The following is a 144,179-nucleotide window of genomic DNA, read 5'->3' on the forward strand; positions in this document are numbered from 1 at the left end:
ACAAATAAATAAATAAAAAGATCTAACGCCAGCTCAGTATACACCCTGGTACAATATATAACAACACAGAGTATAAAGAGGGTGAGACAGAGCTGTTCTGTGCAGATGCCAATCACCAGACATGGCGACCAAAAGAAATGCCAAACCAATCAGACCCACACAATCGACAGCTCTGGAGAACTATCTGATCCCAGTGGAGCCAAATATGTCCACAGCAGACATTGAACGCACTGCACCTACCCAGACAACATCAGCACAGGTTCATGACCATAGCCCACATAACAAGATGCAAAGCTACCTAACTAGAGAAGATATAAAGCACCTAGCTTCAAAAGAAGACATCAGAGAGGCGATGCAAGACTTCAAGTCTATGTTTGGGGAGCTGAAAAGAGACTTCATGGCAGTAGACCGCCATGTCACGCAGGTAGAGGAAAGACAAGAAACCCTCAGCTCAGACTTGCAACATCAAACCAGTCAAATGCAGGCCCAGGAGGGCACAGTGCAAACACTTATGGACCGTATAGAGGACTTGGAGAACAGGAGCAGGAGGAACAATCTTAGGCTGCGAGGAATAACTGAAGCAGTAGACCCTCCTGCCCTACAAAATTACATCCAAGACTTCATCAAATACCTTAAAAACAATGATGCAGCACCAGAAACACCGATAGAAAGAGCGCATCGAGCTTTACGCCCCAAACCACCAAACAGAGCACCACCAAGAGATGTCATAATGAAGCTGTTGTCCTTTAAAGACAAGGAGGAAATCCTTCGGCTCGCCAGAGCACAGCATCCTCTGGAATTTAGAGGCTCAGAAATACAAGTGTACTCTGACTTATGTCCCACAACACTACAAAAACGATGAGACTTAAGATACGTCACTGCGGCCTTAAAAGAAAAGAGACTGCCATACAGGTGGGGATTCCCCACTTGCCTGATCATCACAAAAAACACTTCGCACATTCTAAAGTCAACTGAAGATCTAAACTTCAATCAAGCTCTGGGACTAAATATACGTCCGCCTCCAGAGGCGGCCGAGGGTCAGCGGGACCCCCCTGGACCCAACCCAAGAAATAACCAACAGCCCTTAGCCTGATGGGACAACGCCAAGACAGGTTTACGCAATTTTAATTATTATATTGATGTGAGGTACTTTGAACATTTTTCATGGACACCTGTGGAGGGGTTGAATAGACTTACAGGTTATATACTAACAAGAACTCAAATGTTTAAGTCTAGTATGATTACTATGGTTAAGGTAATAACTGGTTTAGAGATGTGATTACTTAGTATAGTAGATATCGTAGATATTAAATTTATATACCCAGGTAGAGCACTGTCAGCATTGAAATAACAATTGAGGATTAGAATGTCTAGTTGTGTAAAAGTTATCACAAGGGACAAGACCACGACTGAAACGAATAACAAGTAGACGATATGTAAGCTTAGGCATCACTCAACACTTATACCACCCCTGACAGGGCCTACTGGAGTCCTTAAGACTGACAGATACATTAGCAGACACTTCTACGAACAGATACATAAATTTCTCTATAAAACCAGATAAGAGTAACAAAGTAACGCAACATAGCCACGCATAACACGAAAACATGGTAAAAATCCAAGTTGAATTAGATGTTGCTACCACTGATACAGATCAGCACCATGATCTTCACGCACTGACAAACACTAGATGCAGAAAAACACCCTAACAATCACACAACTGGGACAACGACCGAGACCAACAACCACACGTCCAACAAAAGATGAAGTTAAGTTTATAACCTTTTATCTGGAAAATGTTAACTTAATATGTATATGTTAAAAGTTTATATAAAATTTGAAGACAAGGGGACAACTACCCCCATATTAAAGTAGTTTTTACATTTTTACTGTAATTTGCTGTATTAGAGCAGGGAGCACTGTTCTAAGCATTTTGCATTGAATTATAATATTGTTTAGCCGCACAGCAGGGCGACTAAATCTCTGCTGTACTCTTTTTCCACTTCCCCTCTCACTTCATTCGGGGCATCTGTCCCCACCCTTCACGGACTAACACCCTCCTTAACAACCTTGCCACCACCCCTCCTCCCCCTACCCACCTCCTCTTCTTAACCCCTCACCTGGGTATTATCTGCTTCCTAGGGGAAGGGGAAACATCATTTTTTTTTTTTTTTTTTTTTTCCTTCTCTCTCTCCTTTCCCTCTCTATCTAATCCCCCCCCTCCCTCCACCCACAGAACCCCAACACCTCACAGAGGAACACACAAAACATGGCACCTAGGCAGGGACATACCAGAACACACCCAATAGAGCTGATATCAATAAATGTCAAAGGTTTGAACAGCCCCAACAAGCGATCCATAGTGCAAAGAGACTTACAGAGAATGGACGGGGACATTATATACCTCCAAGAGACGCATTTTGCGGCAACACACGAACCTAAATGGTATAGCCGTCACTACACAACTGCATTTTTTGCATCAGGGCCAAAAAAGAGAAACGGGGTAGAAATCATCCTCCACGCAAAACTACCTTTCCAACCAACACAAATATATAAAGACCCAGAAGGCAGATATCTAATTATAACTGGCTCCCTGTATGGTAGACCCATTACGATGGCCAATATATACTGTCCAAATCACTCACAACACCTTTTTCTCTCGAAGGTCATCCGATAAAGGTAATCGATAAGGAGGGGGTGGCGAGACCAGACGCCGACTCGATCGCAGAAACCTTCAGAGTATTTTATGAGACTCTGTATAACATTGCCCATAATGAGCAAGGGGGAGGGACCCAATCACAACCGTCGCAAGACGACAAGGCTATTCTAGACTACCTTGAGGGTACTGATCTCCCTAAACTGACAGAACAGGAAAGAGATTCGCTAGACACCCCAATCTCCATAGGGGAAATTAAAAAGGCGATTAAAGACCTCCCCGCGGGGAAAAGCCCGGGGCCTGGCGGTTTCGGCCCCTATTCTGGCAAATATGCCTTGCCCCAGGTGCCCAAACTTCCAAGCTCCATGTTGGAAGCCTACATTACCGTGATCCCCAAGCCAGGGAAGCAGCAGGATAAGCCCCAAAACTTCAGACCCATATCCCTCCTAAATTCCGATGTTAAGATTCTGGCAAAGGTCTTGGCTATCAGAGTAAACAGATTGCTGCCGGGCCTGGTATCATCTGACCAGGTGGGGTTTGTCCCTGCCCGCGAGGCAAGGGACAACACTTTGAAAGTGCTGCAAATGATCACGCATGCCCAAATACATGGAACACCTCTCTCCCTGGTCACCACAGATGCAGAAAAGGCATTTGACCGGGTGAGATGTCCATTCATGAAACTCACACTTCAAAAATTTGGATTTGGAGCCAAAATCATAAATATGATCATGTCCCTATACTCTTCCCCTAACGCAAGGGTTAGGGTGAATGGAACACTCTCTGACTCATTTAACATTAACAACGGCACCAGGCAGGGCTGTCCCCACTCACTGCTCCTGTTCGCTCTCACAATTGAGGTCTTGGCGAGTAAAATTAGAAACAACCCACTTATCAGAGGGTTCGTGATGGGTGGGAAAGAGCAGAAACTTTCCATGTATGCCGATGACGTACTACTATCTATCTCGGACGCCCCGGACTCATTAAGGGAAGTTATGTCAGAATTCTCGGCGTTCGGAAGAGTATCAAACTTCCTACTTAACCCGCAAAAATCTGAAATCCTGATCATCAAAGAAAGACCTTACCTAGTAGACACACTCCGAGCCTACTGCCCGATTAAACTGGCACACCACTCCATAAAATACCTAGGGATAAACCTCACCTCCAATGTTTCAGAAACAATAGAAATAAATTACAAAAATATTAGGGATAAGATTGTAAAAGACCTAACCAACTGGAAAAATAAGACTATCTCATGGATGGGAGGAATTGGGGTGTTTAAGATGAACATCTTACCGAGGGTGTTGTATGTGATGCAGACAATACCTATCTCCCCATACGTTCAACAAATACAGAAAGCAATAGAAGTCTATATATGGAACAGCATCAAGCCACGAATCAGAAAGCATACCACATACTTACCCAGAGATGGGGGAGGCCTGGGGGTACCTTTGCTGAAAGAGTACCAGAGAGCAATCTCTTTGCAGAGGCTGGTGGAATGGAGTCAAAATATGCGTAACAAAGCCTGGGTCCAAATTGATAATGACACTCTGGGACGGGGGAATGTCGGTGCACTGGCCTGGATCTCTGCCAGGAACAGACTGCCTGACATTGCACTATACCCTCTGATAGCACAGGTGTTTGAGGTATGGGACAAGATGCTTCTTAAAGAGCAACACATATCCACGCTTCACTCACCAAATACCCCAATTAGAGAAAATCCAGACTTGGGTATGGAGTTTAGACCACACGTAGCAGGCGAATTCTATACACTTGCAGAATCCTCCATAGCCAATATCATGCATCAAGGAAAATTAAAAACACAAACTGAACTATCGGAGTGGGCACCCGAGATTTTTGCATCCTGGTTCAGGGTTGCTCAGATGCAACACTATATAACAACACACCAAAACAAAACAGCACTGACCAGACAAAAAACATTCTTTGAGACACTATGCACAATGACACAGACCCCCACACACCTAATCTCACAACTATATAAAAACCTGCTGACAAAGGGAGGGACCACCCTACTGACCTATACCACCACATGGCAAAATGACCTCGCCCAAGACATAGAGACAAAAGATTGGATTAAAAATTTCGCCAAAGCGAAAAAGGTCTCGGTCTCGATGAAAATCCAAGAAACTCATTATAAGCTGATGAGCAGATGGTACATGACACCCCACAGACTGCATAAACTTTACCCACATGTGGACGGGGTTGCTGGAGGGGATGCGGGGAAGAGGGAACACTACTACATATTTGGTGGACATGCCCTCACATACGCCCATACTGGGAGGAATGAGAAATGAGCAGGAAGCTAAAGACTATAATACCACCAAAACCCGCATACCTAATAAATCATGAACTACCCAAAGTAGTAGGGGAGGACAAATACCTGCTCCTCTTACTGATGCTGAACGGCGCAAAAGGCCTGATACCTGCGCATTGGAAAAAAGCACAGGGCCCGACTCTGCAGGAGTGGAGACACAGAGTAGGCGAACTACTTAAGCTTGAACGGTACCATTACCTCAAATTAGGGAAACTAGCTACCCATGAAATGATGACACTGACCTGGGAGGGCAGGGGGCTATAACATAATAAATAATAAATAATAAGTGACAATACTACAGACCTACAAGGCATGAGAGACGTAACAGATGCCACCTTGCCACTCCTGAACATCCACCTCACCTCCCCCTCCTCCCCCTTTCCACTCCCCACTCCTCCCCCCCCCCCCTTTTTTTTTTTCGCCACCTCCTCCCCTCTTCTTTCTTTTTTTTTTTTTTTTTTATAATTGTTTATTAGCCATTTCAACATGCCATTCCATTGACAAAAAGAAAGGAAAAAAAAACCTCAGGTATCCCTGAAGATGTAATACAAACGAGACACTTAATCATAGTGTCATGTCATTACATTATTATACATAGATTTAAATAAAACACATTGCTCCGAACATTTGAAAGTATGTATCTAAATATATTAACAAAAGAAAAAAAAAAAAAAAGAAAAGTATTTCTATAGGGTCAATAATTGTTACTAAAACCTCATTTGCATGATGAAATTGGAATTTTCTTATATTATAAAAGAGAAAGGAAAAGAAAAAGAACAGCGGGGCAGAAAAAAAAAAAAAAAAAAAAAAAAAAAAAGAGAGATTTACCCTCCCGGCCCCCTCGTCCCCCGTCCCCATACCAACCCCCAATGGTTAACTACACAGGGTATTCATTATTCGCTATAGCTTGTTCCATATATATTGTACCCCTGAAAGGTGCAATTATCTGTCTCTGCATGTTTACTGGTAAGCTAGTAATTACATTTTTCCATTTGCAAAAAAAATTCTTAACTTGAGCTTCTGAGTTTACAGATGTGTCAATTTGTTCTAAGATAATTTGGTTTTGAAGCTTTTGCTTGAATTCTTTCAAACTTGGGGCCTTTTTAGATTTCCAGTATTTTAAAATTAAAAGCCTTCCCGTGATAATTATATTATTCAGTTGTCGAATGTTTTTAAGTACTGTCTCTTCTTGATTAATGAAGAAAAAGACATTATTATCTGTTATTTGAAAATTACTTTGATTAATTTTACTAACCCAGTTACCTATCTTGTACCAAAATCTTTTAATTTTATAACAGTACCAGAAACAATGCTGCAGATCTGCGCTATTACTCTTACACTTCTGGCAAGATGTCATAGCTTTATCCCATTTAGCCTTTACTTGTGGGGTAATATAGGCTCTATTTATAAATTTGGTGTGTGTCTCCCTCCATGAGGTGGAGACTGTCGCTCTATCTATAAGGCTAAAACTTTCTTGGATTCTTTCTGGCGGGATCAACCAGATTTCTGCTAGTTTTTGTAGATTACTAAAACCGTTATTAGAAATTATCAGTCTATATATTGTTGAAATACTATACCTACCTGCCTTGAAGAGCTTTAAAATGGGTTCTATAGGGTCCCAGGCATCTATCGCCAAATTATTTTGTAATATTTCTTGTAGATAGTGCCTAATTTGTAGAAAGGCATAGAATTCTTTGTTTTTTATCTCATAATCTTGCTTTATTTTAGCAAAGGTCTTACAAGTCCATGTTTCTCTATCTATAAATTGAAATACATTGGTAATCCCTTTTTGGGCCCAAGTCTTAAATACACTTGAATCCAATGCTGGTACAAAGTTAGGGTTTCCCACTATAGGTAGATAGGTAGAAAAAGAGCTGTCGATGTCTAGGATGTGTAGTATTCTTTGCCATGCAGTAATTACCATCTGTATAACGGGTAGGTCTTTGATTTTATAAGGCCTTTTATCTCTAGGTATATGGAGAAGAGCATTAAGCGAGAATGGGTATACTAGGACTCTTTCTAATGGGAGGGCTGCGTAGTAATCGGTTTCTGTCAGCCAATCTAAGGCAATCTTACCAATGCAAACTAAATTATACATTTCTATATCAGGTAACCCTAGCCCTCCTTCAGTTCTAAACAACATAAGTTTTTTATATGAGATTGCCTTCCTTTTTTCCCCCCAGAGAAATTGTATACACTCTTGTTTGAACCTATTAAGGTCCTTTTTTTTAATTATTATTGGTAAATTTTGCATTAGGTACAACAATTTGGGGAATAGGAGCATTTTAATTAAATTAACTTTGCCTGTTAACGTAAGCTTAAATTTTGCCCACTTTTCCATATAATATTTTATTTTAAGAAAGATTGGTGGGTAGTTAAGGTTGTACCAGTCTTCGAAATTAATTGACAGTTTGATACCCAGATACGTGAAATGATCTTTTGTTTCTCTAAAGGGGGAAATTTGTAACGAGTCATTTTTTTTAAGCCAATAAATTTCTGTTTTTGTGAGGTTTACTTTATAGCCCGAAAAAACCCCGAAATCACGTAGTATTTGATTTAAAGTAGGAATGTTTTTTTTTTGTATTGGATAATAACACTAATAGATCATCCGCGTATAGCAGTGTTGTGATCTTCCTTTTACCTATTTTAATCCCCTCCAGTTCTTTCCTAAGCTGGATAGCCAAGGGCTCAAGCGCTAGATTAAATAAATAAGGAGACAATGGGCAACCCTGTCTTGAGCCCTTGTGTAAAGGAAAATAATCTGTAATGGTGTCATTAATAATAACTGCGGCAGACGATAACTGGTATATTGCTTGTATAAATTGAAAGAAAGGGCCCTCGACTCCATATTTTTTCAATGCTGTAAATAGATGATCCCATGTTATGGAGTCGAAGGCCTTCTCTGCATCAATTGATACTATTGCTGCGTCTAAATCTGTGGTATATAATTCCGTTTCTACTTGTTTGTGGTATATATTAAGTGCTAGCTGGAGTTTGCGTAAATTGCGTGATGAGTTTCTGCCTGGCATGAAACCCACCTGGTCTTTATGAATAAGGGATCCAATAACATGTTTAAATCTTTGTGCAATTATAGACATTAAAAGTTTATAATCACTATTTAGTAGTGAGATCGGCCTATATGAGCCTATTTCCTCTGGGTTTTTGTTTTTTTTAAGGATCAAAGTTATAAGTGATGCCGCAAAATATTTTGAACGTAAATTATTTTTAATAAAAAATTGGTTGAATAGGGAGACTAGTAATGGTGCAATGTCCTCCGCTAGTAATTTGTAAAGTTCTGCAGGGAGTTGGTCTGGGCCACCAGCTTTATTAGATGCCAGTTTTTTAATTGCATTAGTTACTTCAAGTAAAGTAATAGGAAGATTTAGTTCGTCCAGACTTGATTTATCTAGTTTTGGGACCCCAATTTTATCCCAGAACTCATGTTTAGCTTGTGTATCGATTACTGTCTCTGAGTAGACTTCCTTAAAATATTTACATATATAACTTTGAATTGCTGAGTTATTTATAATGCGTCCTTCTGTAGTCTTAATAGCTGTAACTGGCTCTTTTTTCTTTTTGGCTCTAGTTAAATTAGCTAATGCTTTGCCTGCTTTACCCCCATGTCTATAGAAAAAAAACCTCTTCCTAAGATCGTCTTGTGCCACCTTTTGTGTCAGAAATAATTCCCTTTCTTTTTTAACTTTTTTATATGATAGCCAAAGTACCTCAGATGGGTCACTAGTGTAAGAATTAAACGCATTGTGTAACTGTGAGGCAAGTTCTAGATCCCTAGCCATTTGCTTTCTTTTATGTACTACCAAATATGCTTTTATTTCACCCCTTATCATTGCCTTAAAGGTCTCCCAAAGTATTTCTGTTTTAATTTCACTTGTTTCATTAGTCTGTTTGAATTCTATCCATTTTAATCTTAGCCATGCCTTGAATTGTGCATTTGACACGAGATGTCTAGGAAAGAACAACCTGCCCAAGTTAATTTCTTGTGGGTTGCGTATTTTAATATGTAAGGTGATGATGGCATGATCTGAAATAAGTATTTCTTATATTTCGGGTTTCAATTCTAAACGCAACATTTTGTCACTTACTAAGAAATAATCTAGCCTAGACAATGTACGATGTGCGTATGACTCGCATGAGAATTTTTTCAGGTCTGGATTTTGAATCCGCCAGATATCATTAAGGTGTAGTAAATTAGAGAAGTTCTTAAATATTTTAGCTTCTTGTTTACTATTTTTGTTTAATGATGGCTTTAGTCTGTCTAGCGTGGGGTATTTAACTATATTTAAATCGCCTGCCACAATTAGATTCTCTGAAAAGTAGGGTAGTAATTTTCTTTGTAACTTTACCCAGAAGGCATTATCTGTTTTATTAGGGCCATAAATATTGCAAAATGTAAATTTCGTCCCAGCTATTTCAAGTTGCATGATGAGATATCTCTCATCTTGGTCTATCTCCGTATTGAATATTTTAAATTGAATTTTTTTATGAAACAAAAAAGCAACCCCTTTTTTTCTATTCAAACATGGTGTACCCACTACTTTGCCTACCCAGTCAGTTTTGAGTTTGCCTAGCTCAATTTCATTCAAATGCGTTTCTTGAAGAAAAGCGATGTCTACTTTATATCTTTTTAACTGTTTTAATATTTTTTTACGTTTCTGTGGCGAAGTTATCCCCCCAACATTCCAGGAGGCGAGATTAAGTTTATTGTTCATTTTTACAAAAATATATTATCTAGCAGTATAGCCTTTCCGCAAGAGAAGGGGCGGGTAGTGGGGGGGGGGGGGGGAGGGTCGGGGAGAGAAGAAAAAAAAAAAACCCTGCAACCAAACACAACACAATTAAAAAAACAATAATACTGAACCATATCGGTCTCCATAGCCGAATTCAATGCAAGAAACATTGTAATTAGGCATTCCATATTAACATATTCATAAGTGATTAGATATCAGTCTATTTATTCCTAGTTATTTTAAAGTGTAATATTTTTCAGTTTTGCAAATTCCTTAGCTTCCTCTGGAGTATTGAATATCTTATTTTCTCCCTCTGTTAAAATCTTAATCTTTGCTGGGTAGATGACCGTGGCTTTAATCCCTGCCTGAATTAATTTCGTACATATTGGGGTTACTTCTTTCCGTTTTTGTGATGTCTCAGATGAGTAATCCTGAAACATTAAGATAGATTTACCTTCAAAGATTAATGGCGCTTTTTGTCTATAGCATTGCATAAATTTTACCTTATCCTGAAAGTTTAAGAATCTAGCTATAATCGGTCTTGCTTTAACTGTTCCATCTGGTAAGGTCCTAATTGGCCCTAGGCGGTGAGCTCTTTCAACTATTAATGGTAATAAATTAGGTGTTATTCCAAGTCTCTGTGGTATTAACAGTGAGACCAGGTGTATTAAGTCTTGAGGCTCGCTCGCTTCGGGTATACCCAAAATTCTAACATTATTGCGACACGAGCGGTCTTCTAAATCAGTTAGTTTATATTGTAGACTTGCTATCTGTGTGTTCTGCTCCTTCATTATGTGCTCTTGTATTATCTTAGCGTCCTCCAAATCAGATATACGTTGTTCCGCTTCATTAAGTCTTAATGTAAATTGTTTAATTTCTGTTGTCAGACTATTTATATCTGCTTTGATTTGCTCAAATTGTGGTAGCATAAGCTCCGCAATCTGTTTGACTATGTCCTGTGTCTCTGTGCTCGCAGTATCTACTGTAGGGGATGTTAGAGGCAGATTCCCTACGTTATCAATGCTAGTTCTGTTTTTCTTATCTCTAGCTTTGACTGGCATATTGGGTGATTGTGTCTTGTAATTAGTTATAAATCTCTCCATATGCTGAAAGTTTAATGCAGTATGATATTACTTAAAAAAAGAGAGGTGGAGGGAAGAAGGCGAAAAACAGTACAAATAAGTGCTTAGATGACAAAATTACACACTAAGAGATTGTGAGTACGTGTGTTGGACTATATCTTAGATATATATTTGTAATTATCTGTACATGCACGTATGTTCCCTTTTACACATGCAGATCAGTTGTCTTTATATATATTTTCAGAGCAATTTATCTCAATTCTATAAATATTTCCAGCCCTATTAAGCCTAGATTTCACTCTTCTCAGGCCTTCTTATTCTGTGCCAAAAATATTGATAACTTATAGAAAACCTTTAAAGAGATATATGCAAGAAAGAGAGTTTATATGTATATCATGAGATTAAAAAAATAAATAAAAAAAAAATAGGCCCATACAGATGTTAACCTGGCAAAACCTGCTACAAATACTCTCTAGGTAATATATCTTAATTCTATGAGTAGTTTCACTCCTAGTAAACCTAGGTTTCAATCTCTCAGGCCTTCTCTTTTGGAGCAGTGAATAAATATAAATATCCTATGGGAGACCTTAGGCAAGTTATATACAGTAAACAAATTTAGGCTAGCAAATCAAATTGCAATAAGGTAAACCCAAAAAAAGAAAAAAGAGATTTTTCCCCCCTTTTTTTCTTTTTTCCTTTTAGAATTGCTACCTCTGGTTAAAAGTGCAGGATATGTACAGCATGTAACTAAATTTTAGCAGTTCCCTTTGCATTTAACCATTCAAAAAAAAAACATTCAAAAAAAGAAAAAGCATTGAAAATTTTTAGATTAAACTCTTTGGTAACAATAAACAAATAATTATTCAGCTTATGAAGTAGCCTTATTGGGTAAGGCTGCCAGGGTTAGGGTTTAACATGCACTCATGAGATCTTTTTGAGGCATATTTGCCCCTCTCTGTGTATACGGCTGTCAGATCAAGGCAGTGGGGCTCTCTATTGTTTCCCTTAATTATTGCAACAGATTGTTCCTGTGGGGAAAAACCCTTTATATTTTTAGCCAGAATTTTGACAGTTAAGCAGTTCCTGGGTCTGGGATTAATATTGCTGGGGAGAAACCCTTTTTATTTTTAGCCAGAATTTTAACAGTTAAGCAGTTCCTGAGTCTAGGATTAATATTGCTGCAAGTTCCCCAATATGACAAAACTCTGTTCCACCAGATATTCCATTTTGAAACACAACCAAGGCTGCTTTATTGCTTTTGAGCCTCTCTCTATAGACGTTTTGTGAATGTCTCACTTCTCTGCAGTTTTTCGCCCCTCACCAGCTCTCTTGCTAGTGTCCAACAATTGCGGATGGGCTACTTAGTTCTGTGGTATCTTTGGAAAGTTGCAGCTTTCTTATCTTATAACGTACCCCCCTCCGGTTACCTTACCAGAGTCCACCAAGTCGCAGTTGGGATACCTCTTTATCACAGCAAAATTCCAATCTTGTCATGCTGTTGGCGTGGCCATTCATGCAGTTTTCACCACTCACGTGCCTGTTGTTTCCAAGCTTTTGGCCTCACTGTTGTTTGCCCTGTAGCGCTGTGTCACCTTATGACCTCCTCAATGGTGCTTTAATATCGGTCCCGATATCGGTCAGCATAGGCCTGGGGAAGAGGCCTCATTCCCCTGCAATTGATCCGGGCTGCAAGCTGCTCTCTGTCAGAGCTTCGGTATCCGCCGGCCGTCTAGAGAAAAACACGGCCCCAAGGATGGCTTGCCGGTGTGTTGGGGAGCGGTTGTACTCCTTCCCGCTCAGAGTACCTCCACGCTAGCACCGTACGTGGCTCCACCCCTTCCGCTCCTTCCGGATCTCACCAAAAAAAAAAAAGCTCCCCTCTTCTTTCTGAACTTTACTAATTCTCCCTTTTTAATTATCTCAGCCTTACGAAACAGCGAGTAAGGCCATAATGTTAGGAACAAAATGAGACTCGGCGGAATGTAACAAAATGCCGAGTACCTACTGTCGATATGCAAGTAAAGATCCTGATGTTAAGTTCCAAAGATAGAGTTAAACAGTTAATAGGAATTTTATCACGCTGCGAGCTGATCAGCTGGCAGAAACAAGCTCAAAACCACGGAATCACCTAACTATAACACAAACAATAAAGAGAAACAGACCACATGATCTCAGGACATGAACTTTGAACAACCTCAAAGACTTTAACAGCCCTGTACTGTATATTGCACCATGTATGTAATGAATGCTGTAACTATGTTCCAAAGATTGTGTTCAGCGACTTTGTTGTTCTCATCTTCTCTTTAATAAAGCTTGTTTTGAAAATTAAAAAAAAAAAAAGAAGCGACGGAGAGTAGGGAGGGAGGGAAGGGAAAGAAGGGAAGGAAAATAAAGAGGGTTTGAGGTAAAGAGTGCATGATATCTTTATATGTAATTTACAAAGTCAACATACCACTAGTTCAAACCACCAGTATGGCTCAATAATGTGCAGCATTATAAACGGAACTTATTAAACTTTAAAAATGCCAGTATTAGATGTTTGTGGGATGTTGCTGCTAGCATATATGTGGGTTCTGGCAAGGTACATGTGGCAATTTATTATTAATCATATCCTACATTTTACCCAATTATTTGCATAGCTAAAATAAATGCCATATACAAGGAGTGCAGAATTATTAGGCAAATGAGTATTTTGACCACATCATCCTCTTTATGCATGTTGTCTTACTCCAAGCTGTATAGGCTCGAAAGCCTACTACCAATTAAGCATATTAGGTGATGTGCATCTCTGTAATGAGAAGGGGTGTGGTCTAATGACATCAACACCCTATATCAGGTGTGCATAATTATTAGGCAACTTCCTTTCCTTTGGCAAAATGGGTCAAAAGAAGGACTTGACAGGCTCAGAAAAGTCAAAAATAGTGAGATATCTTGCAGAGGGATGCAGCACTCTTAAAATTGCGAAGCTTCTGAAGCGTGATCATCGAACAATCAAGCGTTTCATTCAAAATAGTCAACAGGGTCGCAAGAAGCGTGTGGAAAAACCAAGGCGCAAAATAACTGCCCATGAACTGAGAAAAGTCAAGCGTGCAGCTGCCAAGATGCCACTTGCCACCAGTTTGGCCATATTTCAGAGCTGCAACATCACTGGAGTGCCCAAAAGCACAAGGTGTGCAATACTCAGAGACATGGCCAAGGTAAGAAAGGCTGAAAGACGACCACCACTGAACAAGACACACAAGCTGAAACGTCAAGACTGGGCCAAGAAATATCTCAAGACTGATTTTTCTAAGGTTTTATGGACTGATGAAATGAGAGTGAGTCTTGATGGGCCAGATGGATGGGCCCGTGGCTGGATTGGTAAAGGGCAGAGAGCTCCAGTCCGACTCAGACGCCAGCAAGGTGGAGGTGGAGTACTGGTTTGGGCTGGTATCATCAAAGATGAGCTTGTGGGGCCTTTTCGGGTTGAGGATGGAGTCAAGCTCAACTCCCAGTCCTACTGCCAGTTTCTGGAAGACACCTTCTTCAAGCAGTGGTACAGGAAGAAGTCTGCATCCTTCAAGAAAAACATGATTTTCATGCAGGACAATGCTCCATCACACGCGTCCAAGTACTCCACAGCATGGCTGGCAAGAAAGGGTATAAAAGAAGAAAATCTAATGACATGGCCTCCTTGTTCACCTGATCTGAACCCCATTGAGAACCTGTGGTCCATCATCAAATGTGAGATTTACAAGGAGGGAAAACAGTACACCTCTCTGAACATTGTCTGGGAGGCTGTGGTTGCTGCTGCACGCAATGTTGATGGTGAACAGATCAAAACACTGACAGAATCCATGGATGGCAGGCTTTTGAGTGTCCTTGCAAAGAAAGGTGGCTATATTGGTCACTGATTTGTTTTTGTTTTGTTTTTGAATGTCAGAAATGTATATTTGTGAATGTTGAGATGTTATATTGGTTTCACTGGTAAAAATAAATAATTGAAATGGGTATATATTTGTTTTTTGTTAAGTTGCCTAATAATTATGCACAGTAATAGTCACCTGCACACACAGATATCCCCCTAAAATAGCTATAACTAAAAACAAACTAAAAACTACTTCCAAAACTGGCATTGTTCTCTGACCACTTGCATGTTCTCTGACCACTTGCTGGAATGATACACATTGTGTCATTTCCAAATAATCTGGTTCCCAGGGAGAAAATCCAAAATGTGCTCTACCCCAATTCTAAAGTATAGCACACAGCTATGTATATATATATATATAGCAGGGGAGGCATACCATTTGTTTACTTGTGTACAGCCACTAAACAGCTATGGCCACAACACTCTCAGTCCTGAGGATGAAACTGAACCTACTGTTGTTGTTTTCTGCCACCCCCTGCTTGCGCCTGGTGTCTTCAGCTCTATGGTATTTATTTGCAGGGAAACAGCAGGTGAACTGAAGATGTTATTGTCATAGCTGTAACTATACCAGTGACAGGCTGTGTGTCCTGAGGCCCCTGCTGTCATCTAAGGCTGGGGAAGCTTTAGTTAAAAGGAAGTGGTGCATATTCCTAAGGCTGCAGCACTTTCGGTCCTGAGGCTGAAGCTGCACCCAATGTTAGTATTTTAAAAGTGCCTCCCTTTCTAGGATACTAACACCAGGTTCCAGAGCTGCTCAAGCTGAAATGCTGCAAAAAGTGTTGCTCCTCCCCCCATCTTCCCCAAATCTGCCCCCTTAGGCATGGGCTTTGTTGGCCTAAGCCATAATATGCCTGTAGTTAAATGAGAAGGCTTTTTAAAAGTGTTATTCTCAATTATTTTGTCAGGTTTATTTATTATAAAAACACAAAACTATGATAGATGAAATGCATGGACTTCTTGCCTTCTTGTATTCTATTTTTAATCAATGTTTTTTTATGTCTGAAACAGTAATGTCTTCTTCAAGCACAGTGACAAATAATAAAAAAAAATCTATAGATTGTGGATATTTATATGATGTTATGCAGTGATGTCATCAATCAGATCATGGATAGGGGCAAAGTAGCTGTATCTGATTACCCAGGTTTTCAAGAAGTGATTATTGTTACAACAACAATAATGTTATATAAATGTCAACCCCTTTTTAATTAAAAAAGCTTAAATCTCAACCATGTGTCATTTTTATGTTCTTGCAATAAGTGCAAACACCCAAATTGTTTGGAAAATATTATTTAATATAAAATGTACAGTACAATGATCGTCATAATATAAAACACAGTTTGCAGCAAAAGTCTTTTAAAGACCAATAATTTATGAAAATGAGACAGATCTAGTATTTTTTGTCTCATGGTAAGATTAGTAATATATAAAAATGTACAGGAAGCACTGACATTCTTTATCTGTTTGCAGAGTAACAACTTTTTCCTTAGTTAAATCCCGGTTGAAATGAGATGGCTTGACTAAAACACACTGAAAAATCACTATGTATAATTTTGCGAACAACAGAATAGCTCGAGACAGATATTCAAGAATAGAATGCGTTAACAATGATGATAACTGCATTTTAAAACACATAGGGCTAGATTACAATAGGAGAGCTATTTTAACGTGCGCCCATAAAGGGGGAAATTTGCCCATTTTCAGGCACATGTTAAATAGCCAGCCATTACAACTGGCTGGTTAATGATACAGCGAGCTCGCGGTAACACTTTTCACTAAATGTAATTAAGCTCTGACCTCTGGTTAATTAAATATATGAGCATCTTTTTTAAAAAAAAATAAAAGAATAATTGCACGAAGCAGTTATATGGAGTGAAAGTGAGGTGATGTGGGGCACTGAAAAGTGTCTTTACATTGTTGTCTATGGGGACTATGTTTTTACTTGAAATATATATGTAAATGCTTACAGTATAAACATATATTTGTATGTGTTAATATGTGTGTATACTTAACTTGTAATACCAGCGCACATTTGCATGCGCTGGTATTACTGAGTGGAGTGCAAATATCTTGCTTGTGAAAGCACAATTTTGCACTCCACTCGTAATCTAGCCCATAATATTGCAGCCATATTTGTATAATTAATACTTTTTTGGTAGTAAGGTGCATTTAAAGCCAATGTCATACTGTGGGGCCAATTTATCAAGTGTCTGTCTGACATTATCTGCTCAGCGGATCATGTCCGACAGACATTGCTGAATGCCGACAGGTGAACTGCTTATGCAATGCTGCCCCCTGCAGATTGGCCACTAGCAGGGGGTGTCAATCAACCTGATCATATACGATTTGGCGGATTGATGTCCGTAGCCTCAGAGAAGGTGTACGAGTTAAGGAGCAGCGGTCTAAAAACCGCTGCTTCTTAACTGCTGTTTCCGGCAAGCCTGAAGGCTTACGCGGAAACAGCTGCATTAGGGCCGATTGACAGCTTGTTAAATCGGCCCCTGTATTGCAGATCACTTAAAGTTTCACAATCTCCTCCATTAGACCCATCAAATTAAGCAGAATTTGATTATATTGATGTAAAATCTTTAAACTAAGGAAAAGAAGTTCAATAATTATATAAATTATTTTCTATCATTTACAAAATCCAGTCACATCATGTCAGACTTGTTGCAATTAAAGAATGCTTTACATGACATTAAAATTATATAAATGTGTATAAATAGATAACTTATTTTAAAAATGAATCTTTTTCACTCTGCAGGGGTTAAACACATAGTTTAAGTTTTGTGCTTAGGTGCACCTCACTGCTGCTCTTGAGAAGAACACAGTCAGTCAGCCAATCAGTTGTATATATATATTTATATATATGTATATTCACCAATCACAATCCATGTCCTGCCCAGGGATACCCAGGAGTTCATTGGGTGAGTAACTTTGATTATGTAGCTAACTAATTTGAAAAGGTTATGCACACACTGAAAAAACTATTTTAATGATGAAAACTATTAGAATGATGTAACAAAGCAGATCATTTTATTTTTTTACACTTATAGCTCTCTCTAAATAATTATTATAGTACTAGAGGACTCTTCAATGAAAGTAATCTCAGCTAAAGTTTTATACAAGATCAAACTCTTGTACATTAATCCCTATAACAATACATTTTATTTTTAATTACTTCAATCTTCCCTTTGCCTTCAGGTAATTGCCAGTGAGTGTTTTTCATTTTAGGTATCAAGCACAATCAAGATTGTTCTTGTATATAGGATGGTCATTAAACAAAATGCAATTTGCACCATTGATTGACAGAGATGGGTCCATCTTAAAGGAGGGAAAAATATGATTAGAAAAAATAAATTTATAATGCTAGCTCTTAACGTTTCATCTAATAAATAGCCCTTTATTACTGAAGACTCCAAGATTATCTTCAGACCTGGCTAGTTCTATCAGTCGCAATCTTCACTAACAAATTTTAAAACCCTAACCCCCTGTGAGATGTGAGTGTCTGAAAAAAAGTCAGCTATTTTTTAAATAAATGTTAAGGTTCCAGGTACATGAGGTGTCCCACAAGAAGAATGTATTGCTTTTATTACTTTATATTAGGGATTATGATTCATAAGATTATTGTTTTGATAGTATGATAGACTTAAAAAGAGAGTCATTTTTAATACATATAAACAAATTAGGTTGAGAGAAATAATAGAGAATGATAAAATGAATTGGGTTCTCCTCAGTATACAAATTAATACAGCTGCCTCTGGTTGTTCTTAATGAATGTATACATATTTAAAAGCTCCAATAAAATGAATTATAGGGATTTAAAAGCTCCAATAAAATGAATTATAGGGATTTGATGTGTCCCTTTGTGATTTAGTTATTATTAAATCTAACAGATAATGCAAATAATTATTTCACACAATTATTACTTATATTTTGGGTTTTCTTGTGGTATAAAGATAAATATGTTTTTTTAGGTAATTCTTGGAGATATACCTCGTTATTGGAGTTGATGGTTTTGAGCAACAGAATTATTTAAATAAAAGTTAATTTACAAATAAGGACACAGTATACTTTGCACTCCTGTAGCAGTCTTGGGCATTTTACCTGCATTAAAGCATTTAATATATATGTAAATATGTAGTTTTTGTGTCACTCCCAAGAATGTTTTTAGCTGTGCATTTGTAGTATCCTACATCCCGTTGTGATGGCTGCTGAATGACCAATGTCCCCTGAGGATGTAGAAATTTGTTTCCATATAAGCGAGATTGAGCTCCAGCGGTTAAATGGGATTTATCTGGTAGTTCCCATGTTATTTCAGCTTTAGGTATTCCAATTGACATGCAGTTTAACTGAATGGAACTTCCAAGTCTTGCATAAATAACAGGTGCTGGACTAGTGGTTATACGTGGGGGGTATGCTATAATGATTACAGGAACGTTCATTGTTGAAGAACCATATTGAGTTGTTGCTTTGCATACATATGATCCCCTGTCATAAACAGATGTCTCCCGGACTACAAGTGTCCCATTTTGCAAGAGAGAAAAACGTCCCTTAGATTGGGGACCATCAAGAACAACACCACTAGGTAAGGTCCAAGTGATATGTGGATGTGTAGTTCCATGTGTAGTGCAGTGAAGCTGTAAAGTCTCACCATTAATTATGCTCACCAAGTTATTGTAACGATTATTCATTTGTGGTTTATGACCAATCTGCAAATTGACCAGCTTGTCAGCAAATCCAGCTATATTTGTAGCTCTGCAACGATATGTTCCAGCATCTGCTATACTTGCAGTACCAATATACAAAATGCCATCCTGTTTATGGTAAAATCTATGAAGATGATTGCCACTTTGAAGTTCTGTTCCATTTGGAAGAATCCATATTTTCATAGGTTCAGGTATTCCCTCAGGAGAACAATTAAGATTTACCACTTGGCCCTCAGCCACAACAATATTTTCATTTTCTGTATGAAATACAGGCTTCACTGCTGGTTCAGAAACTGTCAGCTGTACAATTAACCTAGCTTCTCCACCTTCATTACGTCCAATGCACACCAACTGTACTGAATCGGATTTTCTTAAAACTTTTATCTCAAGGGTACCATTGCGATGTACAGTAATCCTGTTACCATAGTAAGGTGCAGGAAGAATGACTCCTTCTGGAAATACCCACATAACACGTGGTGAAGGTATACCTTCAGCTTTACAGTCAATCTGTATGTGTGAATCTTTCATTGCATTCTCTTTAATAGTGACTATTTTATTAGAATATCCATTGATTTTAGGTGGTAGGATATTTACTTGTATATGGACAATCTTTTTGTCTTCACCAGCATTATTTTGTGCTAAGCATGTGTAGTTTCCACTATCAGATCGCTGTGCCTTTTGTATAAGAAGAGTCCCATCTTTGTAAACTTGATACTTGTCTGATAATGCAGGTATAGGCCTATTTGCAGGAGAGAGCCAGGTGATTTTGGGAACAGGCTCTCCTTTGGCTTCACATGGGACTGTGACAACATCTCCATATGGTACATTAACAGTAGAATATGTCTTATTTTTAATTATTGCCTTTTCTGCTACCACTTTCACGCTGACTCGCATTTCATCTTGTCCAATTTGATTTATTGCATAACATGTGTAGTCACCTTCTTCTTTCATTCCTACTTCATTGAAGTACAAAGTTCCATTATTGAAAACAAGATATCTTCTTGTCCGTGTGCCACTATCATCTGACTGCATAACATTATTGACCATACTTCCATCAGGAAGACTCCATGATATTTCTGGGTTTGGAACTCCAGTAGCTATACAATCTACTTTTAGATCTCCACCATATATAACCTTGTGGTCAACTTCATTTTTGTACTGTATTTTTGCTGGTTTCATCATTACATTCACTTTAAGCACCACATAATCATCTCCAATTTTATTCCGTGCCATACATAAATAGTCTCCTGCATCTTTTTCGGTAACAGAATAGATAATCAATGTGCCATTTGCAAAGGTCTTGATTCTGGCATCAAAACTATTAAAGAGAAAATAAACAAGTGTTAGATACCCTATGTTAACAAAGCATTTTTCTATTGAAAAAAAAATGTACAAAAAAGTCAGTGGATACTGATAATATTCATCCAAGGGTTTTAAAGGAATTTTGATCTTTGCTAGCTGTCCCATTAACTGATCTGTTTGTTCAGTCACTATTGACAGGTGTGTGAATGTAGTACCTCTTCATAAAAAGGGCAGTAGGGTAGAAATAATTTCGACTTAAAGACATAAAGACAAACAAATTAGAGGACCAAAATCAGCATGGTTTTATTTCAGGGAGATCATGTCAGACTAATCTAATTAACTTCTTTAAATATGTAACACAAGTATTAGACCAGGGTGGAGAAGTTGATGTATTACATAAAAATTTCAGCAAAGCATTTGACACCGTCCCACCCAACATGCAGCAGAGGGGGCTAGTGGTGTTCCTCAGGGGTCGGTTCAGCTGCATGATTTGTTTAATATATTTATCAATGGTATCAGAAAGGGCTACAGTGGAAAGTATGACTGTTTGCAGATGATACAAAAATTTGTAATAGAGTACATATTCCGGGGGGGAGGGGGAGTGATATACTTAAATTGGAGGATTGGACAAAAGACTGGGATCTAAAAATGAACACTGCAAAGTAAATAAGTATGCATCTAGGAAAGAAAGATCCAAATGTAATTTTGGACTCAATGACACTTTACTAATTGTTATAAATGAGGAATGGGACATGGGAAATATTATTTATAATGAATTAAGGCCAGTAGAATGTTTGGTTATAGAATGCTTGGTTATATTGGTAGAGGTATTTGCAGAAGAAATTGTAAAGTTAGGCTTCATCTTGAGTATTGTATTTAGTTCTGGAGGCCATCTCTCCAGAAGAATAATAAAAAAAATGGAATCTGTGCAAAGAAGGGCTACTAAAATGGTACTTGGTCTCAAAAATAAAACTTACCAGGAGAGGCTCAATAACCTAAACATGTGTAGCTTAGAGGAGAGAAGGGAAAGAGGTGATATAATAGTTACTTTCAAGTATATTAAGGGCTTAGTAAAGCAGAGGCTGTTAGTATTTTTCACAAAAAGAAAAATTCAAGAACAAAGGGTCATGATCTTAAAGGGTCATAATACCCAAATGTTTAAACACTTGAAAGTGATGCAGCATAGCTGTAAAAAGCTGATTAGAAAATATCTCCTGAATATCTCTATGTAAAAAAGAAAGATATTTTACCTCAAAAGTTCCTCAGTAGCCACCTCCCATTGTAAAGGATTTCTAAGCAGCATTTTAGTGTGTTTGTCCTGGGACATCTGAAGGGACTAGCATCGTGCACTCTCATATTATTTCACCAATCAGGTAAAAGAAGCTTACTATGAAATCTCATGAGAGTTAAGTCAAATCTCATGAGATCACAGTAAGAGTTCATGACCTCAGCACTGCTGATGCTGATTGGCTGCTGTTCATTTCTTCATTTTTTTAAAATTTGTTTACCTGCAGCTGGGAGCAGCTGAGTATAACTTTTTACACAGAACTTACTCTGCTGAGCTGAGGAAATTGTGAGGTGAAATATCTTCCTTTTTTACATAGAGATGCTCAGGTGATATTTTCCTGTCAGCTTTTTACAGTTATACTGCATCATTTTCAAGTGATTTAGCATATGAGTATTATGTCCCTTTAAGTTGAAGGGTAGTAGATTCAGGAGCAATTTGAGGAAGAACTTCTTTACAGAAAGGGTGATTAATTCATGGAATAAACTTCCACAAGAGGTGGTAATGACAAGCACTGTGAGGGACTTTAAGAATGCCAGAGATAAGCATAAGGCTATACTACTAGGAAACATTTTAGGAAATGTTGGGCAGACTTGCTGGGCTTATGCCATCAATATTTATGTTTCTATTTATCCAACTATTTCTATTTGGACAACCAAGAAGTACTAGTGGGAAAATGATCAGACCTTTAAACATATAGAATAGGAAAACTGAAATTGTTGGCATGATAGGGATAGAAAATGGTGGACATATATTACTATAATTTATAATGGTAATTATAAAAAAGACAACCATGTATTAACATAAGCGCATAACAAATAAAGAAAGATCTAATGAGATAAGAATAATTCCATTCCCACCTAGATGATAGACTCTGTTTACAAATTAGCCTTGATTAAATTTATGCTTTACAGATATAATTGTGTACCTCTTCAATCGGTTTATTTTCTAGCAGTTAAAAAGTTTCATTACCTACTTCAGATAATATATGACAATATTTAAAAGAGAGAATAGAGATGTTTGATGTCATCAGGTGTTATTACAGAAACATTTTTTAGATTTATTTTCATTTTCTAAAGCTGCTTCTGTGTTACACTAATGAGAAATACTTAAAGGGACATGGAAGTTAAACATAAAAATAAATTATTCAAAATATAACATTCAAAAAATAAAACCTTCCATATTACTTCCTAATATCAAATTTACCTTTTTCTCTTTGTAACTATTTTTTAATCTTAGCTTTTTGCCATGACAGCATACTGGGGTAGGCACAGGACAGTGTGGCAATAGTACTCAAAACATGTGCTCTTTCTTGAACTTATCTCAGCATACTGTCGTGCAAAGAAGCTACAATTCAACAAAAGATACCAAAAGAAAGAGGTAAGCTTCATAAAAGAAGTATGCTACCTAGTGTTTCTTTTACTTGCACACTCTAAAAGAATCATAAAAGTCTAAAGTTTGCATTCCACGACCCTTTAGATTACATTTGAATTGTCTCTGTAAAACATCTTATTCACATTCACCTAGATTACGAGTTTTGCATTGTGGCTTTTAACGCTGAAAAAATGGCAATTTCAGCATAAAAGCAGTAACGTCGCTACTGGGAGTCATGTCGGTATAGCTATACCGCAGGCATTTAAACCTGTAACGCAACGTCAATCCCCCACTCAAAAAAATTACGGTTTTTGGTGGGCTATACATGAAATTTTAAGCAACTTTCTAATTTACTCGAATTATAATTTTTTTTTTTCATTCTCTAAGGGGCCCATTTATCAAAGGGCTTGCGGACCTGATCCGACACTGCGGATCAGGTCCGCAAGACCTCGCTAAATGCGGAGAGCAATACGCTCTCCACATTTAACATTGCACCAGCAGCTCACAAGAGCTGCTGGTGCAACGCCGCCCCCTGCTGACTCGCGGCCAGCAGGGAGCTGTCAATCAACCCGATCGTATTCGATCGGGTTGATTTCCGGCGGTTCCTGTCCGCCTGCTCAGAGCAGGCGGACAGGGTTATGAAGCAGCGGTCTTTAGACCGCTGCTTCATAACTTGTGTTTCTGGCGAGTCTGAAGACTCGCCAGAAACACGGCCCTTCAAGCTCCATACGGAGCTTGATAAATGGGCCTGTTAGTATCTTTATTTGAAATGCAAGAATGTAAGTTTAGATGCCGGCCCATTTTTGGTGAACAATCTGGGTTGTCCTTGCTGATTCATCCACCAATAAAAAAGTGCTGTCCAGAGTCCTGAACCCAAAATAAAAGCTTAGATGCCTTCTTTTCAAATAAAGATAGCAAGAGAACGAAGAAAAATTGATAATAGGAGTAAATTAGAAAGTTGCTTAAAATTGCATGCTCTATCTGAATCACGAAAGAAAAAAATTTGGATTCAGTGTCCCTTTAAGTAAAAGGGACATGATAACCAAATGTTGAAGCATTTGCAAGTGATGCAGTATAGCTGTAAAAAGCTGACTAGAACATATTACCTGAACATCTCTATGTAAAAAAGGAAGATATTTACCTCACATTTTCTTAAGTATTCTCACCCCATTGTAAAGAAACTTTAAGCAGCTAATTAGAATGCTAGTCTCAGGACTTGAAAGGGAGTGTGCATCTGGCATGTACAGGCATAGTCATCTTATTTTCCTATTCAGTTAAAGGAAGTTTACCATGAAATCTCACAAAATTTCAGTGAAATCTCATGAGAACACAGCAAAGCACTTATGATGCTGATTGGCTATTGTTTTTTAATTTGTTTTTGTTGTTATTTTTTTCCACTATCAACTGGACAGCAGTGTTTAACTGTTCACAGAGCACTTACCCTGGTGAGCTGAACAAAATTGTGTTGTTAAAATATCTTCCCTTTTTACATAGAGATGTTCAGGTATTATTTTCATGTCAGCTTTTTACAGATATGAGTAATAAAGGCAGACAGTATCTATCTTTTTAAACAATAACAATTTCCAGGTAGACTATCCGTTTAAACACTTCTTGCTTTATTTTTAAAAAAAAAATGAAAAAAAAGATTTTATATAAATTTATATAAACAGGGTACTGGCAGACAGCTGGCAGTACTTAAGATGGCGGACACTAGTTAGAGGGGAGAGGGATAGAGAGCTGTTTGGGAGGGATCAGGGAGGTGGGTGGGTAATCCTTCACTGCAGAAAAAAAGATACACTAAAACTTTACTTTGGCAGACGGTCTGCCAGTACCTAAAATGGTGGTGACAAGTGGGGGGTGAGGGAGGGACGAGAGCTGTTTAAGAGAGATCAGGTAGGGATCAGGGTGTGGGAGGTATCAGGTGGGAGGGTAATCTCTACACTACAGTAAACTTAACCTTACAAGCTACCTGATTAACCTTTTTACTGTCAGGAATTTCAGAAGCTGCAATTAGCAGCCTTCTAAATCCCAGAAACCAATGACAAAGCCCAGCATGACTTCTATTTTTGAATAAAGGAGATCCCAAAGAAACTTTTACAATCATTTATTTTTTGACTGCATACGCAGTATGTAAATAATTTCAGTGAAAACCCCAAAGTTTGTGAAAAAGTTAAAAAACAATTTAATATTTTGCATTTGGCAGTGAAAGGGCATAACATATACCAAAATGGGCCTATATCAATACATTGGGTTGTCTACTAAAAAAAATATATTGTTTTGAAATAAAAACAAAACAAGGCTCTGTTTCTGTTTAAATGGAGTGATGGAAAAAATGCAAGTATTTTTATGAAATGTCTTTAATGGGTTGAAGTAACACATGTATTTAATTCTGGTGATGTGAATCTTTCTTTTTAATTTTAAAATATGTGCAACAATACATTGCTTATGATTATAATTAATATGATTAACAGTAATAATAATAAGCAAACAATTAGCCAGTATATTAATAAAAAGACATACAAATACTCTACTACTAAAAATGGCACTTTGTTTGCTTGAGATAAATAATATAGATATTCATTTTCTACTGTACAGTGTATATATATATATATATATATATATATATATATATATATATATATATATAGGGACAGTCTAGTCAAAAATAAACTTTCATGATTCAGATAGGGCATGTCATTTTAAAAAAACTTTTTGATTTACTTTTATCATCAATTTTGCTTTGTTCTCTCGGTACTCTTAGTTAAAAGCTAAACCAAGGTAGGCTCATATGCTAAAATGTTTGTGCTCTAAAAGGAAAACAGTCCAGCAGCAGCTAATCAATTTCAACTAGTTTCAGCCTTGTGCAGGCCTTTCTCAAGACTACCTTGCTTACATTTGCTCAAATTCTGAAAGAATGCCAGGAATAATTATGAGTGGAACACCATGAAATATAGGTTTTCCAAACCTGATGATACATTTTTCTTGAAACAGACTTGCGAGCCTGTATCATAGTGCTAATTACTGAGTCAGAGAAACCTCTATGACTAAGTACTAAGCGTTAAATTTCCATGCCTTCAAATTTAGAGATTTGAGATCCTGATGGAAAAACGGCCATTAAGACTGAAGGTCTGCCCTTAAAGGAAGTGGCCAAGGCTGGCAACTGGACATCCGGACAAGATCCGCATATCAAAACCTGTGAGGCCATGCTGGTGCTATCAGAAACACATGAGATTGTTCCATTATGATCTTGGAGATCCCCCTTGGAAGAAGAACCAGAGGTGGAAAAATATAAGCAGGTCAGTAAAACTAAGGAACTGCTAAGGCATCCACCATCTCTGCCTGAGGATCCCTGGACCTGGAAAGGTATCTGGGAAGCTTCTTGTTTAGATGAGAGGCCATCAAATCTATTTTTGGAAGACCCCACATCTGTACAAGATGAAAAAAAACACATCTGGATTGAGAGACCACTCCCCCGGATGTAACGTCTGACGGCTGAGATAATCCGCTTCCCAATTGTCTACACATGGAATATGAATCACAGATGTTTGTCAAAAGTTGGATTCCACCCAAGAAAGTATCTGAGATACTTCTTTCATTGCTGATGATGATTGACATATCCCACTGTTGTGATATTGTCTGTTTGAAAACAAATGTAAAGCTCTCTCTTCAATAGAGGCCATGCCTGAAGAGCTCTGAAAATAGCACGGAGTTCTAAAATATTGATTGGTAACCTCGCCTCTTAAGGTTTCCAAACCCCTTGTGCTGTCAGAGACCCCAGACAGCTCCCTAACCTGTAAGACTTGCATCTGTTGTGATCATAGTCCAGGTAGGATGAAAAAAATGAGGCCCCTTGAATAACAAGGTGATGGTCCAACCACCAAGTCAGAGATAGTTGAGTGCTGGGATTTAAGTATATCAGTTGTGATATCTGAGTATAATCCCTGCACCATTGGTGCAACATGCAAAGCTGTAGAGGCCTCATATGAAAACGACCAAAGGGGATTGCGTCAGATGCTGCAGTCATGAGACCTAAAACTTCCATGCACATAACCACTGAAGGGAATGGTAGAGACTGAAGGTTTAGACAAGCTAAAACTAACTTCATTTGTCTCTTGTCTGTCAGAGAAAGAGTCATGGACACTGAATCTATCTGGAAACCTAAAAAGGTGACCCTTGTCTGAGGAATCAAGGAACTCTTTTGTAAATTGATCCTCCAACCATGTCTTTGAAGAAACCACACTAGTTGTTTCATGTGAGATTCTGCTAAATTAAAAGATTGAGCTAGTACCAAGATATCGTCCAAATAAAGAAATAAAGAAAACACCGCAATACCCTGCTCTCTGATTACAGATAGAAGGGCACCGAGAACTTTTGAAAAGATTCTCGGAGCTGTCGCTAGGCCAAACAGAAGAGCGACAAATTGGTAATGCTTGTCTAGAAAAGAGAATCTCAGAAAATGCTAGTGGTCTGGATGAATCGGAATATGAAGATAAGCGTCCTGTAAGTCTATTATGGACCTGAAATGAACTTGCTGAACAAAAGGAAGAATAGTCTTTATAGTCACCATCTTAAAAGTTGGAACTCTTACAAAACGATTTAGAAATTTCAGATCCAGAATTGGTCTGAAAGAACCTTCTTTCTTTGGGGCAATGAATAAATATGAATAAAAACCCAAACTCCGTTCCTGCAGAGGAACTGGAACAATCACCCTTGAAAGCTCCAGGTCTGAAATGCATTTGCAAAAAGCCTGAGCCTTCACAGGGTTTGTTGGAACATGAGAAAGAAAGAATCTTCCCATGGGAGGTCTTATTCTGAAGCCTATTCAATACCCCTAAGAAACAATATTCTGAATCCACTGGTTCTGAACAGAGACTGTCCAAATGTGTTGAAATAATTTCAATCTGCACCCCACCAGTTGAACTGGATTGAGGGCCATACTTTCATTTAGTCTTAGGGGCTGGATTAGGTTTTTTGAAAGGCTTGGATTTATTCCAATTCGGAGATGGTCTCCAATTAGAGCCAGAGGCCTTAGGGGAAGGAGAGATTTTTTGTTCTCTATTCTGACGAAAGGAACGAAAACAATTAGGAGCTTTAAATTTACCCTTAGATTTCTTATCTTGGGGCAGAAAAACTCCCTTTCCCCCGGTGATAGTGGAAATAATAGAATCCAATTGAGAACCAAATAAATGATTACCCTGAAATTATAAAGATAGTATTCTAGATTTAGACACCATATCATCATTCCAAGATTTAAGCCATAAAGCTCTTCTAGTAAGAATAGCTAAAGATATAGATTTAATATCAATCTTAATGACAACAAATATTGCATCACAAATAAAATGATTAGCATGTTGAAGTAAAAGAACAAAGCTAGACAATTCAGGATCAATTAACTGTTAAGCTAAACTGTCCAACCAAAAACATTTTAAACCTAGAAGAAGGGTTAAAAGAAGCACCAAGTTTAGACCATTCCTTAGTTATCATATGAGAGATAGCATCTGGAATAGGAAAAACTTCAGGGACAACCTCAGACGTTTTAAAAACAGAATTCAAACGTTTGCTATTCTTGTTATCAAGAGGACTAGATTCCTCAATACCCAAAGTAAACAATACTTCCTTTAATAAAGAACAAATATATTCAATCTTAAAAAGAAAGGTTGATTTATCAATTTCAGACTCTGAAGTAGGATCCTCTGAGTCAGAAAAATCCTCATCAGCAGAAGATACTTCAGTATGCTGACGATCAATACAGGCTTCATCAGATTTATGAGAAGTAAGGAGAGACCTTTTACATTTAGTTGAAGGTGGAATAGCAGTCATAGCCTTCTTTATGGCTGCAGCAATATAATCTGTAATATTTACAGGAATATCATGTACATTTGACTGTGAAGGTTTAACAGTAGATGTATTTGTACTTATAGAAACATTATCAGCATGTAATAGTTTTTATAACAAGTGCTACATATTTGAGCTGAAGAAGTAAGATCAGCTAATTTACAACATACACACTTAGCTTTGGTAGAATTGTGTTCAAGCAGCTTAGTTTCTACAGAAACATCAGAGGCAGGATCAGTCTGAGACATCTTGCAAAATGTAACAAAAAAGAAAAAATGACATTTAAACAAAATATCCAATTTCCTCAAATAGCAGTACAGGAATGGGAAAAAATGCTTATGATAAATTTTTTATACAAAAGTAAAATCAAAAGCAAGCAACCTAGCCCTCTAAGATCAAATAAGAGCAGAGAGCAAAAAGAGGGAGAGACTTATATAACAAATTTAAGGCGCCAAAAACTACGCAAATGCAGAGCAAAAAACTTTTGACACCAAAGATAACTTTGCGCCAAAAAACCTCGCAACAAGAAAGTTGCAAGAAATAACAGGACTTGTATAATGGCAGACAGAACTTTGCACCAAAAATCTACGCACCAAAAATGTTGCAATAAAAAGTAACATTCTGCGTCATCGCGAGCCTAAGCCCGCAAAATTTTTGAAAAAATAGACTTCAAGTTATAATTAACTGGAACCCCAGGAAAGCCAAAAACTCCCATAAAACATAATTCCCAAGCTGAAAATGTCTAGACTGCAAAGGAAAATACACAGACCTGACTCATGGCAAATATATACAACATACATTTAAAACTATATAAGATAAAGTGCCAAACATAGCTGACAGTTTGATATATAGAGCAGAGGTAATGGTAGAGGAGTATAATGTTGATCTGCAAAGGGAGGCAGAGATGAATCTCTGCGACCAATTACAGAGAGCCTTAGAATAGATTTCCCATAGGTGAAAACATGACATCGTTAGGCAATACTCCCTTCACAAACACTGTACTTTGAGAGGAACTGGGCTTCAATATGCTTAGAAGTGCCTATCACAGAAGAAAATCAAGCACAACTTGCTTTACCACCTCCACAAGAAGGCAAAGTTTGTAAAACTAAGGTATGAGTGAGGTGGGAGGTGTATTTATAGGCATTTTGAGGTTTGAGAAACTTTGCCCTCTCCTGGTAGAAATGTATATCCCATACGTCGCTAGCTCATAGACTCTTGCCACTTACATGAAAGAAATTATAATTTTAGTGGCTAACATGAAAGAAATGATCATTTTAGTGGCTAATAAATTAATCTAGATACGCAAAATAAATATTTATACATGACAATAGACATGATATAGAATTGAAAGTTAGACATCTCTTGAATTTGTGAAAAAATTGTACCTTGTCCCAAGCTTCCCAGAGAGGCCAGAAGGCAAAAGCTGGAAATTAGGTTTTCAAAATGTTGTAAATTGCCTAGACCAACTACTTGATTTACAGCATTTGCAGGTTACATCATTTGCATTGGATTCCTATGGAGCAGTAGACAAGCACACTTTTACCCCATGCAAGGGTTGTTTAAAATCTTGTTATTGGCTTATAAAGTGTGAAACAATTTGCTCAAATTTTAACTCATTAAAAACTCAAAAATCCATATTTCCTTTGTTTGTGCTAAAAATAAAATGTTCCATCTAAAAGAGAATGTTTCAAATATATTGCAGTGCTTCACTTTTTTGTGTTACTCTTTTCTTAAATAAATAATAAATAAATAAAAAATTATATATATATTTATTAAAAAAAATTGGTGTGTGTGTTTCTTTGCTGAATAAACCAGTCAGCCGCACATCGATAAATGCCAACAGAATACGCTGTCTGCATTTATCATTGCACAAGCATTTCTAGTGAAATGCTTGTGCAATGTCGCCCCCTTCAAATTTGTGGCCAATTGGGCTGATTGCTGTCTGTCGCCTCAGAGGTGGCGGACGAGTTAAGGAGCAGCAGTCTTCTCAAGGCTCGTGTGGAAATAGATGCATAAGGATGTATTCGAGCCTTGATAAATCTGCTCCTGGGAGTTAACCCAGGACTCAACTGTACACAATCATGAAATACCTGTTATTTTATTAATCACTTTTTTTAATGAAAAAATGTAATTGCTGCTCTCATATAAATGAGAGGGGGAAGAGAGTACTATGTTCCTTTAAATCAGGAAATCTATTCATATAAAGTTACTGCAAAATATATTTTATGTAACTGACAAAAACACAACAAAAATTACCTGAAGAATGAATCCACCAAGCGTTTAGAAGGAAGTCTCCACAGTATTCTTGGCCATGGATCACCAGCTGCAGAGCAGTCTAAGCGCAGGGTACTGCCATAACTTACATCTGTTTTCTGAGGCGAGCTTGCAGTAATTTTGGCATTAGATGAATACTTTTTGACATCAAGTATGACTGTTCTCCTAGCAGTGCCCACAATATTAACTGTGATGCACTCATATTTTCCATTATCTTTTGGTGAAATATTACGAATATAAAGTGTTCCATTTGGAAAAACAAATACATTCCCATTTGCAAGTTGTGATGGGCGGACTTGTGTGCCATCATGTAGTACCCAGCGTATACTGGGCAATGGAGCTCCTTTGGCAGAACAATGTATATATATGCTATGGCTCTGAGGAATGGAGATGTTTTCCATTTTGTCCTGTTGAATAATAGGAGGTAATGCAGCTATGTGAACTCTCACAGTCAAACTATCAGCTCCTGCTACATTGCTGGCAACACACTTAAATATTCCTCTGTCAGTAAAGGTTGTATCCTTGATGGACAAAGTTCCATTATTGAAGAGCATAACTCGTCCCTCTGTAGCAGAAACAGTCCGTATTATTTTTCTGTCTGGAAGAATCCAGGAAATGTGAGCAGATGGAACCCCACTAGCATTGCAATCCATTGTAACTATGTCCCCGAGATATACTGTAACATCTTTATAACGGGAGCCTAATATTTTAGGTTGCTGGGCAACAACTGTAAGTGTTATAAGCATCTTATCAGTACCAAGTTGGTTTTCTGCTGCGCACAGATATTGTCCACGATCCTGTAGCTGGAGATTCTGGATGTGCAACGTGCCATTCTCCAAGACTTCAAAGCGTTGCATTCTTGTATTTTTTGAAATGACTGCACCTATTATAAAGCATACAAACTTATTATATCATTTTATTATTGCATGACTCAGAGGTACTGATCATTTTATATATTTAGTGTAGACAGAATAACCAATCAAACAAAACATGAGATTAAGCTAAGCTTTCTATTATATACAATGATCTAACTAGTTATATTACTATGGAACAATGATGGTATTTTTGTAATTTAAAGGGACATAACCAAGCAATAATTTAATAAAATGTTTGAGTATTTTATAATTGTACTATAGCTTTTATATAACTATATGTTTAACCCATGCTAATGTCACCTTCAGAAAGAACTACCAGTCTGAACATGACCAATCAGCCAATCAGAGGCTGTACTTGTGACTTTATTATTTGATCAACCACTCTATAGGGATTAAACACCAAGCGCTCTACATATAGTGCAATAATAAAATGCTGTAGTACATCAAAACATTTTATCATGTCTCTTTAATTTAAAAAAATAAAAGTGAAACAGAATATTGTAAAGATAAAACAGATTTACTTTAAAAAAAAATTAAATGTACAGTAATCTGAAAAGTATACATGAAATTATTATTATTTAACACATTAAATTTGAGTTTTAAAAGGTTAATTGAAAGCTGTTAAATGATATAAACTAGAATATTTGTGCATAATTATTCCCAAGGGATCAGTTGGTCACAGCTCTGTTGGTGTAATGTAATTTGCCACAACAAGGGAGATATGATATATAATATTCAAGGTAATTCAAGGGGTGTATCTGGTCTTAAAACCAACACAAATGTTGGTAACAAATTGACATTTGTAAATGTTCTTACATAATTTATTTAATATACAAATCTTTTGCAATGCAGTGATTAATTGCTGATCTATCTAAATATTTTTTTTTCATTGTGTATTTAGAGTGAAACATCATTAATATACCGTATTTGTTGTGTCCTAAATATATGAAAAATGTATAGGGGTTTAAACTGAATTTTAAAAACACATCAATGATGTCCAAGAAAAAAAAAGGATTTAATTGACATTCTAGACCCAATGCTTCTTTATTACTTATTACATAACAGTCAAGCATCTTGCAATAGGTTCCACATCTATAAGTGTGTAAAGAAGTACATGAAACATTTAAATAACGATTGTTTGTTAGCAGCTGAAAATGGTGCCAAGCTCAGATAGCTGTTTTCTTGTATGAGAGTTTAGCAGTGCATGTTTGATATTTTTCAAATAGCTATAACAATAAATAATCAAAATTATGTATTGGGTCTAGACTGTCCCTTGAAAGGAAGACATATGTTTTTAAACATGCATAAATGTAACAGAATTAATTACCTGTGGAAATTTTTGTCCAAGTAATGACTGGCTTTGGTTCACCAACAGCTTCACATGGAAAAACAGCATCCATTTCAAATGGGACAGATAATGATTGAAAATCAGTGGTTGTTATCTTTGGCTTACTGCTCTGAGGTCTAATATTTTCGGGAGGTTGAAGAACATTAGAATTTCTCACTTTGGAATATTGTGTATTTGTTCCAGTTTGTGGTGTGCGATTATGGTGATAAGTATTCCAGTTTTGAATGGAAGTGCTTGGAGGAGGGATAAGGGCTTGCATGGTATAAGAAGGAGTTGTAATATTAGGTTGTTTTGTAAAGGAATTTTTTGTAGTTGTCCCTAGAGTTGTTGTTGATAGATGGACAAGAGGGTCTGTAGCTCTTATAATAGCACTTGATGTTGTTGTCTTTGAAAAGGAATCTCTTGCACTGTCTTTATTACCAGATGGAGCAAAAAGAGTTGGAATAAATGGCTTATATGTAAATGTAAAATAGTTTTTAGTTCTATTAAACCGGTATTGAATTCTTGGATTCATGTAGTATGGATTTCCTTGATAAGGAATTCTTGCCGGAATATGTTTACCTTCGGTAATCAAATTGTTTCCAAATGATCTAGTTGGGATTCTTTGTCCCTGTTGATTAAATCTGCTTGGAGTAATTGGTTTTGGTCTAAATAATGGTATTACTGTAGTGGTGGTGGTTGTTGTAGGAGTAGTTGTGGATATCTGAGGTGTGTTTGTTTTTCTCTCTTGAAAACTCTGTGCTGTATATGCTGTAATTTCTGGTTTATTTGTCATTGAAATTGGTGGATTTGTAATAAAATAGCGCAAGGGCCCATGTGATCCAAAATAAGGTGTTCTCATGGTACCTCTAAATGGATTGTAATGACGTTGAATAGCTGAATGGTGTTGATTGTTCTGTGTTAATCGAGGCTGATGGCGAAATCTTGTATTGTAATAGAGACTATTGTTTGATTTTGCAGAAAATGTGTCCTTCAAATTATCTTGTTTTTGCTTTATAAACATTCCGTTTTGATTTAAAGAAATATGCTCCAGGTCATTTTGTTTTGGAGAGGGAATACTTGTTTGCATGAATCTTGAAGCTTTTGTTGGTTCCACTTGATTTATTAATTCAACTTGTTCTTTTAGCCCTTTAGTAGTGTGGAATAAGAAACTCTGTGTGCCTGTAGTGGTTGAATAAAAAGGTGTTGTTAGCGGCATAGCTTTAGCAGGTAATTGCTTTATTGTGTATTCATTTGTAGAACTTTCCTTTACTACAGGAGCTACTGGTATAGGTTTAGCAGGTTCTGGCCTTATTGTATACTCAGCGAAATTTGTAATACTTTTCTTTGTCACTAAAGTTTCTGGTTTTGGTTTAGCGGTTTGAGGACTTATTGTATAATCAACTAAATGTGTTGTACTTTTCTTTGTCACTGGAATTACTAGAATTGGTTTATTTGTTTGAGGCCTTATTGTATACTCAACTAGATTTGTAGTACTTTTCTTTGTTACAGGTGCAACTGGAATAGGTTTAACAGGCTTAGGCCTAACTGTATATTCTACTGGTGTTGTTATACTTTTCTTTGTGACTGTAGTTTCTGGCATAATTCTTACAGGGTCATTTCTTTTCATATATTCAATCAGCCTTGTTGTGCCTTCTTTCTTTCCTTCATAAACAAACAATGTATTTTTATTTTCTAAAGAGGTAGTCTCCATATCATCAATTTCTGTTGCTTCATAAAGCATATTTCTTTTACTGTTAGCTATGGTAGTGGTTTCTCTTGTGTGGTGCCACGGAACAGTAGTTATGGCTGGTTGTTTTGTTGTAGTTATTGCTGGTAAAATATTCTGTGTGTAGCTGACATCTTTAAGAATGCTATTGGTTGTGCTCATAGGATCAGTTAGAGATACTATTTTCTCAGTTACAGCTGCTTGTTCTGTATTGTCTGTTTGTTCTGTTTCTGAATGTAATCTATCTGTACTCTCTTGCTGATGCCTGGTACCATATTCTGTATATATGTCCCAAGAGGGAAGTGTAATTTTCTTTCCAGGAGTCAACTTATTTTCATCAATAGTGGTACTTGCAGCAGGTTCTCCCTTCTCAAAAAATGTTTTATCCTGAGGTTCAGTTGTTTGTACATTATATATTGTTATGTCATTATTCTTCATGGCAGTCTTTAATGTATAGAGTTGTGTTGTGTGCCCAGTGCTATATTTATTTGTAGTTTCTGTTGTTGATATTGTAGGTGGCAATGCCAACATTCTAGCAGGGTTAGTAGTTAATTTGGTTACAGGGGATAAAGTAGTTGTTGAAAAAATAGCATTATTTGTAGTGGGATAAAATATTCTATCACTGAATTGGGTTTGTGAAAAATGTGTCTTAATGGGTGTCTTTCCTTCTGAGACTGATTCTTTAGGTTTCTGAATAACAGTTTCAATATTTGCTTGTATTGTACCAGGAAGAGTAGGGACAACTTGATTTTGGCGATGTCTAAAACGATTTGGTCTAATTCTTCTTCTTCCATTTGGTCTTCGTCTTGGATACTGATTGTTGTTTTTTGCTGGATATAAGGGAGTGGTAAACTTTCTATGGGTATTTATAAAAGTTGATATTTCCTGTTTAGGACTAAGACTGGTCAGTTTATGAGGATCAGTTGTAGGTACCATTGCATTTTCTGCTGATGTAAAAAAACCATAAGGTTTTGTTGTAACGCCTTTAAAAGTGATTGCACTGACTTTGTTAATTCTATATCCCTTATTAGTATTTATATTATTAAATGAAACAATGCTCTTTTCATTAATATCACTGTTAAAAGATTCTGTTTTTTCAGCATACTCCTCTTTGTACTTTGTTGTACCTAAACCATTAATAGAAGGATTCATGTCATCTGTAATAGGTACATTTGTAGTAGGGACTGATGGATCAATAACAGGTGGAGTGTCAATTGGTGTGGGAATAACATTTGCTTTGGGTATCATACTTTCCATTCTGTTATGCATGTTTTGTTCATAGTTTTTTATAGTAGTGGTAGTTCCATACTCTCTGGTTGTTGTAGAAGGCATAAATGCATGATCTGCCCATGTAAAGAAGGCATTACTTTGTAAAGTGGTTTTGTAGTTTGTGCCTGTTGAGTGTTGCATGAATTGATTCTCAATATTTTCTGCAATACTTGACTGTATAAAATCATATGGTGATGGAGATTTTGTAACAGTTTTTACTGCAGAATATTGGGTTGTTTCATCAATGTGAACTGTAGCCATTTCAGTTGAATAACTTTCCACTTCATTTAAATCAACCATATCCATTGTATTGACTGCAGGAATGATTTTGTTCACTTTAATTGTAGAATAATCCACAAAGTACTGACCTTTTGTGATAGGCACTGAAGTTTGATATGCTCTATCTGTGTTAACAGTGTTGATTATAGATTCCATCATACCTTTATCTTCCAACTCAGTTGATGAGCTTTCAATTTCCTCTTCTTTGGCTGAATAAACAGAAACATCTTCGTCAAGAGTAGAAATTTTAGGATTTGATGTACCTAATGATAACAATGGTCCAGGCGATTGTATAGTGAATGATTCTTCATTGTTTTTTTCAAGTGCATCATCACTTATTTTCTCTTCAGTTTTAGGTAATGATGGTACATCCTGGGAATTATGTGTTACAGTTATTTGTGGCGAATAGGTAACAATTAATAATTCATCTTCATTAATGTGAGACCCATCTGCTGATGCTTCTTCCTCAATAATTTCTGATTCTTTTGATGGGTCAAGTGGTGGTCTAGCAATAGAAGGCGGGGTTTTCTTTTTTAATGTGGGTTTAGTGGTTGCTTTTGTTGTCATCAATGGAGAAGAATCAGTAGTTTTTTGAATATTTTTCCCTCTGACCTTTGCTAAAATGTTAGCCCATTGTTTTGGATCAATTTTATTGTTGCCCATATTAATTCTCCTTCTAGATTCAAATTTCCTTCGACCTTCTGCAATATTGCTTCCTTTAATAATTTCAACATTTTTCTGTGTTTTCATTTTCCTTCTCTCTTTTCTGGCTTGTTTGCCATTATTTCTATAAATATGAGAACTTTTATTTTTGCTAAGTCTTGCTTTTTCCTTAGTACTATATATATCTGCTTCTTCTTGTGTATTTTTTTCACCAGATCCACCATCATCATCTATCACATTGTGCTTTGGTCTTGCTGATAACACTATAACTGGTCGCTTTTTAATTTTTGATGGTTGTGACACCTGATCTGAACCTTTTCTGTGTATAGCCACTTGCAAACTATAAAGGTCTGTACCGTATTGGTTGATAGCTATGCATCTGTAGATACCACCATCAGTAAGTTTACTGTCCAAAACCTTTAACGAACCATTATTTAAAAAATAAGCACTCGTTTTATTTGCATATGAGTCAATAACATTGTTGTTAGGTAAAATCCAGTGTACATCTGCATCAGGATTTGCAAATACATTACAATCCAAAGTTATGGGTTCGCCAACACTTTTAGAAATAACCTTCATATTTGTTTGAGATACTTCACTTACAGGTGGTTGTACTTCAACTCTAAACACCAGTATATCAGTTTCATGTTTTACTTGAGCTATGCAGTGATACTCTCCAGAATCAGTGATGTCTACCATTTTAATAACTAAATGACCATTTGTTGATATTGAAAACCTGCCATCCAGGCTACTATATGGTGCTTTTAACTTTGTTCCATCTGGTAGACTCCACTCTATAGAAGGAGTTTCAGAAGACTTTACATTGCATATCAATTGACAAACTTCCCCTTTAACAACACTAATTGATGTCTTTGTTTTTTCATTTTTGTCTATCATTACCCAATTATTTCTTGGATACCGAATTTCTTTGGTATGAACAGACTGTGAATATTGTGTGCTGAAAGATAGAGTTACTTTCCTAGCCGTGCTCTTCTTTCTGTTCAGCTGGAGGCTGATAAATGACTGCATTACCCATGATGGGTCAGCAATTATCAGCGCTTTAACACCAGTATAATAATATGAATCATGATCCATGTTCTGTCTATACCTGTAAGTCACTTTTGGATCTGTGCTGAAAATAAGTTCTTTTTCCAATTTAGCTGGCACTTCACTATAATATGCTATAAGCTTCCATAATTTTTCATAGTTCTCTCTATTCATTGGACATTCTAAATCAAGAGCAAATGTGGCATTAATATCAATTTCTTCTGGATGAGGTTGACTCCAATGGATTTTGCTAAAGTCATTTGTTTTTTTCATTTCACAATCCAAATTCACTTTGTTCCCATGCTCATCAGTCATATTTAGTATGATTTTTCCCACAACAGATTCATATGACTGAGCAAGCTCTTTGTCTTTCTCTTCAGTGTTGACATCACTGCTGTTTGCTTTCAGAGATGAATAAATAATAGGACTAGAGCAGGTAAAATCCTTTATACTCTGAATTTCCTGATTTTGTAATTGTTTTGGAAAAACGCACAATGCACAAAGTTGTCCGTTTTCATATGCCCGGTCTTTCTTACATTTTAATACACCTATAAACAGATAAATAGATGTTTAATTTCATATAAATCTAGTGGACCATACAGTAATTGTGTTTAAGAAGATTATCAAATATAATAATAAAAAATAATGCTATATATCAAAACAATATAAGCTCATTAGGAACATTTATAAGCATACTATGCTATTAGAATTTTAAATAATCTGTGCAGTGTATAACCTCTGATTAACTATTTTTTGCAACAAATTTACTATTTAACAGGCATATGCAAAATTTCAGAATTTGGCATTTGTTTGCTAAATGAAGGACAAATATAACTGCAGGAATCGGCACTCTGCTCTTTACAGCACCGGATTTATCAGTGTGAAAAATCAACACACAAAGATCTGTGCAAATTTGGCATTACTTAACGAATGCCAGATTCTGAAATTTGACCTATGCCTTCCATTTGATCAAAATTTATATTTGGTTCATATTCTATTAAAATGTTACTTTCTTCTGCACTGTTTTTCTTGCATTTTAAGACACCTATAAACACAAAAAGAAGTTTAATGTCAAATAAACATAGTAAACCATCCAGTAATTGTGTTTGAAGATTATTCAATTTAATTAAAAAATAATGCTATATATTCGCATTAGGAAAAATTATAAGCATAGTATGTTCTTTGAATTTAAATAACCAGCGCTGCCTAAAACCTCTTGTTAATTCATTTGGAATATACAATTTGATTACATTTACATTTGGTTAGATCTTATATTGGTATTAAAAATGTTGTTATGTAACATAATATCATAAATTGATCATCTTAAAATGTTTGCCAACATTTTTAATGTGTGCCTGCTCAGAGAGCTAACAGTCACTTGCATCATGGACACTGAGCCATTGGCATCATAATACAAGGTGCAGCCAGATCTCTGAGCAGACAAACTGTTCAAATTTCTGGTGCATGACACATATTTAGGCTTTATGTGCACATGCAGAGTCAAAGCTCTGCTCCCACTAAAAATTGTGATAGATGCCCCTTTAATCTCTAAACAATTGCTAAAAAGGAAATATGGACTAAAATATGCTTTGATTTCTTAGTTTTACCAACTAATGTCTTTTAATTTTATATATATATATATATATAAATATATATATATATATATACTGTATATATATATATATATATATATATATATATATATATATATATATATATTTATATATATATATATATATATATACACAGTATCCCACAAAAGTGAGTACACCCCTCACATTTTTGTAAATATTTTATTATATCTTTTCATGTATCAACAATGAAGAAATGACACTTTGCTACAATGTAAAGTTGTGAGTGTACAGCCTGTATAACAGTATAAATGTACTCAAAATAACTCAACACACAGCTATTAATGTCTAAACCGTTGGCAACAAAAGTGAGTACACCCCTAAGTGGAAATGTCCAAATTGGGCCCAAAGTGTCAATATTTTGTGTGGCCACTATTATTTTCCAGCAATACCTTAACCCTCTTGGGCATGGAGTTCACCAGAGCTTCACAGGTTGCCACTGGAGTCCTCTTCCACTCCTCCATGATGACATCACAGAGCTGGTGGATGTTAGAGACCTTGCGCTCCCCACCTTCTATTTGAGGATGCCCCACAGATGCTCAATAGGGTTTAGGTCTGGGGACATGATTGGCCAGTCCATCACCTTTACCCTCAGCTTCTTTAGCAAGGCAGTGGTCATCTTGGAGGTGTGTTTGGGGTTGTTATCATGTTGGAATACTGCCCTGAGGCCCAGTCTCCGAAGGGGGGGACTCATGCTCTGCTTCAGTATGTCACAGTACATGTTGGCATTCATGGTTCCCTCAATGAACTGTAGCTCCCCAGTGCCGGCAGCACTCATGCAGGCCCAGACCATGACACTCCCACCACCATGCTTGACTGTAGGCAAAACACACTTGTCTTTGTACTCCTCACCGGTTGCCGCCACACACGTTTGACACCATCTGAACCAAATAAGTTTATCTTGGTCTCATTGGACAACAGGACATGGTTCCAGTAATCCATGTCCTTAGTCTGCTTGTCTTCGGCAAAACACACTTGTCTTTGTACTCCTCACCAGTTGCCGCCACACACACTTGACACCATCTGAACCAAATAAGTTTATCTTGGTCTCATTGGACAACAGGACATGGTTCCAGTAATCCATGTCCTTAGTCTGCTTGTCTTCAGCAAACTGTTTGCAGGCTTTCTTGTGCATCATTTTTAGAAGAGGCTTCCTTCTGGGATGACAGCCATGCAGACCAATTTGATGCAGTGTGGGGTGCATGGTCTGAGCACTGACAGGCTGACCCCCCACCTCTTCAACCTCTGCAGCAGTGCTGGCAGCACTCATACATCTATTTCCCGAAGACAACCTCTGGATATCACGCTGAGCATGTGCACTAAACTTCTTTGGTCAACCATAGCGAGGCCTGTTCTGAGTGGAACCTGTCCTGTGAAACTGCTGTATGGTCTTGCCCACTGTGCTGCAGCTCAGTTTCAGGGTCTTGGCAATCTTCTTATAGCCTAGGCCATCTTTATGTAGAGCAACAATTCTTTTTTCAGATCCTCAGAGAGTTTTTTGCCATGAGGTGCCATGTTGAACTTACAGTGACCAGTATGAGAGAGTGTGAGAGCGATAACACCAAATTTAACTCACCTGCTCCCCATTCACACCTGATACTTTGTAACACTAATGAATCACATGACACCGGGGAGGGAAAATGGCTAATTGGGCCCAATTTGGACATTTCCACTTAGGGGTGTACTCGCTTTTGTTGCCAATGGTTTACACATTAATGGTTGTGTTTTGAGTTATTTTGAGGGGACAGCAAATGTACACTGTTTTACAGGCTGTACACTCACTACTTTACATTGTAGCAAAGTGTAATTTCTTCAGTGTTGTCACATGAAAACATATAATAAAAAATGTACAAAAATGTGAGGGGTGTACTTAGTTTTGTGGGATACTGTGTGTGTATATATATATATATATATATATATATATATATATATATATATATATATATATAAACATGTCATGTATGTTGCATTTTTGTTAAGTTGGGATCAGTTGGGAATCATGGTTGTTGAGATAGATTGTAGGTAACTGGTAAAATTAAAAAAAAATAAAAATACTTATTTAACATGAATCAAAATAGCAGTAATGGTAACAATAATCATATCTAAATTGTAAGTTCCCACAGGAATAGGGCCCTCAATTCCCCCTGTATTTGTCTGAAAATGTTTCTCTTATATTGTATTGTTTTACCGTTGTACTTAAATCTTTGTACCCATGGACAGCGCTGCGGAATCTGTTGGCGTTTTATAAATAAAGAATAATAATATCTGCAAAACACTAGCAGATTTAGGGCTAGATTACAAGTGGAGCGCTAATTTATCGCATACCCGCAAACAGGCAATTATGAGCACTAACCCGCGTGGGCAAAAACTTTACTTCTGGTGGTGTTAGCGCTCAAGCGAAAGCCCTAAATAGTGATCCACTTGTAATCTAGTCCAGTATGTGGAGTACACAGAACTTTCTTGAACTTTCCTCTCCTAATGTTTGTGCTCACGAACACACAATTTTATAATATTATTTCAAAAATCCAGCCCTAAAACATAACAAAAAAAGTAGGATAACGTCTTACACAAATGGTCAGTGGTTTTTTCCTTACTTATTTACCATGAAGAGGGGTAAACTTAAATATTGGAAAGAGAATGCGGAATAAAGGGAAGGGTACAGCTACATTAAAGAAAAGAAAAAAAGGAAAGAAAGGTATAGAACTATTACCTGCAAATAATATAGAGATTAATTTTAAAGAACATGTTAAAAGGGATCATGTTGCAAAAACCGAAATGCATATCGGTTTTGAACTGAAGCATTTTTGTAATACACTGTGCACGGGCACATGAAATACCAATAGTTTAAACATAGTGTCCAGGTCACAGAGTCAAAACTGACCTATATCATGAGCAGGCACAGTTTAAATTGCTGTAGCACAAAGCATTTCTAGAGATGCTTCACATGCTTGTGCACTGTAAACACTCTCTGAAGCACTTTTGAAAACACAAGCGTATTTCAGTTTTAACTGGAATGTAAGATTATGAAAAAACTACTAAGAAAATTACTTAATGACTCTCAAATATCATATACTCATCTTACATACATACAAAAACAATTTTGAGATTATTCAACAAACATTTCCTACCATTAAATTTCTCGTTCCATTCAGGAAACCAATTTAAGCGACAATCACATTCCCAAGGGTTCCCATGGAGATAAAGACTTTCCAACAATGGCATTGTTTTCATCATGGCAGCGGGAAGAGTTTTAATGTTATTCTCTGATAAATAAAGGTGTTTTAATGTTGACTGTCTGAAAAGATCTAAAAAATTGAAAGTACAAAATGTATTGGCATGGAGCTGTTGAATTAAGTTTCCTTCCAAATGAAGAAGTCGTAAAGAAGCTAGACCATTAAAGGCATTAGGGTGAATAAATTCAATTTTATTGTGGTCAACATGTAACCTTGTTAGACTAGAAAGGCCGTGAAAAGTATGGCTGCTGACCACGTTCAGTTTGTTGTAGCTCATTTTGAAGACCTAAAATGAATAAAGAAAATTAAATTAGAGAAGACAAACGCTACTACAGATACATTATCATTAGCATTTTTAAAGGGATATAAAACACAAAATGTTTGTTTTGTGCTTCAGATAGAGCATAAGGTTTTAAAAAAAACTTTCCAATTTACTTCTATTATCAAATTTGCTTTGTTCCCATGAAATTCTGTGGCGAAGAGATACCTAGGTAGGCATCTGGAGCAATACATGGCAGGAAATAGTGCTGCCATCTAGTGCTCTTGCAAATGGAAAACATTCTTACAAAACTGATAATAGAAATACATTAGAAAGTTGTTTATAATTGCATGCTTTGTTGGAATCATGAAAGAAAAATGTTGAGGGGTTTCATGTCCCTTTAATGTTAGGCATTAGGAAAATGTGCTGCAAAATACTTATTTTTTTCAGGTACAAAAACTGTACAATTTAAGCATGTGAAGCCATATAAAAAGCACTGTAATACTATATTGTGCTTGTAGAATATAGGTGAGACATCCCTTTTATTGGGCCATACCAAGTATCTTTGTAAATGGTGCGCCATATACACAAAATAACATAATGGCTTGTATTTTACTGGTGTGGTTTTTATTTTTAAAGTATAAATCAATGGAGATTATAAAGAAAAAAATATAGAAACAAAAGGCCTTACTAAGGCAAATAATATTATATATATACAGTATATACAGTTGTATGCAAAAGTTTAGGCACCCCTGACAATTTCCATGATTTTCATTTATGAATAATTGGGTGTTTGGATCAGCAATTCAATTTTGATCTATCAAATAACTGAAGGACACAGTAATATTACAGTAGTGAAATGAGGTGTATTGGATTAACAGAAAATGTGCAATATGCATCAAAACAAAATTAGACAGGTGCATAAATTTGGGCACCCTTGTCATTTTGTTGATTTGAATACCTGTTACTACCTAGCACTGATTAATTGAAACACGCAATTGGTTTGGTGAGCCCATTAAGCCTTGAACTGCATAGACAGGTGAATCCAATCATAAGAAACGGTATTTAAGGTGGCCAATTGCAAGTTGTTGATCTCTTTGACTCTCCTCTGAAGATTGGCAACATGGGGGGCCTCAAAACAACTCTCAAATGACCTGAAAGCAAAGATTGTTCAACATTATGGTTTAGAGGAAGGCTACAAAAAGCTATCGCAGAGATTTAAGCTGTCAGTGTCCACTGTGAGGAACATAGTGAGAAAAGGGAAGACCACAAGCACAGTTCTTGTTAAGGCCAGAAGTAAAATATCGGAGAGGCAAAGGACCACAGACCACCTCCAAAGACCTACAACATCATCTTGCTGCAGATGGTGTCACTGTGCATCATTCAACAATTCAGCATATGGGAGAGTGATGCGGAAGAAGCCTTTTCTGCACACACATCACAAACAGAGTTGCTTGAGGCATGGAAACGCACATTTGGACAAGCCAGCTTCATTTTGGAAGAAGGTGCTGTGGACTGATGAAACAAAGATTGAGTTATTTGGTCATAACAAAGGACGTTATGCATTGCAGCAAAAGAACACAGCGTTCCAAGACATTTGCTAGCAACAGTAAAATTTGGTGGATGTTTCATCATGCTGTGGGGCTGTGTGGCCAGTGCCGGTACTGGGAATCTTGTTAAAGTTGAGGGTCGCAGGGATTCCACTCAATATCAGCAGATACTTGAGAATAATGTTGAGGAATCAGTCACAAAGTTGAAGTTACGCCGAAGCTGGATATTTCAACAAGACAATGACCCAAAACACTGCTCAAAATCTACTCTGGCATTTATACAGAGGAACAAGTACAATGTTCTGGAATAGCCATCCCAGTCCCCAGACCTGAATATCATTGAAAATCTGTGGGGTGATTTGAAGCGGGCTGTCCATGCTCGGCAACCATCAAACCTAACTGAACTGGAGATGTTTTGCAAGGAGGAATGATCCAAAATACCTTCATCCAGAATCTAGACACTCATTACAGGCTATAGGAAGCATCTAGAGGCTGTTATTTCTGCTAAAGGAGGCTCTACTAAATATTGATGTGATATTTCAGTTGAGGTGCCAAAATTTATGCACCTGTCTAATTTCGTTTTGATGCATATTGCACATTTTCTGTTAATCCAATAAACCTAATTTCACTACTGAAATATTACTGTGTCCTTCAGTTATTTGATAGATCAAAATGAAATTGCTGATCCAAACACCCTATTATTTATAAATGAAAATCATGGAAATTGTCAGCGGTGCCTAAACTTTTGCATACGACTGATATATATATATATATATATATATATGTACACACTAGTACTAAAGCCTGTGTAGATGGGCCATTTTTTGCAGTACAGCGGTCCCACCCCTTGCTCTCTCCCCCCTCTCTTTTGCTTTCTCTCCCCCCTCTCTTTTGCTCTCTCTCCCCCCTCTCTTTTGCTCTCTCTCCCCCCTCTCTTTTGCTCTCTCTCCCCCCTCTCTTTTGCTTTCTCTCCCCCCTCTCATTTGTGCTCTCTCCCCCTCTCCTTTGCGCTCTCTCTCCCCTCTTTTGCTCTCTCTCTCTCCCCTCTTTGGCTCTCTCCCCCCTTTCTTTTGCTCTCTCTGCCCCCTCTTTTGTTCTCTCCCCCCCCTCTTTGGCTCTCTCCCCTCTTTTGCTCTCTCTCCTCTTTGGTTCTCTTTCCTCTTTTGCTCTCTCCTCTTTGGCTCTCTTTTCTCTTTTGCTCTCCCCACTCTTTGGCTCTCCCCCCCCCCCTCTATTTGGCTCTCTCCCCCCCTCTATTTGACTCTCTCCTTCCCACTTTGGCCCTTCTCCACCCCTCTCTTGCTCCCTCTCTGGCTCTGTCTTTCAAACCCTTTGCCTCTCTGGCCACACCCCCATCGTGGCACCCTGCCCAACCATGCAACTCGTTGCACCCGACCATGCCCCTCGTCACGCCCCCATCACGAGGCTCCCAACGGTCATGCCCCCTGACACTCCGCTTCAGCCTTGCTCTGTGCTGAGTGTTGAGTGTCAGGATCCAAATGGCCAGGTATGTTTGTCACGTGCAGTCTCTACTGCGCATGACTGCATCTGACAAACATACTTGGCCATTTATTATATAGGATATATATATATAGTGTGCAAATATAATTTGCATTAACTAATAAATTAATCAGCTTGAACATAAAAGTGGCAGCCCTGTAAGAAACCAATGTATGGCAGAATTATATGAGTTCCAAATGTTTTATCCTTGCGTTTTTTGGGGGGGTTGTATGGTTTGAACTTCAGTTAGTATTTATTTTATGGAAACATTTACAAATTTAAAGTGAAAATATTAACCTGTTTAATTTCTGTTTTAATATTTCTGATTAATTTATGTGGGTGTAAAAAGTTCAGTACTAACAATGTGTTGTTCTCCCATAGCAGTGTTGTACAACAAACACACTTTACCAACCAAATGGGACACTAGCAGGATAGTATATTGCACATATGGTTTGTACTGTATCCTTTTAAACCCAGCATTCTAAGAAGTTTGGAGAATATTTATAAATTGACCTCCAGGAAAAGATGGATACACATGGATACAATTCTAGCTGCAATAAAAGAAACGACATTCATAGGAAACTTGAGAACCTCCTTTAGGGCAATAGTTAAGGTTTATCACACACTAAAACGTTATGTTTTGATCAATAAGGAGTCATTAAGCTTTTACAAACCATGATTACTATTATTATTCTGGTTTATAGAGCAAAAATGCATCCCTCAATGGAAATATTTTAATTTACTTCCATCCTTTATAAAACTGGAATGCAAATATGGTCAAATAAAGTTAGATACATTACCTGCAATGAAACAAGATCTTTAAAAGCGCCATTAGGAACATTGTGGACATCATTGCTATGAATCAGTAGCATTTCAAGTTTTGAGAGTCCTACAAATGAGTTTTCAGCTATGGACTGAATACTGTTGAACCTGTGATAAAAATCAAATCCAAATGTTACACAACTAATTTTGAATATGGAAACCATGCAGGGGAATATTTTGAGTGAAAATTCTATTGAACAATAGAAAACAATGTTTGTCTATTTCTTCCTTCCCCCGAACCACAAAAGCTCTGTCAACAACTGCTGCTAGTCTTTCTTCACCTTTGTCTCAGTGGACCATCTTGTCATTGGCAGCACTTGGCTCCACTTTTACATTATTTATACAATACAACTGCATTTCAATGCAATAAAAAGATCATTTTTATTACATAAACTTTGTTTTTAAATGTGGAATATTATTTTGTAGTTGTAATACTTAACATAGACATAATATTAGATAATAAATGATCTTCTCATAAAAAAAATCATATGTAAGATTAAATTAGTTTTAATAAATATGTGAAAACCAAAGTCCTTTTGTTTTAATCAAAGAATATATATTACCATACAGAAATTCATATGGCTAATATCATATGATATAACTTTATTAATGCAACACCAAAGAAAGTAGAATTCCAGTCTTCTCTATTTGTTTAGAAAGGGGCATGTGCCCACATATAAGGAAGAGGCCAGCAAGGAGGAGACAGGCTGCAGATGAGGGCAAGATTTGGCAAGATTAGAGGGCAAGGTTCATTAGAAGAGTTTCCTTTGTGGCTTCCTTGTGGGTTTCTTACATAAGAGAATTAAGTGAATCAGGGTTCTGGAAAGTTGAGGGTTTATTCCAGTGGGCCTTCTGGTGGCGAGAGATTCAATTATTGTGGCTAATGGATTAATTAACAAGGAAGGTCTGACAGATAGGTATCTGCATGGGGGTTAATCAAGGTTGTATCTAGCAGGTAGGGTTAATTCAGATAGGGGCTCTGGTAATTAGTTGGTTAATTGTGGTTGGTGGCCCAAAGATTAGGGGTATATTTGCAGTGCGGGTGGAGTCTGGCAGTTACTGTGGTTAATTGTGGTATGAGTCCAGAAGTTGGGTAGAGTTAGGACCTTAATACCAGGATTATTACCACTTGAACATCAAATGAACTAATCTATACATGATTAGGTACATTGTGTACAGTATTACTCACATTGTGCATCACTTTATAAATATGGCACATACAAAGTACATTGAGGTATTGCTTCTGGTAAATATATTTTGGTTTCTTCTTTTTAATTAATTTATTAGTGATTTATTATTGATATGAAGTGATGCGCGATTAATACTGCATAGCCTTGCCCTAATAAGCGTACCATTTCTAATCAATAAGGCATCTAATATTACGTTGCCCTAAATGCAGAACCCTTGCAAAGGTGATCGCCACATAACTAGATTCCCACTTAGAAGCGAACACACAGTGAAACTCCTGAACAGGACAAGGCCAGTTAGATAAATAGGAGCAGTCGTCAGTCAATAGCCATGTCCTGCTCAAGAGTTTCAATGTGTGGCAGCATTTCCAAGTGGTGTTGAACTCCTTAACGAATCAGAATTAGAGCAACATTTTTGTTAGTCAAATTAAAGGGACATGAAACAAAAAATGTCTTTCATGGTTCAAAAAGAGCATAAACTTGTAAACGGCTTTCCAATTTACTTCTATTATCTATTTTGCTTAATTTTCTAGGTACCCTGTGTGGAATGAGCAGTCACTCACTACTGAAAGCTAGCTGAACACATTGGTAAGCCAATGACAAAAGGTGTATATGAACAGCCACCAATCAGCAGCTAGCTCCCAGCCCCTGAGCCTACTTATGTATGCTTTTCAACAAAGGATACTAAGAAACTAAGCAAATTAGATAATGAAAAAAATTGGGAAGTTTTTCAAAATTGTACGCTCTATTTAAATCATGAAAGAAATATTTTGGGCTTCTGCCCCTTTAAGTAAAATCCTATATGTCCAGTGCCAATTTTTATTTAATAAACAGTTTGGCACTATTATCAGTGGACTGGAGTGATTGATTAAACTTTATGCATAATTTCCATATTGTTTTAATGCAACTATCAGAAGGAAAAAGATGCAATTGGATGAGGTTATCGCCACAAGTTAATTAAAATCTGTATGAAATTATGAATGTAATTCTTCAGACCTAAATAAGAAGCTTGACTTGCATTGTTAACCCAATAAAAGGAATAACCGCTTACTACAATTCTTGTTTTTTTTTTGCATATGAAAGTATAAGATTTTTTTATATCATTGGATAATTACTCCTGGATAAAATATAGTTGGATACAACTCAGAGGAGATAAATATACTCTGAGAAATACATTTCATTTTCTTACAAAAGTAAACAGTCACACGTGCAAGATAAGTATAGCCAATTTAACATCTGTTCAATATGGAAGTCTGAAATCTAATGAAAAACAGTAAGAAAAAAGATACAAACCCCAAATTGATTCTTTCCACATGTTTAGGTATTCTTCCTGGTACTGTCGCTAGCGATCGGAAGGTGCAATGGACTTCCGTTTTCACATAACAAGCACATGGGTGAGGACATGACAGAACATTTTGAGTAAGCCCCAGGCAAATTAGAATTAAAGGAAACAGCCAAAAATGTATATAGTTATACATTCTGATTAATTTCTTCATTTCTGTATCTGTTCAGAAAAAAAAGGAAAATATTATTAAAATAATCATTTGACACTACAAAATAATTATTAAATTAAATTAAAATAAAACCTAAATGTATTAAAGGACCATGAAACCCAAAATCGTTATTGAATTGGAAAGCAAACAATTTAATGGAAAGATGTTTTAAAATGTATAAAAAAAATAGCCGTGCGGTTAATCCGGATTGGCGCCCATGGGAGCCGGATTTACCGCACAGCTATTGGCTAAGAGGTGAAAACGTCACCTCTTAGCAAAACATTTTTTTAGCTGCGGGCTTTGTTAGTAGCTTAAATCGCTGATCAGTTGAGACAAATAAAGGAGCTTTCTATGAATTAAAGTCCCCTATTTGTTTCAATAGTCAATCCTAGCGTTTGTAGAAAAAAAAAATGCAATTGGATGAGGTTTGTAAAACGCTAGGATTTACATTCACTTTAAGTAAGGAAGAATATTAAAGGGACATTAAACACTTTGAGATGGTAATATAAAATGATAAATCATATACTTAAAAAAAACTCTACAATATACTTTCATTATTGATTTTGTCCCCTTTTCTATTTTGAAACTGTGAGCTTTTCAGTTCCTATTAGAAATGGAAGTGCAGAACACTGTTATATTCCACACAGTCATTGGCTGCACACTCTAGTGACCTTTTTATAACTGCCCCTAATTGGCCACAGTAGCCTAAGTTGCAACATGGCAGCTCCCATTGTTTTACAGACACAAAGGAGGCGATTTATCAAATGCCGGGCGGACATGACTAGCAGCAGCGAATCATGTCCGCCCGGCATTGCTAAATGCCGACAGCATACACTGTTGGCATTTAACATTGCACAAGCATTTCTTGTGAAATGATTGTTCAATGCCGCCCCCTGCACATTCGCGCCAATCGGGGTGTCAATCATCCAGATCGAATCGGTGGCGGACGAGTTAAGGCGAGCCAAAATCTTTGGGGGTAGATGGCAGCATCCACTATATGCCAGTTATATACTAAAACCATTATCTTTATTGTGTAAGAAAACATTAGAAGCATATAAAATAAAAACATACTTTATAATGACCTTTAGGCAAGGAAAAATAAAATTTGCCATGACAAATCTAATTTTCATGCTTGTCATCTGCTATATTAATAGTTTACAATAAAGACATTAGTTACTCAAGATTATCTTGATCATTAATGTTCACCTACTACTCTTTGCAGAATTTCTAAATCAACAGTTGACAAGGAATTTTTAAAAGCTGAAGAAAAAGTGTCAGTAGAAATAATAAGAATAAATATAATCATCATATCTACAGATCATCAATATATTCCAAAGCACTCTACATGGATTTAATAAATACAAAACAAAAGATAATTAATGTACTGATACAGAAGAACGTGCAGGTCCTATTGGATCTTGCAATTTAGTCATCATAGAAAACGCACTATAGAAATGAATACTCATTGAATAGCAAGTGACATTTGTGAATAGATACCCTCACTCTCCTTTGTTGAGAGCTTCAAATAACCATGGTAGCTTGCAGATCTGAACTTTTAAAGAGGAAAGCCTCTTTCAAAGGAACATATTTATATTGGCCCAGATTGTTGCTCTAATGCTAGCTTGGACTCGATAGTAGTAAAGCTAGACCATGCTAAAATTCACAACAAGTCCATGGTAAAACAGATTTACCAGAGAAGGTTTAGTGCAGCCAAAATCACTCTAGTACACCCATAACTTTCAATGGATATCCCGACCAAACTAAATAGCGCTGTTATTACAAGTTGAAAGTTATGGGTGACGCTCAAACGAAAGCCCAAATAATGCTAGAAGAATTAGCGCAACCTGGAACCTGAAGTAAAGTGTAAGGGTAAAAAAAAAGTTTCACAAAATACCATATTAGACATGTGCACAGCGGAAAAAAATTGTTTCAGTTAGTTTCGGACTAATTCAGATTTTTCCGAATTTCATTTTAAATACATTTGCATGTATTTGTTTCGGATTCATCGGATTCAAATAAATTTGGTTGTATTTGGATGTATTCGTTTCAGATTCGATTCGTAAATTCGGAAGTTCGGTATGTGTTATGTTGATTCAGATGGTTCCAAGTTACACAAACGGAATTATTTTACTGTTCTATCTCAATAAATTAAATTTTTACACTGAATTGTGATTAGTCCATGGCCATTTTAATGTAACGAATAAATCCAAACTAATTCAGATTTATTTGTTACAAATGCATTCAGATTAGTTTGGTTTCATTGCTAGGGTAATTCGGAAATTCGAATCGATTTGAATTTCCGAATTTGGCAAATTCGTCCGAATTTCGATTTGGAACGAAACAAAACGCACATGTCTAATATATATGCAGAAATGTTAGGAACTGCACTCTCACTAACCAAAAATGACAACAACCAGGGTGCCGGCCGGGGTAATAAATAGAAAATATACAGACCACACTTGCTGGGTTTCAGACAAACTTAAGGATTTCTTTATTCTGGTGATGTTTCGAGGATAATAGTCTGAGGAAGGAGAGATTATCCTTGAAACGTCACCAGAATAAATAAATCCTGAAGTTTGTCTGAAACCCAGAAAAGAAAAAATAAGAAGACCACTATTGTCCAGCACCAGGTTATTTACTAATAATTAAATCACTAGACAAGTATATTGAGTAGAAAATGACAAAATCAAAATCAATATATACATAATGTTATAGATACATACACATATATATATATCTACATTTTTAATTAAAAAAATTAACATTTATATATAAAAGGGTAAAAATGTATATGAACAAGAATAGATAAATTAATCAGGAGCGCTAAAAAGCTAAAAGCGATTATCTGATGGTATTCATAAAGTGCCAAGTGTATGTGCAAAAAATGGTGAAAATATTAATAAAGTGCAGAAAATTTTCTGCACTTTATTAATATTTTCACAATTTTTTGCACATACACTTGGCACTTTATGAATACCATCAGATAATCGCTTTTAGCTTTTTAGCGCTCCTGATTAATTTATCTATTCTTGTTGATTCTCCAAACCTTTGAAAGGGACCCTAAGGTAACTCAGGAGTTTAGTGATTACACTCTGCGCTTATTAGTTCTTATTATATTTAAAAATGTATATGGTATGTTGTATTTGACTGGGAAGAGCTCAGTTTCTAAATATATATGTGCATGTATACATATAATATGAAAGTAGTGGTGAAAGACAGCACCTTTTTCTGTCTGGGGCACAGGAAAGGGTTAGCCAGACCCCAATGTGAATTTCAAAGAAGTAATTTTCCAGCCTCCAGTAAGATTTAAAAGACCTTTATTAATCTCTTGCAGGGTCCATCATATAAACAACGTTTCAAACCTATACCAGGTTCTTAATCATGACATGATTAAGAACCTGGTATAGGTTTGAAACGTTGTTTATATGATGGACCCTGCAAGAGATTAATAAAGGTCTTTTAAATCTTACTGGAGGCTGGAAAATTACTTCTATGTATACATATACACATTTTGAGCCCTTCCCAGTCAAACACCTTTAAATATGCAATATCATTTGCAATTTTAATGATTTGTTTTATTTTTAATAGAAATGCTTGCATTTCCTATGCTTTTTACTTTTAAAAAATGTTAATTTTTTAAAAACATATTTCTTTATACAGTAGATAGATAGACACATTGTTTTATTGATATATATATATATATATATATATATATATATATATATATATATATATATATATATATAGTATACAGTATACAACAGAAGTGAGTACACCCCTGTGCAATATCACTAAAATGTCAAATGATTAAAAAACTGTTTCCGCTCTCAATAATTGCATTATTTCTGTATATATATTTAAAAATGAAAAGAATCACTTCCTGTGCAGCTCCCGCGGTAAAAAGAATCACATAGCAGAAGCAGATTACATTGCAGAAGTATATTATACCTGAAGTGTTTGCAGACACCTGGAAGACCAGTAAAAGTACAACCACAGCAAACTGCTACAGCAGGAGGTTCACAAATCCGCAGACTGTTGGTAGAGGTGTGTCTCTCAGTTCCAGTAGCGCATCCAGGACCACAGTGCTGCCTGGATGGAAACAACTGTCGGGAGGAGACGAGCACACTGCCGATAACAAGAAATTGCAGCAGGAAGGTGTCTGCTGAAAGCGCAAGTATTTCATGCTTTACAATATAAACAGTGCTATAAGCGATTTGACTGTTCCTTCCCTCTGCCCTTTTCAATAGCAGCTCTACGTCGGCTCTTACGATTTACGTTTATTTTATATGATTGAAGTTTATGATAAGAGCCTCCTGTGCTGTAAAAGGAAAATTGGACTTAAGGCGGTTACTCGATTGTCGCAATTATTACAGATGACATATGGACACATGATAAAATAATTTTATGGTTTCTGGCATTTCATACAGATTCTATAGTGGATAGTTAACATGTTTTTCTGAGTTTAAAGGATTTGATCTCTAATATGTATCCCTATATAGATTTGTGGTATTAAAATATTTATAGGTATAAAGGAATAGAGGTTACTAAGTATGGTACAGAAACTCTGTGGAAAAATATCACTCTAACATGTTGCATAATATATGTTATAAGGTACCAGAGGTATTGAAATTATAGTAAATCAAACAAATGTATATAGATTATATGGATAGTCAGAGAGTATCAAGTTGTGTCCTTTAATTATAGGCCTATTGGTACTGTATTTCTCTCAAACTTGAGTCACAGCAATATCTATACTCTATAATAATCTCTTAGAAATCTAGAGAGTATTAAATTGTTTTCCTTAGTAATAGTATAATTTGTTGGTACATTATCTTATTCAGAGGTGAGCCACAATAATATGTTTACTGTATATAATAATCTTTTAGAGGCAATGTCTGTTTTTGTACTTAGATAACAAAATCTCTGACATATACTAACAAGAGGCGTGGTCGGTTAATACGTTTTCATGAATTTGGATTTGGGTGTTCACATTAAATAAAGACGGAATCAGTTTTGCAGGATTGCAATAGACTCACAAATTTCAGATAGAATAGGAGCTTAGGGGTCACCCCCGCCCCCCTATAGACAGCTATCCATTCATTCTTTTTTATTTTTTTTTATTTTTAGGGCACATTACTAACACAAAAAAAAAAGTCACTGACAGAAACACATGGATAAATACATCACAAACACTAAAGTTAACTCCCCGGCCATGCCTGCAAAACAAAAGGATAAAAAAGTACGGACATCTGAAACACATTTAGATAATTCTAATGAGTCAGTACTGCACAAAATTGACATACAACCACTAGTAACTCAGATGCCTGACATTTTTCTACCACAATTCGAGTTGTTAAAAACTCAAATGACAAGTATAATGGTGGAGTTAAGACAATTTTCTAATCAACTCACAGAAGTCGAAAACAGAGTATCAGGTAACGAAGATTTATTATATAAACAAGAACAAAATCTAGAGGATAACAGCAAAGCATTGAGAAAATTGCAGGATAAAGTACATGAGCTAGAAGATCATTCACAACAAAATAATCTTAAAATTATAGGTCTCCCAGATAATGGAGATTACTTAGATCTAATGGCCTTCGCTAGCTCAACATTACCCCTGGCGGTGGGCATGGCACAAAATAATTCTCCAATATTAGTTGAAAGGGCCCACAGGTTAGGGAAAATCGGAGACAATCAAAGAGATAAAAATTACAATAGGCCAGTGATGGTTAAATACTTAAACTATCAAGACAAAATTAATATATTAAAACTTTATAGAAAGATGGGAAGTTTATTTATAGGCCAATCTAAGGTATTCATTTTCCAAGACTACTCTAGTGAAACCTCACTTAAAAGGAAAGAGCTAGCCCCTTATTGTACTAAATGAATAAATGCAGGCTTTAAGGCTAGACTTATATATCCTGCTAAGATAATAGTCGAGGAACAAGGTGGCAATGTCACTATAATCAATGAGACAGATGCCAGAGAATTCTGTAAAAATAAGAAAGTACTTTGATAGGAAATTAGGAAAGTATAAATTGGATTTCAAGCATAAATGTGTCATGGGTCTGAACGTTTTTAATTTATGTGTTCTTTACTCCCTTTGTTGTTTTGTTCAGGTAAATGTTAAAATGATAACTATACTTACTTCCCGTCTCCACCTTGCCTCCTGTTATCTCTAAAAGTTGTCACCATCTATAAGGTTCATTAAATCTAAGAAATTTAGATGAGGAAAGAAAAGATTAAGTGTCTCTTGTGGAATATAGGTGGGATAACGTCACCAAAAAAAAAGGAAATTAATAATCAAACATCTTGCTAAATTTAAACCCGATGTTGTATTATTACAGGAGACTCATCTAAAAAAATGGAGGCAGAAAAACTTAAATGTAAATGGGTTAGTCAAGTAATAGCATCAGATTGTTCCAGGAGGAAGAAGGGTGTCGCTTTTTTATTTAATAAAGATCTGGAGTATAATATTCAGAAGATAGAAATAGATCCTAATGATAGATGGATAATTCTCTCAATTTAGATTCTAAAGGTTAAGTATATATTTTGCAACATATATGGCCCCAATAATCCAGATCAATCTTTTTGGGATATTATCACGGCTAGACTTTGTTTAAAATCAGAAAAAAATATTGTTTTCGCCAGTGATTTTAATCTAACACCAATATCTTCATTGGATAGATATCCGCCTAGACAGAGCTGTACGGTCTCGCAAAAATCTAAGACATTCTCTCAAATATGTAAAAGTTTAAAGCTACATGATATATGGCATATACAGCACCCTGATAGTAAAGGATATACTTGCGAGTCTCGTGCGTATAGATCTTTTTCAAGGATTGATTTTTTTCTAGTTTCTGATCTTTTCCTTAGAGATGGTACTAAGGCAGAGATAAATGATATTGTATTATCGGACCATGCTATAATATTATTGGAGATTGGAGCCCAACCGGTTCTGATGGGTACAGTAAATTACTTCTAATTTCCAAAACATTTACTAAATAATATATCATTCCAAAACTGGCTACAAAATAAGTGGCGAGAATATAGCGTAAATAACCATAGTTACGCAAATAAACCAGAGGTGTTCTGGGAAGCCGCAAAGGCGTATTTTAGGGGTGAGATAAAAGTTTATATGATTGCAGCTAAAAAGAAATTTAAAGCACACGAATTACAACTGGCAAATACCATTACTAAGGCCTATAGAAAATATATAAATACTCCACTTAGAAAATATTGGGATAAATACAAAATAGTCAGACTAGATAGAGATCATTTTCTTAGTTCAAAAATGACAAATGAGGAGGTCAGAATGAATGTATTATATGCTGGTCGATTTGGTAAGTCTGCTAAATATTTAGCAAGAGTGGATAGGAGTAGGAAAAATAATAATACAATTGAGAATATTGTTATGGGAGGTCAGAATTATACAGAATTTACTGATATTAAAAATGTCTTCTTTAATTACTACCAAAAGATATATGCTGCCAAACCGAAAGATGCACAAAGTAATCTGATTTTTTGGAATAAGATTGTTTGTCCCATAGTCACGTTAGAGCAGGTTGAATCAATCAATGCGCCTATATCGCCGGATGAAGTTTTGAAGGTTATCGAGGAAACTAAACTTGGTAAAGCTCCTGGTCTGGACCAATTACCGGCCGAGTTTTATAGATTACTTAAACCAGAGATTGTTCTTATACTTACTTGTTTATTTAATGATTATTTTATTAAAACAAAAAACAATGTTGCAATTCTTCTCAGCATCAATCATCACTCTTATTCTTAAAAAAGATAAAAACCCATCAGATCCTGGGTCATATAGACCTATTTCTCTGCTAAATACAGATGATAAATTACTTACTTCTATAATAGCTAATAGATTAAAAAAAAAAACGTTGCAAGAAGTTATACATCCAGATCAATCCAGGTTTATGACTAGTAGATCTTCCACAAAGAATATTCGTAAGACATATATGATACTGGAATATTTTTTAAATAAGTTACATCGAGACAAAGTAGCATTTAAACAAGATTTTGCTGTGGTTATGATTGATGCCAAGGCTTTTGATTCTATAAGTTGGGAACATTTATATAATGCCCTGGCAAATTTTGGTTTCTTTGGGAATCTGATAAATTTTAGCAAAACTATATACAATTATCCGATCTCGGCTATTTAGGTTAACAGTAGCCAAACAACTTTTTTTAAATTAGAAAAAGGGACACGTCAGGGATGCCCTCTTTCTCCTCTTCTTTTTATTGTGGCCATAGAGCCCTTAGCAATTTATCTAAGACAATAATTAGAGGGAATAAATCTTGGGGCCCAAAAATGTGTTCTCTCACTTTATGCCGATGACCTGCTATTATATTTTAAAAATACTAGAAAAAATATACCAAAAGCTCTGAGGGTGCTGGACTTATTTAGTGAAATCTCTGCATATAAAGTTAACACTGCAAAGTCAGAAATTCTTTGGATATATAGAAATAAAGATAGTCTGAAACAGCATAGTTTTAAAGAGGTAGAGAGCTTTAGATATCTTGGAATTAAAATACTTAAGGATGCAATGTTATTGTTTGTCCAATTGTTTGCTTTATTTGCTCCACTTGTTAAAAGAGTGTTGAAATAGAAAAAATCTGAGGTTCATTATGTGAGTGGACTCCCTTCGAGGAGCCATGGAGAAACTAGTAGTAAGATATTAGTTAACTTGGTCTCTGCATACTTTATTACGTGAAAAGAAATACCTAAATATGTCTTACTTATGTATTATGATTTATGTTTATGACCTCAATAAAAACATTATTTAATAACTAAAAAAAATACATAAGGATCCGAATATTTGGTATAAACTTAACTATACACCCTTTTTTTCACATACAACATTGAAATTACAGCACTGGAGTTTCTTCCTGATTCCACTATCAGCTAAAGTGATGTTGATTAAAACTATAATTTTTCCCCAAATATTATATATTATGAACAATTTTCCATTATTTATTCAGGATAAGGACATTAGGATCAGGCATGTGCAGATTTTTTTTGGAAAAAAGAATAGACATATGCTTTCTATAGTAAAACTCTCACAGCTTAAGGAATTTGGAGGTTTGGCATTTCCCAATATTCGGACATATAATATTGCCATATTGGCACGTTATGAAGTCGATTGGCTCCTATCTTCTAACTATTTGACTAATACAATAATTGAAGAGAATCTACAGTCTACAACTGATATCCCTTAAAGCAATTTTGCATTGTCCACATGTACAACTCCCGGGCAATATTAAAACAATAATTAGTATCTATAATGTGGTGAAAGCATGGCAGCAAGTATGCTCCCGTCTGAAGATTAATTTTCATATCTCAGCTTTTCTACCAGTTAGAGGACACCCCGAATTCCAACCAGGATGCCAGTATGAGATATTTAAAAGGTGGGCTGATAATGGCTTAACAAGGATAGTACAATTTCTTGATGAGGGGGCTAATATGAGAACATTTGAGAATATTGTTTCTGAATATAATTTGTCCAATAAGAGTTTGTATGCATATCTTCAACTTTGACATTTCATAAATAAAAAATTACAGAAAGGAACTTGGTCAGAAAATGTTTAAATAATTGGGGATTATATCAATTTATACAGACAAGGGAACCAATCAATATCATTATTATACAAGATCTTATTGGCAAAACAAGGAAAGTTAAATTTGGATCAGATTCTATCACATTGGTCTAAATATTTTTAAGAGATCAACCATGATAACATTAAGAAGGGTATCAAGTAGTTAAATTATGCGCCTCTTCGCTCCTCCTGGAAGGAATCTCATTTAAAACTCCTTAATAATGCCTATATTTCTCCAAAAAGATTAGCTTCCTGGACATCAGGACAACAAGGTTTCTGCTATAAATGTCATGTACCTGCAGCGGATTTGCTGCACTGTTTTTGGTATTGTCCAAAAATAAGACAATTATGGCAGAAAGTAAATTTCTGGCTAAATAAAAATATAACAGAGCATTTTTTTTTTGAGCCAAGAGCTATTTTTTTTTAAACACAGAAGATCAGAGCCAGGATTTGATTAACACTATTATCTTAGTGGTTTGTAATTTGATTTTGAGAAATTGGAAAAATAATAAACCTCCCTATAGAGTATTTACTGGAACAATTAAACTACATATTATCTTCGAGCAATATAATATAAATTGTTTTTTTAACAAATGGATGAAAATTATTCAGTCCTACCCTATATCTACACAATATATACTTACTAAAGCATTCCATAAATCTGAATATTTTGAAGGTTTAATATTAAGAGAGTTTAATATTAAGATATTTCCAGTAGCCTGGTATTAAACCACCAAATATTCGGATCGAGAGACGGAGGTAAGGGTGTTGGCGGGAAGGATATGGTATTTTCTTTTTATCTGGAGGGCATAATTTTTTTTTTCCTCTCCTCGCTCTTTTCCCTCGTCTTGCTCTTGAAATATATATAAATTTAGTATACTCTTTCAACAAGATGGATGTTCTTGTTTTCTTTCTTTATATATAAACTAAAATGTCAGGATATTGATATCATCTTTTTATGTACTCAACCAAATGTGTTTTTGAAGTAAATATTTTGGATTATATTTTTTCGTTTATGTACAAACTATACTCAGCTATTCATGGTTGAGAGTATGTTGTCTTATCTATCCTGATAATGATAAATAAAGATTTATTTTTAAAAAAATGAAAAGAATAATTTCTAGGCATATGAGACCGATTTCTATTGAAAGTGCAAAACACATATGGCTAGATCATGAGTTTTTGTCGGTGCGGGGCTAACGCTCCATTTTTTCTTACCGCTCCCTTAAGCCAACGCTGGTATTATGAGTTTTCTGAATGGCTGCGTTAGCCACAGAAAAGTGAGCATTGAGCAAAATTTAGCTCCACATCTCACCTCGATACCAGCGTTGCTTACGGTAGTGGTAAGCTGGCAAAACGTGCTTGTGCACGATTTCCCCATAGGAAACAATGGGGCTGAGCTGGGTGAAAAAAACCTAACACCTGCAAAAAAGCAGCGTTCAGCTCCTAACGCAGCCCCATTGTTTCCTATGGGGAAATAAAAGTTATGTCTGCACCTAACACCCTTACATGAACCCCGAGTCTAAACACCCCTAATCTTACACTTATTAACCCCTAATCTGCCACCCCCGACATCGCCACCTGCATTATACTATTAACCCCTAATCTGCCGCTCCAGACTCCGCTGTCACCCACATTATACTAATGAACCCTTAATCTGCTGCCCCTAACATCGCCGAACCCTACATTATATTTATTAACCCCTAATCTGCCCCCCCCAACATCGCTGCAACTATATTAAATTTATTAACCCCTAATCTGCCACCACCAACGTCGCCACCACTATAATAAATGTATTAACCCCTAAACCTAAGTCTAACCCTAACCCTAACACCCTCCTAACTTAAATATAATTTAAATTAAACTAAATTAATTTAACATAATTAAATAAATTAATCCTATTTAAAACTAAATACTTACCAATAAAATAAACCCTAAGCTACCTACAACTTAACTAATAGTTACATTGTAGCTAGCTTAGGATTTATATTTATTTTACAGGCAACTTTGTATTTATTTTATCTAGGTAGAATAGTTATTAAATAGTTATTAACTATTTAATAACTACCTAGCTAAAATAAGTACAAAATTACCTGTAAAATAAAACCTAACCTAAGTTACAATTACACCTAACACTACACTATCATTAAACTAGTTACCTAAACTACCTACAATTAATTACAATTAAATTAAATAAACTAAATTATGGAAAAAAAAAACCCCACTAAATTACAGAAAATAAAAAAAGAATTACAAGAATTTTAAACTAATTACACCTAATCTAATCCCCCTAATAAAATAAAAAAGCTCCCCAAAATAATAAAATTTCCCTACCCTATACTAAATTACAAATAGCCCTTAAAAGGGCCTTTTGTGGGGCATTGCCCCAAAGTAATCAGCTCTTTTACCTGTAAAATAAAAATAAAATACCCCCCCCCAACATTACAACCCACCACCCACACACCCCTACTCTAAAACCCACCCAACTCCCCCTTAAAAAAACCTAGCACTAACCCCCTGAAGATCACCCTACCTTGAGCCATCTTCACCCAGCCGGGCACAAGTGGTCCTCCAGAGGATCTGAAGTCTTCATCCGATCGGGGCAGAAGAGGTCCTCCAGACAGCAGAAGGCTTCATTCAGGCTGCATCTTCTATCTTCATCCTTCCGGAGCGGAGCGGGTCCATCTTCAATCCAGCCGACGCTGAGCATCCTCTTCAAACGAAGTCCTTATGAAGAATGAAGGTTCCTTTAAATGACGTCATCCAAGATGGCGTCCCTTGAATTCCGATTGGCTGATAGGATTCTATCAGCCAATCGGAATTAAGGTAGGAAAAATCCTATTGGCTGATGCTATCAGCCAAGAGGATTGACCTCGCATTCTATTGGCTGATTGGAACAGTCAATAGAATGCGAGGTCAATCCTATTGGCTGATTAGATCAGCCAATCAGATTGAACTTCAATCCAATTGGCTGATTACATCAGCCAATAAGATTTTTCCTACCTTAATTCTGATTGGCTGATTCTATCAGCCAATCAGAATTCAAGGGACACCATCTTGGATGACGTCATTTAAAGGAACCTTCATTCTTCGTTAGGACTTCGTTTGAAGAGGATGCTCCGCGTCTACTGGATTGAAGATGGACCCGCTTCGCTCCGGAAGGATGAAGATAGAAGATGCAGCCTGGATGAAGCCTTCTGCCGTCTGGAGGACCTCTTCTGCCCCGATCGGATGAAGACTTCGGACCCTCTGGAGGACCACTTGTGCCCGGCTGGGTGAAGACGGCTCAAGGTAGGGTGATCTTCAGGGGGTTAGTGTTAGTTTTTTTAAGGGGGGGTTGGGTGGGTTTAGAGTAGGGGTGTGTGGGTGGTGGGTTGTAATGTTGGGGGGTATTTTATTTTTATTTTACAGGTAAAAGAGCTGATTACTTTGGGGCAATGCCCAGCAAAAGGCCCTTTTAAGGGCTATTTGTAATTTAGTATAGGGTAGGGAATTTTTTTTATTTTTTTTTTATTTTTTTTTATTAGGGGGATTAGATTAGGTGTAATAAATTTAAAATTCTTGTAATTCTTTTTTATTTTCTGTAATTTAGTGGTTTTTTTTTTTGTAATTTAGTTTATTTAATTTAATTGTAATTAATTAGTTTAATGATAGTGTAGTGTTAGGTGTAATTGTAACTTAGGTTAGGTTTTATTTTACAGGTAATTTTTTTACTTATTTTAGCTATGTAGTTATTAAATAGTTAATAACTATTCTACCTAGTTAAAATAAATGCAAAGTTGCCTCTAAAATAAATATAAATCCTAAGCTAGCTACAATGTAACTATTAGTTATATTGTAAGTAGCGTAGGGTTTATTTTATCGGTAAGTATTTCGTTTTAAATAGGATTAATTTATTTAATTATGTTAAATTAATTTCGTATAATTTAGGTTTAGGGGTTAATAAATTTATTATAGTAGCGGTGACATTGGTGTCGGAAGATTAGGGGTTAATTAATGTAGGTAGATGTCGGCGACGTTGGGGGAGGTAGATTAGGGGTTAATAAATATAATGTAGGTGCCGGCGATGTTAGGGGCAGCAGATTAGGGGTTCATAGGTATAATGTAGGTGGCGGCGATGTCCGGTTGGCAGATTAGGGGTTAAAAATTTTTATTTTAGTGTTTGCGATGGGGGGGGGGCTCGGTTTAGGGGTTAATAGGTAGTTTATGGGTGTTAGTTTACTTTTTAGCACTTTAGATAAGAGCTTTATATTTTCCGGCGTTAGCCCATAAAACTCTTAACTACTGACTTTTAAATGCGGTAGGAGTCTGGACAGGAGAGGGTCTACCGCTCACTTCTTCCAAGACTCATAATACCGGCGTTAGGCAAATCCCATTAAAAAGATAGGATACGTAATTGACGTAAGGGGATTTGCGGTAGCCTCGAGTCGCGGAAGAAAAGTGAGCGGTACACCTGTACCTGCCAGACTCGTAATACCAGCGGGCGTTAAAAAGCAGCGTTGGAACCTCTCAATGCTGCTTTTTAAGGCTAACGCCAAACTCGTGATCTAGGCGTAAGATTTGGATTTGCACAGTTCTTAGTGTGTTGCACATTCACAAGAAGGAATCTGGTTTAGAAAAGAGCCAAATGCTGCAAGTATTTTTTTAACTTGTAAATTTACAGGTTTTAAACAAATTCATCACAAATGCAAGGGGAGATGTTTGGGTAATAGATTATATAGACTAAACATATAGTTAAACTGCAAGGAATGTATATTACAAAAATCTGTCAATCTGAAGTCATGATTATAGCTAAAAATATCTTGAAAAATAAACACAAACTGTTGTGATTTGCTGCGATCCTTTCATCAAGTTATGTTCATATAAATAATTGGTCAACATGAAATAGGGAAATCATTTCCCTTTGGGTAGAGCTGGATTGTTTTTAGTTAGATTGATATTACAGATAATCAGCTTCAGAATACTATCACCTAGGGCAAAAAAAATGGTTAAAGTGAACAAATGTGAAGCTACTTAGTATAATGTGCAAACTGAAGTTTACTAAATAGCAGTTTTTACAAAAAGTAAATTAAAAAAACGCCTTACAAAATATTGATTACAATTAATAGTTTAGTATGTGGCTCTATTTAGACTGATGCCAGGGAAATCAGGTGTGTAATACAAATATTATATTTTATATTGAAAGATGTATTCATAATTTGATCACTACTGTCATTTATTTTTTAAATAAAAGAACATTCTTGTATACATAGTTCAGCTTAGCGTTTAAAAAAACAACTTGTTATTTCTTTATAATATGAGACAATTGAAACTTCAAAGTTTCAATCAATCCAGACTCTAGAGGGATATGGAGCCATGTAAAATGAGTAGAAATTAGATTTGTCAAACTGTGGAATCAGCCAATCAGAATCAAGTTCAATCCGATTGGCTGATCCGATCGGCCAATCAGATTGAGCTTGCATTCTATTGGCTGATCGGAACAGCCAATAGAATGCAAGCTCAATCTGATTGGCCGATCGGATCAGCCAATCGGATTGAACTTGATTCTGATTGGCTGATTCCATTAGCCAATCAGAATTTTCCTACCTTAATTCCGATTGGCTGATAGAATCCTATCAGCCAATCGGAATTCGAGGGACGCCATCTTGGATGACGTCCCTTAAAGGAACCGTCATTCGTCGGGAAGTCGTCGGTGAAGATGGATGTTCCGCGTCGGCGGGATGAACATGGATCCGGAAGAAAGAAGATTGAAGATGCCGCTTGATAGAAGACTTCAGATGGATCATGGACCTCTTCAGCTCCCACTTGGATGAAGACTTCAGCCGGATCATGGACATCTTCAGCCCCCCGCTTGGGCTTGGATCAAGACATCGGAGCCAGGACGGATCGGTGTGATACCCGGCGAGGTGAAGATAAGGTAGGAAGATCTTCAGGGGCTTAGTGTTAGGTTTATTTAAGGGGGGTTTGGGTTAGATTAGGGGTATGTGGGTGGTGGGTTGTAATGTTGGGGGGGTATTGCATGTGTTTTTTTTTACAGGCAAAAGAGCTGAATTCTTTGGGGCATGCCCCGCAAAGGGCCCTTTTCAGGGCTGGTAAGGTAAAAGAGCTTTGAACTTTTTTAATTTAGAATAGGGTAGGGCATTTTTTTATTTTGGGGGTCTTTGTTATTTTATTAGGGGGCTTAGAGTAGGTGTAATTAGTTTAAAATTGTTGTAATATTTTTCTAATGTTTGTAAATATTTTTTTATTTTTTGTAACTTAGTTCTTTTTTATTTTTTGTACTTTAGTTAGTTTATTTCATTGTATTTATTTGTAGGTATTGTATTTAATTAATGTATTGATAGTGTAGTGTTAGGTTTAATTGTAACTTAGGTTAGGATTTATTTTACAGGTAATTTTGTAATTTTGTAATTATTTTAACTAGGAAACTATTAAATAGTTATTAGTTTTTTATTTTTTGTACTTTAGTTAGTTTATTTCATTGTATTTATTTGTAGGTATTGTATTTAATTAATGTATTGATAGTGTAGTGTTAGGTTTAATTGTAACTTAGGTTAGGATTTATTTTACAGGTAATTTTGTAATTATTTTAACTAGGAAACTATTAAATAGTTATTAACTATTTAATAGCTATTGTACCTGGTTAAAATAATTACAAAGTTGCCTGTAAAATAAATATTAATCCTAAAATAGCTACAATATAATTATAATTTATATTGTAGCTATATTAGGGTTTATTTTACAGGTAAGTATTTAGCTTTAAATAGGAATAAGTTATTTAATAAGAGTTAATTTATTTCGTTAGATTTAAATTATATTTAATTTAGGGGGTGTTAGGGTTAGACTTAGCTTTAGGGGTTAATACATTTATTATAGTAGCGGTGAGATCCGGTCGGCAGATTAAGGGTTAATAATTGTAGGTAGGTGGAGGCGATGTTGGGGGCGGCAGATTAGGGGTTAATAAATATAATATAGGGGTCGGCGGTGTTAGGGGCAGCAGATTAGGGGTACATAGGGATAATGTAGGTTGCGGCGGTGTACGGAGCTGCAGATTAGGGGTTAATAGTATAATGCAGGGGTCAGCGATAGCGGGGGCGGCAGATTAGGGGTTAATAAGTGTAAGATTAGGGGTGTTTAGACTCGGGGTACATGTTAGGGTGTTAGGTTAGACTTAGGAAGTGTTTCCCCATAGGAAACAATGTAGCTGCGTTAGGAGCTGAACGCTGCTTTTTTGCAGGTGTTAGGTTTTTTTTCAGCTCAAACAGCCCCATTGTTTCCTATGGGGGAATCATGCACGAGCACGTTTTTTAAGCTGGCCGCATCCGTAAGCAACGCTGGTATTGAGAGTTGCAGTGGCGGTAAATATGCTCTGCGCTCCCTTTTTGGAGCCTAACGCAGCCCTTCTGTGAACTCTAAATACCAGCGGTATTTAAAAGGTGCGGGAGAAAAAAAGCCAGCATAGCTAACGCACCCCTTTGGCCGCAGAACTCTAAATCTAGCCGATAGTTTGCAACTTGATACAATTTGCACCGCATACTACATACCGCTCACACTACACCCCAGCTGAACATAGAACCCCTGCAAATGCATGGGCCATATCTGGGCAGGTGTTAAATAGGGAGCTAAGTGTGGCTAAATAGTATCAGGTGTTTGCACCAACTCTTGGTTATCAGGTAGATAAAATCATAAGGAAAACATAACATGTATGTCACAATATACAAATATATCGATTCACAGTAGCCCAGTCCCAGAGTTGCAAACGAGTTCCGTTTCTGGCAAACAGGTCTGACACAACTGACCTTCCACTATGCGGTATTGCCAGTCAGATACGATAATTCAGTGTAATAAATAACTTATCTGTAAATAGTCATAGGCACTGTGCTCCCACTACGTAATCCTGATGCAAATGATCCTGGTGCAAGTAATCCATATGTTGAAAAGAAAGCTGCAACTGTTAGAACAGCAGGCAAACGCCAACTCGTATGGCGTAGAACCAAACAGACTTCCACATGCAGGTGTGTCATTTGATCCTCCAATCCACTGCCGTCGATTGTTCCACCCGGGGCTTCCTCAGGAAGCCCCGTCTTGCACATGACGTAAGTTCAATTTTTTGTGCTTCAGATAGAGAATACAATTTTAAAGAATGTATTTCTTTAAGCAAACATGCGTTGTTCTCTTGGGATCCTTTCTTGAAAAGCATACCTAGGTAGCATGTCTGGACTGAGCATAGGGCATACAAGGCATTTGCCCTGTGGGCTGGGGCCAGTTGTGGGCTGAGGCCTGTTGCCTTAGTCCCACTCAGTCATCAGAATTGCCTTGCTGTGTCTGTAAACCAGGTCAGAGCTGTCCTGACCCACTCAAGTGCCTGTTATTTCAACTAACTTTGACTACGCAGGCTAATAAGCAATAAGCAGTTGTTCTTTATTTAAATGTGAACGTTAATAGCTTCTGTTTTTTTATTACATTTCACTTTTTTTTACAAGATACAGTGACAGAAGGGTGTTATACAAACTTGAAATGTTTTTATAATTCAGCTAAAATATTTTACTTGTCGGTTTTAGGATATGGTTAAATAACAAAAGATGGGGGTGGAGGAAGTGGCCTACTCATCCTTAAAATACCTGGGCCTATTTTTAGTCCCAGTCCAGCAGAAATGCACTACTGGAAGCTATCTGCTGATTGGTGACTGCACATATATGCCTCTTCTCATTGGCTCACCCAATGTATTCAGCTAGCTCCCAATAGTGCATAGCTGCTCCTTCAAAAAAGGATACTAAGAGAATAAAGCAATTTTGATAAAAAAAAAAAAAAGTAATTTGGAAAGTTGTTTAAAACTGCATGTTTTAGCTGGCCCATGAAGAAGAAAAAAATGGGTTTAATATCTTTTGAAGATAATATATAAAGGATTAATATCTACACATATTAATTTGGTGTGCATTGTATTGACTAAGTTTAGTATGTGAATAAATAAGTAGCTCAGCAACTTGTTGTGCAGTTACAAAGTATAGTTTTACAAAGTATAGTTTTACAAATTATTTCTGTTACATCAGTATCCTCAATATATTTCTTACATTTCTTTACCATAGTTTTAATAGCATAAACAACTACTTATAATAATAGATATCAATATTATATAACTAGAGTATTATCTATAGTTTAATTCATGTTATAGAACTAATTGAGCCGATCCATGCACAAGAGATAAAATAGAGAATACAAATGGAAAACCACTTTGATCTTTTACAGTTTAAATGCATCCATGGCTGTTAAATCATAAAAATACCTCAGACGACTACATGTGTATTATACATACATAAGCGCACCAAAATGAATACATTGTTTCAGCTTGTCAAGTTTGAATTTTAACTATCCAAACAGTGACAAGAATTGGCTTTATACCAAAGAAGATTGTTTTGGATCAACATCTTTGAAAAGTAGACGTGTTGGACTGGATCAATGTATGCTAACTTCACGGGAGGGGTGGGCTGTGTAGAGAGACTTTGGGGTCAATTTATCAAAGGTTCTCACAAGAGACCGTATTTAAAGGGACAGTTCACCCAAAAAAATTCTCCCCTTTAAATTATTCCCAATGATCCTTTTAACCTGCTAGGCAGCTAGAGTGTATTAAATTGGTTACAAGTAGCTCCTGTACTCCTATTTCAGCATTTGAAATAGCTGATTTAGCCTGTGGTATCGCCAGCTACACTGAACAAATTAATACTGGAGTATAGGCTATTGAATAGCCTAAGTATACACAGCCAGCAGAAGAGATTACACTCTCAGTGGGATGCAGGATAGTTAAGTAATAAAATGATCATTTTACATTGTTCTCTCTATGTATTGAGCTTTAGTGTTCCAGCCAAATAAAAGATAAGGAAGCAAGTCTGTTTACACAAACTTAGAACATAATGAGATCTGATATCACCTTTAAGTTCAACCCATTGTAATAGGCTGTGGTTTCAAAGCACAAAATCAGCTACTTCATATACACAAATAAGCATGAAAATGGAATTTCTCAAATATTTTATATCTCTGCAGTTGGTATCACAAGTCATTTAAAATACATTAAAGGGACACTGTACCCAAAAAAAATATTTTGTAATTCAGAAAGAGCATGCAATTTTAAGCAACTTTCTAATTTACTCCTATTATAATTTTTTCTTTGTTCTCTTACTATCTTTATTTGAAAAAGAAGGCATCTAAGCTTGTTTTGGGTTCAGCACTCTGGACAGCACTTTTTTTTATTGGTGAATGAATTTATCCACCAATCAGCAAGGACAACCCAGGTTGTTCACCAAAAATGGGCCGGCATCTAAACTTACATTCTTGCATTTCAAATAAAGATACAAAGAGAATGAAGAAAATTTGATAAAAAGAGTAAATTAGAAAGTTGCTTAAAATGTCATGCTCAATCTGAATCACAAAAGAAAAAAATTGGATACAGTGTCCCTTTAATGGAAAAACTATTTTACAGTGTACTGTCCCTTTAACAAGCAGTGGTCTTCATACTGCTGCTTCCTTAACCTTTCTTCACCTCTTAGATGGTGAATTCCGACCGGGGAGATTGACAGCTTCTACCTGCGCGTGATTGGCTGTTCACGAGGAGGGGCGGGATTGCACGTGAGCGCAAAATAGCGCTTGTGTACAATGCTGAATTTTGGTAGCGGAATTCAGCTCGCCAGATGCAAGCTGCGGCGGACAGGGATGATCATAGGCAGCTTCATAAATCGACCCCTAAACATTACTAGCTATTCTGTGGAGAGCACTTTTAATTATTCGGTGTTCTGAGTTAGTATGAGTGAAACATTCTAATTCACAAAAAGTCCTTAATGAGGCCAAATTATCAAAGCTCTTGCGGACCTGATCCGCACTGACCTTGCTGAATGCAGAGAGCAATACGCTCTCCGTATTCAGCATTGCACCAGCAGCTCACAAGAGCTGCTGGTGCAACGCCGCCCCCCTGCAATTATATCCTTTTTTGGATATTGAATAGTACATGAATCCTAGTGAAGAAAAACCCAGAACAGAAACATCTTACTATGATGTAATGCATATAATCACATGTATTGTATTTTCCTATAAATGTATAATTTTATATATACAGGTGACCCTCGTTTTACAACGGTTCAGTTTACACCGTTTCAGAATAACAACCTTTTTTTTCCAGTCATGTGACTGCTATTGAAAAGCATTGAGAAGCAGTGCATTTATTAAAATAGCCAGTTGGTGGAGCTGTCCGCTTGTGTTGCAGCAAAGCCAAGCAAGCTGAAATTAATCAGTTTAACCAGACCTGAGCTATTGAGCAGATTTCAAAGGAACAAGATCTTCCTGTCTATAAATCAGTCCAGATTGGAATGCATAGAAAGAAATGTTTGCAGAAAAATGCAAGTGAAGTCTGTGTTGTGTGATTATTTTATTTGGTTTATAATGCTGTTTAGCAAATGTTTTTGTTCATTTAACTTAGTTTAATTATATATTCTGTGTTGTGTGATTATTTTATTAGGTTTATAATGCTGTTTAGCATTTAAAGTCTTCATTTCAAAGCTTTAAAAATAATGTATTAGGTGTTACTTATGACAATTTTGAGAGGGGCCTGGAACCTATCTCCCTCACTTCCCATTGACTTACATTATAAACTGGGTTTCAATTTACGACGGTTTCGATTTACAACCATTCCTTCTGGAACCTAACCCCGGCGTAAACTGAGGGCTACCTGTACTCATGTATCCTTATTCATTTTTATTTGTTTATTTAGCATCAGCAGTTAAATGTATCCATGCATTTTCTACTTTTATTAGAAAGAAACACATCATCAAACAAGAATCTGAAAATTTAGACCAGTTGTTTTTCTCAAGGGATAATGACATACAGTTGTTGGTTGGTTGTGGGTTTAAGGTTATAATATTGTTTTTCAGTCCAAATATACTTGATTAAAACACAGACGTAGGATGGACTCATGCAAGGACAGCTATTAGAACAAAAGTGAATTCATACAAATCTTGGTATACATTTTGTAATGAATCATACATAATATAATGTTTATTAGTTATAAAAAAAAAGTATTTGTTTTCTTATTATTATAAATAATATGATAATAATGTCTAGAAGAAACCAATCACAGATACACATGCAAAAGGTGGTACTAACATTTACATACATAGTTCTCCATAAAAAGTTTAGACACATTACCAAGAAAAACAGACATCTTGAGAAGACCAGTGGAAGACAATTTCAGAAAAACACAAATTACACCCAGCCCAGATGAAGTAAACATAAGCAAACTTCAGATCCTGCAGAATTTTATAGACTTATTATAGATCTGCCTATCAATGAAATATTACTTGACACGACAACCCCTCACATAGCTTCCTCGCATGGGGCTATTACTATAATATAATATAACTTCATTTGCCTACTATATTTATTACCCATTATTTGGGAAATGTGCATTAGTAAGAAATTATTATAAATCAGATTTCTTTCTACATACCCTAGAAACTCAGGTGATATAATTATTTTCTTAGCCGAAAAAAACAAATTTTACTTGGTATAGCTAAATTTTATAAAAATATCCAAATTTTGTACTAAAACTATTTTTCATACTGCAGTAATTGTCTCTAACATATTTGTAAATGCCTCACACATAGTGTAAAATAAATGTTTACACTAAACCAAACCCTTGTGCATTTAGGGCCAGATTACAAGTGGAGCGTTAATTTATGATACGCCCGCAAACTGGCAAATTTGCCCATTTGCGGGAGCACAATAAATAACCCACTATTAAAAGTGGCTGGTTATTGCTACCGCAAGTTCGCGGTTGCAATTATCACTTATGAAATTAAAAGTGTTATGAGATTTATAGTTTTATACTTTTTTTATATTTACTATCACTCCTGGTTTCTTATTCTGACGTAGCATAAGTTTGCTAATCACTTATTTGTCATCATAATTGTATTTTTTTCAGTTTTAATGATCCTATAATTTTCATTATTTGTTAACTATTGTTAATAGGGATTGTAAAGACCAAAAATGTTATTGTTTAAAAAGATAGATAATCCCTTTTTACCATTCCCTAGTTTTGCATAACCAACACTGCTATAGAAATATACTTTTTACCTCTGTGATTACCTTGTATCTAAGCTTCTGCTAACTGCCTCCTTATCTCAGATCTTTGACAGACTTGCATTTCAGGCAATTAGTGTTGACTCCTAAATAACTTCATGTGTGTGAGCACAGATTATCTATATGAAACACATGCACTAAAAACCCTCTAGCTGTGAAAAACTGTCAAATGCATTCACATAAGAGGCGGCCTTCAAGGGCTTAGAAATAAGCATATGAGCCTACCTATGTTTAGCTTTCACTTAAGAATAACAAGAGAACAAAGCAAAATTAATGATAAAAGTAAATTGGAAAGTTGTTTAAAATTAAATGCCCTATCTGAATCATGAAAGTTTACAGGGACATGAAACCCAAAAATTTTCGTTCATAATTCAGATAGAGAATACAATTTTAAACAACCTATTCTTTGCAGAAAGGTTTATCTAGGCACGCTCAGGAGCAGCAGAGAACCTAGGTTTTAGCTGTTGATTGGTGGCTGAATATATATATATCGATTGTGATTGGCTCACCCATGAGTTTAGTTAGAAACCATTAGTACATTGCTGCTTCTTCAACAAATGATACCAAGAAAATGAAACAAATTAGAAAATAGAAGTAAATTAGAAAGTTGTTTAAAATTGTATTTTCTATCTGAATCATGAGAGAAAAAATGTGGGTTCAATGTCCCTTTAATTTGGACTTTACTATCCCTTTAACATTTATGACTGGCATTTTTCGTACACCAAATGTACATGGGGGCACATGAATATTAGTTCAGGAACTTTTTGTTCTGAGTGCTGTTTCTTCTATAGTGTTGGTAATGCAGGTACCATTACAGATTATTCTTATTTCGTAGGGACTGTCATAAATAATTTAGAGCTATTGTAGCTCTATAAACTGTGAGTAATCTTTGTACCATTGCCCACATTTATTAAAATATTGTTATTATTTTTCCTTCTTTGCACTAAAAAAATGTTCTCTTTTAAATCATCAGTATTTTTTTAAAGATAATATATATTTACACTTTTAAAGGAAACATTAGATTTTGTGACTTTTTTGTCACTTTTAGATTTTTTGTGGTTATAACATTGATTTTTTTTCACTTGTATCTGTGAACTAATAAATGTAATAAATAAAGTTATAGTTTTCTAATTGCTTAAATGCTGATAAGACGCAATTTTTTAACCATGTATAATGTAGCACAACCATACTAAATAATGTACAAGATGTCAAACAATAAGATAGGAATGACAAGCATTTAAAATTTGGGAGCTACGTAACAAGGAAAAAGTATTTTTTTAGCATAAGAAACAAGACTTGTCAAGTCTTGTAAAAGTTTCCCAGATAAGCATATATATTTCCCCCTAGTTATACACACTGTCAGACAAGCAATGAGAAAGTAATAGGCTAATTAGGGAAGGTTTATTTACACAGATGCACTGAATTAACAGTGAAAACAATTGTCAATGTTTACAGTTGTAAACATTACAAACAGTAGACTTGTAATAAGAGAAAGAGGTGAGAATCACCTAATCACTTTATTGCTTTTACAAGTCAATATCCATCTCTCTCACTCTTCCCTATGTGACCCAAGTGCACATGAGGTTAGTACGCTACTATTTGAGGGGTAATTATGTAATTGAATAATTTAAGCATATATGTCAAAATCTTGATGTTGTTGAGGTTTATTGTGGTTCATTGGGGGATTTTAAAAATTATTTTATGTAACTTGACAACTTATGCGCACACACACACAGGTACCACCATTCAATTTTGTTATATTTTATAGTGTCATTTAATTAAATATATATGTATATATATATATATATATATATATATATATATATATATATATATAGCAAGTCCCAAGGAACCCCACGCATGGCTACTGCGTGTTGAGATTCCCGAAGCAGGCAAAACCAAATGGAATTGTATCCAAATAAGCCTTTAATGAACAAGCAAAAAGCCTTATCCAAACGTTTCGGCTCTCACCGGAGTCTTTCTCAATGGAGGCCGTGCAGACTTAATATATATATTAGGTCGTAAATGCAAAAAGCTTACACTCTAGACTTTTAAATTACAAGTGTATTTTATTAAGTCCTTTACTACAGTATGCTTTTATTTCAGCATGTTTTATAATTTTTTAACAAAATATATAGTAAAAAATGTTATTACAAAACCTAAAAGTTCTCAATATGTACGCCGACCATTTACCTTACTGACTGCTTTACCTCAGTCTGGCACTAAATCTATACATTTGTGGAGAATTTTACAATCTACATTAATTTATAACTCCTTTAAGGCATCCCAAAGATGTAGAATGGGGTTGGTTGAGGTCCACTGATTGAGGAGGGAAAGCCATGCTAATCAGCCCTCTTTGCTCTTCCATGGACATCTGACAAAACTGGCACAGCTTTAATGTGTGTTTACGATTGATCACCTGTTGGTAAATTAATCTTATTACACATAATTTAAAGTCAGACTGGATGGCATGCCTCTGCAGAATAAAGTGATACTTATCTTATTTCTGGTCAAAATGTAGTTGATCTTGAGCAAATCAACAACTCTGCAATTGACAAAGTCTCACATGAATATTTACTGCACCATATTTCATTGTAGGACTTACACACTGTAATGTTAGTATCTCATGACTCTGTGAATGCGACAAAACATGTCAACTGTTGATTTCTTTTTGATTTAGAGTTTTAGAGATTTTTTTAATGAAGGTGTGGTTTGCTAACCACTACACTCTCATCAAGGCTGCACTTGGACAATTGTTGTTTTGTTTTACTGGTGTAGGATGTCCCAGTTGCTGTTCTGTTCCATAATGATGTTAGCTTGATATACAGGTCTCTGATTGCGTGATCACAATTTGGTTTCCAAAAATCTCTTTAGTATATGTTGTACTGCCCCTTTAGATATATTTAATGTTTTAGTGCTGGGTAAGTTTTTCAACTTGTCCTCAAATTGCTTCACAAAGCTAGTTTGACATGATTACACAAGGTATTTCAACTAAATCCTTCTTCAAAGACATTACAAAGGGCACTAGCAGAATCACTAGTGAGACCATACTAATAGAATTAATATCACATGTTAATCATTAAAAGAAAAATATAACTCACGTGTGTTAGGATGTTACCCTTCTATTGAAATACAGAACGTCACCAGAGTTTAGAAATTGTACAAGCCAAACAGTTGGTAATGGTGAACTCAGACTTCAGCATCTCATTGTGTACATACACACACAATAGCAAATACAGAGAACTGAGAAACTTCCAGACTGTCCCTTTTTTGGAGATAAAGGCCAAGTGCTAAGGAATTATTCTCAAAGTCTTTCCACCACAAGTATGTCTTATCAGTAGTCAAAATGTATTGGTTAAAACTCGCACACACAAAAAATAATCTAATTTATAGGTTATTAAGTTATGTTTCCATGATAGTGAGATGAACCATTAAAGGTTCTCTGCTGTAAACATGATTATGACAAACTGAGCACATGTTAAGAGCACATCAATGACTAAAAATCTGAAAACATGCTGTGTGAATACCATTTTTGTAGACTAAGAACAGCAGCAAATATTGCAACAGATTGCATTAGTATAAGAATTCTGCATTGTCTTCTGGAGATATTGTGATTTGTGAACTATAGATCTGTGTTACAGTATAGTCAAAATAGTGGAAGCATAAAAATAGGACAGCTGAATAATAAACAGATTGGGAAGATAAAGAAAAAAAAATATGAACCAGCAAACACAATATAAATCGTAAAAAATGCAAGGTAGTAACATATGGAGATAGATCAATATATATATATTCATAGTGCATTGCATTATAAATGTATTAAAATCTGGCATGTGTTTTATGCATTTTTTTACTACTTTTTATGATTTTCAGAATCTGTTTTACCATTTATACTGTTTTGATTTCATCCCAGCTGCACATCCTTTTAAAATCTATTTTGGCTTACAGTTATACCTTGCTTCACTCAGTTCCATTTTATAGTATCTACCTGTAGTTCATATTAAAATAAAATAATGGTTTCAGAACCAGAGAATATTTGTTTTGTTTTTCTACATTTTCCAAAGTCTGCGTATTTCTTGGATGTCATTTATTGGACAAGATTTCCTAGTAGCTTTTGCCCATTTCAACATCTCTGGAAATTTTAATGTGTTACTTGGCTAGATTTATTAATCATTACAAAAAGAGTCTCCAGAGTAAATTTAGACTACTGAATATTAAAACACTGTTTTACAAGTTTTTTTTTCTTACAGTATAAACAGATTTAAATAGGCTAAATGCATCTAACTTGTTGGAAGATCCAGCAATCTAAAAAAAAGCATTTATTATAACAATTAACTATCAACAAAAATTGAATAAAAGGTAATTCCAGATAGTATTTTAGTGTTTACTATAAATAGGATTGCCAGGAGCCCAGTATTCAACTGAACAGTCCAGTATTTTAGCAAGCTGTTCAGTAAAATCTTCACAATCATACTGGACACTTAGGGCCAGATAACGAGTGGAGCATAAACATTTACGCGCAAGCTATATTGGGTTTTCATGTTCGTCTGAGCGCAGGTTAAATTGCACTGGTATTACATGCTGAAAGTAAACGAGATGGCTTGATTGCACATATTAACAAATAAATATATATGTATATAAGCATATACATACTGTATATATTTATATTTGCTGCCCATCCCTGCGCGACTTACCCCCTTCGCTGCGCTATTACTCATACAGTGTCTCACGCCATGAGAACGAGGCTCCCATTGAAACCTATGGAAGCGAGCTCTTGTGAGTGCAAAGCTTCCGTGCAATGTGAACGCAAGGTCACGTTCACATTGCACCTCACTTGTAATACCAGTGCACATTTGCGTGCACTGGTATTACCCAGTTGAGCGCAAATATTGCTTTCTTGGAAGCAATATTTTGCACTCAACTTGTAATCTGGTCCTTAGTTGGTTTAAAACAATTTGTTAAAATTACCTTTAATAAACAAGGCCCACATTGGTCTTTTTCATTCCAAACACCAAAATGATCACAGACCTGTAGACTGAAAACACATGTAGAGATAAATAAATGTAACAGCTCCCTGTGACGATGACTCACTCTGAGTTCCGCCCATAGTGGCTATCACTGGGCTAGCTGTAAAGTACTGTCCCACAATATGGAAAAGAATAATTGCAAGGCTTACCCCTCTTCTGTAAGGACTTTCTTTATGTATCCAGCGATAACTCTCAGGGGTTTAGAAGGTTCCGTGAACACCCACTGTACGGTAGCAGTAGTCAGTCCTTGTTAGCATCTAAATCTTGACTGAAGACGTGCAGCCTCGCTATGGTGCTGACACTGTGTCAGTAATACAGGCTGAGATACTGAAAGCGCTGGGGCTCTCAACTCCGCCCTGTGATTAAGGATATCCAAAATAGAAGCAACAAAGTAGCACTTCAAATATCATTATAAGCCAGGAGAGAATCATACGATAAAGAGCTCTGATGAAGTGCCCTTGAGGCAGGAATCGTGTCAGCTGCAGATTTTGGTTGCTGTGTCCTTTATGTTCTTTTAAAGATGTATCCAAATAAAATTAACGTTTTTATCGTATGATTCTCTCCTGGCTTATTTTGATACTGGAAGTGCTACTTTGTTGCTTCTTTTTTTATTCCATATCAGTTATCATGAGATGCAAGACACAGCATAGAAGGTACAATGCTATTTTATTGCAGAGCATAGAAGTATACAGCTTGCACAACACATCTAACTTGGTAACTGCAACATAGACAATAACGACAATAACGGCCCATCTGGTGACGTCACCTCTCAATCTCATCACATCTTCTCCTTTTTCAAAGGACTTTTTTTTAGAGTACATCAAATAACAAGGTATACAAGAAGCATACAAAAATAGTTTTGTTTAGTGTATAACAAATAGCAAATTAAAGAGAATATATATGAACAACAATAAATACAATCCTGACTTGAACATCAGGGTAGACTACCCTAGTCCACAGTGCCCATGGGATTATTCTGCCCATTCTTCTGGTCACTACTCTAACTAGTGCTAATCCCGATATCGGGCTGGAAGTTTCACCACTCTACCACTTGACGTCATTTTACATGAGCTGTCCTCTGATACAGAAGAAGGTGATTGAGAGTCTGCTGGAAGCAAAGAAGTATACCCGCTGTGATCTTGCTGAGGGGAAGGCACCCCTCTTAAAACAGGGGATCCCACCGGCGGTGGCTCCGAGGCATCCAGTTCCAAAATCTCAGGTACTGGCTGAAGATGATGAAATCATTTTCACTGCTGAAAGAACTGAACTCCATGCAAGCAAGCTGCATTCCATTATCACTCAATAACTCCATTGGTATGCCCCACCGGGTAAACAAGATCTTGAGACGAGTGATAACGGCTTGACTGGTGATCTCATTCAAGGGTGCAATCTCCAAATACCTGGAATAGTAGTCAATCACGACTAGGTACTTTTTCCCATGCAGTTCACACAAATCAGCAGCTATTTTCTGCCATGGGCCTGCAGGAAGTGGAGTAGAAATCAGGGGCTCCCTTCTCTGAGTAGGCCGGCGTTCCTTGCAAAAGGCACATTTTAACACATGGCTTGCAATGTTAGAACTGAACCCAGGCCACCATACTGCTGTAACTGCCCTTTCTCTGCACTTTGTAATGCCCAAGTGGCCATAATGAATCCTGCTTAACATCTCCTGCCACATGCTAACAGGAATAACAATACGGTCCCGGAACAGCACCAACCCATTCAGCCCTGTGACCTGCGACCTCTTTGACTGGTAAGAACTTAAAGATATCCAGGCTGGCCGGCTCTCGGCCAACCTTCTTTTATGTACTTAATAACTTCTTGAAGGTCTGTATCTAAATGTGTCTTCTTTCTTATTTGCTCTTGCTTCCCTGACAAAATGGATTTGGATGCCAGAACTGAATCCACATATACTTTCACATCTGATTTCATTGAAGATTCTTTAGCAGCAGCCAGCAGAAGCCTGGAAAGTGTATCTGCCACTACCAGTTGTTTCCCCAGCACATGCACTGCCTGAACGTTGAACCTGAGCAGCCTCAGAGGGACCAGCGGTTTATGGTCAGTCTCCAGACTAAATTTCTCTAAACCTACTAAGTAACGCTGGAAGCGCTCACAGGCCCAAACTGCAGCCAGGCATTTCTTTTCAATTTGGGCGTATTTCGACTTAGCAGCCGTCAGTGTACGGAAACAGTAGGCAATGAGCTGTTGTTTTTTCTTATTCAGCTGCAGGAGGGTGTCCCCTAGCCCATAACTGTTCACATCAGCACCAACCACAGTCTTTTTAGAAGGGTCATAGAACCCTAACACTGGGGCAGACCCCAGCAAGGACTTGACCTTTACAAAAGCTTCCTCCTGTGAAGGGCCCCAGATCCAGGCAGCATCTTTCTTCAACAACTCTGTGATAGGGTATAGTACTGTGGATAAATCTGGAAGGAACCTGCCAACATAATTCACAAGACCCAATATTTGTCTCAGCTCGTGTACATCAGAAGGACTTTTCATCTGTTCAATAGCAAGTATTTTATCAGGGTCCGGCTTGATGCCATCTCCATTGATGATATGCCAAAAGTAACATAATTTAGATTTTCTAAAATTGCATTTCTCTTTATTTAATTTTAGCCCTGACTCTCTAATGTTCTGCAGCACACAGCTCAATCGTTGGTCATGTTCTTCCAATGTAGATCCATACACTAAAATGTTGTCCATTATGACTGCTGTGCCCTCGTGGTCCCTTAGGAGGGAACTCTTCTCTCTTTGAAAGATTTCAGGAGCAAAGGATATCCCGAAGGGGAGTCTGCAGAAGCAAAACTGACCTACCGGTGTAATGAAGGTAGTCAGTTTGCGGCACTGTGGATCTAGAGGTATCTGCCAGAAGCCACTGGAAGCATCCAGTGTAGAGAAGAATTCTACGAGGAGTGGTAATGCTGTATGGGACTGCATCACTTTTAAGTGATATACGGACTGGGTTGCAATTCAGTAGGCTCAATTCATCAAACATGTCTTCCGAAATCTCATTCACTCTGGTGACAAGGCCCAAACCACAGGCTGCTTTCCTGCTCAATAGGTTGTTAATAAACTGACCTCTAATTACATGTACCCACAAGGGGAATTTCCTCTGCTTGTACTCACAGCTGGCAAGAAATTTCCCCTCACAATCGATGCCGCCACCAGGACTATAAACCTTCATTGTAACTTCCGCCAGCTGAGGCTGTCGAGGCAGTTTTATGAATGCTGCAAGGGACATAACAGTGATGTCTGCTCCCGTGTCAATGTTGAAGGCAACCTTGGCTCCCATTACAGTAAGGGTAACCTGCCTCTCCTGAACTGCTGCACTTCATTCACAATACTCTCAGACCTCAGATCAGCACTTTGCTTTTTCACCAGTTTATAGCCCCATCTATATGTTAAAGGGACACTGTACCCAAAAATTTTCTTTTGTGATTCAGATAGAGCATGCAATTTTAAGCAACTTTCTAATTTACTCCTATTATCAAATGTTCTTTGTTCTCTTGCTATCTTTATATGAAAAAGAAGGCATCTAAGCTTTTTTTCTTGGTTCAGCACTCTGGACAGCAGTTTTTGATTGATTGGTGGATGAATTTATCCACCAATCAGCAAGGACAACCTAGGTTGTTCACCAAAAATGGGCCGGCATCTAAACTTACATTCTTGCAATTCAAATGGAGATACCAAGAGAATAAAGAACATTTGATAATAGGAGTAAATTAGAAAGTTGCTTAAAATTGCATGCTCTATCTGAATCACGAAAGAAAATTTTTGGGTACAGTGTCCCTTTAATTCAGCCTCCAAATGTAGCTTCAGTGAGACCTTAGCATCTGCAATTCCTATGACTATTCTGTCTCTGATTTGCTCTTCTTTAACAACACCAAACTCACAAAATTCAGCTAGTTCATACAGGCTGTGTACAAATGACTCCATAGATTCTCCCACATGCTGAGCACGTTTGTAAAAACAAGCCCTCTCATGAATCACATTTCTTTTGGGCTCAAAGTAAGCACTGAGTTTGTTCATAACTATTTCAAATCCTTCCCCTTCTTGGAAAGTAAAGACATTGAACACTGGCTCCACATCTTTCCCCATAGAGTATTAAAGAGAATTAACTTGTACTTCACCACTCTCCTTGTCCAGCTTGGAAGCAATCCTGTAGCATTGAAACCGCTGAAGCCATGTGGGCCAAGCTGCAGGCTGAGAGAAATCAAAAGGCTCTGGTGGGGTACACTTCGACATCGTCATTACTCAGAAAACAGAAGCGCAGGCAAGTACTTCTGACACCATGTCATGAGATGCAGGACACATCATAGAAGTTACAATGCTATTTTATTGCAGAGCATAGAAGTATACAGCTTGTACAACACATCTGACTTAGTAACTGCAACATAGACCATATTGGCTATATGCAACCCCCGCATCCGATGATGTCACCTCCCACTCTCATCACATCAGTGTTTGTGTTTTATTTGTTCAAAGAGTATTGGGGGTAATAAAGATTTGGTTGGTTGAATGTCAATCCCAGACTAAGCATTTAATCCCTTATATGATTCAATTAGACAAATGGTGCTCTATAATTAAAGTGAATGTCAAGTTTGATGAGTTTTTAAAAACCCTATTAAAAACAGGGGTACTTTCATTCATTAAACTTTATATTTCACTCGTTTTGTTAAAATACTTACCTTTTAATCTTACAATCTGCTCAAGCGTTTCCCCCGCTCGTCGCAACCCTCTTCATATGTCAAAAATGACGAATCCGGCTTCCTCCAATCATGACATTGCCTCAGGCAATGATTCCCCTGGGGGGAAGCCGTGATTGCAGGATGCCGTATTCGTCATTGCTGACATATGAAGTGACGAGCGGCACAAGGGGGAAAGATCCTGCTAATTATACATTTTAAACCATAGGTGCCCTCTAGTGGTATTTATATTTTTATTACATTTATTGTCTGCTTTTCCTACTGTTACCTAATACCAAATGAGATTTATATTAACCAAAGCAATCAATACTATCAGGTTTCCTTTAAGTTTCTCAGGTATAAAGGCAAATCATAGTTAACTTGAGAAAATACGACTATATATTACATAGACATAAAAATTGACCATTTTTTTAAAGCAACTGTCATAGTGATATATTCTGCCTCCTCTAGCTGTTGGACAGGTGTCCTATTATTCTTTTTTTAATATATTTTTTTATTGTTTTGAAACAAACAAACTCAAAGGAGCAAATCATGTATAAAGTCAGTATATAATATACTAATCACTTCCCCTATAAGAAAAAACAAAAAGAAGTGAGTATCTCTATTAAATAAGGCTTGTCAAAATATATGTGTTGTCTCATCTGGAATCATTTAGTAAAGGTGCTAGTGTATCAATCCTTTGACACAACAGTACAAACAACTAAGGAAAGGGAAAAAAAAAAGACTTTTAAAAATGTTTATAGGAAAATAGGTAAATCACCACCTGTCCCCATACTCCCCCAGTCTCCTATCCACCCCCCCCCCCCGTAACCTCCTTCTAGTGCTTCTATAGTATTGCCAAGTATCCACTATTTTAATCAGGATAAATATTCCTAGCAATGTCCAGTTCGATAAATGTAGTCCCCTTGAAAGGGGAGATTATTTGGATCTGAATCTATTTTGTATATGACACAATTACTTTATTCCATTTATTAAAGAAACTTTGACTTACATTTCTGAATTCACTGAATTATCCAGTTGTTCCATTATTAATAGATTCTTCCATTTCTGTAGAAATGCTATTATTTAAGGGGTTTCTTGGATTTCCAGTATTTCAGAATTAGCATTCTTCCTACCAGTATAATGGAATTAAGTAGCCGTGTATTAATTGTAGGTTTTTCTTTTTGACAATCTATAAGAAAGAAAACAAATCTATCCAGTAATTTTAAAGAGTTTTGGAGGTTTTTGTTCAACCAATAGTTAATCTTATGCCAGAATTTTTGTATTTTAGGGCAACTCCAAAAACAGTGATACAAGTTCGCCTTTGGCTCATTACATTTAAAGCATCGGCCATCTGATTTATCCCATCTAGCTTAAATATTAGGAGATATATAAATCCTATTTATGAGTTTGCTATGTGATTCTCTCCATGAGGAGGATAGTGTTGTATTATGTGTAATTTTGAAGCCTTTTTGAATAGTTTCCGTGTTAACTTGCCATAGAGAATCTTTTGAACATTGTCCTGTCCAAAATATGCTATGATAACTTTATACCAGAATGAAATGGAGTATCTACCTGCGTTGAACAAATTGAGCACAGGATCTAAACTTAACCATGCTTTCTCATCAGTGCTTTCTTTTGCCAATTCATCTACATAGTGGCGAGTCTGTAGGTAGGCAAAGAATTCTTTGTCTGCTAGATCAAATTCCTGTTTAAGGTCGGAGAATGCCTTGCACCTATTTGCATTTTTTTCTTTAAATTGGTGAACAAAGACCAGTCCATTTAACATCCATCCTTTATAGATTTTAATATTGGAGTAAAACAAGGGTTACCAGAAATTGTTAGGAATTGGGAGTCATGGGGGTTAATGTGTAATATTTTTGCTAATTTTTGCCAAGCCATAGTAACATTTTTTATAACCGGTAACAGTTTGACCTTAAGAGGCCATTTATCTGGCCTAATTGATTGTGCAAAAATGCTTAAGGTGGGGAAAAAGATGTATTTTAGGGTAATTGGTTAAGTATAATACCCTTAAATTGAATAATAATAAACCCTTATATAGCAAAGTAGTTTTAATTATTTAAAATGTAATGGACACATCAAATAATGATTTGAATAATAAGTGAATATGTCTTCCTATATAAGTAAAAAGGAATACAATTTAATTACAATTTATTCACATATGCAGCTGCTAAAAATCAAATACAATTAAAACCATAGAAGAACACTACACAATCAATTGTTTCAATATTAACAACAATATTGCACACGCATAACACAATATATAAAATCACTCAGTGATACTCTGAACTTATTCATACGAAAAAATGTTCATATGCTAGAAGGCGTTCTGCCAAGTCAAATATTCCAATCCAGAGTCTCTTTAGTGAGCTACGATCCCTCAGAAACCACAACCCGGTTCTGTTAATGGGAAAGAGGACCTTCTGAGTGTATTATCAGCAGCAGTACAACATAAGAGTATATCCGTACTCACATATAGGATAGTGATATCCGGCACGATAACCGTCCTGTGGTTCTATACGGACATATACCTGCTGTCATCAGCTCATTTGTTTGGCGTGGTAGCGGCTGAAATAAGCCTCAATCTTAGGTCTGTTTTTGTATACAACGATAGGACCTTAAGAATTACCCACCGCTGACAAGACTGTAAAATTGGCAGAGTTACTCCTAAGACCAACTACCAGATTTGAAGCAGTTATATGCCTTGGTTAACCACTTCAACCACAGGACGGTTACCGTTCCGGATATCACTATCCTATTGTATATGTGAGTACGGATATCCTCTTATGTTGTACTGCTCCTGATAATACACTAAGAAGGTCCTCTTTCCCATTAACAGAACTGGGTCATGGTTTCTGAGGGATCATAGCTCACTAAAGAGACTATGGATTTGAATATTTGACTGGGCATATGAACATTTTTTGGTATGAATATGTTCAGAGTATCACTGAGCGATTTTATATAATGTGTTATGTGTGTGCAGTATTGTTGTTAATATTGAAACGATTGAGTTTGTAGTGTTCTTCTATGGTTAACAAAGGCCTCGTAGCAGGCTGAAACGCGTAGACTGATTTTGATAACGACATACCAGCCCGAGATTATATTTGGTTAGCAAATTACCTTTCTTCTGCTGTATATATTTTTTAGTGTATGCAGTCCTTATTCTTTTTTTCCCTTCACAGGTATTCTCTATGTACCTTTGGATCGCCTTCAATCTACTCAGACGTCTTGGACTCGTTTCCTCTTTTAACATCACAAATGAATATTTGGATTAACCGTTTTGGAACTTTGAACTAGTCACTAGCGTCTTTTCTCGTATTGTGCACTTTCTCTCCCGGGACACACATTGTACTCATTGTACATTGGTTCCTTCAGATATTTACACGCAATGGTTACACATTAGCACTTCTGTTTATACATTCACATCTTTACATTCATCTGTAACATCACAATTTGAGTACTACACATTGTCACTCCACACATATTTGTACACTATCACTTAAATTTGTTGTATTATTCTCACACACATTTTCACACTTTTTATAATTATTATTATTTCTTCACTACTGGCTAGGTTTTGTTCAGTCTCCTCGAGTACACTTTAGCCTTATTTTAGGCGCTCCTTCCAAACCCCCTTTTTGTATATTCCTTCTTGGTATTACCTGCATACTGTGTACTTCTGGGTATTACCTGCATACTGTGTACTTCTGGGTATTACCTGCATACTGTGTACTTCTGGGTATTACCTACATACTGTGTACTTCTGGGTATTACCTGCATACTGTGTACTTCTGGGTATTACCTGCATACTGTGTACTTCTAGGTATTACCTGCATACTGTGTACTTCTGGGTATTACCTGCATACTGTGTACTTCTGGGTATTACCTGCATACTGTGTACTTCTGGGTATTACCTGCATACTGTGTACTTCTGGGTATTACCTGCATACTGTGTACTTCTGGGTATTACCTGCATACTGTGTCCTGCTGGCTATAAAATTAATTATGTACATTTTGCCTAAACCATCCCTGAAGTATTTAACTCATTCAACACTTGATCTCAGATCTGTCATGTCTGCACTGTTGCTCCTTGTTTACCAGACATGACATGTTATATATAAATATATATTATTTAGCTTATTAATGATTTATTTACAATAATAAATAATATAAAGCTACTTATGACCTGTCAGCTCATTCCTACTACTTGCAAATTGCTTCTAAGTATTATTGCACTGATATTGTAATCTGACACACTAAATATAGATAATGTATTAACCCACAACCACAGGTACTTTTATATGTTAATACCACCATATCAGTTTTAATGTTTTATTTTCATATTCTCTTATTATTTCTGTTTGCATTGGAAATGTTCCATTAAAAAAACAAGATGTTTAAAATAGAACTATAGAGCTTTGTTTGGGTTTTCTTTATATGAAACTGACAGCTGATCAAAGTTTCCCCTTTATTTCCAAGATAAACAGAAATGAATGGGAATTGGTGTCAAAATGTCTGTGCCACCTGACATTCAGACACTAAAAAAAGTGAACGTGTAAGTGCTGGTAAAATGCAGGGGGAGAATGTGGAAATGCCCATCCTATGTCAGTATTTTAGTAGACACATGCTAGATTAAACTAGTAAAGTAAACTATGGGCTAGATTTATTAACGCCCTATGGCTGCAAGTTCTCACAAGAACTTGCTTGCCGTCATTTATCAAGCAGCGGTCACCAGACCGCTGCTTCCCTAGCCTCTTCGCCACCTCTAATGTGGCAAAATTCAATCTCCTCGGTCTAGTCAGACCGAGGAGATTGACAGCTCCTGCCCGCGCGTGATTGGTTGTACGCAGGCAGGGGGCGGGATTGCACGCGAGCGCAAAATTGCGCTCGTGTGCAATGCCTAATACCTGCGGGTATTTTCGCCCCGCCACAGGCGAGCTGAGGCGTACAGGGGCACGTATACGCGCCCCTGTACGCCTCAGCTTTAATAAATCTAGCCCTATAATTGCCTTGTAAAAATCTTAGCTCATTTTGAAAATCAAGATACCACAAGATACTAACAATGTTCAACTAACGCAAAATATATAAAACTTGAAAAAAGGAACTCAGTCATTTTTTTCTTATATGATTCACACAGGTCATACAATTTAAAACAACTTTCCAATTTAATTCCATTATGAATTTTTTTTCTCTTGGTATCCTTTGTTTAAAAGCATACCTAGGTAGGCTCAGGGGCAGCAATGCATTAATGCAAGCTAGCTGCACATTTATGCCTCTTATCATTGGTTCACCAGATGTGTTCAGCTACTTCCCAGTAGTGTACTGTTGCTCTTTCAACAAATAATACCAAGAGAATGAAGCAAATATGATATGATAATAGAAGTCAAATGTATGATCTAATTGAATCACAAAAGAAAAATGTTGGTTTCATGTCCCTTTAATTATGCATAAAAAAAACCTGTAGCTATTGACACTTATTGTTTATTGTGGCTACTTTTCTTCTTAAAGGGACGCTGAACCCAATTTTTTTCTTTCATGATTCAGATAGAACATGCAATTTTAAGCAACTTTCTAATTTACTCCTATTATCAATTTTTCTTTGTTCTTTTGCTATCTTTATTTGAAGAATAAGGCATCTAAGCTAGTTTTTGGTTTAGAACCATGGACAGCACTTGTTTATTGGTGGATGAATTTATCCACCAATCAGCAAGAACAATCCAGGTTGTTCACCAAAAATGGGCCTGCATCTAAACTTACATTCTTGCATTTCAAATAAAGATACCAAGAGAATTTAAAAAATTGATAATAGGAGTAAATTAGAAAGTTGCTTAAAATTGCATGCTCTATCTGAATCACAAAAGAAAAAATTTGGGTTCAGTGTCCCTTTAACCTGAAAATTGTGTTTTTTCCACTTTCCCAAAGTCTATATAATTAAAAAATTTGAACCAAAAACATTCAATAAAATTATTGCTTGACCAGTGCAGGAACTCATCTATATATGTCTCTAACTGGCCAGAGCAGAAGAGATAAGGCAAATAATACTGTATGCAAGACAGATTTTAAAGGGTATGTCCCTGAACTCCAAAACAATCATGCAAAGAAAATGACACATGTAAATGTTTTTTTAAAACATTTTGTATGACGATATTTGCTATATTGATCACAATCCTTTAGAAAAATTTATCTAATATTTTTCAACAGAAAAAAAACCCAATTAAAGTTTAATAAGATATTTTTTATAGCATTGTGATCGACCCAATAGTGGTAAGTAGACATGTGCACCGGCAAAAAAATGGTTTTGTCCAAAATATTAATTTCAGATTTTTTTAAACATTCGGTTTGGCCAAATTTTGCCCATTCAGACATTCGGTTTGGACGGATATTGGATTATTTGCAATGGGAACAGCTAAAATTGATAATTAATATTAACAAAAATATTACAGTATGGGATTCAAACAGTTAAAAAATAATATTTCAATGTTAAGAGAACATACAACTCCGGTATGACTACAATCCAGCATTTAGTGTCCCTAACATCAGCTATTAGCAATAAATACTATGTCAGGATTGGACAGGGGGGCAGTAGACTGGCAAGACTCACTGTACATTATTAATGGAAACAACATAACTCCTTCCCCCCATTCCTGCACCTATTAGCACCAAACAGCATGAACCAATGAACAAATCGATTTTGTAAAGCAATCCTTTTTCATTTGTTTCGTCCATTAATGTATTCGACTGTTCTTATATCAAATGACTCAAACAAAATTCAGACTAATTTGCATTTGTACAAAACCTGAATGCAAATCTCTAGTGTTTAACTGCCAATATTTACCAAGCACATATTAATAACGTGTTTTAATGTCCCTTTAATTATCTCAAAGATTCTTCCACCTAACACCCAGATCTATTTTGTCTTTTGCAATGCCAAACAGCTGTCTCAACACACTAGTCTGTCTAGACACCACATTATAATGACATTTTACTTACTAATTACAGCAAAAGATTTAAAGATTCACATTATACCTAAATAGCTCTATCAGTAAAAAACAATGAAAAGAAATACAGGGACATGAAACATGAAAAAAATATATATATATATTTTCAAATTTGATTCATTTTCTTGGTATCCTTTGTTGAAGGAGCAGCACTCTCCTACCGGGAGCTAGCCGAACACATTGGTAAGCCAATGACAAGAAGCATAAATATGCACAGCCACCAATAAGCAGCTAGGACCCCCCCTTCTGAGCCTACCTAGGTATGCTATTTAATAATGGATACCAAGAGAACTAGACAAATTAGATAACAGAAGTAAAGTGGAAAGTTGTTTAAAATTGTGGTCTGAATCAGAAGGGAAACATTTTGGGTTTCATGTCACTTTAAATATATCACAAATGTGGACAATTTTTAATGTCTTGTAGTATGTATTATTCACTCAGCCATGGAAGAAATGGAGTTACTTTAGCTAATAGTTATAGGGATATGAAACCCAATAATTTTCTTTTATGATTCAGACAGAGCATACAATTTATTAAAAATGTTTCAATTTTATTCTGTTATTAAATGTACTTAGTTCCCATTGTATTCTTTGTTAAAGAGATACCTAGGTACACATCTGGAGCCCTATATGGCAGGAAATAGTGCTGCTATCTAGTACTCTTGCAAATGGATAACATTCTTGTAAAACTGTTGCCATATAGTGCTCCAGAATGGGTCGACTACTAAGCATACGTCCCTGCTTGTCAACAAAAGATAGCAAAGAACAAAGAAAAAAATTTGAAGTAAATTAGAAAGCTGTTTAAAATCACATGCTCTATCCGACTCATGAAAGAAATATTTTGGGTTTTATGTCCCTTTAAAATCATTTGAACATAGTGAAAACAGCAATATCCTGTCACTGTGACAGGGAAACAAGAGATTTGTGCACCTATTCTACAGAACCGGAGCTGACTATTCTCTAACATATAGGACACACTAGGAATAAACTCTTCTTATGTACTGTAGCATCAGTTTAAAATGGTTGATACAAGATACTGTGGCATGCACACTTAAGTATGATAATAAAATCCTATACATAGCCTTCACTATTTTCATCCTAAAGTGGTTAGAACAAGTTCAAGCACAATCTGTAAATAGCTATGGCATGCATCATACAGCATCATACGGCATCATACGGCATCATACGGCATCATACGGCATCATACAGCATCATACAGCATCATACAGCATCATACAGCATCATACGGCATCATACGGCATAATATGGCATCATACAGCATCATACGGCATCATACGGCATCATACAGCATCATGGCCTAAGATTGTATCTAATATAAATGTTTCCACCAAAATGGTTAGAGTCAATGGCCTAGATTACAAGTTGTGCGTTAGCCTTAAAAAGCAGCTTTAAGAAATCCTAATGCTGCTTTTTAACTCCCGCTGGTATTGCAGGTACAGGTGTACTGCTCACTTTTTTGGCCAGACTCTGAAATACCGCAAATACAAGATGGCGTCCCTTCAATTCCGATTGGCTGATATAATTCTATCAGTCAATTGGAATTAAGGTAGAAAAAATCCTATTGGCTGATGCAATCAGCCAATAGGATTGAACTTCAAACCTATTGGCTGATCCAATAAGCCAATAGGATTGAACTGTCATTTTACTGGCTGTTCCAATCAGCCAATAGAATGCCAGTTCAATCCTATTGGCTGATTGCATCAGCCAATAGGATTTTTTCTACCTTAATTCCGATTGGCTGATAGAATTCTATCAGTCAATTGGAATTGAAGGGACGACATCTTGGATGACGTAATTTAAAGGAACCTTCATTCAGTCATTGGCCATCGGAAGAAGAGGATGCTCTGCGTCGGATGTCTTGGAGATGGACCTGCTCCATGCCGGATGGATGAAGATAGAAGATGCCGTCTGGATGAAGACTTCTGCCCGTCTGGAGGACCACTTCTGCCCGGTTGGATGAAGACTTCTGCCCATCTGGAGGACCACTTCTGCCCGGTTGGATGAAGACTTCTGCTCGTCTGGAGGACCACTTCTGCCCGGTTGGGTGAAGACTTCTCATGGTAGGGTGATCTTCAAGGGGTTAGTGTTAGGTTTTTTTGAGGGGGGATTTGGTGGGTTTTAGAGTAGGGTTGGTTATGTGAGTGGTGGGTTATGTTGGGGGGGTTGTACTTTTTTTTTTTTACAGGCAAAAGAGCTGATTATTTTGGGGCAATGCCCCGCAAAAGGCCCTTTTAAGGGCTATTTGTAATTTAGTGTAGGGTAGGGCTTTTTTTAATTTTTTTTTATTTTGTTAGGGGGTTTAGAGTAAGTGTAATTAGTTTAAAAATCTTGTAATTTGTTTATTATTTTCTGTAATTTAGTGGGGGGGGGTTTTCGTACTTTAGATAATTTTATTTAATTGTAATTAATTGTATTTAATTTTGGTAATTAATTTAATTATAGTGTAGTGTTAGGTGTAATTAACTATTTAATAACTATTGTACCTAGTTAAAATAAATACAAAGTTGCCTGCAAAATAAAAATAAACCCTAAGCTAGATACAATGTACCTATTAGTTATATTGTAGCTAGCTTAGGGTTTATTTTATAGGTAAGTATTTAGTTTTAAATAGGAATAATTTAGTTAATTGTAGTAATTTTATTTAGATTTATTTAAGGGTTATTGTTAGGGTTAGGGTTAGACTTAGGTTTAGGGGTTATTAACTTTATTATAGTGGCGGCGACGTTGGGGACGTCAGATTAGGGGTTAATAAGTGTAGGTAGGTTGCGGCGACATAGGGGGTGGCAGATTAGGGGTTAATAAATAAAATGTAGGTGTCGGCAATGTTGGGGGCGGCAGATTAGGGGTTCATAAGTATAATGTAGGTGGCGGCGGTGTCCGGGAGCGGCAGATTAGGGGTTAATAATATAATGTAGGTGGCGGCGATGTCGGGGGCAGCAGATTAGGGGTTAATTAGTGTAAGATTAGGGGTGTTTAGACTCGGGGTTCATGTTAGGGTGTTAGGTGTAGACATAAAATGTATTTCCCCATAGGAATCAATGGGGCTTCGTTAGGAGCTTTACGCTGCTTTTTTGCAGATGTTAGGTTTTTTTTCAGCCGGCTCTCCCCCATTGATTCCTATCACTGCTAACGTAAGCAGCGCTGGTATTGAGGTGAGATGTGGAGCTAAATTTTGCTCTACACTCACTTTTTTGTTTGTAAAAACCCGTAATGCCAGCGCTGTTTGTAAGTGAGCGGTGAGCATAAACTTCTTGTTAGCACCGCACAGCCTCTAACGCAAAACTCGTAATCTAAGTGAATATTTTTCATTTGAAACAGCACTCACTGCATCAGATGAAATGATTAATATCAAATAGGAAAGTCTTTGTGTTATGAGAGGGCTATCAGAGAGGATGGCTACGGTGTAAACAACATGTTAAAAACAAAAACACTGTATATTGCATGTCCTTAAAGGGACATAAAACCCAAGATTTTTCTTTCATGATTTAGATAGAACATGCAATTTAAACAACTTTCCAGTTTACTTCTATTATAAAATTTGCTTCATTCTCTTGGTATTATTTGTTAAAGGAGCAGCATTGCACTACTGGTTGCTAAATGAACATAGGGTGAGCCAATGACAATAGGCATATAAATGCAGCCACCAAACAGTAGCTAGCACCCAGGTGCTTTGCTGATACTGAGCTTAACTTAGATAGACCCTTCAACAAAGGATAACAAGAGAATGAAGAAAATTAAATAATAGAAGTAAAATGGAAAGTTGTTAAAAATTGCATGCTCTGTTGGACTCATGAATGTCTATTTATGACTTTACTGTCCCTTTAAGTTTTTTTTTAAAACAACAGCCAACGTCCCTGTCGTTAAGGAGTTAACCCATTTAGGATGGATGAACCCATCCATCCAAGTTCCGATCATAAACAGAAAAAAAAAGAAGGAAAATTAAGCACATGATCGTCACTGTGATCATGTGCTTCAAAAACAGCGCTGATTGGCTCCTGGGGAACTGCCTGCTTTGCTAGGCACGCCCCCCAGTTGAATCAACTGCTGTTTGTTTTCAGAATGGAGCAGGACTCAACAAAAGTTAGGACGTTCCATGTCGTCATAAAGGTTAAGCCCAGCACTTTTCGGATGACATGGAATGTCCTAACAGCATCAAGTGGTAAAGCATGTGCTTTGTCCCACAATCCCTAGAGAGGCAAAAATGATTAAAGGGACACTGAACCCAAATTTATTCTTTCGGGATTCAGATAGAGCATGACATTTTAAGCAACTTTCTATTCTACTCCTATTATCAAATTTTCTTTATTCTCTTGGTATCTTTATTTAAAATGCAAGAATGTAAGTTTAGATGCCGGCCAATTTTTGATGAACAACCTGGGTTTTTCTTGCTGATTGGTGGATAAATTAATCCACCAATAAAAAAGTGCTGTCCAGAAGTCTGAACAAAAAAAAGCCAAGATGCCTTCTATTTTAAATAAAGATAGCAAGAGAATGAAGAACATTTGATAATAGGAGTAAATCAGAAAGTTGCTTAAAATTGCATGCTCTATCTGAATTACGAAAGAGGAAATTTGGGTTCAGTGTCCCTTTAAAATTGCTTAAACCAGCAAGTTGATTTGGAGCATTTGCAGACCACAGATTTTGCTTTTTGGCCTCTCTAGGGAACATTGAATAAGCACAATATTTACACATATGTTAATTAATGCCAGGTCAAAGCCAACATTATACATTCTGTGTTGTTATAGGTGTATTACAGTTAGATTTTATATACAGATATACCTGTACATACTTATTAGCAAATAAGCACTAGACTGCAAAATATCAGCACATTTTGTTAACAAAGTGTGCATAGTTTTGCAAACCAGGGACATACCCATTGAAACATTTATTTTGAATGTTGCTATTGCATCTCTTTCTAATTCCTGCAGGGTGCGCTCAAGTCTCTCTGGGGTTAGCAATTTTTAGAGATAAACTACAGGACAAATGGATAAAATAAATATTGAGTGTATATTACATTTTTTGTAACTAAACATTATTTTTGGGCTAAGGCAGGAAATGAGAAGACATAGTTTTAACCAAGTACTTAAAATGCCTTTGTAAAGCACAGATGAGTCAGTGAAACATGACATTTTTGCATTACTAATCCTAGTAAAGTATGTGTTCAACCCCTCCAAAGTCTTCCTAGGAGCCAAAAGGCATTACAGCTGGTGATTGGTAGCTAGTTGCAACTGTTGCTTTTGATTGGCTTGCCAGCTGTGCATCTCCCAAGTGGGCCTTTACATATGTTTTTAACCTCCTTGCAAAGGTTAAACGAATACTAAACTAGGCTCAGCAATGCAACAACTATATGCTCTAGTCCAATAAATTAGTACTTGTCATGTTTGCGTTCGAAAACCACATTAAAGGACCATGAAACCCAAATGTATTATTTCATGAATCAGATAGAACATGCAATTTTAAACAACTTTCTAATTTAGCTCTAATATTATAAAATGTCTTTGTTCTCTTGGTACCTTTTTTGAAAAGCAGGAAGCAAGCTCAAGAGTTTAGCACTATATGGCAGCAGTTTTGAAAGAATGTTATACATTTGCAAGAGCACTAGATGGCAGCACTGTTTCCTGCCATGTAGTTCCCTAGACACCTAGACTTCAACAAAGAATACCATGAGAACAAAGCAAATTGGAAACTTATTTGATTATGTGTTCTCTGTTTGAATCACAAAAGAAATGTTTTTCATTTCATATGGCTTTAAACTAAACAACTTGAGATTGTTATATAAAATGTTTAATCAAGTGGTGTTAAAAAATTGCAATATACTGTCATTATTAATTTTACCCCTTCCCTGTAATTTAACTTTGAAAATTGTTTTCTATTCACTGAGTTTTTACAAAGTAATTAATGCACAAGATATAGATAAACATAGGTTCCAGCATGGCAGAATTTCTTTATAGAACTAAAGTACTTTATAGAAGCAGGATAGTAAAGTTAAAAAGTCATTATTCAGATAGTGCATGCAATTTTATATAACTTTCCCTCTTCTATTATTTAATTTGCCTTGTTCTCTTAATATCATTTGTTGAAAAGCATACCTAGGTACTTTGTTGCAATCAATTATAAATAACTATTTTTTATATATGTCGCTTTATATATGCTTAGTATCGTGTTGCTTGATTTATGTTGAACTGCAGCTGTTTTCAGAAACGAAAAAGATTGTTTGGAAGTATTTAAACAGCACTGTATACAGCAGATACAAACTTGAAATACACAATGTATAGATAAAAAAACACACTTTATTTTGCTGACAGATCATGTCTTAGAATATGTTCTAAGACATGATCTGTCAGTAAAATAAAGTGTTTTTTTAATCTATACATTGTGTATTTCAAATTTGTATCTGCTGTATACAGCGCTGTTTAAATACTTCCAAACAATATATATATATATATATATATATATATATATATATATATATATATAAGTAGCTCGAGAGCACTCTCATTTCTTAAGTCAATCCGCCAGGGTGCTTGCAGGGGTTGAATAATATAATAAATGGAAGGCCGCACTCTCTGGTCCTTTACATATATAGTTTTATTTGTGACGTTTCGGGGAAGGGGATTCGGTCCCCGAAACGTCACAAATAAAACTATATATGTAAAGGACCAGAGAGTGCGGCCTTCCATTTATTATATATATATATATATATATATATATATATATATATATGTGTGTGTGTGTGTGTTCTGCTCCCATAGTGCATTTCTGATCCTTCAATAAAGGATACCAAGAGTATAAAGAAAAATTGATAACACAAATAAATTGTAAAATTTTGAGAATCAAAAAAGAAAAAAAATGGTTTAATGTCCCTTACATACAGCCTACATGGTAAGATTAGTTTTCCAGCTCTGTTAGTTCCTATGCAGTTTCTCATAACTAGCTGGGTCAATCAGCAAACCAAGACATCTAAAGCACAGTACTGTTAATTGGGAAGAATGTTCTTGCCTCTTGTAAACTATCTGCCAGATGGATGGCAATGAGATACTGCTTCCAGATTTAAAACTTAAGTTTAGTCTGGTGCCTGCACATCACCCAGAAAGCATAGTTTGGTGTCTCCCTCCTCTCCAAATTCTCATTGATCAGTCATGCAGTAAAGGTATAATTATAATATAATTACACAGCATAAAGCAACTTTTGAAATAAAGTGAAGCAAATACATAGTTGTTAAACACTGCTTTGAAATTAAATCTCATTTGGTTTACAGATAAAATAGGTGTAAAGCATTCTTTTATTTAATGTGCAATTATGCAGTTAGAGTAGAATGGATACCGCAAATTACTACTTGTTACCAGCTGTTTTACTCTCTCTCTCTTTATAATTATTTCTTCAGAATATTTTCTATAAATACTTGTTCAGACATTACATTATACATTTTTACATTATAGCAAAAATGTATATTTTTTAGATATGAAATTATATTTTACTGATGATTTCAATAGCAGCAAAATGTTATTTATTTGGTCACATGCAAGATTCAGTTAGGACCGTCAGCCATAAGTATAACTGAGAAGCTACAAATCATTTGTCTGTCAAAAACTAGGCAGGGCTGTGCATGGGAGGATCAGTGGAAACATTCAACAGGCTTATAAATGTCAGACAAAAGAAAATGAACTAATTATATCTAAATAAGCCAAATAATTATGCTTATGTTATTATTTAAATTAGTTTGTGCTACTTTCTTGCGACTTTTCATTTTTGTTTTAAACCAATTACAATGGCATCCTAGTGTAAAAAAAATGCTTCATTTTGATCAGCTATTTTAGTTTTAACAAGTACTTTATCTGTTAACTCCTGCAACTTGGTTAAATACATAGTCAAAGCTGTGCTATTGTTCCACGCCAGAAAATGATACAGCAGGTGAGCAAGGCTTATTAGTGTAAAATGAATAAATGCTCTAAAATAGAGCATTGTCCCTTTAATGCATTAAACATCTCCGTGCAATGCAATGTATAAAGAGCCATTTCATGATTGCATGATACATTTCATGATTTATTTTATTTTGCTTTATTTTCCTATAATTTAACTCTAAATATAGTTTTTTTCCCCATGGCCCCACTGAGGTTGGAGTACATCATGAAGAAATCTGACCCTGCAACATACCAAACATAATAATTGCTTGATGAGTGCAGTAGTTCACTCATATTTGTTCCAAATTAGTCACAATAAGAGAGATATGATGAACAATACTTAGAAGGATTTTCAAGGAGTATGTTCCTGTACTGTAAAACATAGTATGTTTGCTAAGAAAGGTACAATTTCACATGCTTTAAAACCTGTATGTTGACTTTAGATCGAATAGTATCCTTGTAAGTCCAAAATTATACATTTTGTCAAATTAACTAAATTAATCCCTTTTTCTTTGGAAATATATATATATATACTTTAAATAACCCAATATCCTGAATATTAGTAGCTTAATTTATATACCAACATTTTCTGGGAAAAACACACAATTTGCTTTACTGTCACACATAAGCTTGTGTTTTCACAATCAGTTGGCAATCTGTCATGGCTTCATGCATTTGCTTGTAAATAACATCTATAAACTGTGGTATGCAGACCCTTCTGCCTTCAGTTTCCCAGAAAGTTATAATATAGCTGTAAACGTTTAGGGTCATGTAGACTAAAGAGGTTATATCACAGTTATGCCTCAAAACATACTTCATGTGCTGTTTCAGAGAATGTACTATTTTGTGTTTCTGGCTCTCCTAAAGGACCAGTAAATACTTTAGACATGCATAATAAAAAGAAAATGCAGTAACACTAATTCTTAATTTCAAATAAGCATTAGAATTTTTTTCTGACAATTTTTTTTCACATTTGGTGGACCCCTGTATTATGTGACAGCTATCAGCCAATCACAAACTAGTATACATATACACTGAGTTTGTGCACATGCTCAGTAGGAACTGGTGCTTCAGAAAGTGTGTGTATAAAAAGACTTGATAATGGAGGTAAATTGGAAAGTCTCTTAAAACTGCATGCTCTATCTGAATCCTGAAAGTTTCAAGGGATATGAAACCCAAAAATTATCTTTTGTGATTTAGACGTTAAACGCTTGGATTTACCATCACTTTAAGAAAAGAAAAAATATCCATTTGCATTTTGTATTTACTTTGCCTGCTTTTGCTATTAAGTATGAAAAGAATGCATGTCTCATCCCACTATAGAGACTGGAATATTTTCATCATACTTTAGATACTTAACCCATTTTATTTCTTTAATGATTCAGAGTGCAAATTTCTACTTTACTCCTGCTATCAATTTTTCTTCGTTCTCTTGCTATCTTTTTTTAAAAAGCAGGAATTTAAAGCTTAGGAGCCAGCCTATTTTAGGTTCAGCACCCTGGATAGCCCTTGCTTATTGGTGGCTACCTTTAGCAAACCAATAAGCAAGCATAACCCAGGTTCTCAACCAAAAACGGGCCGTTCTTAAGCTTTACATTCCTGCTTTTTAAATAAAGATAGCAAGAAAACAAAGAAATATTGATAATAGGAGTAAATTAGAAAGTTGCTCAAAATCGCATGTTCTATCTGAATCATTAAAGAAAACAATTGAGTTTAGTCTCCCTTTAAAAGGACATTAAAATAATTATCTTACATTTTATAAAAAATGTGATCACATCATTGAAAAACTTCTGCATACAAAATGCAAAAACAATTAAAGGGATAAGAAAGTCAAAATTAAACTTGCATGATTCAGATAAAGCATGTCATTTTAAGACACTTTTAAATTAATTTCTATTTTCAAATGTGCTTCGTTCTCTTGGTATCCCTTGTTAAAAAATGAATATGCACATATCATACACTAGTGGGAGCTGCTGCTAATTGGTGCCTGCACACATTTGTCTCTTGTGATTGGCTAGATAGATATTTTCAGCTTCCTGTCAGCAGTGCAATGTTGTACCTTCAGCAATGGATAACAAGAGAATGAAGAAAATGTGTTAATAGAATTAAATTGGAAAGTTGTTTAAAATGGTATGCTCTATCTGAATCATAAAAGAAAATGTTGGGGTTTACTATCCCTTTAAAACTGCCATTTTGTTAGAAAATTATGCATTGTTTTGCAATCCAGGGACACACCCATAAAAATCCTCTTCAGTATTCATTATCTTTTTGCTATGGTGATATATGAACAGATACAAATGATCTCCTGCACTGATCAAGTAATTATTGTGCGCTATGTGAGACTGTCAGGGTTCTGAATGCACTCTGTCCTCTTTTTGGAAGTGAAAAAACTTAAATTTTCAGATTAAAATTTCAGAGCAGGCAAAATAAACAATGAAAAACATGCATTGCAAAGTTTTTCTTTTTCCCGCAGTGCATAATTAAAGATTTTAAGGGAAATCAAATTTGCAGTTTGATGCTCTTTTAAGTAACAGTGAAACTTAACTGACCCTGCAACATTCTGTACACAAAAATTACTTAAACCAGAGCACAATTTGCCCCTCACAGGCCTCAACAAAGGAGACTATGAACATGAATTCCACCAAGATATTCAATGGGATTGTACATGACGCCCCTTTGCTTTGCAAGATTTTATAAATCTACTATCAATATAGCAGTGATAAATGACTTTAAAGCTTTTATTTTGTATACAGATATTTTGTAGCGCTGTGATCAGTTGTGAATAAATTATATGCATTTACAAAAATTAGTTTATAATATCCCTTTAAAGGGACAGTCTACTCCAGATTTTTTATTGTTTAAAAATAAAGATAATCCCTTTATTACCCATTCCAGTTTTACATAACCAACACAGTCATATACTTTTTACCTCTGTGATTACCTTATATCTAAGCATCTGCAGACTGCCCCCTTATTTCAGTTAATTTGACAGGCTTGCATTTTAGCCAATCAGTGCCCTCTCATAAATAACTACATGGGTGTGAGTACAATGTCATCTATGGCACATATGAACTAACACCCTCTAGCTGTGAAAAACGGTCAAATACATTGACATAACAGGAAGTCTTCAAGTGCTTAGACATTAGCATATGAGCCTTCCTAGGTTTAGTTTTCAACTAAGAATAACAAGAGAACAAAGCAAATTTGAGGATAAAAGTTAATTGGAAAGTTGTTTAAAATTGCATGCCCTCTCTGCATCATGAAATTTAAAGTATGACTAGACTGTCCATTTATTTTATTTATTTTACTGATATTTTACAAATGATGATTTAAAGAACTATACTATAAATCATTCCAAATCAAAACCCTGCTCATATGTTCTTCTTTTCATCACACTTTTTAGTGTTACAAATATTTGTAATCCAATCCCTCTGTATTGGCAATAATTGGCTAAAAATACTAGAGATTCTCTTTTTTTAAAAGTTCAAAGTTTTCCTGATACTGTATTTCAAGCAGAGCTATTCAATTCTAAATGGTGCAACTTCAGAATGAGATTATTTCCAAATGACAGCATGAGGAAAATTTAATTAACGAGGACCATATGCACTTTGAAAGAAGTTGGGTAGCTGACTTCAATAAGTGATTTATGTCATATATTTATATGAGTAATGAAATGCATTTGTTGCTACATAGATCACTGACAATGTACACCATCGTACCTAGATTTTACATGCATATATTTTAAAAAATGGTGTTCTTTTAGAACACAGAGATATGATCTGACAAAGGTACTGTATATGAGAGGTGACTCAGTTGAGAAGCATCAAAGGCTATTTTCTCTAAAATGTCCTGCTGTGCCATTCTGTGAATTTTTATTAACGTGTATTTAACCCTTATGTAAGCATTTTATGTTTGAAACACAATAAGTGGTTACTTGCATTAAAGGGATTTGAAACCCCCCCAAAAAATTATTTTGTGAATCAAACAGAGGATACCATTTTAAGAATGTTTATCAATTTGCTTTTTTACCATAATATGCTGTGTTGGAGAGATACCTAGGTAGGCATCTGGGGAACTACATGGCACGAAATAATGCTGCCATCTAATGCTCTTGCAAATGGATAACAATTCTTGCAAAGCTGCTGCCATAAAGTGCTCCAGACATGGGCCAGCCCCTAAACATTACGTTCCTGCTCTTCAGCAAAATATACCAAGAGAAGGAACAAAATTGGTAATTGAAGTAAATTAGAAAGCTTTTAAAATTGCATGCCCTATCTGAGTCATGAATGAAAACACTTATATTTCATATCCCTTTAAGTAACCTTTTATGTTATATTCAGTAGTTTGTTTTTCAAAGGTGCACACTGGCATATATGGTGGGATTTTCCTGGAGATATTTAGCTGTATTTTGCTCACTTCTGGGGCTGGTGGGCTAATTTCAGCAATATTACTTATCTATGTATAGACATAACATATGTATACAGAAATTTTACCAAAAAAGAAGTTGTATTAGCAATATATATATATATATATATATATATATATATATATATATATATATATATATATATATATATGTGTGTGTGTGTATTTGGTCTGCCTGTCACTATTACCAATACCTTTGTATCAAAATCTTTCCAACAGTCTGATTATTGTATCCATTTCTGCCACAAACATATCTTCTCTGCCACCACCAATCTTCTCCTTTAAGAGGAGATTTATTTGATAAGATAACTATAGATAGTGAACATTAAAAACAGCCTGGAGACTCAGTAATATAATAGCGACCAAGGCAACCATATATGTGTATACAAAGAAACATGCATGGTGAGACCTGCACATAAATGGGAGCTGTTTGCATTATAGGGAAAGGTATAAGAGCAATATGGGTTTAGAACTAAAGTCTATTTTAGCATGCAGGCAACTAGGTACTAAACATAAACAGCTGGGGTTGCTTGCAATTCCTGGAAAGTGTGGGGCAGTGCCTGGGGCAAATAAAAAGCTGTGAAGCTCATTTGACAGGCTGGAATACATTGGCATTTATTCCTTCTATATTGCCACAGATTGACTCTCGTATCATATGCAGTCAAGAAGATAAAATGCAGTGGTATGAAACTACATTTTTAAATCATATTCTATCATATAGAAAAAGTTCCAAAATTAGTGACCTAGAACCTAAGTTAAAGGGACAGTAAAGTCAAAATTAAACTTTAATGATTAAGATAGAGCATGCAATTTTAAACAACTTTTCAATTTACTTTTAGCATCAAATTTGCTTTGTTCTCTTGGTATTCTGCATTGAAAGCTAAACCTAAGTAGGCTCATATGCTAATTTATAAGCACTTGAAGGCGTATCTCAGTGCATTTTGACAGTTTCCCACATCTAGACAGTGCTAGTTATAGCGATAACATTGTGCTCACACCCGTGGAGTTATTTATGAGCCAGTGTTGTATGGATAAAATGCAAGCCTGTCAAAAGTACTGAAATATATATATATATATATATATGTGTGTGTGTGTAATCACAGATGGAAAGAGTGTATTAATATAACAGTGCTGTTTAAGCAAAACTGAGGAATGGGTAATAAAGGGATTATCCATCTTTATAAAGAATACAAATTCTGGAGTAAACTGTCTCTTTAAGAAAATGCTTGTGTATGTCAGCATCACTGTGTAACTATCGAGATGTCTACTTTTCCTTCCTAGCCTGATATATATATATAGGAGACAGCCCTGTAGGAGAGTTTGATTTAGTTCAGTAGGAATCATCACTTGGCAAGAATGTCCTCATTGTGTTCCAACTGAATACAATACAGTAACGCATCAATATCCTGATGACTTAACCAGCTATATAAGTAGCCGAGGAAGCCTTTCCTCCTGCCTTCCCCTTTTTTATTGTCCCACTTCTCAGTCTGGAACTAGTCAGTATAAAGACTGTGCACACACCTGCCCCCTGCCTGCCGTCTCTTTCAGCTACACGTGATTCCTATTAGTTAACTCGGCTACTTAGCTGGTATTTAATAAACATCATTACCCCTCTACAGTAAAGTGGTACACTGAGTAGCTCTGTACAGCTACAAAGGGAAATACAAGTGGAAAATTCAAACTGCCGTTTTCTCCCCCCCTCCACTTCTTTATGGTTATTTCCATTCACAAGTCTGTGCATGTGCTTTCCTTTACTAAATCATAGTTTTGGCAAAACGATATCTAGCATTATAATACAAAAGGCTTTATATACCATGCACAATTTGTCACATAAGAATGTAGCTTAGAAAAAATATTTTAAAAGTAAAAAAAGAGTGCAACTTCTGCATTGTCGTTTTATTCAGGTAGCACATACTGAACTATTACATTTCAGTGTCAAATACTCTATTCTTTAGAGCAAAGTAAAATCTATACACAAATAAAGGGCAAGTTTCTAAAATACAGTAAGCATATGCACTTAAATTATATCAACATCACAAACAATAAATACAATATTTTTATGTGAAATCGTTTGAAATATTACTTTGACCTGATTCTAAAGCTACAATACACAATAGTGAAAGGTGTAAATATTTTTTTTCCAGTAACTATATTTGTATGAAATAGAAAAGTAGAATAGAAAATATACTTTACCTTTATTGTAAAAATAGTGTCACAGATCTATGCCACAGTCCATATTCAGGATTAATACCAATTCATTGCAATGTTGATGAGAAAGGAAAAAAAATAAATACAAGTTTTCCTATAAATTGTTACACTCAAACCCCCCCAAAATATTCTCTGCTACTATTTGGATGGAGAGTTCAAACCTTCAGTCTTTCATGATGCAACACCAATACTATATCCAATATGCAAATCTGCACAATGCTAATCTTTGCAAACACTTCAGATCCATTGAACTTATTTCAACAGCTTGATCCAGAACGTCCTGAATATATATTCCAATGATATCAAAATTATTCTTCACACGTGCACCTAGTACTCAAATAATGAAGTATGAAGCAACATTTCATTTCAGAATACCACAGCATCAAATAGACTCTTTTTTTTTCAACCAGAGATCCAAAGCAAGTAATAAGTAGCATGAACCTTAAAATAAGGACGAATGCCCCCTCTCCCCTGTGCTTTTGTGGTGTGTTCTGAAGTAGGAGGGAGCAGCTGATGATCTGTTCTTTTTCATGGTGGGCGTCTCATTCTTCAGGCAGGACCCAATGGTGCATGAATTGGAGACTGGAGTTTTAACATAGTGTTATTTATGCTACATATGATGGGAGTTGCAAAGTAAAACTGACAAATATCACAAATCTCTGAAACAATCACAGCCCCAACATAATGAGCCTAAAGCAATAGCAGATCAGCTGAGTATTCAGAAGAGCTAATACTAAAAAAAAGCTTTGGAGAAAATAACACTTTATAGAAAAAACGTATCAAATGTGTTACCTGATTAAATGCACACCAATTTAATGCTAAGCGTTAAAGTTTCACTAGAGTTGAAGGTAATTATAACTAAACAGTAAAACAGAGGGCATTTTTTAAAAATCTGCATTTGTATGTGTAGGGCTGGAATATTTCTTTTTTTTTTTTTTTTTGCCCAGTTAGCTGATGAATCATGTTTTACACCAAAGCAACCTCCAGCTGTGAGATTGGAAATGTTGTTACAATATGCCTCCTGTACAGTTTCACACCAATGCTATGATGTAAACCAGTTTATTGTTTTTGAACATTGGGGTTACTCGCTGAACTACAAATAGAATAGAATATTTGGAATGCAATTTTGTGAATTGGTCAATGTTATAAATATTAATTATAGTCTAATGGTTAATGGAATATTAACCCATTAACTAATTTGTTTGTTGTTGCATATTTAATTAATATACGTTACATATTTTTCTTTCCTTTTTTAAATTATAGGGACATTAAATTCAATATTAAACTTTCATGAATCAGAGCTTTAAAAAAAATAATAATAAAAAAAAAATCCACACTTTCTGAGGCACCAGAGAGAATGCGCAAGATTTCTCTGTGATTGGCTGATGGCTGTCACATGAGTACATGAGAAAGGGAAATTAATGGAAACTTTAAAATGTGCAGAAAAAAAATGAATGCTTTTTTGACATTTATAAGTAGGTGTTATCTTTTATCTTTTATCATGCATTTGTTGATTATGCAATTCTACTGTATTTAAAGGGACAGTAAAGTAAAAATTAAACTTATATTAATCGGTGCATGCAATTCAAAACAACTTTCCAATTTATTTATATTATCTAATTTGCTTTATTCTGTTGGTATCCTTTGTTGAAGAGTAAATCCAGGTGGGCTTATAGTATGTCAGGAGCATGCACATGTCTTGTAGTTTTCTATGGCAACAGTCTTTGTAATAAGGTTTGTTGTAGATTTTTACTGCTGCTATAGAGTGCACACTGCTGATGTCCAATGAGACTTTCCAGTTTTACTCTTCAACAAAGGATACCAATAGAACAAAGCAAATTTGATAATAGAAGTCAATTGGGATGTTGTTTAAAATCCCATACTCTATTTGAATCATGAATGCTTTATTTTGACTTTAATGACCCTTTAATTTGCCTGCATAAGTTTAAACACATTTTGCTTTTTGAGCCAAAAGATCTTTGGGGGAACCCTTATCAAACTATGAGTATCAGGTGTGCATAAACACACATTTTAGATAAGTATTCATTTTAATATCATCAACCTTAGTTTAATGTTTAATGCAAATTTGTTTATAAAAAAATAATTGTACTGCTTGTCTATATATTTGATTTAAGAAACCTGTTTTGAGCTCTAAAACAAAACATGTTTAACTCAATATACACTAACCTAATATTGCTTAAAATGACATTAAACTGCTGGGCACACTTACTGTAGCATAGTTACGACTCCCCATGCTATCGCTCTTCCTCTTGTCCCTGACACTGTCTTCAACGCCATTATCTCTTTTTCTTCACCCTTTACAGGTGCCAGTTGGTGAAGCTCCACTACTTCATACTGGGTGAGGCTAAACACCATTCCTGCTGATTGAGCTGACTGTAGTGTGTAGTGCATCAGTGAAGGCATGGCGTTTAAATGCTGGTGCACAGGCACAAACAGAATATGTTTGTTCTAGAAGCACTTTTGCTAATGGAAGTATATTGCAAAAATGCTTCTATTTAAAACTGAAATGCACCCATGTATAATTCAGTTTTAACTTTGTAGAATTTGTAAATAGCCAGCAAATGATAAAATACTTTAAATCATGTATTCTAATACTATTCAAAGTTTTAATAAGAACAAATCATAAGTCATCTTACAGTCAGTGCAGCAGCATTTTAAATGCATCTTTAGTTCCTGCTATATGAAATCATCTGTCAGGAAAATAGAAATATCTAAAAGATCTACATATGGTATATTTTAAAAATCTGAAACTAATTAATAGAGGACAGAATCTGATGTAATTTGCTATAGAACAAATGTATCGCCTTTCTAATTTCTTAGCAACCAGGAAAACAACTATGGGGCTTCATGGATACAATATGTCTAAATAACTCCTGTGATACATCTTTAAACATATATAGAAGTTATGGAAAATGACTAATTATCATCACCAGCTATACAGTTTTATAACTTATGGGTTGCATCTTAAAGGGGTATAAAAAGCTGCAACAACTTTGTAGCAGATACTGTAATATGTTTTCCTTCTATAACACAGAGATTGGCACTACATTAATCCTTGTGCTGGCAATCTCAGTTTTATATAGGTACCAACTGATAAGTATGCTCTGTGCACAAAACATATCTACCAGTCTCTGCCCACCTGTGCACTGGTTGTGGCACCAATATAGCATCAAATAGGCTAAAACAGAAGTTTTTTTAAATAAACTTTGGATTGCACAATGCCTCACAATGTCACACTGGGCTTTACAGGTGCTACAGTTCATTTTTAAACATCAGAACACGTGGACCCTTCACCAAATCTCATCTTATCTGAGCAACAAAGAATTTTGTGGCACTTTAAAATAAATGATACAATTGATTATTAATCCTAAAAAATGAACGAAAAAGCAAAACAAAACAATAAAGAAAATTCATTAAAGGGACATTAAGCACCTCTGTTGTCTTGCTAAGCTATAGCTAAGTCTTTCAAAGTTACATTATATAAAAAAAGGAACAAAATAAATAATAAATATATAATGCAAAATTATTTTATAACACAGAACAAAAACATTTTATGTTAAAATCTCAGGGTATGTACAGTCCATTTAAATCACCATAATTTTTAGAAATCAAATGTACAGCTAACAGGTCATGTCAATTGTATCTTCTGCATCACCTGTCAGGGAGTAATCTAGCTCATAGGAGTAACAATATATCAATAACAAAATATAAAGTGGCACATTATCAAACCTATATAGAATTCCTCACCTCAGGACCTATGCACTCTACATAGATAATCAATCTTTCTGCTGAATTACTTATAACAAAAGTATTTATAGCACAATGCCCTTTCTTTCCAAAATGAAGTGATGTTCTTTAGCCCATATAGTGCTAACATCTTTAAATAACAATTCCAATGCAATTCTATTTTTAACAACAAATTGCTGATGTCCCCTCTTCCTGTAACTTACTCAAAAGGAATATATTTAAAATCCTGATAATTGATGTCTACTTCAAATCTAAATGGACTAGTCAAATTCCTGGGTGGATGGAGACAGTCCCCAATAACATCAGTATTGAGATAATTAAGCAAAAAGAATTGAAATCATTGGTCACTGATCACAAATTGGTCAATGTCAGGAGAACATTTTCTGATAAACATGGAGTTGGTTTGGCACCAGAATGGTGGCTTATTTAAGAAAAAATGCAGCATCTTCAATATTTTCTGCTTATTTTCTATTGAAATGATTGGATTTGGAACTAAAATATGGAATGCAATGTGGCTGTTTGGTGCTGGCTGGATTATGCAGGTTAAGGGAGCTAAGGGGGTAGATGGGGATCAGTTGGGTTTCCTCGTGTGAGATGGCCAGGTGTTTTGGTGCTGCCTGGATTATGCAGGTTAAGGGAGCTAAGGTGGTTGATGAGTTGGGTTCCTCGTGTGAGATGGCCAGGTGGTTTGGTGTGGTCTGGGAAGTGGGTCTGGGTGGCTTTTTACTGCAAATTTGTTCTAACTGCCTTTATTTGCATTTTGAATTTAACCAACATAGCAATAACTTTATACTGTCTCTTCTTAAGCATTCTTATATAACTCTCACTTTAATCATTTATATATTGTTCTCTTCCCCTTTATGCACCTGTATTTAGATTTATATTGCAATATGTTGCTTGCAGGTGCTGTGGTGACTGAGAGATTATCAAAGAGGTGGGTACTTCTGATAGGCACTGGTTGACTTTTATAAATGTTGAAATGTTGGTCTATATTCATCAAGTTATGCCAACAGAGTGCTAGATTACAAGTGGAGCAGTATTAAGTCCTACCACTCGAGCGCTAATACTGCTAAAAGTAAACTTTTTACCCACGCAGGTTAGCGTGTATATTACAATTTGAAAATGAAACCCGACATGTGCAAACTTCAGGACTTCAGATACCATGACTCACTAACGTCTTATCCCCATAGACTTCAATTGAGCTCGATGAAGAGAAAAAAATAAATAAATAATAACAAATCACTTGTGCACTAACCCGACCATGTTTAACCAAGTGAACTATTATATAAATATTAATATACAATTGTTTGTGTATTTGAATATATATATATAGTTATAGATAGTTATATATATATATATATATATATATATATATATATATATATATATATATACAGTATATATATATATATATGTATATATATATATATATATATATATATATGTATCTTTTTAAAATACAAAGAACATTTTATCCTATGTGAAGAACATTGGAATGTAAGAGCACTCTATATTACAAGAACATTACATACAACTTTGGAGCCACGGGCTTAAAGGGACACTGAACCCAACATTTTTCATTCGTGATTCAGATAGAGCATGCAATTTTAAGCAACTTTCTAATTTACTCCTATTATCATTTTTTTCTTTGCTCTCTTGCAATCTTTATTTGAAAAAGAATGCATCTAAGCTTTTTGTTTATTCAGAACTCTGGACAGCACTTTTTATTGGTGGATGAATTTATCCACCAATCACCAAGAACAACCCAGGTTGTTCACCAAAAATGGGCCGGCATCTTAACTTAAATTCTTGCATTTCAAATAAAGATACCAAGAGAATGAAGAAAATTTGATAATAGGAGTAAATTAGGAAGTTACCTAATATGTCATGCTCTATTTGAATCACGAAATAAAAAAATTGGGTTCAGTGTCCCTTTAATTCAGGTTTCTTGAACGGTTTCTTGCATGGTTATTTACAAACTGGCACTGCAAAACATAATCATGCAATTTGAAAGTAAAACATGTTGATTACATAATCTACTACTAATGATGACTGACTTACACGTGTAAACACAAGTTTTTTTTTGTTCACTTAAACACTAATAGCAATTCTATAATTAACCCACTTTGATTCAAGACTGTAAAATAAGAAAGTTCAAAGAATCATCCAAAAAAATGTGGATTTGAATTTGGGCTAAAGCAAAAAATCACTAATTTTGTTGTGTTCTTTGCATGTTGTTTCAAAATTAAAAACAAGTCACCCCTTTAATGAATAAATAAAGGAACACATGATCATTATTTCATTCATTCCATTAAAACCATTATTCTAGAGGTGGAAAGGGCTTTTCTGTAGGTGGGTAATGGTTCAAAAATTCAAATTTACACTGTTCATGCAGTAAAGGTTTCATGAGCTCAAATGTATATTATTTATTTCAACTATATCTAGAACAATGACCTGTCAGTTAATTCACTATTGTGTCAGCCACTAAGTATGTAAGCTTCCCATTTGTTCTTGGCCGGTCCTGACCCCATAAAAAAAAATATATATATATATATTTTTTTTTTTTTTGCTGCTTACTTGTAGCAGTAATGCAAGCTACTATAACTTTACTTGGGTTTAAGCTTGCTGTCCTGATAATGTTCCCCAAAATTAATAATGGGTTAATTAGTTTCCATTAATGAAAGAATAATATTGTCAAAGCCGAAACAAATAATCCTTGGAATTAATCCTGGACCAAATAAAATATTTTTTTCATTACAATTCATCCAAAATTACTTTTTACAAACTACCCCCCCACACACACTCCCTGGGAGATTTAATTTTTTAACATTGTACAGGAAATCACTAATAACATTATCATTAACATCATAAATGTTACCAGTTCTATCACACATAATATTACTTAAAACTTCAATTATATGACACAATGTGTAATATATGAGATCACCAATGACATAATTATTGTCACATGTTATTATCTAATTCAACTTTCTTCATATAAAAAAACACAATGATAAATATAAATAATACTATAATTGTTAATAAAATTAGAATATGCAGTAATGCTACATGTCCATCATAGGCCTCTATTCCAAATCATCAGAATTTGAGTGCAAAAATGTTTAGACTTTATAATAAACTACATTTTTTAAGTCATTCCAATCAATTGGAAGAGTCACCATTTGAAACAGTAACCCCCTCAATTTAATAAAAAAATAACATAAAAAATAGCAAAAAACAAATATAAAAAAGCTATATCAAAGCCTTCTTAAGGGAGTTTGTTCATGGGCAAACCAATAATGACATCATCTCCTGCTTTCAAAAGTAAATGAACCACTCAAATAGTACTCATAACATGCCAATGTTAATTTTGACTATTTTATTGAGAGAGAGAGAGAGAGAGAGAGAGAAAGAAGAAAATAAAAGAGAGGAGAGAATGTGTTTATATGGTTTTGGCTGTGTATTGCAATGGGCTGTGTATTGCTATAACAACATATGTTCACATTTTCAAAGTGAACATTTTACAAGTGAGACATTAACAATATAATTATACAAGAATTATACTGAGTATTCACCACAGTGCTGCTTATCAAGACAACATGCTGCCTATTGACATCTGCTGATGAAATGCACACTACATCAAGCTAACCCTATTCTCTCTCTTCTGCTTTCAGGTACTTGAATAGAGTCCCTGTCATTCTGCAAACTATTCACTGCACTCTGGTGTTTTTTTCCCTCTCCTGTAACTCTCTTTTTGTACGTGAATAGAGTTCCTGTCATTCTGCAAACTATTCACTGCACTCTGGTGTTTTTTTTCCTTTCCTGTAACTCTCTTTTAGTATGTGTTTATTTATATAGAGCAGATGATTTTAGGTTGTTAATTTAGTCCTACATTTTTTTTTTAAAATATTTATTTATTAACCAACATGAGTACAAAACACAAAATCCGCCACACAGGGCTTAATGTGATAACCTATTACAAAAGAAGTTGATGCATTTATCTTAACTAAGTAATAATGGTAGTACATATCTTTTGTTAATGAATTAATACATATTATACTCAATGAAGGTATTTTCTATTTATTTTATGCATTTAATTAAGGGAAAAAAAGGAAAAAAGAAAAAAGAAAAACAACTCTATTCATTCAATTGGTAAACAGTTTGCTTCAGAATCAGTTTCATATTCCTCAATTAAATTATCGAGGAAAGGGAGATATGTATAACTATAATATGGGGAGAGGAGGAGGGGAGAGGGAGGGCAGGAGGAGAGAGAAGGAAAAAAACCCAAAAAAAACAAAACCCAAGGGGGATTTTAAGTGTTACCATCGATCTAGTATCACTACTTCAGAGTGCCTAAAGGGGTAAATTAATTGATCTATTTCTTCTGGTGGAAAAATCTTAATAAATGTCGACCACTTTTTGAAAAAGAGCATTATCTCTCTTTCAGATGTTAGAGTTGTGTCCATTTGTTCGATGATACATTGCTTTTTCATGTAATTTTTAATTTCCAGAATACTAGGTATCTTGGGGGTGCGCCAATTCTTAAGAATTAAGTTTCTTGTTACCAAAATAGTCACATTTCTAGCCTTTATGTGTTCAATAACCATGGGCGATTCTTTAAGAAAAACAACTTCCGCCAGAGAGATAGAGAGAGGATATATCTTCAATGTTTTTTTGAGCCAAAATTCTACTCTTTGCCATAGCTGTCTTATCTTCGGGCATGCCCACAGCATATGGACAATATCAGCTGCTAGATACGCACACTTTGGGCATGTATTGAATTCATGGTTGTGCCATTTATATCCCTTTAATGGAGTGTAGTAAGATCTGTACAAAAGTTTAATATGTGATTCTCGCCAACTTGCGGATAAGGTAGTCTGGGCCGTTATAGATATAGATTTTTCTACCTGTTCTATCTCCAAATTTAATTCTGGATATATGAGATTCCATCTCTGCGTTATCTGACTTAAGTTAGAATTTCCATGTGAGCTAGTTGCTAATTCATACCAGATTGAAACAGAGGTTAAATCATTTTTTGCAAGAATAGGCCAACTATCTAATTTCCCCCATGTCCATACCCATCCGAATTTCTCAGTGAGAGAAAAGAGGTAGTGTCTCGCCTGTAAGTAAGCAAAAAAGTCTTTATTATTCAATTGGAACTCTTGCTTTAATCTATCGAATGATTTTACTGATAAGGTATCTTGATCTATGAATTGCGTCATAAAGGTTAGACCTTTCTCCTGCCAGGTCTGAAATAATCGAGATTGTGCTCCTTGTTGAAATTCTGGGTTGCCACATAAACATTGAAATTTTGGAATAGACAGATCTATGTTTACTTTTTGTCCAAATTTTTTCCAAGCTTGTATTATTACATATAACAAAAGTATTTATAGCACAATGCCCTTTCTTTCCAAAATGAAGTGATGTTCTTTAGCCCATATAGTGCTAACATCTTTAAATAACAATTCCAATGCAATTCTATTTTTAACAACAAATTGCTGATGTCCCCTCTTCCTGTAACTTACTCAAAAGGAATATATTTAAAATCCTGATAATTGATGTCTACTTCAAATCTAAATGGACTAGTCAAATTCCTGGGTGGATGGAGACAGTCCCCAATAACATCAGTATTGAGATAATTAAGCAAAAAGAATTGAAATCATTGGTCACTGATCACAAATTGGTCAATGTCAGGAGAACATTTTCTGATAAACATGGAGTTGGTTTGGCACCAGAATGGTGGCTTATTTAAGAAAAAATGCAGCATCTTCAATATTTTCTGCTTATTTTCTATTGAAATGATTGGATTTGGAACTAAAATATGGAATGCAATGTGGCTGTTTGGTGCTGGCTGGATTATGCAGGTTAAGGGAGCTAAGGGGGTAGATGGGGATCAGTTGGGTTTCCTCGTGTGAGATGGCCAGGTGTTTTGGTGCTGCCTGGATTATGCAGGTTAAGGGAGCTAAGGTGGTTGATGAGTTGGGTTCCTCGTGTGAGATGGCCAGGTGGTTTGGTGTGGTCTGGGAAGCGGGTCTGGGTGGCTTTTTACTGCAAATTTGTTCTAACTGCCTTTATTTGCATTTTGAATTTAACCAACATAGCAATAACTTTATACTGTCTCTTCTTAAGCATTCTTATATAACTCTCACTTTAATCATTTATATATTGTTCTCTTCCCCTTTATGCACCTGTATTTAGATTTATATTGCAATATGTTGCTTGCAGGTGCTGTGGTGACTGAGAGATTATCAAAGAGGTGGGTACTTCTGATAGGCACTGGTTGACTTTTATAAATGTTGAAATGTTGGTCTATATTCATCAAGTTATGCCAACAGAGTGCTAGATTACAAGTGGAGCAGTATTAAGTCCTACCACTCGAGCGCTAATACTCTCGAGCGCTAAAAGTCTTTATTATTCAATTGGAACTCTTGCTTTAATCTATCGAATGATTTTACTGATAAGGTATCTTGATCTATGAATTGCGTCATAAAGGTTAGACCTTTCTCCTGCCAGGTCTGAAATAATCGAGATTGTGCTCCTTGTTGAAATTCTGGGTTGCCACATAAACATTGAAATTTTGGAATAGACAGATCTATGTTTACTTTTTGTCCAAATTTTTTCCAAGCTTGTATTATTACATATATTGAGTTAAAAGACTTCACCTTCTTTGGAATTAATTGTACTGGGCAATGGATTAATGCTATGGGATTATAGGGATATAGGATATTCTTTTCAAGTTTATTGTTAGTAAAATAGTCTTTGTTCTCAATCCAGTCTATCACTATGCGTGCGAGAAAGACTAAACTGTATTTACTAAGATCAGGCAGGGCGAATCCCCCATATTTTTTAGGAAGGTAAAGTTTGTCTAGAGAAATACGGGGTCTCTTGCATTTCCATATAAAGTATCTGAGAGCCCTGTTCAGTTTTTTCCAATCCTTCACTTTTAAAATAACCGGAACATTCTGTAAAAGAAAAATGATTTTTGGGAGTAGAACCATCTTAAAAAAAGCAATACGTCCTGATAGGGATAATGGAAGATTTTGCCAACTATTTAAGTACTCTATTATCTTTGATAATATGGGAGGAATATTAAGATCATACCACTCTTTTGGATCAGCTGATATATTAATTCCAAGATATCTAAAGTGGGAGATTACCTCCTTAAAGGGTATCAACTGCGGAGAAGCCTCATTTTTCCTAACCCATAACAATTCTGATTTCGAGTTATTGATCTTGTAGCCAGCAAAGGACCTGAAGGAGTTAATGATCGACAGTAATCTTGGGATATTTTTTCCTGTGTCTGACATATAAATCAGCACATCATCTGCGTACAAGGCGATTTTTTGCTCTAACGAACCAATTATTATTCCCTCAATAGATTGCCTGATTTTAAGAGCTAGAGATTCCATCGCCAAGTCGAATAATAAGGGTGATAATGGGCATCCTTGCCTCGTACCTCTCTGAAGTTTAATTATCTTAGATTCTAGGTTACCAATGACCAGTTTGGTAGAGGAGTTATTACATAAATTGTCAATAAAAGAAATAAAATTGTCCTTAAAGCCAAAGTTAAACAATGTAGTTAGAATATGTTGATGATGTACCGAGTCAAACGCTTTTTCTGCGTCAAGCGCGATAATTGCAAGATCAAGATGGTCATATGCCGAAATTTCTTGCGAATGACGAAAATAGTCGAGATCAAGAAACAATTCCCTAACCTTAGCCGCTAAGTTACGTTTAGAGAGGAATCCTGCCTGGTCTTTATTGATAAGAACTCCAATTTCACCCTGAAGTCTCTTAGCTAGAATGGAAGATAGTATCTTATAATCAGTGTTCAATAACGCAATAGGGCGGTAGGACTCCTTTTTCACGGGGTCCTTTCCTGGCTTCAAGATCAAAACTGTGATAGATGCGGCAAAATTCCGTGAAACAGGTTTTTTTTCTATGTAATAGTGATTAAAAAGATTTCTTAAGTGAGGAATTAGAATAGGAGATAATATCTTATAAAACTCACTAGGTAAGGAGTCTGGTCCAGGAGCTTTTTCCAATTTTAAATTTTTGATAGCACATATAATCTCTTGATCAGAGATAGGAGAATTGATTTTGGCTGTTACTTCCTCAGCTAAACATGAATGTTCAAGCCCTCTCCAGAATAATTCTGAAGCTTCTAGATCTGATTCCCTGAAGGAATATATGTCCTCATAATAAACGGAGAATTTCTTTTGGATCTTTAAGTATGGTATCTTGTTCAAGAAGTGAGTCGATAGTGGGACTTCCTTGCGTGATCTTAACCAATTTAGCCAATAATTTACCTGCCTTATCGCCATATCTATAGAACTTCGCTCTGTATTTTATTTCGTTTTGTACTGAAGTATGGATCAACAGAGTGTCTCTCACTCTCTTGGCGGAAGTATATTTCCTCCAATTTATAGACGTAGGTTGCGCTAGATATTTATTATAGGCGCTAGTGAGTGTTCTTAGCATTTCTTTTTCTCTATGTTCAGCTTTCCGTTTGAAATTAGCCATGTATGAAATGATATCTCCTCTAATTACTGCTTTGCCTGCCTCCCATAATAAACTCGGGTCATTAACTGACCCCAAATTTAAAGAAAAAAAATCCGTCATCTTAGTAGTCAACCAGCTTTTGAATTTAGAATCTTTCATTAGAAACGTAGGTAAAAAAAACGGCGTGGTTTACCTATTTTATTATGCAGTGGGATATTTAGAATAATTGGAGCATGATCGGAGATAGTAACTTGTGTTATTTTAGTTGTGGCTCCTGTTTTTAATATCTCCTCATTGACTAGAAATAGATCAATTCTTGACAGCGAATTCACACTCCTAGCTTTACACGTAAATTCTCTTTGAATAGGATTATGAATCCTCCATATATCCTTGAGAGCCAGATTCCTAAATAAAGCCTTAAACATTTTGTTTTCTAATTTATCTCTTTTAGACATATAAGTGTTGCGTGTTTGTCTACATCTATCCAGGGGAATCTGTGGAGTCATGTTGAAGTCCCCTGCTACAATTATGTTGCCTTCACCAAGTTGTAAAATTTTAGTCTGTAATGACTCCCAGAATTTAGTTTCAAATTTGTTAGGGGCGTAAATATTACAAAGGGTAAATATGGAGTTTGAACATTTAATTTTTAAAATCAGGATTCTACTTTCTGGATCATAATCTTCTAACAGTACCTCGTATGGGATATTCTTCCCTAATAAAATAGCTGTTCCCCTTTTTCTGCCTATGCTAGGTGTAAAAAATACTTCCTTAACCCAAGAGGATCTTAGTTTTAATGATTCAATTGTATTCAAATGAGTCTCCTGGATAAAGGCGATGTCTGTATTTAGTTTCCTTAAATGTGAAATTATCATTTTACGCTTTATCGGAGTAGAAATACCTCCTACATTCCAGGAGGATATAACTAATTTCCTTACTTTAGTCGACATTCATTAAGAAATTTGGAGTGGGGAGAAAAAAAAAAAAAAAAATTTTTTTTTCCCTCCTTTCCTTTTTATATATATATATATATATATATATATATATATATATATATATATATATATATATATATATATATATATATATATGTACATAAATTATAACGGGATACAAAATTAAGGACCTTCTCCCCTCCTCCCTCCCCCACTCTCCCGCTAAAAGTAAAGTCCAACAAACCCCAATAATAAAGATAGATAGAAAATATTCGAAACATCAGTGATAGTCACAGGATTACTCTCTTATGTAAACTTTTAAATCAGCATTATTCAACACATCTTTCCGTATAGAACTTTTCTGCATCGGATGCATTATTAAAAAAATATATATGGCCCTGAGATTCCACCTTAAGTTTAGCTGGGTAAACAACTGTAGCTGAGAATCCCTCCTTAATCAATCTGCCACAGATTGGAGAGAGCTCCCTTCTCTTCAGAGAGGTGTCATAGGCAAAATCCTGAAAGAGTAGAATTCTATTTCCTTCCAAGAGGATAGGTGCATTTTTGCGGGATAGCTGTAAGAGTTTAGACTTATCCTGATAATTTAAGTACCTCGCTATTATGGGCCTCGATCTTATTCCATCTTTACTTGACAGGGGGGGATCTCCCCAATCTGTGAGCCCTTTCTACAGCTAGGGGTAATAATTCCTGCGGGATACCAAGAAGTTTGGGAAGAGTCTCAGCCATAAGTTTTATCAATTCTGTGTGTTGAACCGTCTCAGGAACCCCAATTATTCTAACATTGTTTCTCCTGGAGCGATTCTCTAAATCTTCAATTTTATTTTGTAGTTCTGTTAATGAAAGTGAGTTAGCCTTCAAATTCGTGTCATGTGTTACTGTCAGATCTTCTCTCACTCTCTGTTCGACTTCCTGAATCCGTGCCGAAAATTGTTTAATTTCTGCTGATAATATATGTATATCTTGCTTTATTTCTAATCTAAGAAATTCAAATTTTGGATTCAGGGCTTCCATAATGCTATTTACTAATAACTGTGAGTTAGTAGCCTCAGTATGTTTTATGGAGGAAACTGGTTCAGAGTGTAACTCGACCAAGGTTTCAGTAGCTGTCTTATTCCTCCTATCTCTGGGTCTGGAAGCCATGGTTGGTGAAGTGTTTTTATTTTGAGATGGTGAATTTAGATATTTGTCCATAAGTGTTTTAATAAAATAAAAAAATAAAAAAGAGTGCACCTTTTTGTCCTGTTCCCTTTAAAGTGAACGTGATAAAAGAGTGTTTAGTGTTGGTGAAAGAGGAAAAGAGAAAGAGGGGAGAGGGAAAGAGGAGAAAAAAAAAAAAAACCACCACAGCAAATCAGGTGAAATCAAGTGAATGTGTGCCACAGTGTAGTTTGTTTAAGGTGAATGTGTAAGACTACCTAAGATCCTAGATCCTTGGGTAGGTTAGTTTAAAAATTACTTGTAAATTAGAGAGGGAGAAAAATAGAAATCAGTGTGAAAGAAGGACGTGAAAAATCAAGTGAAATCAAGTGAGTGTGTGACAAGTGAACTTTATTAAAGTGAGTGTGTAAGACCACCAAGGATCCTAAGTCCTAAGACTAGTGTAGTTGAAGGACTATTTATAAGATAATTACTCTGATAGTCCTTAATTTATTCTTCCAGTACAACCTTTAGTCCAGAATTTAATATTCTATTAATTATATCTGAGCAGAAGAAATAGTTCCAGTTTCCAATTTTCAAATTATGCTTGACTCCAAAAGATTATGCGTGCCCTACTGTGCAATAGAGCTAGTTCTTCTGCTAAGTTTATCTTGTCCTTTTATCCCTGATCGGAATTCCTTGTCTTTTCCCCCCCTATGTATTTTAGACCCATGTTAATTAAACTAAGGAACAGAAGAAAAAAATAACTGGATTTCAGTGTCTAGCCTTCTACCAAAATAATTAGTAACTTAAACCTTATTTGAAATGCCTGTTTATCGAAAAAGAAGAGCTTTAATACATTATATAACTAAGCTCGATGATGTGGGGGTAGAATGGGCCCTTTGATTAATTTATGTATAAGCTGTTTCTGGGCCTATGGCTGCCTGTTCATCCCTCTGGTATTTTGTATCAAGTGTGTAACAATCTACTTTGTTTCCAGTGAGAGACAAAAAAACATTCATTCAAAAATATTTCAGCTTTTGACCCAGTACATTTTTGCCTATTATTTACAAAACATCTCAAAAATTAATTTTATGTAAGAGCTAAGTTAAATTTTCTGACATAGGATACAGCAATTAAAGAAGGAAAAAACACAAAAAACACAAAATTTCGCCTCCACTGCAAAAATGTCATACAAAACCAGTGTGGCCAACTCATTCCTTAAGTAAAGTTGTTCAAAACTTATCCCAATGAGCTAAAATAGCCTTAGCTTCCTCTTTTTGATTCACTTTATGACTTTAGCTCAGATGGCCTACACCAAAAAAAAAAAAAAAAAAAAAAAGAGAAGGAGGAAAGGATATAACAACAGTATAAGCAACAAAAAGAGGAAAACCCCAAAATTATCCTTATTAATTGCTAGTTTTCCTTCTAGCTTGATATCATGCAGTTCTATGCTCTTATATGAGTCTTTTATCTAACTATTGTTTTCAGCAAATAGTTATTTTTGTAGCTTAATTTCCTCCGTTTTCCTCGAAGCTCCTTCAGGTAGCCTAATTTGTGGAGCTTATTTTTTCCTTTTTTTTCCTTCCCCCTGCCTTCTATCACCTTTCTCTCTTCATCTTTTCCTTTAAAGCTTAACATTCCACAGCAATAGTCCCCAAGTAAGGAGTCTCTCCCTGTGCCCTCTCCCAATAGCGGTTTATCAAACTCACCACCTCCTTCACCACTGTGTTGCCTGCCATAAATCCTTCTCAGATAGCTTCTGCCAGGGGACTCGCTTGCTTATCGTGCTTCCAGGAAGTTCCTTCGCACCATTCCTTCTCGATTGCCGTAGTCTACCTCCTCTCGCGTAACAGCGGTAGGAGAGGAGGGAGAAGGGACCCCAGCGGCAAGTTCGTGAAGCCGGTTCACAAACCAGGTTGTTTTCCCCCTTTCAGTGCCTTTACAAGATCCCCTTGTGCCCCTCTCACGCAGCACCGGTGGGAGAGGGGGGGGGGCGTCACCAGAAGCCAGGTCCGGTCTCACAGTAATTGCGAAGCAGGGGAAAAGATGCCTGTTCACAGTCCGGCTGAAGTCCGCAGCAAGGAGTCGCCTACCGACACAGGTGGGAAGGAGGATACAGGTGTGAGGATTTTAAGTGTCAGGAGTAAGGGAGTAGCCTTTCAGGGAGCTTCAGGTATGCAGTTAGGTAGCTTTTGAGTATATGCCAGTACGTACAGTTTTTTCTTTTTTGCCTTTAGATGGAAAAGCCGATATGCAGTGAATTAGGCATTCTCAGCATAGTTAGGTATAGGAACGGTACTTAGATATCTTCATATAAGACTGGGTATAGCGTATTGCTAGTAGCTTGCTTGATTGCTCAGCGGGGTGTAGTGCCGCTGTAAGGGTTCCTTGAGTGATGTTGATTACTTTCCTAAGAGCGAGATCCCAACTTAGGGAGAGGCGCGAAGAACACCGCCAGCAGCTGTGGGACTGGAGATTGGAGCTCAGCTTCACCTGCTTGCTCCTCCTCCACAGGAACCTCAATTTAGTCCTACATTTGTTGTACTATTATCCAATGTCTTACTTCTAATGTTTTGTTTATTGCCATGTGATGTTCAGCCCTCATCAATACTTGCTATTAATCTAAAATGTATAGCTTTTTTATGCCACAGTTTTAACCCCCTCCAAATTTTATTGTCTGTTTACTTAACAACTCACCCTGACCAGACCAGAATCTAACTTTCCAATTGGCCTTTCCAATTGTCTTTCATTAGCAATCAACTCAATTTAGTGGACTCAGCTGCCTGCCCTGCCTGCATATATTTCACACTAATTTGGGCTGTGCATTGTACTGGGCTGTGCATTGTACTGGGCTGTGCATTGCTATAACAACATATGTTCACATTTTCAAAGTGAACATTTTACAAGTGAGGCATTAACAATAGAATTATACAAGAATTAAGTGAACATTTTACAAGTGAGGCATTAACAATATAATTATACAAGAATTAAGTGAACATTTTACAAGTGAGGCATTAACAATATAATTATACAAGAATTAAGTGAACATTTTACAAGTGAGGCATTAACAATAGAATTATACAAGAATTAAGTGAACATTTTACAAGTGAGGCATTAACATTAGAATTATACAAGAATTAAGTGAACATTTTACAAGTGAGGCATTAGCAATAGAATTGTACAAGAATTGGACAAGGATTGGGCAAGGGGCAAGACACAAGGCAAGTACTTTTGTAATATTATGTTTCATATAGCTTATTGTTTTCTTATGCAATTGCTACTATAATTCTGTGTTTTATGTGTTTAACTGATTCCCACTTTTGTAAAAATGCTCAATATATTCATAATAATTTTTGCTACCTCTTGTCTCTTTAACAAACTACATTATTCAATTACTCCTTCTCCCTCTCCACCTGCACTGTTCATTAGCCCATCTCTCTTAAACTCACCTTACTTTTGTACTCATGAACTTTACCTATTCCTAAACACTCTCTCTCTCCCCTGCACCTCGTCTCAAAAGCAGTCTCACTACTGCAAATCCGTATCTCATCTCATGTCACTCTCCCTCTTGCTTTTACTTACTGCTGGTGAGACATCTCCCCTAATCCTGGTCCCCAACCACTGCCTAGACTTGCAAATCCATGTGTACTGTCCCATAGACTTAGAAAACATAACTCTGCAAACCTTACTCACATTCCTCTTGCATCAAAAGCCACTACCCATTTCACTTGCGCACTCTGGAACTCTCGCTCTGTTTGCAACAAGCTCACTTCTATACTTGACCTCTTTATCTCCCGCTCCCTCAACCTTCTGGCCCTAACAGAAACCTGGCTCTCTCCCCTAGACACAGCATCCACTGCTGCTCTGTCACATGGTGGTCTCCACTTCAGCCACACTCCTAGGTCTGGTAATAGACAAGGAGGTGGTGTAGGTATTTTACTTTCCTCTCGTTGCACCTTTCAGCAAATACATCCCATCTCTTCCCTCACATTTCCCTCATTTGAAACCCATATGATTCGCTTATTATCCCCTCTGTCTGTATGTGTTGCAGTCATATACCGACCCCCTGGCTCCTCAACTCAATTTCTAGATCCCTTGGCTGCCTGGCTACCTTATTTCCTTTCCACAGACACCCCTGCCCTCATTCTTGGTGACTTCAACATCCCTCTTGACAATCCCACTGCCTCATCTGCAAAACAACTTCTGCAACTCACTTCCTCTTTCGATCTGTCACAATGGACTGATTCTCCCACTCACAAAGATGGTCACTCTGGTCTTTAGCTATTGATGGACTCTCTCAAACTTCACAAACTCCCCCTTTCCTCTTTCTGACCACCATCTCCTTACTTGCAACAGATCATCTCTCCCTACAACTCTCCCTTCTTCTACTCCTCACACCAAACTTCACAGAAGCATTATGTCATTAGATCAGCAACAGCTTGCTAATTTCTCAAACCTCTCCTATCATCCTTCTCCTCCTTTTCCTGCCCTGAACAATCTATCTGCCACTATAATTCCACCCTTATATCCGTCCTTGACATTCTCGCCCCTCTTACCATAGCTCGGAAATAACACACTCATCCTCAGCCCTGGCATACTCCTCTGACACTGTACCTACGCAAATGTTCCCGTACTGCTGAGCGGCACTGGATAAAATCTCGGAGTTCAGCTGATTTTCTTCATTACAAATTCATCTTGAACTCCTACTATTCCGCCCTTAATCTCCATAAGCAACACTACTTCTCTACTCTTATCTCTACTCTTTCTTCAAACCCAAAACATCTGTTCTCTACTTTCAATACTCTCCTCTGCCCTCCCCCACCTCCTAATACAACTTCTCTGTCAGCTCAAGACTTTGCCAACCACTTCAATAACAAAATCGACTCCATCAGATATGAAATTATCTCTCAACATAATTCCATTCTCTCCCCCCCCTCAAATGCTCTCAATCAACCACAACCCACATAACCCTAAACTTAGCTCAATCTCCCCTGTTACTGAGGAAGAAGTTTCGGCACTTAGACTGCGCTCTCACCTCACTATCTGTCCCCTTGACCCTATCCCCTCACAGCTACTCCCCTCCCTCTCTGCTACCCTTACCCCTATACTAACACACATTTTCAACCTCTCCCTCAGCACTGGTATATTTCCCTCATCGCTGAAACATGCACTGGTCACACCTATCCTCAAAAAACCTTCCCTTGATCCTACCTCCCCATCCAACTACCACCCTATTTCCCTCCTCCCTTTTGCGTCAAAGCTTCCCCAAAAACTAGTATATGCACGCCTATCCCATTTCCTTACGTTAAACTCCCTTCTTGACCCACTGCAATCTGGATTTCATCCCCATCACTTCACAGAGACAGCAATTGTTAGGTTACCAACGACCTACTTACAGCAAAATCAAAAGGCCACCTCTCTCTGCTTATCCTCCTTGATCTGTCCGCAGCCTTTGACACTGTTGACCACCCTCTTTTGCTCCAAACCCTCCAATCCTTCGGCATCTGTGACACAGCCCTTTCGTGGCTCTCTTCCTACCTGTCAAACCGTACCTTTTAGTGTAGCCTTCTCTGAGGCCTCCGCTGCCCCATCACCACTTTCTGTCAGAGTTCCGCAAGGCTCTGTCTTCGGTCCCCTTCTCTTCTAATCTACACGTCATCACTAGGTTCCCTAATAAGGTCCCACGGTTTCCAATACCATTTGTATGCCGACGACACCCAAATCTACTTCTCTGCACCAGACCTATCTCCTTCCTTGCTAACCCAACTGTCTTTCTCACATCTCTCACTACCTCAAGCTAAATCTCTCCAAAACTGAGCTCCTCATTTTCCCCCCTTCTTCCAAAATCTCCACCCCCAATCTCTCTATAACTGTCGACAACTCCATCATTACTCCTACCCCGCATGCCCGATGTCTCAGGGTCACATTTGACTCAGATCTTTCTTTCACTCCTCACATTCAGTCCTTGGCTAAAGCCTGCCGCTTCCACTTTAAAAAAACATCTCTAAAATTAGACACTTCCTTACACAAGACACAACTAAGATTTTAATCCACTCTCTCATTCTTTCCCGCCTCTATTACTGCAACTCTGTCCTCTCTGGTCTCCCCACCTGCCACCTAACTCCATTACAATCCATAATGAATGCCTCTGCCAGACTCATCTTCCTTACACGTCTCTCTTCATCTGCTGCACCTCTCTGCCAATCCCTTAACTGGCTTCCTCTTGCCTCTAGGATCAAACACAAAAATCTCACTCTGACATACAAAGCCCTCAACTGCACTGCTTCCCCCTATATCTCAGACCTGGTCTCCAGATACTCACCCTCCCGTCCCCTTTGCTCTGCTCATGACCTCCTCCTCTCCTCCTCTCTGGTTATCTCATCACACTCCCATTTACAGGGCATCTCCAGACTGGTTCCCATCTTGTGGAGCTCGCTCCACAAGACTCTCCCCTAGTTTTGAAAGCTTCAAGTGCTCCCTAAAGACTTTACTGTTCAGGGACGCATACAACCTATGCTAACCTTTATACCAGTTCCACTCCTCCATTGCAATCCCCTAAACCCCCTTAGCATGTAAGCCTAAGAGTCCAGCTGTTTGTAGATCACCTTCTTAAGAGTTGACTACAACAGTGCAACTCTTGGCAGGGCCCTCTACCCATTTGATCCCTATAATTGTTTTGTTGTACTCCCCCTTTGTTTATAGTGCTGTGGAATCTGTTGGCGCTCTACAAATAACCGATAATAATAATAATAATTATATGTCTTTAAATACACATAAATAGTTAAATACATAAGTACACAAATATATATGAATTAAGAAAGGCAAATAAATGGGTTAATCCAACACCCTACGGAGCTCTCAGAATATAGAAAAACAGAATTAGTAATTGAGGATGAGTTACAGGTAATTAATCTATCTGATAAAGTTTTAAAACCACCACATGTCCAACTTTTAAAAAAAGGCTTGACGTTCTGTCCTACTAACAAATTAGATATTTTCACAGTCACTAAAGGTTTACACATGTTTGCAAGGAAAGTTGTTTTTAAGAAACTTTATATGAATAAACCTGATATTACTAAACTAGATATGCATGATAAAAAAACTGAAAAAAAATGAAGAAGATGAATCACAAGGTCAGTCATCAATATCTATTGGGTTTAGTAATTTAAAACCAAAATCAAACTATATGCCATCTTTGTCAATGGTATCCAATGTCTCTAATTTTGTGAAAATGGTAGAGAAGGATATTACGAATTTAGACATTAATTGGATTTCAAAGAACAATTTGAATAAGGAAGAAATAGATGCACTGAATGAGTTGATGACTGACAATAGCATTATAATAAAGCCGTCTGATAAGGGTGGAAATGTAGTGGTTTTGAAAAAACAGGACTATATACATGAATGTCTAAGACAATTAAATAATAAAACACAATACGAAACATTGAGAAAAGACCCTACATTTTCGTACAAAACCAAATTTGATAAAATTCTGTTAGAAGCATTTAAGGAAGGGATTATAAACAATAATGAATACAGATATATGAAAAATGAGTTCCCGGTGATTCCCACTTTTTACACAATCCCTAAATTGCATAAAAATAAACATCCCCCTCCAGGGAGACCCATCGTGGCAGGGATTAATGGTCTATGTGAGAATGTTGGCAAATATGTGGACTGGTGTTTACGCCCACACCTGGGGCGCGATCCGATATAGATCGCAGTTTGCAGCGCAAGCGAGGGAACCGGCGTCGCCCGCAGTTTCAGCTCGCAACTCGAGCTATCCCATATAAGTCGCCGGCAGATGCTAACGTGCCGTAAGTCTGACAAACCAGCAATGTCCAGAAATCTGCGCAAGTACAAATTTCTGGCGTCGCCAGTGACTTGCGGCACGTTAGAAACTGCCGGCGCCTATAAAACCTGACTAAAGTCTAAAACACCTGCACTGTCTAACACGCCTCCCTAACATAGCCCGCACTGTCTAACACGCCTCCCTAACAAAGCCCGACACGTCTAACCCTCTATCCGCTATCCCCCCTCACTATCCTAACAATAAAAAAGCTATTAACCCCTAAACCGCCGCTCCCGTACCCCGCCGCAACCTAATAAAGTTATTAACCCCTAAACCGCCGCTCCCGTACCCCGCCGCCAGCTATATTATATCTATAACCCCCTAAAGTGAGCCCCTAACACCGCCGCCATCTATATTAAAATTATTAACCCCTAATGTAAGCCCCTTACACCGCCGCCATCTCTATTAAAATGATTAATCCCTTATTTAATCTACCTACCCCGCCGCCAGCTATATTATCTATATTAACCCTAAGTATATTATAGTTAATATAGGTATTACATTATATATATTAACTATATTAACCCTAATTATATTAGGGTTAATATAGTTAATATAGTTACTATAGTATTTATATTAACTATATTAACTCTATCTAACCCTAACACCCCTAACTAAATTTATATTAAATTAATCTAATTCATTTATAAACTAAAATATTCCTATTTAAATCTAAATACTTACCTATAAAATAAACCCTAAGATAGCTACAATATAATTAATAATTACATTGTAGCTATGTTAGGGTTAATATTTATTTTACAGGTAAATTGTTAATTATTTTAACTAGGTATAATAGCTATTAAATAGTTATTAACTATTTAATATCTACCTAGTTAAAATAATTACCCAATTACCTGTAAAATAAATCCTAACCTAAGTTACAAATACACCTACACTATCAATAAATTTAATAAACTACAAACATCTATCTAAAAATACAATTAAATTAACTAAACTACAAAAAAAAACCCCACTAAATTACAAAAAATAAAAAAAAGATTACAAGATTTTTAAGCTAATTACACCTATTCTAAGCCCCCTAATAAAATAATAAACCCCCAAAATAAAAAAAATTCCCTGCCCTATTCTAAATTAAAAAAATTTCAAAGCTCTTTACCTTACCAGCCCTTAAAAGGGGCAGGGAATTTTTTTTATTTTGGGGGTTTATTATTTTATTAGGGGGCTTAGAATAGGTGTAATTAGCTTAAAAATCTTGTAATCTTTTTTTTATTTTTTGTAATTTAGTGGTTTTTTTATGTAGTTTAGTTAATTTAATTGTATTTTTAGATAGATGTTTGTAGTTTATTAAATTTATTGATAGTGTAGGTGTATTTGTAACTTAGGTTAGGATTTATTTTACAGGTAATTGGGTAATTATTTTAACTAGGTAGATATTAAATAGTTAATAACTATTTAATAGCTATTTAATAGCTATTATACCTAGTTAAATGTAAAATAAATATTAACCCTAACATAGCTACAATGTAATTATTAATTATATTGTAGCTATCTTAGGGTTTATTTTATAGGTAAGTATTTAGATTTAAATAGGAATATTTTAGTTTATAAATGAATTAGATTAATTTAATATAAATTTAGTTAGGGGTGTTAGGGTTAGATAGAGTTAATATAGTTAATATAAATACTATAGTAACTATATTAACTATATTAACCCTAATATAATTAGGGTTAATATAGTTAATATATATAATGTAATACCTATATTAACTATAATATACTTAGGGTTAATATAGATAATATAGCTGGCGGCGGGGTAGGTAGATTAAATAAGGGATTAATCATTTTAATAGAGATGGAGGCGGTGTAAGTGGCTTACATTAGGGGTTAATAATATTAATATAGCTGGCGGCGGTATAGGGGGATTAGATTAGGGGTTAATAATTTTTATATAGGTGACGGCGGTGTAAGGGGTCAGATTAGGGGATAGATAAGGTAGATGACAGCGGTGTAAGGGGTTCTAATTAGGGGATAGATAAGGTAGATGGCGGCGGTTTTAGGGGCTCACAGTAGGGGGTTAGTTTATGTAGATGGCGGCGGGGTCCGGGAGCGGCGGTTTAGGGGTTAATAATTTTATTAGGGATTTCCAGGGGGGGGGGGATCGCGGTTGACAGGTAGATAGACATTGCGCATGCGTTAGGTGTTAGGTTTATTTTAGAAGATCGCGGTTGACAGGGAGATAGACATTGCGCATGCGTTAGGTGTTAGGTTTATTTTAGCAGCCAGTTTAGGAAGTTACGGGTCTCCAATAGTCAGCGTAAGGCTTCTTACGGCTGCTTTTTGTGGCGAGGTGAAAATGGAGTAAGTTTTCTCCATTTTCGCCACGTAAGTCCTTACGCTGCATATTGGATACCAAACTGCGCGGGTTTGGTATACCTGCCTATAGCCCAAAAAACTACGGGCGACGGCAGAAATATACGCGCGTAACTTCTAGGTTACGCCGTATATGTGATACCAAACCCGCGCAAATATTGGCGTCGTCGGCTTTTGCGGGGGCGACATTTTTATCGGATCGACCCCCTTCTATCTTTACCATCTTATGTTAAAGATACTAGAGATGTCCTTAAAAAACTGGATAACATTAGTGTCACTACTGCCACCATTTTGGTTTCTATTGATGTTGAAGCTTTATATTCATGTATCCCACACAGTCTTGGCATAGAAGCATGCAAATATTACTTATCACAAAAAGGGTAGCAATATGAAAAACATACCCATTTTGTACTTCAGTTACTTAGTTTAATTTTAGAACATAATTATTTTTATTTGATAAATTTCTTTACAGACAATTAATGGGTACAGCTATGGGGGCCTGTTGTGCCCCCACGTATGCTTGTCTAGGCATGTGGGAGGCAAATAATATTATTGACATTTTGAACCAATGATTGATCTCTGGACACATTACATCGATGACGTCCTCCTCCTATGGAACGGTACTGTGGATGACTTATATACCTTCATGAGAAGTCTTAATGACCACTCTTGCAATTTAAAATGTACCTATGAGTATAGTGACTGTGAATTAACCTTTCTTGATTTAAAAATTATGAAGAGGGGAAATACTCTTGTCACTGAATCTCACAGGAAGCCAACTTCAGCAAATACATTACTGTTAGCCAGTAGTCATCATCCTAAAAGTCAAATTGAATCCATCTCTGTGGGGACAGTTTCTTAGGCACCGTAGAAATTGCTCCACAGTTGATGGATTCAAGTCTAATGCAGTGGATCAAACCAAAAGATTTATAGCCAGGGTTTGCCCAAGTAAATGTATCAAGGAAGGCTATAAAAGAGCCAAAGCATCAGACAGAGATACTTTATTATACAGGGATAAAGCTTTAATCTTTGCAAGACTGTGGAATTGCTTAAACAACTTATAACGTTATAATGATACAACTAACCACAACGATTATTGCAGCTGAGACGTTTGATATTTTACACTTGATTATACTAGTGACAATGCACCTTTGTCTATATTTCAATATATCAGCTATTATCTTTGCATAACTGTGATATTGCTAAAACCCATGGGTTAATATATGTTGGGCCATTTAAGTTGATAAATATGGTCTAGTCTATACCGGTATATTAATTTTTATAAGGCCGTTTACTTATCCAAGCATTTAGATTGCTCACATTTATAATTTTTGGTTATTTGAGCTTATGGATATATGTCAGTTATTAGATATGACTGTTTAGATGGTATTCAAATGATCCACGCTAGATAGAATTAATAAATACGATCCTTTCTTTTGATCTCACCTAGTGGCTCTTTGTGATTTTTTATACAACAATATAACTTTTGTAAATTGTCTTTATTATTAGTGCTAGATTAACCCATCTATTTGCCTTTCTTACTTAATTCATATTATAGTTTTTGGGTTCTGTGCACTGGTACACCTGAGAGTATTTCGTTAATCAGTTATCCCATATACTATTGACTATATATCCTTTTCGAGCGGGTACATACTCTTTTTATACACACACATATATATATATATATATATATATATATATATATATATATATATAAATATTTAGACATGTATATGTATGTATCTCTATGCTAAAGCCCTTTGCACTTGAAACCTCATATCTCAATATTATTATTTTTTTAAATTATCAAATAGTGTTATTATGAGTGTAAATGTACATTGTAATGTACTTTTGATATTATTTGGGACACTTTTTGTTTCGGGAAACAGTTAACCAGAGCTCTGTGGTTGAGTTAACCCGACACGCGTTAACTTCAATTGTGCTCAAGCGATCAAGTAATACGAGCGAAAAACCAGCCGCATTAAACCCATTTTTACTTGTGGGCAACAGTTAGCGTGCCACTCGTAATCTAGCTCTTAATATTTATTATTTTTTTTAATTTGGAGAAAATAAAATATTGACCCTGACCAACAAGGCTGCATCTTTTTGTGGTTGCCATGGTTGCCATGTCCTTTTCTATTAATTCAATAAGTAGTTTTTTTGCATGTGATCATTTGGTTTTGCAAGGCCCCTAACAAACTGTACATGTGCTTAATCCCTTAACAACAGTAATGTACCTTCTGTCGCTTGTCGCAAGGGTCTTCCAGGGCTGACAACAGCAAGACAGTGCTATTTCTGCACGTCTCACTGGGAAAAGGGTGAGAAAAAAGAAATAAAATTAAATATTAAGATGCACATTAAAGCTTTTCAGTTTTGAAAGAAGCCGTTTTCAAATCTATACTATAATCGCGTTTGTAACGCGTCCGTCGGTGTCGCCAGTTGCGCACGCATCCTCAAAGGAATGTTGGCAGGGGGTTTTTGTTTTTTTGGATTAGGGTTAGATTAGGGCTTATTGGACAATTTGCAAAAGAGCTGAATGCCTTTTTAAAGGCAGTGAAAAAGAGCTGAATGCCCTTCTAAGGGCAATGCCCATACAAATGCCCCTTTATGGGCAATGGTTAGTTTAGGTTTATTAGTGTTAGTTTTTTAGTTTTTTATTTTGGGGGTTTGTGGGTGGGGGGTTTTACTGTTAGGGGGGACTTTGCTTATTTTTAATGTAAAAGAGCTGATTTATTTAGGGTAATTACCTACAAAAAGCCCTTTTAAAGGCTATTAGTAGTTTATTCTTAGATTAGGGGGTGTTTTTATTTTGGGGGGGGCTTTTTTATTTTCATAGGGATTAGGTTTAATTTTTTTATATTGGATAGTGTTGTTTATTTTTTTCTGTATATTTACTTTTTTATTTTTTGTAGCTTGGGGGGGTTACATTTTTCACACATAGACTGCCCTCTGGGCAGGCTTATCAACTAGTACACTTATATTAGCAAAAATGCTACTTGTAAAAGTTATCATTGTTTCAGTGATAGTTTCAGCTGTTCATGAAACATATATGTTTATCCCCCTGCACCCTCAAACACCGCACCAACTTCTATAGCTGGAGGCAGCATGAATTTATCAGCAAAGAGGCAAACGGAATAATTGCCAATGCAATATATGCAGTCTGAGCAGGTTTGGGGTTTGAGGGTGCGTAGTTTAAATGTATATATGCTGCATTATCAGTTATGACTAAAACAGTGATAAAAACTACATTTATATTGCAGAACTTTATGTATTCTTAATTGAAATGCGTTTGTGTTTTTGAGTTTTGTGACTTAAGTTTGCAGATTTTTTTTATATTATTAAAATGTATGAATATTCTTATGCTTTGATATATGTTGCTTACTTCTTATTACAGTAAGACTGTTTTGAAGAATCTTCAAGAGATTAATTTTGCTTTTTTTTTTTTACTTTTTTTTATAAATCATTTTGATAAAACGCTGTATTTAAAATGACAAAAAATACAATTTATGACTTTTTCCATAAGTACTTATTGCAAATGAAGCTTTACATTCAAAAGTGTACATGGGATCTGTATTTAGTGCTTTTGAAATCAAAGACTGTCCAGGTTTATATATTCGTCTTTTTGAACTAAAACATGACTGTGCATGTGTGGTCCGTCAATAATACTTTCAGTTGTAAGTCATATAAAGCTTTAGACGAATTGCTTTTCAAGGGGTTTTCTAACTGAAAGCCAATCCAACAAAATAAAATAAATGTGTGTTTGTGTGCTTTTCAGTTGCTTTTGTGTTATATAGCCTTTCCTTACACTTTCTAGGGAGCAGAAAACAGTAGAATTCCAAGAACCTATTAGTCAGGATTTTTGTTACATTCCTATTTCTACAATAATGACCTTCTAAAAACAAATTTTAGCCTCTTAGTTGCTGTTTGCATAGTTTTTCAGTGTTAAAGGACCAGTCAACACAGTAGATTTGCATAATCAACAAATGCAAGATAACAAGACAATGCAATAGCACTTAGTCTGAACTTCAAATGAGTAGTAGATTTTTTTCTGACAATTTAGAAAAGTTATGTCTATTTCCACTCCCCCTGTACCATGTGACAGCCATCAGCCAATCACAAATGCATACACGTACCATGTGACAGCCATCAGCCAATCACAAATGCATATACGCTTATTCTGTGAATTCTTGCACATGCTCAGTAGGAGCTCAAAAAATGTATATATAAAAGACTGCACATTTTGTTAATGGAAGTAAATTGGAAAGTTGTTTAAAATTGCATGCTCTATCTGAATAATGAAAGTTTAATTTTGACTTGAGTGTCCCTTTAATCACCCATTGTACAGGTAAAAAGTCTGAGAAAATGTATACACAGTCATAATGACATTAACACACAATTATATGCAAACTGGGTTTAGAGTGTAACACATTTAAAAACGGAATGAAATAGCTTAGAAGTTAAAAATCTTTTAATGATCTCTAATAGATTTAAATTGGCATCTGCTTTTCTCTGTTGTGCTCCTGGCTTTTACCCTACATTTTCAAAAATATATTTTAAAAATAACACGTCTTTCTTTTAGGAAAATGTAAGAATAAATAGTAAATCCTTATTATATTTCTTACAGTCACATATTGTATTTTAGGACTATAGAAAAAAATTGTGCATTATAATAGAGCAGAGGAGTATTACTTGCGCGTGGGTTAACATTGAAGACAAAATGCTGAAGAGTTGGATACACATAATTTGATATTTAATGGGCTTGAAATTCAAAGTCTCTTTAGATCATTTATCATACATCCATGAATGAAGCAACTGAAAGAAATCATTCACTGTTTATATTCTTGTATAACTTCCAATATGTTTTTCCGTCCGGAAATAGACTACAAGGTTAAAGTAAGACTTTCTGCATATATCATCCGCTAGCATATTGTTGAATAGAATTTGAATATACTGTGATTTTTTCCAAGCACTTTTACTGCAGACCAAAAGTTAGAGGTGGAAAGAAAGTAAAATGTACAATGGTACAATATATATTTATACCTATATACTATATATATATATATATACATATATATACACATGATTATATATCGGTATAGATATATACAGATATATTCTGCTATGCGAAGAACATTGGAATGGGAAATATTTACAGTAAATACACAGTATAACACTTTATTTAATATGAATATTGCAGAAATATGATTTTCCATGTTTTCATCTACTTGACCGCAAATGGCTCCAATGCACTTTTGTTCAATGTGTAACTGTACCGTAATACACAGTAATCATTCTAGCGTAAATCATGATCGTGCTGAAGCGATCATGTTTACTTTCATAAGAGCGGTAAACATGATGGGCGCAAATATCTGCAATAAACCTCTTTTCGCTCGCTCACAATTGTTAGTGCCCTACTCTTAATCTGGCTCTTTGTAAAATAAACACATTAGGCCCCATGTACAAAATGGCAGGTTGACAAAGTTAACAACTTGAAAACCTGTCTGCCCATCTTTGCGGCAAGCTGGCAGCAGGCGCTATATTTTCACAGCCTGCATGTTATATTGAACAAGACTTTCCTTGTGCAATACCTCCAGTTGTGTGAGAGCAGGGCCTGTCAATCACCCAAAACAAATGTGTTTGGGGTGATTTATCTGTGCCACCTCAGAGGAGGTGTTCACTGTTTTGTACATGCATCTAGTTTTGAATGTGCTTTGTCAAAGACTATACTTTCTATTGCATTAAGATTTTGAGAAGCAAAAACTTCAGACTTGATGAGGGTTTTTTGTTTTACATTTTTATGGCTTAGCACTCCATTAGGGGTAAGCTATCTGTAATAATTAATCTTCCCAAGTAACCTGTAATAAATCAGGACTTACACTCAAATTGGGTAAACACATGAAAAACAATAGGGTTTTTATAGATACAAATAGAAGCCAAATATATGCAGCCAATGTGACAGGAAAATGTGGGGCCTCGTTATAATGGTGAGATTATGGCTGAAATGCATTGAGAATCACTTCCCTATAGTTGTATTAAGTGCCCAAGACATATATTTGGTACAACAAACTGCACAGTTAAGGAAACAGCGTTGTAAAATGGTGTATGCAGTGGTGGTTCAGAAACCTTATTATGGTGAGGGCAAACACTCCTGGGTTTAATTGCAGTTGTTCCAGGGAGTATCACCAGGGAGAATGGAAAAAGAATAACTTTACACAAAAAGAAGAGGAGCTTAATATCCATTTAAACCCATTGTGTAGATTTAACGCACTGTTTAAGGTACACAGTAGACCAATGGTAAAATGTTCTTGCACATTAGGGCATTTTACAATAACACCTACATGTTTCATAGTTTAAAAGTGTGATTTAAACAATATTTTTATATTTTTAAATTGGATGTAATCATATTTACAAAAATATGAACTGAGCATGTGTAACAAACCATGCAAAAACTGAGGGCTAGATTACAAGCAGGGATAGGCATGAACCAAAGCTGTGGCGGACATTTTGCAAAGTAAAGACCTAAGTGAAGGACACCAAGGTACATTTCAAATTAAAAACATTATTATATAGTGCTGAATGTTATGATACTAATGCAGATACCACTGATCCTATAACCAGCCCTCCTCTGGCTATTCCCATGTGCCATTGTCACTACTGTTTTTTTGTATAGAGCTGGGTGTTATTATACAGATGCAGATATCACTGACCCTATAATCAACCCTTGTCTGGCTATATGCATGTGCCAGTGTCACTACTGTGTCATTATATAGCGCTGGGTGTTATTTGACTGATGCAGATACCACTGACCCTTTAACCAGCCCTTGTCTGGCTGTACCCATGTGCCATTGTCACTACTGTGTCATTATATAGTGCTGGGTGTTATTATACTGATGCAGATACCACTGACCCTATAACCAGCCCTCCTCTGGCTATACCAATGTGCCAGTGTCACTACTGTGTCATTATATAGTGCTGGGTGTTATTATACTGATGCAGATACCACTGACCCTATAACCAGCCCTTTTCTGGCTATATGCATGTGCCAGTGTCACTACTGTGTCTTTGTATAGCGCTGGGTGTTATTATACTGATGCAGATACCACTGATCCTATAACCAGCCCTCCTCTGGCTATACCCATGTGCCAGTGTCACTACTGTGTCATTATATAGTGCTGGGTATTATTATACTGATGCAGATACCATTGACCCTATAACCAGCCCTCCTCTGGCTATACGCATGTGCCAGTGTCACTACTGTGTCATTATATAGTGCTGGGTGTTATTATACTAATGCAGATACCACGGATCCTATAACCAGCCCTCCTCTGGCTATACGCATGTGCCAGTGTCACTACTGTGTCATTATATAGCGCTGGGTGTTATTTGACTGATGCAGATACCACTGACCCTTTAACCAGCCCTTGTCTGGCTATACCCATGTGCCATTGTCACTTCTGTTTCTTTGTATAGAGCTGGATGTTATTATACAGATGCAGATACACATCATTTCACTCAGGCTTTATTTATTCCATAACTTATCACCCAATATCGCTAGCAGTCTCTTGACAAGCCACTAACTTTATTCACACAACATATTCTCCTTTTCCTATTATTTAATCAGAAAGAAAAGATATACTAAGGTTGTGAATCACAACCTTAGTATATCTTTTCTTTCTAATTAAGTACTACTTATAATAAACCTCAGGTTAAAGTGCTTTACCTTTGCATATAAAGCTCCAGGGACACAGTGGCAGCTTGCTTCTTGAATCTTCCCTCTCTCTCAGTCTCACTCAGAGTCCTTTTCCCAGTACTAAGCGGCATCACTTGGGGGTGGCCACAACCTTGCAAAACGTGGCGCTGCGTGTGTCAAGGAGGCGTCAGGACCAGCATTCATCTGTCCTACTCCTCCCTCCCCGCAGCAAAATGGGCGGCGGACACTGCAAGGGCCAGTCACGGACACCAGTGTCCGTGTGCGGACACCTTGCCTATCCCTGATTACAAGTGGATCACTTTTTAGTGCGTTGGGTAGCGCGCATATTACAAGTTGAAAGTAAAGTTTAGCGCTGCAGAACCTGTTGGCGCTCTACAAATACCTGATAATAATAATAATAACCCGGCGCACGATAACCAAAGCACTTTGAATGTTGCAACCATGTTAACTTATTAGGCTCAGATGAGGCTTATCATTTTTTAGCAATAAAGTATTTTTTATTTAAGGTATGTACATAGTTTTTTAAAAAAAACATAATGCTACTGCACTCTTAATAGACATCAGTATAGTGTAAATATAACTTTTATATGCATTAGGAAACAAAAAATTATTGTGACTTACTTTTGTTGCTATATTTGCTTTATTGCGGTGGTCTGGAACCGAACCCACAATATCTCTGAGATACGCCTGTACATATAAACATATAAATATGTGTGTTTATATTTGTATATATGTTAAAAAAATGGAGCTGATAGACTTGTTAGACAATTTGTAAAATGAGCAATATATGTGAAGTGCAAAGACTGATTAATTAAATAATTCCAAAATCATGTCAGAAACATTTTTATTTTTCAGAACTGGACAAGAGTGCCTTTCATTTATATTAAGTATGAATTCTTGTTATGTTAAAAGGCATACAGGTTTTCTGCTGCCAAGTTAAAAAATATTTTGTATTACAGAGTTTGTCTATCAGTTCTGTATACCTAATAACCTTTAAAACTACTATTAATTTATAATTAATTTATTAAGGTTTAGAAATTAGGTGAACTTATTAAACCTATATATTGTAAATAAAATGCAGATAGACAAAGATAAATAAAGATTCTAAATTATACTCTGGAGGAGTATGATTCAAGACATTCTGGTCTGTGGGAGCATGACCCAGAAATCTTCCCAGAAAGCTTATTCAGTTTCCAATTACTCCTGGTGGATGGGTCATGTGGCCCGGACTGTCTATAAAATAATGTGTGATTGTAACACAGGAAGACTTCAGTATACTGTAAAATCAAGGAATATGAACTGAAATTATTATTGGCTCTACAGATTTCATTTTAAATTGTAAGTTTAGGATTTCTGTGTATGTTGATCCTATTATTTTCAGAATAATTGTTTTGTAATTGTGTCTCTATTGTTTAATTACCTTTTTTATATACAATCTAATTTCATGTATTTTGTTTTCATTGTTTATGCACTGTGACCCTTTTTTCAGATTAAACTATAAAGTTTATCAGATCTGTCAGATCTGTCTTTGTGCTCTAGAAACTGAATTTATGGCTTCAGTGAGCTTTTGAATAACAGTACCGTTACCGTTTTTTACCGAAACCAAAACCCTTTCCACAGTTTGAGCACTTTGATTTTTGGCTAAATGGATCACCTTTTAATAGGATTAATTTAAGCTCAACTGTAGCTTTTTTGATAAGTATATTAGATTTGTATAGTTTGAACTCCATGGACTTCAGTCTTTTTTTCGATGTCATAATTTTTTTTTTTTTTTACCAAGGTATTATTTTTATAAGTTTGTTTTTCTATAGGTGTTAATGCAACTGTAATTTAGGGGTAGCCCAAAAAGCCCTGAGTAATATGTTTCTGGGTGGTGGCAGTTAATGATCATGTTTGTGGAAGTGTAGGTAGGATTTTGGGGATAAATGTGGGTTAGTTCAAATGCCCTGTTAAGGATTTGGGATTCGTTAACTGGAGACCATGTGAGGTTAACCCTTTCAGCTTAGCAAGTAGTAGCAGAAGTAGATACTTGAGAACATTGATTTTTGCGGTGGTGTAGGTAGGATTTTGTGGTTAAATTGGTGGGCTCATAGGCCCTGGTAAGGAATTTGGATACTGTTGCTAAATAACCTGTGCTGTTAACCCTTTTTTTTGCCCACTGTCTCAGCAGGAAAAATAGTTTTGTGTGTGGCTAATTTGCCCACTGTCTCAGCAGGACAAATAGTTTTGTGTGTGGCTAATTGGAGGCAGAGGCTGGCATTTATCTCTGCCTGGAGTAAATAAACTGATAAGTTTAGTTAACTCTGTGTTGTACACTAGTGATACTAGTTATTGTGAATAGAGCTTTGGGAGTAGTTAACCCCTTGTTACCCATGTCTTCTTAGAGCCTCACAGGCAGAGTTGGTATTGGTAAAGCAATGACATTTCCTGTCCGTGACAGACTGGTGGCAGCAGTGGGATTTCTAGAACTTTTTAGTCCTATTCGGATGGTCTGTTATAGCACTAAAAAAATTGCATACATTTCTGTTTTGTTTTCGATGAGTGTAATTTTCAAAGACAGGTCTCATCCCTTTTTTTAAAGACACACATTGCAAAACAGTTATTACCCCTTTACTTGTTTATCTGTCTCTATCTTCTCTCATAATGGAAGCTTATAGGAAAATGCCTAAAGAGGCTCTGGAGTTGCTTTGCCAAGAATGAGAAACAACAACCTTTCGGTAAAAACAAAGGAGCGACTGATCCAGGAATTGCTAGAGGCAGACAGCCTCACAGCAGAGCAAGAAACACGCACAGAAAGGCTTACTGTGAATCCTGTAACCCAAGGAATGTGTCAAACCTGCCTCAGTGTCAGGTGGAGAGACAGGCATTTAAGTACAATACGAAATAAAGGTAAGGCATGGAGTAACCCAGAGATTAAGGTGGAGATAGGAGTAACAACTAGCCTGAAGCTCTGTATGCAGTCCAGACTCTACAGTACTTTATAAATCTGAAGATACTGAGCAACAGAAAATAGTACTGGCAAAGGATCAGGCTTGGGCGAAGTTGAAGACAATCCAGGTTAGCAATCCAGTGAGGTACAAGGGGTTAAAGCAAAGTGTAGTCAAAGTCCAGTTCTGAGATCAAAGTAAACCACAAATCAAATGAAGTACTAAGAGGCAAAGAAAAAGCATAGTCCGGAATTTAGATCTGTAACAGAAAGTAATCCAAATAGCAATGCACAGCACACCCTTAGAAGTAATTTAATAAATGTGCTATGACTGCTGGAAGAGCTGGGTTTTATATAACCAGAGCGTAATTGTCAATTACCTGCAGCTGCAGGCAGATGGAGCCAGAGTGCAGGAAAACAAAAAGCTAACTTGGCAAAGAAACAAGCTGCAGTCCAAGTACAAGAATAGTACACAGCAAAAGCAATAGCCTAAGAAGCTGAGGTCCCAGGTTCAATCCTGGGGTGTGACAGACTGTTATCTAATGCTGTTAACCCTGTGAGTGCCATGTAGTCTGTGCTACAAATGGCACTCAAGTGTCTATGGGATGCAGATCCGTAACTAAAGCTGGAATTAATCCTAAAGCAACCATGATTATGCCTCAGAAAATAACACCTGCAAACAATGAAGGCTAAATTAGGGCCACACTAAACCTGAGGTACTGTTCAGAACTGTTGTGGACAATGTGGAACATGATTGATCTGAGGTAAAGCAGGTTGTAGATAAGCTACCAAAATGTATGTGATTCAGCAATGTTGTCCCAAAGTCTACTTTCTAATGTGATTCCCATGTATGACAAATGCCAGTCTCCTGGGAATGAGGTTTGGGGAAAAGGCTTAAGGTACCCTTTGCACTGGCAACAACTGAGGTGGAAGGCCCTAGCTCACCTGTGCCCAACTCATGTGTATTGTTTAACTTAATAGTGGGGCAAAGAGAGGGGGGTCTTCTTTCTGTTGTTGCTGGTGCATCCTATACCCTGAGTGTGGATGTAAATCAAAAGTGATTTTTGTTATCTGAAGGCTGCCAGGGTGGCTGCTAGCAAGCCTGCAGGTATATGTGTTAATAACAGTGAGCCTGAGTTAACTCCTACAGAACATAGTACCTACAGAACAGTAGGGCTAACAGAGAGCCCCATACCACCAGAAATACTGTTTAAAACTGTGAGGGAGAATGGGAGATATGATTGTTGGGAGGAAAAGCAGGGAGTGGATAAGCTCTTAAATGCAATGAACCAGACACGTTTTCCCAAAATGTTAAAGGGACAGTCTAGTCCAAAATAAACTTTAATGATTCAGAAAGAGAATGTAATTTTAAAAATTTTCCAATTTAATTTTATCACCAATTTTGCTAGGTTCTCTTAGTATTCTTAGTTGAAAGCTAAACCTAGGAGGTTCATGTGCTAATTTCTAAGCCCTTGAAGACCTCCTCTTCTCTCAGGGCATTTTGACAGTTTTCCACCACTAGAGGGTGTTAGTTCAAGTGTGTCATATAGATAACACTGGAGCTCCAGTGAGCCAGCTCTGATTGGCTAAAATTGATGTCTGTCAAAAGAACTGAAATAAGGGGGCAGTTTGCAGCGGCTTAGATACAAGGTAATCACAGAGGTAAAATGTGTATTAATATAACTGTGTTGGTTATGCAAAACTAGGGAATGGATAATAAAGGGATTATCTATCTTTTTAAACAATAGCAATTCTGGTGTAGACTGTCCGTTAAAATTGTATACTGATGAATGTGTTTCTTACACGTACCCAATGCTGGTACCTACTGCCGAATCCAGTAGTGGGGTGAAGGGAGATGGGAGTCAGCTCCCTGTTGTTGATGGTGCATCCTGTACCTGGGTTCAGAGCAGGGGAGTATCATGTGACAGCCATCAGCAATTAATAAACATATACACTGTGAACTCTGGCACATGCTCAGTAGAAGCTGGTGCCTCAGAAAATGTGCGTATAAAAAGAATGTGCAGAATTTGATAATGGAAGTAAATTGGAAAGTGTTTTCAAATTGCATACTCTGTTTAAACTGTAAAAGTTTATATTTGGCTTTAGTGTCTCTTTAATTGCTTTATAATGCTGCAGCAAACTGTCTTTATTAAAAAGTAATTATAGCCACTATTAATAGCTTGTAGCTTGTAGTATTTGGTTTTTGTTGTTCATTTTCATCTGTTGAAAAAAGTTCATGGGCTACAGATGAATATGGAAAGTTGTATCTGTTGCGCTATTAACTGCATTTCCACTTTAATCTTCTTCTTTTTTTTTTTATATATTTTTTATTGGCATTCAATCCATTTAACAACAAATAAACCATACATTTAAATACCACATAAATGCAGAAAAAAAACAGTAAATAATAGTTGGTTATAGAAGGACATCGTCAATTGTAACTGTTGCGTCACATATGAATTCAAACATTGAAAGAGTCATCTTTAGACAAAAAAAATATTTGGCTTAATTTTTGCACAAAAATACTTACAACAAGATTATAACCACATCTCTAAAATGACCTATTCATATAAGTAAAGAGACACGTAGGAAAAAGTAGAGGAAAGAAGAACTGATGAACAAGGTCCAAAAAGATATCTATTTTCAACCTCCCTAAACTGACATGTTATGTGCTTATATAGCAAGGATTCCCTATATCTTTGAAATTAGATATTGATTGGACATTTTTTTTTTTGAGTCAGTTATCTTATCAATTAAGGATCTTTAATTAAGACGAAGACCTTTGGTCAACTAGTGGAAGGGCACGCATAACCCCCCCCCCAAAAAAAAACACCTTAATATATCTTAATAGATATGTAACTTTGTATTTATATATTATTAACTATAACAAATTACCATAATTGTCTCAAGGGCGCCCCATACGTCATTTAGGAGCTAGGTCATATTCCATACATCATCACGAACCAACCGACCTACATGGTGTGGGAGAGATGAGAAGGGAGAAAAAAAGGGAAAAGAAGAAACACCCCATTTAATCTGTGGTTTGTCAGTTGGATGTGAACAGTCCCAGTTCAATTTTTTGTATGAGCAATCTGGATTTCCTTAATGGAGCAACTATTTGTAATTGGACATCTAAGGGTGATGATAAGATTGTCTTTTCTCATTTAAGGAAGAATCTTTGCCCTTATTTTTCATTGGGGCCTTTCAGACTAAATTGTTCCAGTATTACCTGGTTATATACCTTATTTGTAAACTCCTTGAATTTAGGTTCCTGCTTACTCTTCCAGTTTCTAAGAATAATATTTCAACCAATCAGAATTATTGTATTTATAAATCTGATATTACTATATGGATCCGAGTGACTAAGAAGGAAGAAAATGTAAAAATGTATCTTGGCTGGAGTATAAGATTGCTAGCTTGCACCTTGTTTACCCAGAAGCTAATTTTGCTCCAAAATTGTGCAATTTTGGGACAGGTCCAGAAGCAGTGCATCACGTCAGCCGACTCAGCATTGCATTGGGGCAGTTATCTATTTTCTTATACCACTTTGCAATTTTAAATGGTGCAACATATGACAAATTTGTCAGCTTAAAATGAGATTCCCTCCAATCTATAGAGACCAAGGATTGATCTGTAAACTTAAAACTTTGCAAGATATGTTCGCTGACTAAATTTTGCAAAATTTTTTTCTCAATTTTTCTTGATAAGTTTTCGATATGTATTGTCCCATGGTACTTAATAAGCATATTGTAAACATATGAGATGGAGAATTTCCAATTGTGGTATAGCTTGATAATATCATCTAGTCCCCCTAAGGAGAAATTGAGCCCAGTCTCAGCTCTTAAGGTTCCAATCCAGTGCTGAGCCTGGAGATAGGCAAAGAAGGAAGCTTTTGATAAGTTAAATTCTGATCTCAACTCGGTGAACGTTTTTATAGTTAAAGTCCTATTTAAACAGATATCTCTCAAGTTTCTAAGACCACTCAGGGCCCATGAAGAGAAAACTCCATGCATAAACCCGGGATGGAAGTCAGGATTCCCTAATAAGGGCAAAAACTCAGATTTACGGAAATTAATTTGTACCTCAGAACAGACCTTCTGCCATGCTAATATTATTATTTAAATGTATACATTTGAGCAACATTTGCTGGTAGTCTGGAAAAATGAATATGGATTATTGCTTTAAGAGAAAATTGAGCTATCAACTGTGATTCAATGGCATAAAAGGAGACATTGTCCCTTTCTGTTATCCAATCCAAAGCAAATTAACGGCTAGATTTAGAGTTTTGTCGGTAAAAACCCGCGTGGCTAACGCTGCTCTTTTTCCCAACGCACCCTTAAGACAACGCTGGTATTTAGAGTTGTCTGAGGGGCTGCGTTAGGTTCAAAAAAGGGTGCATTGAGCCTAACTCAGCTCCACTTCAACTCTCAATACCAGCGTTGCCTACGGTAGCGGTAAGCTGGGAAAACGTGCTTGTGCACAATATCCCCATAGGAAACAATGGGGCTGAGCTGGCTGAGAAAAAAACTAACACCTGCAAAAAAGCAGCGTTCAGCTCCTAACGCAGCCCGATAGTTTCCTATGGGGAAACACTCTCTAAGTC

General features: G+C 36.1%; 1 protein-coding gene across 1 annotated transcript; it reads right to left on the reverse strand.

Annotated features, from left to right (window-relative positions):
* Window positions 1–15,996: 15,996 nt before the first annotated feature.
* MXRA5 (matrix remodeling associated 5) lies at window positions 15,997–104,856 on the reverse strand. The gene is made up of 7 exons (XM_053706443.1): window positions 104,376–104,856; window positions 50,166–50,376; window positions 47,664–47,793; window positions 43,450–43,840; window positions 33,704–39,238; window positions 31,484–32,384; window positions 15,997–20,749 (listed from the first exon to the last, which is right to left on the reverse strand). Exons 2-7 carry the CDS (start codon window positions 50,366–50,368, stop codon window positions 18,844–18,846), a joined length of 9,066 nt encoding a protein of 3,021 aa, XP_053562418.1. The 5' UTR covers window positions 50,369–50,376; window positions 104,376–104,856; the 3' UTR covers window positions 15,997–18,843.
* Between the last annotated feature and the right edge of the window lie 39,323 nt (window positions 104,857–144,179).

The sequence above is a fragment of the Bombina bombina genome, chromosome 3, assembly GCF_027579735.1.
Source record: "Bombina bombina isolate aBomBom1 chromosome 3, aBomBom1.pri, whole genome shotgun sequence".
NCBI classification, from domain to species: Eukaryota; Metazoa; Chordata; class Amphibia; order Anura; family Bombinatoridae; genus Bombina; species Bombina bombina.

Coding starts and splice junctions, on each gene's coding strand:
- MXRA5 (XM_053706443.1), bottom strand. CDS start 50,368: ATGAAGAAATTAATCAGAATGTATAACTATATACATTTTTGGCTGTTT. Junction 47,794..50,165: donor GTGGAAAGAATCAATTTGGG/GTTTGTATCTTT, acceptor TTTTTATCACAG/GTTCAACAGTATTCAGTCCA. Junction 32,385..33,703: donor TTGGACAAAAATTTCCACAG/GTAATTAATTCT, acceptor GCTTTATAATAG/GTGCAGTCATTTCAAAAAAT.